This window comes from Mirounga leonina, unplaced genomic scaffold, assembly GCF_011800145.1.
Source record: "Mirounga leonina isolate KUSES-001 unplaced genomic scaffold, KU_Mleo_1.0 Mir_175, whole genome shotgun sequence".
Lineage (NCBI taxonomy): Eukaryota > Metazoa > Chordata > Mammalia > Carnivora > Phocidae > Mirounga > Mirounga leonina.
This window is the reverse complement of record NW_023270453.1, coordinates 24,912,111-25,050,483: the sequence shown is the minus strand read 5'-3', so window position 1 is coordinate 25,050,483 and position 138,373 is coordinate 24,912,111. Positions and strand designations below refer to the sequence as shown.

The 138,373-nt window shown below is 52.8% G+C and overlaps 6 protein-coding genes across 21 annotated transcripts in view; 3 read left to right on the top strand and 3 right to left on the bottom strand.

Annotated features, from left to right (window-relative positions):
• The window catches only part of SEPTIN12 (septin 12), a 9,533-nt gene extending 3,218 nt beyond the window's left edge, over positions 1–6,315 (top strand). Inside the window, exons 3-10 of the mRNA XM_035022478.1 lie at positions 1–6; positions 84–165; positions 1,741–1,878; positions 2,027–2,144; positions 2,233–2,328; positions 4,983–5,079; positions 5,969–6,020; positions 6,108–6,315. The exon at positions 1–6 is cut by the window's left edge and continues 120 nt beyond it. Of these exons, the coding sequence (XP_034878369.1) occupies positions 1–6; positions 84–165; positions 1,741–1,878; positions 2,027–2,144; positions 2,233–2,328; positions 4,983–5,079; positions 5,969–6,020; positions 6,108–6,315 (797 nt within the window). The remainder of the gene's footprint in view (positions 7–83; positions 166–1,740; positions 1,879–2,026; positions 2,145–2,232; positions 2,329–4,982; positions 5,080–5,968; positions 6,021–6,107) is intronic.
• Positions 6,316–22,291: 15,976 nt separating this feature from the next.
• On the top strand, positions 22,292–31,805 carry ZNF500 (zinc finger protein 500). Of its 2 annotated transcripts, none has more exons than XM_035022194.1 (6): positions 22,292–22,460; positions 23,513–24,009; positions 25,871–26,030; positions 26,250–26,317; positions 27,766–27,874; positions 29,687–31,805. In XM_035022194.1, exons 2-6 carry the CDS (start codon positions 23,608–23,610, stop codon positions 30,370–30,372), a joined length of 1,425 nt encoding a protein of 474 aa, XP_034878085.1. In that variant the 5' UTR covers positions 22,292–22,460; positions 23,513–23,607; the 3' UTR covers positions 30,373–31,805. The 2 variants fall into 2 exon arrangements, with proteins under 2 accessions (XP_034878085.1, XP_034878084.1); XM_035022193.1 differs by having other exon boundaries at positions 27,763–27,874; positions 29,687–31,804.
• Positions 31,584–45,571, bottom strand: CUNH16orf71 (chromosome unknown C16orf71 homolog). Its single transcript, XM_035022195.1, has 7 exons — positions 45,374–45,571; positions 43,399–43,571; positions 38,101–38,350; positions 36,760–36,898; positions 34,968–35,099; positions 34,500–34,613; positions 31,584–33,724 (listed from the first exon to the last, which is right to left on the bottom strand). Exons 2-7 carry the CDS (start codon positions 43,519–43,521, stop codon positions 33,442–33,444), a joined length of 1,041 nt encoding a protein of 346 aa, XP_034878086.1. The 5' UTR covers positions 43,522–43,571; positions 45,374–45,571; the 3' UTR covers positions 31,584–33,441.
• A 148-nt stretch (positions 45,572–45,719) lies between these two features.
• On the top strand, positions 45,720–76,162 carry ANKS3 (ankyrin repeat and sterile alpha motif domain containing 3). 7 transcript variants are annotated; one of them, XM_035022179.1, is made up of 17 exons: positions 45,720–45,928; positions 48,661–48,832; positions 50,988–51,186; positions 51,381–51,502; positions 52,695–52,776; positions 62,281–62,416; positions 66,799–66,957; positions 68,922–69,059; positions 69,537–69,646; positions 69,937–70,113; positions 73,157–73,281; positions 73,743–73,884; positions 74,292–74,464; positions 74,820–74,905; positions 75,376–75,459; positions 75,668–75,759; positions 75,853–76,040. In XM_035022179.1, exons 2-16 carry the CDS (start codon positions 48,663–48,665, stop codon positions 75,745–75,747), a joined length of 1,983 nt encoding a protein of 660 aa, XP_034878070.1. In that variant the 5' UTR covers positions 45,720–45,928; positions 48,661–48,662; the 3' UTR covers positions 75,748–75,759; positions 75,853–76,040. The 7 variants fall into 7 exon arrangements, with proteins under 7 accessions (XP_034878070.1, XP_034878072.1, XP_034878069.1 ...); XM_035022178.1 differs by having other exon boundaries at positions 45,721–45,928; positions 75,833–75,924; XM_035022180.1 differs by lacking the exon at positions 75,668–75,759 and having other exon boundaries at positions 45,721–45,928; positions 75,853–76,162.
• Positions 68,350–81,481, bottom strand: NUDT16L1 (nudix hydrolase 16 like 1). 5 transcript variants are annotated; one of them, XR_004682277.1, is made up of 6 exons: positions 78,794–81,481; positions 78,387–78,717; positions 77,508–77,730; positions 76,511–76,672; positions 73,199–73,261; positions 68,350–69,950 (listed from the first exon to the last, which is right to left on the bottom strand). XR_004682277.1 is itself a non-coding variant. In XM_035022191.1 (4 exons), exons 1-3 carry the CDS (start codon positions 78,941–78,943, stop codon positions 77,509–77,511), a joined length of 633 nt encoding a protein of 210 aa, XP_034878082.1. In that variant the 5' UTR covers positions 78,944–81,481; the 3' UTR covers positions 76,337–76,667; position 77,508. The 5 variants fall into 5 exon arrangements, 3 of the variants coding, with proteins under 3 accessions (XP_034878082.1, XP_034878083.1, XP_034878081.1); XR_004682278.1 differs by lacking the exon at positions 68,350–69,950 and adding an exon at positions 70,252–70,342; XM_035022191.1 differs by lacking the exons at positions 68,350–69,950; positions 73,199–73,261 and having other exon boundaries at positions 76,337–76,667; positions 78,457–78,717.
• Positions 81,482–81,579: 98 nt separating this feature from the next.
• Positions 81,580–136,686, bottom strand: MGRN1 (mahogunin ring finger 1). Of its 5 annotated transcripts, XM_035022188.1 has the most exons (18): positions 136,476–136,686; positions 115,021–115,139; positions 113,446–113,534; positions 112,647–112,793; positions 110,100–110,217; positions 102,162–102,228; positions 101,389–101,438; positions 98,995–99,042; positions 98,287–98,355; positions 96,479–96,638; positions 94,813–94,922; positions 92,554–92,619; positions 90,696–90,922; positions 88,909–89,026; positions 88,589–88,634; positions 87,430–87,528; positions 85,132–85,176; positions 81,580–83,401 (listed from the first exon to the last, which is right to left on the bottom strand). In XM_035022188.1, the coding sequence occupies exons 1-17, from the start codon at positions 136,561–136,563 to the stop codon at positions 85,136–85,138; spliced, it is 1,662 nt and encodes a 553-aa protein (XP_034878079.1). In that variant the 5' UTR covers positions 136,564–136,686; the 3' UTR covers positions 81,580–83,401; positions 85,132–85,135. The 5 variants fall into 5 exon arrangements, with proteins under 5 accessions (XP_034878079.1, XP_034878076.1, XP_034878077.1 ...); XM_035022185.1 differs by lacking the exon at positions 85,132–85,176; XM_035022186.1 differs by lacking the exon at positions 85,132–85,176 and having other exon boundaries at positions 112,647–112,733; positions 136,476–136,682.
• Between the last annotated feature and the right edge of the window lie 1,687 nt (positions 136,687–138,373).

Here is a 138,373-nt window from a genome sequence, read left to right as displayed (position 1 = left end):
CACACGGTGAGTGGCCCCCCACCCTCACCCCTACCCCCACCCCACCCAGGCCAATCTCCCCCCACTCTGCTCTTCCCCAACAGTCATCGAGGAGAAGGGCGTGAAGCTCAAGTTGACAGTGACCGATACGCCCGGCTTCGGAGACCAGATCAACAACGACAAGTGGTGGGTCCTCGGGAGTGGGGGCCAAGCCCTGGTGGTCCCTCCCCCTGCCCCTCTGGCCTGGGGGAAACAGCCTAGCCCTGAAGCAACCTAACCCAGCTGTGGCATTGTTGAATCTCAGTTTGTTCGTCTGTATGATGGGTGTGTGCAACCATCCCTCCAAGATTGAAGGGAGTTAAGTATGGAAAGGTCAGAACTTGCTGGCTGGCACACTTACGTAGTTGATCAATAAAGGTTATGGCTTTGCAGGGTTAGAAGCCCATACTCCAGAGTTAGGACCGCTGGGCTAGACCACTCTCCAGCCATGTAACCTGGGAACTGCTCATGGAAGCTCTCTGAGCCTCGGTTTCCTTTTTTGTCACTTGGGAATGATGACACCCACCTTGCAGAGTGATTCTAGGCTCTCGATGAGAGCCCAACCCTGTGACAGTGGTTGGTAACACACACACAAAATCAGGACTGGCTGCATAATTTGTGGGGCCCAATGAGATGAAAATGTGGGTCCCCTTGTTCAAAAAAGTATGAAGAATTGTCAAACCACCCCAGAACATTCAACGAAGTGCAGGCCCTCCAAAGCACGGAGGCTGCAGGACTGCTCCGTCTGCACTCCCGGGGAGCCAGCCCTGCACACGGTGCTTCATAGAGCAAGTCCTGTGTGCAAGGTCTGTTCTAGTCTCAGGGATACGGCAGTGAACAAAACAGATGAACATCCTCTACACGAAATTTACATTGTTGTGGGGCGGAAGGTGGGGGGGGGGCAATGAGCACAATAAATCAGTTATACATAGGGTGAGCCTCAACTCTGTCATCCAAGCCGGACGTTTCTGAGCATGAAAGGGGTAGGGAGCTGTCGGGGGGCTTGCGATTTTAAGCAGAGTGGTCAAGCAAGGCCTCCCAGATAAGGAGAACACTTGGGCAGACTGCCAGGAGATGAGAGAGGGAGCTGTGTGCTCATGCGGGGGAGAGCGTGCAATGCAGAGTGGCTCGGGCACAGGGCCCGAGGTGGGTTTGTTGGTGGAAGGCTGGTGTGGCTGGCGGTGTGTGAAGGGCAGGAAAAGGAGGAGGAGAGGACAGACAGGAAGCAACAATGGGATGATGTAGGGCCTGGTAGTGCAACGTAAGGACTTTGGCTTTCTGTCAGCCACCTCAGGCTGAGGCAAAAAGGGATGTGCTCTGACTCCTGTTTGTAAAAGGATCTTTTGGGGTGCTGTGTTGACAATAGCCCGGCAGGGGCAGAAGGGACGAAGGGAGAGGACTCAGGAGATCCTTGTGGCAATGGGGCGAGCGTCCACGGTGGTTTGAACCAGACTGTGACAATTCATCTCTTTCAATACCACAGCCCTTCTCGTCCCCATTTTAGGAACAGGGAAGCTGAGGCCCCAGCTTGAGAATGGCAGGGGGCCTCTCAGATGATTCAGGGGAGTAGGAGGAGGGTGCTGGGTAACCAAGGGCCTTGGGTTGTGCAGGACTGAAAGTCCTATGTCCTGGGCCAACCAGGGCGATTGGTCTTCTTAGCAGGGGGATGGGGTGGAGCTCCCAGGGGTGGGGCTCTGAGGTCGGGTCCATCTGCTGCCCCAGCTGGGACCCCATCCTAGGCTACATCAATGAACAGTATGAGCGGTACCTGCAGGAGGAGATCCTCATCACCCGCCAGCGCCACATCCCCGACACCCGGGTGCACTGCTGTGTATACTTTGTGCCGCCCACCGGGCACTGGTGAGGTGGCTGGGCCTGCTGGGGGAGGGCCCCCTGCCTGGGGCAGAGAGCAGGAGGAGGAGGAGGAGGAGACCCCTGGCGTGGGCTGTGGGCTGGCACCCCCTCACTCACATACCCACCACTGCCATCACCACCATCATTGCCGCAGCCTGCGGCCCCTGGACATTGAGTTCCTACAGCGGCTATGCCAGACCGTGAATGTGGTGCCTGTGATTGCCCGGGCCGACAGCCTGACCATTGAGGAGCGAGAGACCTTCAGGCGCAGGGTGATCTGGGCGCCCAGGGTGATGGGGTCAGTGGGGGCAAGGAGGAGGCAGAGTGCACAGGATGAGATGTGGCCACCTGTGTCCCCAGATCCAGCACAATCTGAGGACTCACTGCATCGACGTGTACCCACAGAAATGCTTTGATGAGGACATCAACGACAGGATCCTCAATAGCAAGATCCGGGTAGGAGGCCATGACGGGGTGGGCAGGCTGGTGTGACCAAGGCTGGGTGGTTTTCTCTCCACTCATCCTTCCCATCTGAAGATTCATCTCTCTCTACAGCGCGGGGCAGGTGGGAAGTTCACATACTCCTAGCAGGTATGAATCTCCATACATCCACAAACTCAAAAAGTGAGCAAGAAATGGGTCATATCAACAACTCACAGAATGGAGAAAATGCTTGCAAATGATATCTCTGATAGGGACTTGTATCCTAAACATATAAAGAACTCTTACAAATCAACAATAAAAGATAAATAACCGATTTAGAAATGGGCAAAGGTTTTGTTTGTTTGTTTGTTTGTTTATGTTGGCTCCTCACTCAGTGTGGAGCCCAATGCGGGGCTTGAACTCACGACCCTGAGATCAAGACCTGAGCTGAGCTCAAGAGTCGGATGCTCAACTGAATGAGCCACCCAGGCGCCCCCGGGCAAAGGTTTTGAAGGGACATTTCCCCAGAGAATTGGAACAGATGGCCAATACACTCACAAAATGATGTCAGTTCGATATCACCCGTCATAAGGGAAACGCCCATCGAAACCACGGGATGCCACTTCACACCCCCTAGGGTGACTGCAATCAAAGTGACAGGCAATCCCGGGTGCTGGTGAGGATGTGGCAAAGTTGAACTTGCACACACTGCTGGCGGGAAGGTCAAACGGAAAACAATCTGGCAGTCCCTCTGAAGGTTAAACACGAAGTTAGTGGAGTACCCAGCAGCAATTCCACTCCCAAGAGAAAATGAACACCTACGTTCACATAAAAGCGTGTACACGGATGTTCCTGGCAGAAATATTTGCCGTAGTCAAAGAGGGGAAATAATGCACATGTCTTATTAACTTATGAAGGGATAAACACGCATGGTGTGTCCACACAATGGAATATTCTTCAGCCTTAAGAAGGAAAGAAAACCTGCTGCCACACCGATGGGCCTGGAGAACATGACGCTAAGTGAAAGGAGCTAGACGGCAAAAGGTTAAATATTACATGATTCTGTTCTGAAATGTCCCCACCAGGCAAATCCCATGGAGACAGAAAGTAGGTTAGTCGTTATTGCCAGGGGCTTGGGGTCAGGGGGGATGCGGAGTGACTGCTAACAGGAGTGGGGTTTCATTTCGGGCCAGTGAAATGCTCTGGAATTAGATGGTGGGGATGGGGGCACAGTCTTGTGAACTGGACCTTTAAAGCTGCTGAACGGTACTTTTAAGAGGGTGAATTTTATGGCACGTGAATTCTATCTCAGTTAAGCTGTTTCAAAAAAGGAGAGGGGAAAAATAGTGTCGTCTTTTTCCCCAAATCAAGTGAATTCCAACTCCAAGCCCTCACCTTGCTGTCCTCGTGGTGCATCCAATGTCTGTCTGTCTAGATCCTGCGAAGGACCCTGGTGAGGCCTGGGATTCATCATCCACCAACCCCAGGCCTTGACTTCCTCCCCGGGGGACCCGGCTAGCCTGCACGGCGGCAGCCCTACCCAGCCTCAAGGCCAGTTGTCTTTGTGCAGTGAACAAACCGCACAGCTGGACATGGAGGCCCTGCTTCCCAGCTGGTACCCAATGTCTCCACACGTTCCCTCTTTCCTCTCCCCACTGGGGCAACAGACAGGATTTCTTGTGAAACACTCGGAGAGCCTCGACCTCCACTGCCTTCTGCTTTCTGTCCCGAGGCCTGCAAGTAGAACCGGAAGTACAAGGAGAACATCCGACATCTCAGAAATCATCCAGACATGGGACGTTCACTGAGGGCTGGCACGTAACAAGCGTGCAACAGACAACTTGCTATCGTTAGCATCCATGTTGTTTCCTCATCACAAATTAACTCTTGGAAAAATGAAAAACAAACCCCCCAGGACAGCACTTTGCCGTTTGGGGATTTGAGTCTCCACTTCTGGCCACGAGCAAGCGAACAACCAGAATTTTCAACAGGGCTCGGCAAACGTTTTTTTTTTTTGCAAAGGGCCAGAAGATGGTAAAGGTGTTAGACTCTGCGGGCCACGTGGTCTCTGCACGGTCACTGCGGTCTGCTGTTGCAGCACAGAAGCAGCCTCGACCAGAGTCTGAGATGAAGGCACAGGCTGTGTGCCAACAGACGGTCCATGTGGGAAAACGGGTGTGGGCCCGATCCGGTGCACCCACCGTAGGTTGCCAAGCCTTGGGTTACGAAGCTGTGTCTTTTAACCCTCATGATAACCGATGGAGGTGGGCACAGTTCCTGTTTCCCAGGTAAGAGAAGGGCCATCGGCAAGAGTATGTTATTAATGTGACCCTGGGTAACCTTCCTGAACATTCACAAAGCCCTGTGTATGTGCCATTCTGACTCCCACTTTACAGATGAATAAACTGAGCCATTGATGAGATTGTGTATCCTGTGACTTTTTTTTTTTTAAGATTTTATTTTTAAGTAATCTGTACACCCAATGTGGGGCTCAAACTCACAACCCCAAGATAAAGAGTCGCACACTCCACTGAGCCAGCCAGTTGCCCCATGTCTTTAGATCTCTGTGCTCTTTCTACCACTTTCTCTCTCTACAGAGGACAGTGTGCCTCTCCCACCGCACCTCAGCGACTTCTCTCCCCACCTCCCAGGCAGGGCCAACCCTTCTCTCTCGTCTCCTCCTGCAGGACCGGATCCCCTTTGCTGTAGTCGGGGCTGACCGAGAGCACCTGGTGAATGGGAGGTGTGTCCTGGGCCGGAAGACCAAGTGGGGCATCGTTGAAGGTCAGTGCAGGGACTTTGCAGAGGAGCAGGTGAAGCAGGGGTGAAAAGCCAGGCACATCCGACTGCGTTTGGCACCCTCAGCACCCATCATGGGGCCAGGAGTCAGGAAACAGACAGACCTGGGATCAAGTCCCTCTCTGCAGCTGGGAGGCCTCGGGCAAGTTCCCCAACTCTCTGTGCCTCAGTTTCCTCACAGTAAAATGGGCACGAGGACAACATCAACGTCATAGCCAGTTGCTTTTCGTGCAGTAGATGAACTGCACATGGAGGGTGGTTGGATAGGGCAGACCACTGCTTTGCACAATGCCCAGCACCCAGAAGACACCCTGGGCATTCACCAGAATGTACTGTGGGCCTACTGTGTGCCAGGCAGACCATATGTGGTTCCTGAGGGGCTACGATGAAAGCAGGACTGGCAAGGTTCTTGCCCCCATAGAGCTGATGAGACAATGACAGCTGGGAGAAAGTGGGGTGGGAGACAGTGCTACCCAAGGAAGCAGAGGGAGGCCTCCTTGCGGGGGAGACTGGGAAGTGAAGGCGGACCAGCCAGGGCCTGAGCCTCCAATTTATCAATATAATTACTAAAAGAATATAATATACATGGTATATATGGTATATAATGTAATGTAATAATGTAGTCATTATTAAGTGTACAATAATAAATGATTAGTGGATTCATTGATTCAACTATATGTAGGAGCTGCCTGTACCAGATGCCGGAGACAAAGCAATGAATGAATGAGTGAATGAAGGAATGAATGAATGGGAAGTGGGATAAGACAGTGCGAAATGTGGGGAAAAGGTTGTGGTGGATATTGGGGGCATGCAGCTTACAGCGGACACTTACAGCGGGGCAGGGCCAGCACTCCGTGTCCTGTCTTACTTACAGTGGAGAACATGGCGCACTGTGAGTTTCCCCTCCTGAGAGACCTGCTCATCCGGTGAGGATGCAGGGAGCCTGGGGGGCTGTAGGGACCCCAAGGGGATGCTGTGGTGGGGCCCAGGCTGAACCTCTGCCCATCTCCCAGCTCCCACCTCCAAGACCTGAAGGACATCACCCACAACGTCCACTACGAGAACTACCGCGTCTGCAGACTCAATGAGAGCCACCTGCTGCCTCGTGGGCCTGGCTGGGTGAACCTGACCCAGGCCCCCGCAGGCCCCCCAGCCACCCCGCGGCCCTCAAAGGTGCGCCACCAGGTCCAGGACGACTCCAAAGATAATGAGGAGTACTGAGCACCAGGGCACCTGCGGCCTCGGGGCTCCCAGGGTCCTTGGCAGCCCCCAACACACAGCTATGTACTAGAGCATGTATTAAAGGTGGACATTGCTTTTTATGAAAAGCTGTGCTTTGAAAACAAAAGGCATTCTGTAAATGATTTCTTTGAGCTATCCTCAAATAAAAGTATGGTTCTTTTTTTTAAAATAACAGTGTGAGACCCCAGGCCCTCGGGGGTCCTGAAGACCTGGGAGCATGTGCCTTGGACAACCAGCCCCTTCTGCCCCAGAACCAGAGCCAGGTTCCAAATCAGGCTCTGCCACCGCTGCCAACCCTCCTTCCTGGCACAGGGCCTGGCCCTGTGTCATAAACACTTGAAAAGTCCCCATTTTCGGCTATCTTCCCCAAACTCTGTGCCTCCCCTTGCTGTCTTCCTCTTTGCCCTGCCCTGACAGACCAGCATGAAGAGAAGATTGTTGTCTCGGCTCAAGAAGGGAGAGGAAATCCATTCTTCCTCTGCCGTTTTGCTCTTTTAGAGCCCTCAACAGGTTGGGCGATGCCCACCCACAGTGGGGAGGGCGATCCTCTTTACTCAGCCTACCGAATCAAATGCTAATCTCTTCTGGAGACACCCTCACAGATGCACCCAGAAATAATGTCTTGTGAACTGTCTGGCCATCCCTTGGCCCAGGTAAGTTGACCCATAAAACTAACCATCACTCGAGCTACAAGTTGTCTCCTCCATGATGCCCTCCTTGACTTCCCCAGTGTGATTCCTCGCTGCCCTCTCTGTATGTATCACATGGTTTGTTTTCAGGTCAGTCTCCCTATCAGGCTGGGAGGTCTGTAAGGATAGAGATATATCAGCTTCATCCTGGACATAAGAGCTGCTCAAGACCCGGCTGTTAAATGAACGAACCCTAGAGCACCTGCCTGATAGCTGTTGACCCCACCAATCCACAAACCTGCCGACCAGGCTTGAGGAACTCCCAGGGCCCCCACACCATCTGCACCAACATCCCAGAAGCCGCATGTTGCCACATAGGGACTGAGCACATACCTAAGGTCAATAGTAGCTCCAGACAATACGGCAATGTCAACAACACACACCCTCAGTCTCAGCAATTGTATTTAGAGATTGTATTCGAAATTATGTTTCTCAGGGCGACTGGGCGGCTCAGCCCATTAAACATCCGACTCTTGATTTCAGCTCAGGTCATGATCTCAGGGTCCTGGGATTGGGCCCTGCATTGGGCTCCAGGCTCAGTGGGGAGTCTGCTTGAGGATTCTCTCTCTCCCTCTCCTTCTGTCCCTCCCCCACCCCGCAAATAAAAAAGAAAGAGGAAGGAAGGAAGGAAAGAGAAAAGGGAGAGAGGGAGGGAGGGAGGAAGGAAGGAAGGAAGGAAAGAAGGAAGGAAGAGGAAAGTGAAAGAAAGAAAGAAAAAGGGAAGGAAGGAAGGAAGAAAATAAAGAAAATTGCACTTCTAGGAACAGATCTAATGGATAGACCAGAGTTTCTCAACTTCAGCACTGTTGCTATTTGAGGCCAGGTCATTCTGTGTTGTGGGAGCTGTCTACACATTATAGGATGTTCAGCCCTGGGCCTCCCCCACTAGACGCCCTCCAGCTGTAACACACAAAACTGTCCCTAAACATTGCCCAATGTCCCTGGGAGACAATCTCCCCAGTTGAGAGCCACTGCTGGTGGCACCTAGTGTGGTAAAGACAGAAAACAGCGCACCCGCCCACCAGGAACGGGCGGCGAATTAAATCATGGGGCATCCATACCGCAAGAATCCGTTCCCTATGGTGTCTGTAACAAGGAAGCACAAACGGGAGGCTTGAACAACCCACATTTATTCTCTCACGGTTCTGGAAGGCAGAAGTCTGAAATCAGTATCACTGGGTCAAAATTGAGGGGTCCGCAGGGTGGTGGTGCCTCTGGAGGCTCTGGGGGAGAGTCGGCTTCCCTGCCTTTACCAGGTTCTAGAGGCTGCCGGCATGCCTTGGCTCGCGGCCCCCTCCTCCACCTTTCTTCAGTTGTCACACGGCCCACCTCCCTCTGCAGGTGTCTCATGAGGACACATGTTAGTACATTGGGCCTGCTGGCACAATCCAGGATCATCTCCCCTCCTCAAAATTCTTTTTTTTTTTTTTTAAAGATTTTATTCATTTATTTGACAGAGAGAGCGAGAGCAGGAACACAAGCAGGGGGAGTGGGAGAGGGAAAAGCGGGCTTCCTGCCGAGCAGGGAGCCCGATGTGGGACTCGATCCCAGGACCCTGGGATCATGACCTGAGCCAAAGGCAGACGCTCAACGACTGAGCCACTCAGGCGCCCCCTCCTCAAAATTCTTAATCACCTCTGCAAAGTCCCTTTTGTCATAAAAGGTAGCATATATATAAGTTCTGGCACAGGAATTGGATACTTGGTGTGTGGGGGTGTATTCTTCAGCCACCACACCATAGAATATAATGTGGTCCTTGAAAAGAATGAAGTAAAAGGGCATCTGGGTGGCTCAGTCGGTTAAGTGTCAGCCCGTTAAACATCAAACTTGTCTCTCCCTATACCTCTGGCTAGACGCTGGAAATGATGTTTGCAGGGCTCTGTGGAGAGGTGCAGTGTTAGGGCTAGATAAGCATCTACCCATAAGGCCCTGCTCTTGCCCCAGAGCCAACTCAGCCTCATTGGCAAAAGAAAAGGACTGCGGTAAATCAAGGCATTCTTGCTGCTACCCTCATGCTAATTCCCGGGCAAGTTACTCAAACTCTCGAGGCCTTGGTTCCTCATTCAAAAAGTAAAGAGAGGGCACCTGGGTGGCTTAGTTGTTAAGCGTCTGCCTTCGGCTCGGGTCATGATCCCAGGGTCCTGGGATCGAGCCCCGCATTGGGCTCCCTGCACCATGGGAAGCCTGCTTCTCCCTCTCCCACTCCCCCTGCTTGTGTTCCTGCTCTCGCTATCTCCCTCTGTCAAATAAATAAATAAAACCTTTAAAAAAAAAAAAAGAAAAGAACATTAAACTATCAAAAAAAAGATAACTGTGTGAGGTGACAGATGTGCTAACTAATCTTATTGTGGTGATCATTTCACAATATATATGTATATCAAATCATTACGTTGTATACCTTAAATTTATGCAATGTTACTTGTCGATTATATTTCAATGAAGCTGGAAGAAAAAAAATTGAGGCAGCACTATTATCATCCAAGTGTTAATTCTACTCATGGATCTTTAGGGTCCACTATATGCTGCTACAGAGGCTAGGGGTTCAGCCGGGAACAAAACCAAGTCACTGTCCTCGGGAGCTTGCACCTAGGTGGGTGCTCTGGCACCGAGTAAGGCATTTAAGGGGTATAGGACAGTCACTATTGTTATTGAATATTATGACTGTATCATTATGACATGAACCTGCTTAGTGTCCTGCACAATGCAAACCTCCGCCCCCCCCACCCCGCCAACACACACACTTACAGAACAAAACCATTTATCTATACACAACCCTGAAGCAAGGGCTTATTGTTGCTATTCCTGTTTCACACATGAGGACATCATTCCGGAGTGTCAGGTGACTTGCCTAAGGTCCTGCAGTTTAAAAGGGGCAGAACTCTCGCTTGCCGGGCCTGGGAAATCCCAAGATGTGTCAGAGGAGGCCTCAGCCCTCCCCCAGCTGGTGTCGGGCAGGAAATGCACAAGAGAGCTGTGTGAGGCCATTCCTGGGTACATAACGAAGAGTCTGTGCCAAGCGTGGGTTGCAGAGTCACTGTAGGCATGGTGAAATAATTTATAATTTTATAATTGGAGGAAGGGGTCAGGGAGGCCTCACTGAGAAGGGAACATTGAGTAAAGATGTGAAGGAGTAAAGGAATAAGCCACGGAGATAACTAGAGTCCTAGCACTCCACACAGAGAGAAAAGCCACTGCTAGTGCAAAGGCCCTGGGGCAGGAGTATGTTAGATGTGTTCAAGGACTAGCAAGGAGGCCTCTGTGGCTGGAACAACATGAACCAGGAGAAAGGGAGTGAGTGGGGAGAAATGAGGACAGAGAGGTGGCGAAGGGCAGGCCCACAGCCTGTCGAATTTGAGTTCCCCATCATGACTCTGTGCAGATACAGACTGATTGCCTAATGACACTGATGCGAGGAAAACAAGGAGCAATAGAGGGCATAGAGGATGGCAGTACATGGGGCATAAATGTCTCCAGAAAGATACTGAAGACCCTGGAACAAATGGTTGCTTCTGGGCAGGTCAGTTGCTTTGGAGGTCAAGAATGGGAAGGAGGGTGCCTGGGTGGCTCAGTTGGTTAAGTGACTGCCTTTGGCTCAGGTCATGATCCTGGAGTCCTGGGATCAAGTCCCGGATCGGGCTCCCTGCTCAGCAGGCAGTCTGCTTCTCCCTCTGACCCTCCCCCCCGTCATGTGCTCTCTCTCTCTCTCAAATAAATAAATAAAATCTTTAAAAAAAAAAATGGGAAGGAGACTTAATGTTTCCTCTGTCTCCTTTTGTATGGTGTGAACTACTAGCTCTTGTCCCTTCCCTGAAAGTTAGGATCTGCTGCACTCAGGGTTGCCAGCAGGTGCTGGTGGAAGGCCACCAGCCTGCCTTCCTGCTCCCTCTGCTGTAGGCTCCCTCAGCCTCCAACAACCTGCTCTCATGGCATCCTCACCCAGCCTGTCCTCGCTTGTTCACTAGGGCAGTTTTCTTCTCAGGCTGGAGAGGGGCAATCCAGGGAGTGCTGATATTTCAGGGCATGTCGGCCCTGCTCTCCACCCATGACTTTACCCCCAACTCTGGAAGCTTTCACCATGCCTACAGTGACTCTGCAACCCACGCTTGGCACAGACTCTTCGTTATGTACCCAGGAATGGCCTCACACAGCTCTCTTGTGCATTTCCTGCCCGACACCAGCTGGGGGAGGGCTGAGGCCTCCTCTGACACATCTTGGGATTTCCCAGGCCCGGCAAGCGAGAGTTCTGCCCCTTTTAAACTGCAGGACCTTAGGCAAGTCACCTGACACTCCGGAATGATGTCCTCATGTGTGAAACAGGAATAGCAACAATAAGCCCTTGCTTCAGGGTTGTGTATAGATAAATGGTTTTGTTCTGTAAGTGTGTGTGTTGGCGGGGTGGGGGGGGCGGAGGTTTGCATTGTGCAGGACACTAAGCAGGTTCATATCATAATGATACAGTCATAATATTCAATAACAATAGTGAGCATTTTTTTTTTTACAAGGGGAATCACAAAATCAATTTCCATGTACCTGGTACAATAAAACGTCAACCAGATTACATGCAATGTATTCATATTTATTCAAGAATGGTCATAGCAGCCCCAAATTGGAAACTGCGAATGTTCAGTGACAGGACAGTGGATAAACTGTGGTAATAGTCGTACAACAAAACGCTCCTTGGCAATAAAAACGAGCCGACTGCGGATACACACAGCAGCGTGAAGGAATCTCACAGAACTAATGATGAGTGAAAGAAACCAGACAGCAAATAGAAAGCACTATGTGGATGCCCTTTATAAAGTTCAAGAACAGGGGCACCTGGGTGGCTCAGTCGTTAAGTGCCTGACTTCTGCTCGGGTCATGATCCCAGGGTCCTGGGATCAAGCCCTGCATCGGGCTCCATGCTCGGTGGGACCCTGCTTCTCCCTCTCCCACTCCCCCTGCTTGTGTTCCCCTCTCTCGCTGTGTCTCTCCCTGTCGAATAAATAAATAAAATCTTTAAAAATATAAATAAAGTTCAAGAACACAAAAAATCAATCTAAGGTGATAGAAATCAGACTTGTGGTTTCAGGCCAGAGTTGGGAGTATTGACTGGGGAGGGGCATGAGGGAGGTTTCTGAGGCATTGAAAAGGACCTATATCTTGATCTGAGTGGAAGTTACATAAGTATATAGACTTGTAAAATTCTTTGAGGCATGCACTTGAGATTTGTGCACTTCATTGTGAGATATTTGTGCACTTTACTCAATATATGTTAGACCTCAAACAAAAATCTTAGAAGGTAAGGAGAAATTTAAAATAATTGAAATAGAAACACTATACAAGCTAGCACTGCATTTATTAAAAATTATTTATGGAAACATTTGCTAGGTTTCAATATTTCAAGAATGCAAATTCCCAATAACTATTTTGATGTTGGGTTTTTTTTTTTAAGATTTATTTATTTTGGAGAGAGAGAGAAAGAGAGCGTGCACAGGGGAGGGGCAGAGGGAGAGGGAGAGAAAGAATCTTGAGCAAACAACCCGCTGAGCATGGGTGGGGACCCATGTGGGGCCCCGAGCTAGGGGACCTCATGACCCTGAGATCATGGCCTGAGCTGAAATCGGAGTCAGATGCTCAACCACCTGAGCCACCTAGGCGCCCCTTGATGTTGTTTAAAAAGCACAGTAAGAGGCACCCGGGCGGCTCAGTCCGTTAAGCATCTGCCTTCAGCTCAGGTCATGATCCCAGGGTCTTGGAATGGAGCCCAAGTCCCATATCGGGCTCCGTGCTAGGCGGGGAACCTGCTTCTCCCTCTCCCTCTGCCTGTCTCTCTCAAATAAATAAATAAAATCTTTAAAAATAAAATAAAATAAAAAGCACATTAAAACTTGCAGTTTATTGCCCCCTGCATGGCTTACCCATCTCTCTCCAACTCCTGGCCCCAGTGCCATGGGCAATCATCGTCCTGAATTTGGTGTTTATCTGATCCCAAGTATTTCTTCACTTTTTTGCTACATAGGTATATATCCCTGAATCACATACATTATGTTCTGCATGTCTTCATAATTTATGGAAATGGTGTCATATTGTCACTTGTTTTTTTGCTCAACATATTCTCTTGTGAGAGATTTATCATTCTGTTGATTGACATTTATGTTTTGCCATTACAAACAACACTGTTCTTTTAAGATTTTATTTATTTGATAGAGCGTGCACAAGCAGGGGGAAGGACAGGCAGAGGGAGAGGGAGAAGCAGACTCTCCACCGAGCAGGGAGCCAGACATGGGGCTCGATCCCAGGACCCTGGGATCATGACTTGAGCCGAAGGCAGCCGCTTAACCAACTGAGCCACCCAGGTGCCCCTGTATGCCTCTTTTTATTTTTATTTATTTTTTTTAAAGATTTTATTTATTTATTTGAGAGAGAGAATGAGATAGAGAGAGAGCATGAGAGGGGGGAGGGTCAGAGAGAGAAGCAGACTCCCCGCCGAGCAGGGAGCCCGACGCCAGACTCGATCCCGGGACTCCAGGATCATGACCTGAGCCGAAGGCAGTCGCTTAACCAACTGAGCCACCCAGGCACCCTGTATGCCTCTTTTTAACAAATCCAAACTTCAGCTGCATGTCCCTCCAAAGGCCAATACTCAAGAGATGAATATTGATTGGAAAGGAATGTGAGGTTTATTCAGGAGGCCAGCCACCTGGGCAGAAGGTGGACTCTTGTCCAAAAGCCAACTCCCTGGTTTCTGCTTCGCCAGGAGGGTTTTAAAGGGACAGGGGTCCTTAATCAGTGAGAGGGTGCAGCGGCCTGTAACAGGTCCTGATTCCCTGCAGATTTAGTGGTGCCTATTTACAGCTTTCAGTGCTCGGTGTAGCAAGAGGTCTAACTGCTGTTCTGTGACATGCGAGGGCTTTCTATTCTCCTTCTAAAAAGGAATGTAAGATTTACAGACACCCAAGGAAGGTTGGTAAATCAATCATATGCAATTAAGAAGACCTATTAAAGATCATCATGCTAGAGGCACCTGGGTGGCTCGGTCGGTTAAGCCTCTGCCTTCGACTGAGATCAGGATCCCAGAATCCCAGGATCGAGCCCCACCTCGGGCTCTCTGCTGGGAGGGAGCCTGCTTCTTCCTCTGCCTACCGCTCTGCCTGCTTGTATGCGCTCTCTCTTAAATCAATAATATCTTTTTTAAAAATCACCATGCTAGTTAAGGAGATCAAGGCAGCCTCTCCTGAAAACAAGCGCCTGCTAACCACTGCGGTAACGCCTGCGCATAGCAGGACTCATTATGCTTTGGAAAATACATATGAACGGTTTTGAACTTGTTACAACCGTGAACGTCTCACGTCCCCATTCACAGATGTGGAAACTGAGGCTGAGCCCACGAGGGGCTGGCCCGGCCTCAGCGACCTGAACGTGGCCGCCCTAAGGATGAAGCCACCCTCCGAGGCCCTTGCAGGGCCGCCTCCTGTGGAAACCCCCAAGGCAGAGCTGCACCCCACAGCACCCCAGGAGCGCCCAGGTAACAGCTTTCCCAGAGCGGCGCGGGGCGCTCCGGGAAGTGTAGTCCGGCCCGCTCTCCGGCTCCAGCAACTTCCGCTTCCGGCGGGCACGGACTTCGTGCGAGGTTTGGGGAAAGACGCGTGACAACTGCGGCGTTGGTGGTGGATGTGCTTGGCGTCTTCCTGGCGGGACCCTGGTTACCATATTAGCTGTGCTCCTGTGTGCGGAGCGCTGTCGCGGCCACCAGGCAGAGGTGGGACTCGAACCTGGACTGAGGCCCCTTCCTGGCCTGTGTGGGCGCGCCCCAGACGGGGAAATGGGGCAGAGCGTGTTCAGCCAGAGGACAAGGAGAGGGAGTCAAGTGTGGCTACCGAGTCAGACCCTTAGGATGCCTGGGTTATTATTCCGGGCTAGAGTGCTTTAACCTGGTGCTTCGGGGCTGGGGTTCTGGAATCAAATGCGTGGGTGCCAGTCCCGTTTCTGTCGCTTCCCGTCGGTGTGACCCTCCTTGGAGCATCAGGGGTTTTTACTTGTAGAGATCACACTACCCCTGCTATTACCAAATTAAGAACAGACAGCAAATGTGTATTGCCACGTGCTCAGGAATTGGTGGCCAATGTTAGTATTTCAGAAAGAAGCAGGGCGCCTGGGGGGCTCAGTGGGTTAATCGTCTGCCTTCTGCTCAGGTTATGATCCCAGAGTTCCTGGGATGGAGCCCCGCATGGGACTCCCTGCTCAGCAGGGAGTCTGTTTCGCCCTCTGCCCCTCACCCTGCTCATGCTCTCTCTCTCTCAAATAAATAAAATCTTAAAAAAAGAAGAAGAGAGAAGCAGGCAGGACAAGCTTGGGGCTATGCTTTGACCTGGAAGGTCTCTATCTCCTAGGTAAGACGGTGGGCGTAGGGCACTTGGCAACTCTTGCTGTCTTATCTTGAACAACTTCTGCTTTTAGCAATGAGAACCCCAAAGGGCACTTCCTGCTTCTGGAGAGCAGCCTTCCTGTCTATGAAAGAGTCCATTTACCCTGGAGGTGGTAGCAAAGATTCCTTAACCAAACTCTACTTAGGCTCCTCTGAACTCTTCTCAACAAGGTCTTGAGTTTGGGACTTCTGTATTCATTTCTGCATTATCCAGTTGTAGCAAGAATCCAGCTAAGTCAGTTCAGCCGGAACCCCCACCCTCGATATCTGATTGGGTTCCTGACCCTCCAGCATCCCCTAGGTGATGTCTGATCATGCTGGCCTGCCTTCAGCAAGAATCCTACTGGGTTGGTTTAGCCACAGTTTCCCCCTGATGTTTCCTCTTACTAATTTTCCATCCTCCCCCACTTGTGTTTGGAGTTAAGCCCAGTATCTTTCCCTCACTACACACCCCCTTGCATGGCCCCTGCACCCATCTCTGGTCCTGGATAAAGGCTTCCAATACCATTGTTTGACAAGTGGCATGAATAACTTTCCTGAACAGTGGTTGAGAAGGAAGTGTATTTCTCACTCTCTGTGTCTGTCGCCGTCTCTCACACAGGCTGGCTCTCTGCATGGTTGGCTTCAGCCCTCAGTAGGGCTGAATAGATTTTTGAGGGAAGCTGGACATTTTACCTCTCTTTCTCTTCCCTTCGCTTGGGCCTCCTGCCATTTTGGAGAAAACCATTGAAGAGAGTATTGAAGCTAAGGAGATTATGGCTTCTGTTATGAGGGGGATGAAACACCAGGTGAACTAATGGGGGGGTTTTTTTGTGGTTTTTTTTTTAAGATTTATTTATTTTTAGAGAGAGAGTGGTGGGGAGGCGCAGAGGGAAGGAATCTCAAGTGGACTCCCTGCTGAGCATGGAACCTGATGTGGGGCTTGATCCAAAATCAAGAGTCGGATGCTCAACAGCGTGAGCCACTCAGGCGCCCATGAACTAATGGTCTTTTTGTGTAAATATTCTCCACCTAAAAGAACAACTGCATCCCTCTCTTCCCTCCTTCTGCTGCATGTTTCTTCATAACACTGTCACCTCCTGTGTCATTCTATTTGTTAGCGTGTGCCAGACACAGGCCAGAAACGTGTCGATGTGTTTTATCTCACACAGGACTTAAAACCAGTCTGAGTCTACATTCAAAATTAGGAGTTTTCACCTGAACATCTAGATACCAGACTTCTTCAGCCAGACAGGCTGGCAGCACGGGGCCCGCGTCCCGTTACTCCCCACATCCCTGACACTGGCTTCCAGCAGTAGCTGCCATTGTCCCAGCACTGCTGTGTCTCTTGTGGTAGGGAGAGAATCTCCACGCTCATGTCACTTTCCTACGTGGCAGTACAAAAGACCTGAGATGGACACGTGTTTTAAGAAAAGTGGGTGAGAGCAAGTGTCTTTGTGGATAGCACGAATGTTGCAGCATGTTGGATGTGCCAACTGTCTGTGTTGAAAGGCCAGTCTTGCTTCCCTCCCTGGCCCTGGTCTGGAGTGGGTGGTGGTCTGAGGACCATGGAGAATCATGGGTCATTCCAAGGACTGGCAGTGTTTAGGGATCTGGACTGAATTATGTCTCCCCAAAACATATGTTTGAAGCCCTAACCTTCAATGTAACTGTATTTGGAGAGAGGATCTATAGGAGGTAATTAGGTTAAATGAGGTGATAAGGTGGGGCCCTAACCTCGTTGAACTGTGGCCTTTCTAAGAAGAGGAGCCTTATTAAGGGGGATCACTCTGCCATGTGAGGACACAGGGAAATGGTAGCAGTCTGCAAGCTGGAAGAGAGCTCTCATCAGGGACTGAATCCACTGACACCTTGATCTTGGACTTCCAGCCTTCAGAACTGTGAGAAATCAATGTGTGTGGTCTAAGGCTCCCAGTCTCTGTGGTATGCTGTTATGGCAGCCTGAGCAGAATAAGACACGTGTCTTCCTTCCCAAAAGGAGTATGTGAATCTTCACCCCATTCTGAGTGATGCCTGGGCTAACCACAAACAGGAGAGTTTAGCAGATGTCATCCCCATGAGTAAGGATTTCCAAGCATGCCTGGTGGTGCTTGAATCCCCCTTCTTTCTCCACACTCCAGCCTCCTTTATTCTGGAGGCAGCTCTCCCTGGGAGGAGTGGTCATGCTTTGCAAGGCTCTTCTTACCTTCCTGCTTGTCATTTGGCCTGCTGGCTGTAGGGATAAGACAAAGTTTCAAATGCTGGGTGGTTGAGGGTGTAAACAATGGCTATCTCCTGCCTCCCTGTTAACCGACATATCCTCTCATCTGTCTCATTTAATAATGGAACCAAAACACAGGCGGACTCCAAGGAGAGATTTCCCAGCATTCACACCAAGCGCTCTTTTCCCTCATCCTTTGTGTTAATGAAAATAGTAACAATACTAATGTTTACTGACTGCTTCTAGGTTTCACCCTAGAGTGAAGTGTTTTAATGTACTAGATCGTTCAGTCCTCGTAAGTATCCTCTGGGGCACAGGTACTGTCTATCTCCATATACCACTGTCATCATGTTTGTGAATCAAGTTTGTATAAGGCTGGGCAGCAGACGTCAGTGTCTGAAGAACAAATTCTTCTCATTCATTTCTTCAGTCATTCAGCAAATATTTACTGAGCACCTCTATGAACCAAGCAGATCTGCCCAGTGTTTAGAAAATCAGAGGGTATTATGGCCCCAAGTGGCCCCCTCAAAAGATAACCTTGAGGCAGGACTAGAGTCTTCCGAGAAATCATTCAGATATTTATTCCAAGACAGGGCTCTGATTACCTGGCTGGTGTTCAGGAGAACGTTAGGGGAGTGGTTGGGGCAGCAGGCTCTGGAGTAGACCTGCCTGAGTTTGACTTGGCTTTTCCACTTTCCTGGCTGTGTGGCCTTTAGCAGGGCTGTGCCCTCTCTGAGACTCAGTTTACTCAACTAAAACGTGGGTCACAATGATATCTATACAAGAGAGTCATTGTGAAGATTTAAGTAGCACAATAAAAAAAAAAAAATCCTGTGGACTTAGGAAGTGCTTAAAAAACATTAGCTTTGGGACCCCTGGGTGGCTCATTCGGTGAAGCGTCTGCCTTTGGCTCAGGTCATGATCCCAGGGTTCAGGGATTGAGTTCCGCATTGGGCTCCTTGCTCAGTGGGGAGCCGGCTTCTCCCTCTGCTTGCTGCTCCTCCTACTTGTCCTGTCTCTCTCTCTGACAAATAAATAAAATCTTTAAAAAAATTATAGCTTTTATTAGTGGCTCATGGAGGCCTTAGGAAGAGTGTAGGGGCGCCCGGGTGGCTCAGTTGGTTGAGCAGCCAGCTCTTGGTTTCAGCTCAGATCATGATCTCAGGGTCCTGGGATCAAGGCCTGAGTCGGGCTCTGCACTCAGTGAGGAGTCTGCTTCAGGTTTCTCTCTCCCACTGCCCCTCCTCTCTCACGCTCAAATTAAAAAAAAAAAAAAAAACTTTTTAAAAAAGTGTAATAAGGGGCGCCTGGGTGGCTCAGTCGTTAAGTATCTGCCTTCAGCTCAGGTCACCAGCCCAGGGTCCTGGGATCAAGCCCCGCATCGGGCTCCCTGCTCGGCAGGAAGCCTGCTTCTCCCTCTCTCACTCCCCCTGCTTGTGTTCCCTCTCTCTCTGTGTCTATGTCAAATAAATAAAATCTTTTTTTAAAAAAAAATGTAATAAAACACCCATTATATATCAGTTTTGGGGCATGGCAGCTCTCTGATGACTCTTAGATAATTTAGTCAAATTAGCTTAACTATATTGAGTTTTTGTTTCTCAGTCATTTGGACAGGGAGAATTGCTACCAAAGATGACAGCTGTTTGAGGGCTTGATTGTACAGCCTCTTTTCACCATCACATTTATTTATTTATTTATTTTATTTTATTTATTTATTTGACAGAGAGAGACACAGTGAGAGAGGGAACACAAGCAGGCGGAATGGGAGAGGGAGAGGCAGGCTTCCCGCTGAGCAGGGATCCCGATGCGGGGCTCGATCCCAAGACCCTGGGATCATGACCTGAGCCAAAGGCAGACACTTAACGACTGAGCCACCCAGGCACCCCTCCCCATCACATTTAAATAATAAGAGCACATAGCTGAATCGATGCCTCATATGTGATGATGGAACTGTGTCATCAGTCTGAAGAGATCTTCCCTTCTGTCTTCAGAGAGAAGGATATGTGCGTGCTGCAAACTTCTGTGAGTATGAGGCTGCCATTTTAACTCGAACTGTTTTGTAGACTCCATAAACACTATGAAAACGAGCTACCTTATAAGTATAAATATAAATAGTGATATGTGTGTATAACTATAAATACTTTTCATTCAGACTGTGAACAATGCTTGGGGCCTTAGTGGACCCATGGACCTCTTACAGGAACTCCACGGCACCAGGTATCCATGACCCACACACTGAGACCCGGATACTCCCATCTCAGTGTGGCTCAAGGCATGAAGTTAGAGCCAGTGCTTAGGGAGCATTTGTTCTGCACTGGGCATTGTCACTAGCGCTTTACAAACATAATCTCGGGGCGCCTGGGTGGCTCAGTCGGTTAAGCGTCTGCCTTCGGCTCAGGTCATGATCCCGGGGTCCTGGGATCGAGCCCCGCATCGGGCTCCCTGCTCCGCGGGAAGCCTGCTTCTCCCTCTCCCACTCCCCCTGCTTGTGTTCCCTCTCTCGCTGTGTCTCTCTCTTTCAAATAAATAAATAAAATCTTTAAAAAAAAAAACAAAAAAAAAACAAACATAATCTCATCTAATCCTGTCCTTCAGCTCTCTGAAGTTCCAGCTATGGCAGTCCCCATTGCACAGGTGAGGAAGGCAAGGCGTACCTAGTTAATACGTGGTTACAGCCAACAAACCAGGATTTGAAGCACTGGTTTGGGTCTATGTGAAGGCCCAAATTCATCCCGATTTACATTTGTTAAGGACTGCATGTTTGTGTCTCCCCCAAAATAGAATTAAGACCGAAATCCGAGGGGCACGTGGGTGGCTCAGTCGGTTAAGCGTCCGCCTTCAGCTCAGGTCACGATCCCAGGGTCCTGGGATTGAGCCCCGAATTGGGCTCCCTGCTCAGCGGGAACCCTGATTCTTCCTCTGCCCTTCACCCTACCTGTGATCTCTCACTCTCTCTCTCTCTCTCAAATAAATAAATAAAGTCTTAAAAAAAAAAAAAAAGACTGAAATTCTAAACAAACCACAAAATCCTGAGCAAAGCTGAAATTTGTCCTTTAAATCTCTGTTGGTTGTAGTCACTGAAAATTGCCCAGACAGGAGAGGGCCAGGGCTACATCAACCAGGCCTTGGTCACTACATAGACTTGCTAATGAGCAAGTCTCTGAGGAGAAGATGCCCGGTCCCCTCAGCTAACCAGGAGGGAGTTAGAAAGGGAAAGGCATGGCACAGCTTTGAAAATGCTGGTGTCCCCACACCTCTCCACTGCCTTACACACAACCCAGCACGCTCTGCAATCAGATCATGGTCATGCAGTCCTATAGAACCTGCTGATTTTCCCTCAGATTCTCCACCAGGCTCTTCTGTTTTCCTCCTTTTCCTTCTCCCACTTTATTTGTTCTGTCTTCTTCCTCCCCTGCTACATACTTCCTGTGACTTGTTTGAAGTTCCCCCTTGCACACCTGCTCGGTGCTCACAATAAAAACAATATTGGCTGTAGTGGGAAAAATGAAACATGAGAGAGAATGGAGAGTAGGGTGGGAAGAAAAGCTAGTGGGAAGATGGGGTAAGGTGCTAGGTCTGGGGATGCCAGAGTTGAAGGACTCATGAATCGCTGGGTCCTTATGTCAGTGACGATGTTTATGAAGCACTTATGATATGCTAGTCGGGTAACCCTCACCATGACTCTTTACCTGCTTAAAGGCCAGGCTTAGTCTCTCCCAGGCTGGACAGCAACACCAGGAACTGTCTGTCTAGTTCACCTCCTGTTCAGGTGCCCGCTTGGTACAAAGCAGAGCCCAATAAATATTGATTAAATTAACAAATAAAAGAAATAAGCAATTGGTACCCAAGATGCCCAAAGCAAGTAACTTTCTTTTTTTTTTTTTAAAGATTTAATTTATTTATTTGAGAGAGAGAGAATGAGAGAGAGCACATGAGAGGGGGGAGGGTCCGAGGGAGAAGCAGACTCCCCGCCGAGCAGGGAGCCCGATGCGGGACTCGATCCCGGGACTCGATCCCGGGACTCCAGGATCATGACCTGAGCCGAAGGCAGTCGCTTAACCAACTGAGCCACCCAGGCGCCCAAGCAAGTAACTTTCTGTGTCTTCATTAACTAGTCTCTAAAATTAAGGAGGTGGACTAGGACAGATGCCTGGGTTCCAACCTCATCGCACACTTACTGAGTATGTGTGACCTCGGGCAGGTCATTGAACCTCTGTGTGTCTCCTTTCCTCATCTATAAAATATTGCTAAAAGTACCTACCTCCATGGTTGTTTGAAAGATGAATTGTTAATAATTGGAAAGTACTTAGAACAGAGCCTGGTACGTACAAAGTACCATGTAAGTAGAAATGTAAATTCACAAATCCCTTCCCACAGTGTACTTTTCTCAGGCCAGGGGAGGGCGGATGGAAAGGACGCGGGGAGGATGGCCCATAACCTGCGAAGCCGCGAAACCCTCGCCTGCTCACTGAAGCTGCCAAGACTACCTTACCCACAATGCCTCCCGTGGGCCCGCCCACGCGGTCTCGCTCTCATCCCCTTACAGCTGGTCGGCCAGCCGTTCAAGAACTACATTGCCCACAATGCCCCCCGTTGACCGGCATATCCCGGCTCATTCCCACACTCGACAGCCAGCTCGGCCAATGGGACGAGGACTATATTATCCACAGTGCTCCGGTGGGCCCGCCCACAGCGGGCTGAGCCCATGGCTCGCTGGGACCGGTCTGGTGTGTTTGTTCTGAGGGTTTGTCGGTCTCGTCGTGGACAGCTTGCCGGCTGTACCGCCGCGCCTACGGTCCTGCTTCCAGCCCGGCCTGCCGCGCTGCCGGTGAGTGCGGGCTCGGGGTCCCGGCTCGAGCTTCCATCCCGCGGCCCGCGTCAGAGCCCGGGTTCGTGCTCGGTCTGGGCCACCGCTCACCCTCCACCTGAGGACGAGACCGGGGAACGCAGCCCGGCCGGGGACTCCCAACCCTCCCAGCACCCTGGAGTTGGAGAGGCCATGGTGACCATCCAGGCGGGGGTACCCGGCGGGCCTTCGAGGCTTGCCGAACCCAAAATCGGGGGTCAGGTCGTGACAGAATCCGCGTCCTCCTGGGCAGAGGGGGCCCTGGTTCTCACCGTATTTCCAAAGGGACCCCAGCCCAAACGGGCCTACCGTGATAATGAAAACCGCATTTCTCGAACTCTGACCCCGTTCCAGGCAATGCGGAAAACCCTTTCCAAAAATCGGTTTAGGGGCGCCTGGGTGGCTCAGTCGTTAAGCGTCTGCCTTTGGCTCGGGTCATGATCCCAGGGTCCTGGGATCTAGCGCCGCATCGGGCTCCCTGCTCCGCGGGGAGCCTGCTTCTCCCTCTCCCACTCCCCCTGCTTGTGTTTCTGCTCTCTCTGTGTCTCTCTCTGTCAAATAAATAAAATCTTTTTTTAAAAAAAATCGGTTTAGTTCTCTCAGCAGCCTGTGTAGGGATATCATTCTCTCTACTTTTTGTTTTGTTTTGCTTTTTTAAGATTTTATTTCTTTGACAGGGAGAGAGAGAGCAGGAGCAGGAACACAAGCAGGGGGATTGGGAGGGGAAAAGCAGGCTTCCTGCTGAACAGAGAGCCGGATGTGGGGCTCCATCCCAGGACCTTGGGATCATGACCTGAGCAAACACAACAACTGAGCCACCCAGGTGCCCCTCTCTCTACTTTTTGAATGAGGAACCAAGGCCTCGAGATGCCCGGGAATTAGCATGAGGGTAGCAGCAAGAATGCCTTGATTTACCGCAGTCCTTTTCTTTTGCCAATGAGGCTGAGTTGGCTCTGGGGCAAGAGCAGGGCCTTATGGGTAGATGTTTATCTAGCCCTAACACTGCACCCAAATGATTTATTGTTTCTCCACAGAGCCCTGCAAACATCATTTCCAGTGTCTGGCCAGAAGTATAGGGAGAGACAAGTTTGAGCCCTGAGGCACAAGAAAGCAAGACCTGCCCCAGACAATGGCAGCCACACCTGGTCTCCAGCCTCCACCACCCCTGGAGCAAGACGAGATCCTGATCGTGAAGGTGGAGGAGGATTTCTGCTGGGAAGAGGAGCCCTCCCTGGAGTCGGAAGACCCCAGCCCTGAGACGTTTCGCCAGCTCTTCCGGCTCTTTTGTTACCAGGAGGTGGCCGGGCCCCGGGAGGCCCTGAGCCGCCTCTGGGAGCTCTGCTGCCGCTGGCTGCGGCCTGAACTGCGCACCAAGGAGCAGATCCTGGAGCTGCTGGTGCTGGAGCAGTTCCTGATGGTGCTGCCAGGGGAGATCCAGGCCCGGGTGCGGGAGCAGCAGCCGGAGAGTGGTGAGGAGGCCGTGGTCCTCGTGGAAGGGCTGCAGCGGGAGCCCAGGAAACAGAGGCAGCGGGTGAGGTGGGGGGCAATTTGGCCTTGAGGTGAGGAAACGGGGCCCCCAAGACCTCAGGGCCCTGCTCCTGAGGTCTGCATTTGGAAATCCCTTGGGCTCTGGAGCCATGGCCTGCCTTGGTCACTGTGGGTGGGGGGATTGGGGCTGCCTGCTCCTGTGAATTGAAGAAGACACTGCAAAGTATTTCTCAGCCTGGGCCAATGGGTGTAAACCCGTTGACTGAGCACATGTAGCCCCACTAGCCCTCTCTGAGCTGTGTGGGTTGTTTCGTTAACATCATCCCAGTGGAGGCCAGACACAGGTTTTGATGGGAGGGAGGCTGGAGACCTTCCCAGGCAGGGCCCTGGGCATTGACGAGATCCCAAAATGAGGAGCACTAGGAAGAAAAAGCAGGGGCTGGTGGGTGCTCTGCTTAGAGCCCCCACATGTCCCCAGCCTCTCTGGAGCTGTGTCATCCCATGCAGTGGTGACCAGCCACATATGATTTGTTTTTTAAAGATTTTATTTATTTATTTATTTATTTATTTATTTATTTATTTATTTATTTATTTGACAGCGAGAGAGGGAACACAAGCAGGGGGAGAGGGAGAGGGAGAAGCAGGCCTCCCACCAAGCAGGGAGCCCGATGTGGGGCTCGATTCCAGGACCCTGGGATCATGACCTGAGCCGAAGGCAGCCGCTTAACCGACTGAGGCACTCAGGCGCCTCTCACATCTGATTTTTTTAAATTAAAACTAAATAAAACGTCAGATGTAGTTCCTAAGTCACACCGGCCCCATTTCAAGGGCGCAGTCGTCAGATGTCGTCAGGGGTCACTGTACTGGGTACTAGTCAGTGAAGACATAGGACACTTTGTTGTCATGGAAGGTTCTGTGGACAGCACTGCTCTAGGGCACATTCCCAGCTTCTAACAGAATTTGAGGAGTGGGAAGTCTTACAAATTCCTCTTGCTTAGATTAGATTAGTTTTCCAGGTTAAATATTTGGCAGATATGGACAGGTGGCCTTTCTCCCTGTGTTAGTGCCATTGACCACATACTTTTCTTTTTGTCCAGCAGGATAGACACATCCCCCCAAACTTGATCACAGTATGAGTTGATTGCAGTAAGCAAATCCTGCTATCTTGGTGGCCAGTAAGAACTCAGGATCCTTTCCCAGCCCCTCCAGCCTTGGCATTGGGGTTCTTAGCATGGCTTCCCTCTGTCTCTGTGCACCCCATAACCTCTGGGGACTGTCTCCTCTTAGAGGTGTGCAATGTTGAGCCTGACACAGGGGTCCCTGGTGCTGGTTTCACAGTTTCCTGGGGATGTTCCTTGTCCTAAATACTGTTGCAGAGGTCAGTAAACTGAGACCCAAGTTCATCCTATTCACCTTCTCTGGAATTGGGAATTAGATTGTTTCAGAGCACTTGTAGGTGACTTCAAAAAGCATAGCACATGCAATAGTGCGAACTTCTGAAATGAGACCTGATTCAGGGTCCTCCTGGCCCAGGTCTATAGGGAGTACCGAGGAAGGAAGGGTAAGAGTGTGACAATGACACCAGGACAGTGTGATGGGGAGAGACCGGGGAGACTCACTCAGGGACAGAGCAGGTCTCACTTTGTCCCAATTGGGAGCCTGACCTCTTCCCAGCTCACATTCCTTCTCCCAGCGTGTCTGGAGGGAGGATTGTGTGGCATGTGGAGGGCCATGGGGGCAGGCAGGGGGAGGAAGCCCTGGGCGTGGGGGAGGTGAGGCACAGCTGGTCAGAGCCTGGGAACAGGAGGATGGCCAGGGGTGCCTGAGACAGGAGTGGTTGGGAACCTTGTGGGTTTTCTCCCAACCTTCTGGGAGCTGGTGGGCAGATCTCTGTCTGCATTCAGGGCCTGGAGGTGCTCCCTGATGATGCACTGTCCCACGGGACAGGAGAACAGTGCTTGAAACACCAAGTAGAGGCCAGACCAGAGGAGCTGTCTCTGGAGGAAGGGTCTGGATGCTCCAGCCAGCAGGCCCCAGCCCAGCGGAGCCACAGACCAAAGAGGGGTGAGTAGCCATCCCTCTAGATGAAAGAAGCTCTTTAGGGGAAGGAGGCAGAGGGAAAGGGGTGTCACAGGAGGCTGGGCCTCTGTGCACGTGGGAAGGACACGTTCTTACCTGGGAGCTGAGCATAGATGGGGAGTAGTTACACCTGTCTGGGCTTTGCTACCGTGTGCATGGGTGGGCTGTGTGGCCTTCTCCGGCAACTCTGTGCTTTTTCCCCAGGCCCAGCGGCCTCCCAGCCTCAGGAGACGGCGGCATCGGCCACGTCCTTCACTTCATCCTGGTCCCGGGTGAGTGGGTGTTCCTGATCTGCAGCATCCCTGTGTGTCCCCTGCCTCTGTTATGGGAACACTTCTCTCCCGTGCCAGGTCCAGCTCTCAGAGCTGTTCCTTCGTGGAATGACCCCTTTACCCCAACTTTCTCCTCCCGAAAGTCTTCTCTTAGATGCCATCCGGGTATTAGGTGTATCCTAGAGGATTCTGGGGCTTAATGGTGAGTTGGGGCAATTGCTTCAAACCCAGCTGGGCACTAGACTCTGGGTAAAAATATAGATTCCTCCCCCAGCCCAGGCCTGGAATTGGAGTCTCCTTTGCTTGTTTGTTTAAATAACAGCTTTATTGAGGGGCGCCTGGGTGGCTCAGTTGGTTAAGCATCCGACTCTTGATTTCGGCTCAGGTCATGATCTCAGGTTCATGAGATCAAGCCCTATATCAGGCTCTGTGCTCAATGGGGAATCTGCTTGAGATTCTCTCTTTCCCTCCCTCTGCTCCTTCACCTGCTCATGCTCACTCTCACTCTTTCTTTTTTTTTCTTTTAAGATTTTATTTATTTATTTGGCAGAGAGAGAAAGAGAGCGAACACAAGCAGGGGGAGTCGCAGGCAGAGGGAGAGGGAGAAGCAGGCTTCCCGCAGAGCAGGGGGAGCCCGATGTGGGACTCGATCCCAGGACCCCGGGATCATGACCTGAGCTGAAGGCAGTCGCCTAACCCTCCCTCTTTCTAAAATAAATAAATAAATCTTATTTAAAAATAACAGCTTTATTGAGGTATAATTCACATACCACGCAGCTTAGCTATTTAGAGTACATAGCGTTTAGCGTATTTATAGAGTTATGCAACCATCATCACAGTCCTCAAAACACTTTCCTCCCCAGGACACCCCATACCTATTAGTAGCACCCCCCCATTCCCCCTTTCCCAGCCCATGGCAACCTACTTTCTGTCTCTACGGATTTGTCTCTTCTAGACATTGTTTGCTTGGGTTTTAATCTGCTGCTCAGGTCATTCTGGTGCCAGATTTGGAACGACTGGACTACAGGCATCCTGAAGTTCCCAAGACACCCTTCCCCACCCGCCCCGGGTCCCAGGGCTGGTTCAGCTGAGGCAGGGCATGCCTGACTTGTCCCCTGGGAAACGTGGGCCCCGGTGGCTGAGCATGCAGTGGAACCAGCTGTTCCAGACAGTGAATCTGTCCACACTGTCTCTGGCCCAGCAGCAGTGGGACAGGGTGGTGGTGATGGTGTCCTCCCAGGGAGCAGGATTCAGCCGTTCTGTGAGCGGAGCCTGAGGAGGAGGGGTAGACAACAGCATATGGAGAGGGAAAGTGTTGGAGAGAGGAAGTGGGGGGAGGCAAAGCAGGACCCGCCATTGTGATACAGGTGGAGGGGGTGGGCGAGCCCACCAGTCTGGCCCACGTGACGGAGCTGTGGCATAGGACTGAGTGGCTTGCATTCCAGCAGGTGCCAGTGACCTTGGAGGACATGGCGGCGTACCTGTCCCAGGAGGAGTGGGAGTGCATGGACCCGGCTCAGCGGGACTGCAGCTGGGACGTGCTGCCGGAACACGGGGGTAACATGCAGAGAGACCCTGGCCACTGCTCATCAGTGGCATGTCTGAAGTGGGCCGGTCTCAGGGAGGGTGGCTCCTTCCCTTAGGCTGGCTCTGGCCAGCTCGGCATTTCCCAATAGTTGTATGTGAGCCTCAGGCACCCTAGGCCCAGCATATCCCTGCTCTGTATCTCCCATGTCTCCGCACCACTTACAAAAGCCAGTTCAACAGTTCTCAGGCTGCAGTGGCCCGAGGAATCACTGGGGAGCATGTTGAAATAAGAACTCACACCCTGTTGCTTGGTGGGTTCAGTGGGCCAGGGGTGTTCCCTGGAGAGTCCGCTCAGCAACCAGCTGAGTGCAGCCTGCACAGCCAAGGTTGCTGGTGACCCGTCAGGGGCCCAGCTGCAGTGGGGAGAGTATGGCTGCTCACCTTACCCCAGGCAGGTGCCCACAGATGTCCTGGGTTCCTTATTCTTTTGTTCCTTCACGCACATGGTTGGTCCAGTTTGACCTTGGCCTCTGTGCTGCCCACAGCCCCCGTGGGTAGAGCTGCTTCTGGCAAGGCCTTGGCCATCCACAGCCTCTCCTTAACCCACCAGCCCCAGTTCACCACCCAACACTATTCCTTCTGCTCTTCCCGCTCAGCTCATCTTGACACTCCAGATACCCATTCACTCCCTGAAACAGGTTCTGAAGGAATTGAGATGCTTCTTTGTATCAGTTGGGTTTCTTCAGACAGACAAAACCAATAGTGTATATGTGTGTGTGTGTGTGTTTGTGTGTAAGTTAAGACATTTATTTTAAGGAATTGGCTCATAGGATTGTGGATGCTGACAAGCCTAAAATCGTAGGACAGGCCCGCAGGCTAGAAATTCAAATGAGAGTTGATGTTGCAGTCCTGAGTCTGATATCTGCAGGCCACCCAGCTGACTGGAAACCCAGGCAGGATTTGTGTATTACAGTCTCGAGGCAGAATTCCTTCTCTGGGGGAGGCACCTGGGTGGCTCAGTTGGTTAAGTGTCCAACTTGATTTCAGCTCAGGTCATGATCTCAGAGTTGTGAGATCAAGGCCTGCAAGGGGCTCCATGCTGGAAAAGAAGCCTGCTTAGGATTCTGTCTCTCCCTCTGCCCCTCCCTGGGAAACCTCAGGTCCTGCTCTTAAGGCCTTCAACTGACTAGATGAGGCCCACCCACAGTGTGGAGGGTGATCTGCTTTATTTACAGTCAGCTGATTGTAGATGTTAAGCAGATCTACAGATGACATCCTGAGAGGTTATTTAGCCTGGCTGTGGTACCACTGTTTAGTTAAACACCAAAACACTGTTGACATTGGGGCTGTAGAATTCTCTGTTATGATGCCATCTAGTGAGCTATAGGATGTTCACCAGCATCCCTGGCTTCCACCCACTAGATGCCATTTGCAACATTCTTCTCCCCAGTTGTGACAACCAAAAATGTCTTAAGACATTGCCAAGTGCCCTCTGAAGGCCACCATTGCCCCTGGGTAAGAACCCCTGGCCTAGAGGTTATGAGCCCAGACTCCAGAGCCCGTCCTGTAACTTACTAGCCCAGTGACTCTGGGTAAGTTCCTCAACGTCCTCATCTTAACAATGGGACAGTAACGGCACGCACTTCACTGGCGTTGTGAGGGTTTCACGAGCTGCTGGCCGTGGTTCATTATCTCTGTTCAGGGTCTGACACTCCCCTGCTAAGTGCTCTGAGGCTCGCTCTCATGTTCCTCAGATGGGACAGCCGCCCAGCCTCTGCCTTCTTATTGGAAGCCTCCCCTCTCCCTGTGAAGGCCTCACGGACTGTGTTTTCTGTGTCCCAGGGCTTGGGCCGCAACTTGAGGATGGACAGGACACCCTGGAGGACGTGTCAATGGGAAGGGAGCGGGACCGAGAGCTGGTCAGGGGCATGGCCGGGACTGAGCAGCCTCTGGAAAGAGGAGGACCGCGACGAGTCGAAAAGCCGTACACGTGCCCCGAGTGCGGCAAAGGCTTTAGCAAAACGTCCCACTTGACCAAGCACCAGCGCACGCACACCGGGGAGCGGCCCTACAAGTGTCAGGTGTGCGGGAAGGGCTTCAGTGACCGCTCCAACTTCAGCACGCACCAGAGGGTCCACACGGGCGAGAAGCCCTACGCGTGCGCCGAGTGCGGCAAACGCTTCAGCCAGAGCTCCAGCCTGGTCATCCACCGCCGGACGCACACTGGGGAGCGGCCTTACGCCTGTGCTGAGTGTGGGAAGCGCTTCAGCAACAGCTCCCACTTCAGCGCGCACCGGAGGACACATGCGGGCGAGAAGCCCTTCGTGTGCCAGGCCTGTGGCAGGGGCTTCCGCCGGGGCACAGACCTGCACAAACACCAGCGGACCCACAGCGGCGAGCAGCGCCTGCCGGGCCTGCAGAGCCCCACGGCGCGGCTCCAGGAGGCCCCCAGGCTGAAGCCCAGCCGCCACTCGTTGAGCTGCCCACCTCCGGAGTCCCATTCAGAATTTCGAGGTCAGAGTTCATGAAGCTGCTGGTTACTGTCTCGGAACTAGAACCCTAATCTGAAGGCATTTCAGACTGACCCCGTTTGCTCCTGGTGGGGGCCCAGCCGATGGCTGCGGGACATTTCAGGTGCCCAGGCCGAGGGAAGAATCCGGGCACTGAGTTCAGCAGTGGTGGCTGGACATGCAGCAGGTGGACCTGGGTCCTGGGGCCGCCGTCCAGGTGACCACAGCCTGGGTGGCTCACCACCCCCAGGGATGGATTCTCACCGTTTAGGAGGCCAGAAGGCCAAACCCAAGATGTGGGCAGGGCTGCTTCCTTCTGGAGGCCCTGATGGGAGAGACTGTCCCACGCCTCTCTCATGGCTTCTGGTGTTCCTGGCGTCCCTGGTGTTCTTGGCTTGTGGCCACATCGCTCCCGCCTCTGCCTCTGCTCTGGTGTCCTCTTCTAAGGGCACAGTTATTCGATTTAGGGCCCCCGATCCAGAATGACCTCATCTCAATTACATCTGCATAGACCTTGTTTCCAAATAAGGGCACATGCTGAGGTTGTGGGTGGACGTGAAGCCGGGGACGGTTATCAGCCCACTTCAGGGAAGCCTCCAAAGCTCCAGTTCCTTGCAGCGTTAACATACCCCAGCCTTCCCTGGCCTCCCACCTTCCCCTCCAGCCTTGCCACACCCAGTATGTAGCCTGTGGGGGCTTTTTCTGTATCCCTGTGGTGTCAGCGGGGCAGTGGGGTGAGGTGGGGGTCGCCTTCATAGATCCATGGCTGTTCTAAAGGATGAATGCCTGGTGTGGGAACGCTTCCCTGATACCCCATCTTCCAGCCTCCCCGGCCCATGAGGAAGCCTGTGGATTGGACCAGCCTTGCCATCTGTCCCCAGGGCAGGAGTCCAGGGTTGCCTTTGCTCCAGCCCCAAGTGGCCAGGCCAGAGGCAGCCTTGGCTGCCCCACTTGGTCTTTCCGATCTGTTCACATCCACTGTGTCCTGGGCAGCTGAGGGGAGCGGTAGAGAGTCCTGGTTTCGTTTCGTCATCACTGGAGTCTTGGAGCAGCTGCTAAAACCTCTTGGTTCTGGAACATTCCATGCAGGGAGTGTGGCAGTTTCCCATGGTGGGGTTGCCTTGGGCCTCATGCTGTGCTCCATTCTGTTGGTCACCCAATCACTGTAGGTATTTTCCACCTTTCAGCATAACCCATGTTCCAGGGTGCGTGATCTGTTCTCGGTTCCCTTAATAAAGTCGGTTCCTCTGGCCTCGTGTGCTCTGCCTGGTGTGTTCTCCAGAGAAGGGGGCCACTCAGTTGAAGCATGGTTTGACCTTCTAGGCCAGCTTCCAGGGCTCTTGAGCATGCCTGGCTTTGCCGACCACTCTCCTTCCCTATGCGGCCGTGAGTCTGCGGTCTCACTTCTGTCATGTCCAGGCTGGTGCTGGAGGCCACCGGCTGCCCACTTCCTGGCCTGGGACCTGGGCCCATTAGTACCTGTTCCAGACTATTCTCTCACACAGTCCTAGGACATAGGGCTTTTGTGACTCTCCTTTTATAGATGGGAAACTGAGGTCCTGAGTGCTTCCAGCACCTTGTCCAGGTGGCAGAACTACCACATCATCCTCTCGGCTTGCCTTAATGGTCGTTCACCCAGTTGAACTTAGAACAAAGAGTTTATTTTCTCTCACTTTGTAAAACATTCTTAATGAACTTCTGACGTTAAAAGGGGTAGACATGTGGAAAATGGGTTCAAAGGAAGAAAAGCTGGCCATTGCTCCTGACAGGCTGCATGGGTGGAGGTGGTCACGTTTAGTCTGCCTTGCCCAGTGCCTGAGTCCTGACCACACTGCACATGCCCTGGAGCAGAGGGTGAGGGACTTTCACAGATGGGCAAGAACCGGGAGCCCACGTGACACAGTGTGGTTAACTGCCCTGCCGGTAGGCCCACCCAGGGCTTCCTGTGGCCTTGGTGGCAGCTGCCTTGCCCCTGACCCCTCATCATTGTGGGTGGGGGCTGCTGTGGGGGCCCCCATGGCCATATCAAGTGAGGTCTGTGGCCCTGATCATGACTAGCTGAGGCCAGGCAGAGGCTGCCTTGCCTGGTGCAGGGCTTGATGGAAAGAGACCCTTGCCCATCCTCAGCGCATGCTAACAGGTGGTGACCCCAGCTGAATCCTGGGACACGTGCCCAAATGCCAAGGACCCTACCAAGCCACTGAGCCCATGTCACAGGGGGACTCGAGATGACTGCTTTTCCCATGGGGCAGTCAGGGCAGAGCGGGGCAGAGACTCTGAGAAGCAGAATCTCGGAAACAAGTTGATGAGAAAACAGAGGTGCCCACAGATCAGGGCTTCAGCCTGTTGGGGACAGCAGGGCTGAGAACAATATGAAAGGACTCTGAAAATGGGCGGTGGGGGGTGATGTTTGCAAAGTAACGAGAAGGATGTCCTCCACAAGGCCGGGCGCCACTCTGTTCCATGGGGACTGTTTGGGTGTCAGGACACTCAGTACTCTATATCTGTGGAAAGGTCAACTCCACCCATAGTTTGGAAGGACCCTAAAACAGATGTGTGCCTTTGTATCTTGGTTAAAGAAAAAAACCTTCAGTCTTCCCCCATTTATCAGAGTCCATTTGGTGTGTGAGAGAGAGCGGGTGGTGTGTTCATTTAGGCACATAAATAGCAAGCAGCCAGGGACCCAGAAGATCAGGCTCAATTCTCTTCCAAGACCCTTTCTCTAAACCCTGAAATTCTCTAAATATGTTTTACTTGAGTTTTAGTTTTATAAAGAGCTTGCATGATGGCAATAACAGAGAAGAGTGCAGACACGGGAGAGAAAACGCCCGACAGTCCCCCTGTTGGCACGGACGGTGCTCTCGGTGGGGTCTGCTTCCCAGGCGCTGTTGTCCTGCTCTGTGTACAACTGTGTTCTGGCATCTTTGCTCTAAGTGCACAGAATGATCTGCCCCACAGCCTGAGGGTCCCCGTGCTGCAGAAGAAGCACCTTCTCTCGGAAACAAGGGAGAGCCAGGGGCCCAGGCATGTGGATGGAGAGTGGAATCATTCCGCCCAGCTCCTTCTCCCATCTGGTCCAGGACGCAGCTACAGTTGGCCCAGGGGAGGCACCAGGGCCTCCCTGGCTGTCCCTGGCCCAAGAGTGTCCCCTAGCGCCCTGGGACCTCCCCCTGGGCGTCTGGCCTGGGTGCTCTGCTGCTCGGCCCAGGCTGGTATATGTTGCTTCCTTCCAGTTGCAGAGCTGGCTGAATCTTCAGGGACTTGAGACTTCTGGACACTGGGACCCCCAGTGGCAGGTAAATTGGGCTGAGCTGTCCCCTCCCGAAATGCCCTGAGCTGCTGGAGAAGCTGACTCTTCCCGGTGCAGTCCCTGTGACACAAGAGATGATCAATCAACACCAAGTGGAGCCAGACCTCCCCACAGGAAGGGGCCAGAGTGCTTCCAGAAGCGTGTTCCCTGGTTCTCAAGACGGTAAGTGAGAGATTTTAGCCTCTCAGCCCGTGCTGAGTCACAGGGCATGTTAGCATGTTTAAGGCTTCTGGGAGCCCACTCGTGTGATGCTTCTCAACTCAGATTTTTCTTCTTTTTTCCTATATGCCTAATCATGTACTTTAGAGGAAAAGCTGCATTTGACTCTGACCTTCCCAGATAGGATCTTCAGGCTTTGCAATTCCAAAAACAATAGATACAGCATATAAGTCTGAGTGGCCCTAGGACCACCATTGGGGCCTCTGCACGGTGGGGAGCTGGCCTTCTCTGAATGGGACACTGCTTCCTTCACCCAGTCCTTTCATTTCTAGCCAACAAGCATCACTTCATTCCATCCCAACAACTTCATTTCCAGTGCTATCAGGAGTAAGGAGCAAATCAATTTGGGCAGCTACTTTTCAGAAGGAAAGTACCTATCCCTTCTCAGGAGTGAACTAAGGTGTCCTTGGTGATGTCGGGAGGACAGCATTCCAGGCTGGGCCCCAAGTGGGCTCCCGTGGGCCACCTCCTAGACCCCCTACCAGACCCACACGTGCTAGCCTTATGGGTGCAAGACAGAGCTGAAAGCACAAATGTTCAGTGTGCCAGGCTGAGGGCTTGCTGTGGAAAGCAGGGATGGGACATCCCCAGGTGATGGGAGCCCCTTGGTGGTTACCGTAGGCGGCGGGAGGAAGGACTCTCCTGCTTGGCTGGGCCCTGCTGGTCTCTGAGGGCCACTGTAGCCTCTTCCTCCTCCTCGCTGTCAGAGGAGCTGGAGCTGAGGCTGGAGCTGGAGGAGAAGAAAGCTGGCTTCACGGAATGTGCCCCAGGCCACCCAGGCCCCTGGGATTTCCTGCCAAGAGGTGGAGGGACACACCCCAGGGCCATGTACCAAAGCCCAGACTCTGTTTGCTTAGAGCTCCGCCTGGGTTCTTCCCTCCCTGCAGGGAGAGCCTGCTGATGGGACCAAGTGGGATTGTCGGCCAGGCTCAGCTCCTGGCTAACAGCACTTCTCCACTGAGCAGTGCTCTGGGACTAGCCCACACCAGTGCGACTCCCGCCTGTATGAGCACCTGCTCCTCCTGAGGCCAATAGGAGCACTGCAAAGCAAGGCTGTCACCACTCCCAGTACCTTTCCACCGACCTGGGGTCTGATGGCTCCGAGGGCCGCAGATCGATGAAGATAGTGGGAGGCTCTGCGGGGCTCCTTAGCTGCCTGCTCTCGGCCAGTGTCAGGCCCAGCTCGGCCTGGAAGCCTGGCTCCCTCGGAGCAGATCTGAGATGAGAGAGCAGGGTTTCTGAGTCCCTTCTGGGTGATTACAGTGTGACCTGAGCTAGGCCCTGTAAATGCACCTGCTCTTTTGCTCTTCAGAACAACCTTCAAGATTTGGCCAGCACTGTCCAACAGGACTGTCCCTGGTGACTGAAATGTTCTATATTTGTGCTTCCCAGTGTGGTAGCCATTTGCCACAAGTAGCTTTTTAAATTTACTTGTAAGCTAATTAAAATTAAATTTAAAAATAAAATAAATTTGGGGCACCTGGGTGGCTCAGTTGGTTAAGCGGCTGCCTTCAGCTCAGGTCATGATCCCAGGGTCCTGGGATCGAGCCCCTCATCGGGCTCACTGCTCAGCGGGGAGTCTGCTTCTCCCTCTGCCTGCCACTCCCCCTGCTTATGCTCTCTCTCTCTCTCAAATAAATAAAATCTTAAAAAAAAAAAAAAAAATAGGGGCACCTGGGTGGCTCAGTCAGTTGGGCGGCTGCCTTTGGCTCAGGTCATGATCCTAGGGTCCTGGGATCGAGCCCCACGTTGGGCTCCCTGCTCAGTGGAGAGTCTGCTTCTCCCTCTCCCTCTGCCTGCCTCTCTGCCTACTTGTGCACTCTATCTCTCTGTCAAATAAATAAATAAAATCTTTTAAAAATAATAATAATAAATTTTAAAAATTCATTTCCTCATTGCACCAGCCACATTTCAAGGGTTCAGTAGCCAAATGTGGCCAGTGGTTACCAATTGGATAGTACGAGTCTAGATATTGGTTTTTTTCCTTTTTTTTTTTTTTTAAGATTTTATTTATTTGACAGAGAGAGACACAGCAAGAGAGGGAACACAAGCAGGGGGAGTGGGAGAGGGAGAAGCAGGCTTCCCATGGAATAGGGAGCCCGATGCAGGGCTTGATCCCAGGACCCTGGGATCATGACCTGAGCCGAAGGCAGACACTTAATGACTGAGCCACCCAGGCGCCCCTTCTTTAAGATTTATTTATTTATTTGAAAGAGAGAGTGCAAGCAGGGGTGGAGGGAGCAATGGGAGAGGGAGAAGGGAAGCACACTCCCCTCTGAGTGTGGAACCCGAGATCATGACCTGAGTCAAAACCAAGAGTTGGTCACTCAACAGATTGAGCCACCCAGACACCCCTAGATATTTCTGTTGGTCACTGGGTTGCCAGGAACAGAAGCCCACTCCACCTGTGCCCACCTCTGCCCTCCAGCTTCAATGTTTCTCACTACAGCTGGCCTTTCTCTGCCCTCCCGCTCCCACCCAGAGACAGGGAGATTGGAAATTCTCACAGAAAGGCTCTGATTGGCCTGGCTCAGGTCAGACTCCAGGGCTGGCCTAATTAACAGCGGCCAGAGGGGCAGGGTCCTACTCTGGGGAAGCCATGTGGATGGTGAAAGGAGGGTTCCCAGGGGGTGTGCAAGAGCAGGTGCTTTGGGGCTTGAGTCCCAGCTCTGCCATGTATGGCCTGGGTAAGTCAACCTCTGAGCCTCAGTTTCCCCATCTATAAAATGGAGATAATAGCACCTACCTGATCAGATTCTTGAGATGAAATGAGAACTCTACATCAAGTGCCCCACCCAGGATAGATCTGATACTTGCTGCAAGACCATGGCCGGTTCCACAGAGAGGACACAGGCTGTGGCTGGCAGAAGTCTCACCTGCTCCTGGCCTCCTGCTGCATGGTGTCCTGAGGTGTGTCAGCAGGCACCTTCCAGGCAGAAGGGGCTCTGGAATGTGTGGCACACAGAAGGATGAGCTGTTCCATGAGCCTGTCCTGGTTGTTCGGCAGGGTGTGGTCTGATGGGAGAGCGGGGAGGCCGCTGAGTGGGGACACCCATGGTTTGACTTACAGCAGCCTGAGCCTTAGGACCCCTTGGACTCCCTCGTGTGGATCTACCTCGCTCTGTGCACCCCCTCTGCCACTCACAGCCCTTTATGTGGACCTCATCTCCAGCTCCGCAGGACCAGGGGAGTGATATATACGCAGGCCCCGTAAAGGAGGACTGACTTATTAACGGGTTCCCCCACGTCCTCACCCCCAAGTCCCACTCGTCAGAGGGAACCAGAATTAACAGTTCTGGTGTTCACTTTTTTAAAAAATTAGCAACAGGATTATCCTCCATAGATTTTTTTTCACTGAATAGATTATGTAGTTCTGTGTTAATATACATAGATTCTCTTCATTTGAGCTTTAGAGCATTCTGTGGTGTAACTGATTTAGCTTGACTCCTATTGAATATTGAATATGGGTCATTTCCAAATTTTCACAATTATAAACAGCACTGTAACGAACATCCCTGAATACACATCTTTACCCGGTGGGGTGTGTGTTTAGGATAGACTTTAGCAGTGGAGTAAGTGGGTGATGTGGCTTATGTGGCTTTAAACAGAGAATGGATTCTGCCACATTGCCCTCCAAAGAGGGTATATTGGTTACAGCCCCCAGCCCAGTCCCTGCCTGACAGGAGGGAGGGTTTCTCCACATCCTGCTATAAGGCTTTAAGTTACAAACCAACAAAACCATGCTGAAACAGCACCAGGGGCTGTCAGCCACAGAGGAGGTTTGCTCTGGAATTGGAGGCTGGAACCCCCACACCTCCTTGCTCTTTGCCTCAGACCAGCCTCCGCTTACATTTGTGACCCAGGATGGCTGCAGAGGCAGGGAGGAGCTTTCCTTTTATTTACAGAACTGCCCAGAGCAAGGGCACAAATGTGGTGCGGTGATCACGCCCCTGGCTTTGTCAATGGGGAGGTGAGGGGAGGCAGAGTGTGCTCAGCTGCTGGCTGAAGGAGCACAAATTGCGGATTGCTTTGCTCCCAGAAAGAGAGGGAGGAAGCCCTGGAGGTGGGCAGGAGGGAAAGGTGTGAGTCAAGGGTAGGGACCTGTCTGAAGGTCCCCCTCTGGGGCTTGTCCACTCCCGACACCTAGTAGGGGGTCATGTATATAATGAGTGAGTGAGTGAATGAATGGATGGATGGAAGTCTCCACGGACTGGCACCTGTGTGCTTGGGACCGTGAGGGCTGAGCAGCAGAGAGGACATGGTGGGCTTCAGGGCTGACCCTATTTTATTGAGAGGGCCTGGAAGGAGCTGCTTGTGGGGATGCATATGGGCCCTGGCATTCAAGGTCAGACCTCGGCCCAGGCGGTCAGCTGCCCACCACGTGGCTCTAGGTGCGCGATCTCCCCTGCCGCCTTCTTGCCCTGCCAGACTCTGAAGGATGTGATCCAAATCCCACTCTTCAAGTTCCTGAAATAATTAAAGCAGTGATTATGAGGCAGCCGCACGGTCCTGGCGACAGGAATGCCCGATTCCGCAGCTGCTGTGAACCACGGAGGGTTGTTGCAGGTTAGAAATCCCCAGGGTTTAGGTGCCTGCCCACCTAGGCACTCTCTCACCCACACCTCCTGCCATCTCCTTCCTATGCGTTTTTTGAGCAAAATTTTTGTTTTTGGTACAAAGACTGTTTGGCCTGGAAACCCAGTGTCGTCTTAAGCTCCTTAGGTTCATACAGGTTTAGTGTTGGGAGGTTTAAACAGTTTGCTCTTTTAAGGAACAGATTGTTCTGGGCTGGTGCTATCACAGGAGGACTTGGAAGAGAGCGCTGGGGGCGTCTGGGTCTGATGAGAGCAGGGAGGAAGTTAAGTATGAATTGGTGTTTCTTGGGGACCCTCTTGGAGCTCCATGCAGCCCTAGAGGTGAGTGAAAACAAGTGTATCGGGGCAAGCAGAAAGGAAAGACTGGCTTATTTCAACAACAATTGATAAGAATGGAATTGGTAAAAATGACCTTCACGTACAACCTGATGCCAGTTTTCTCTAAGTTGTTAAGAAAATTATCAAAATTTGCAAATAAGGCAAAAAAGAATTGCACAATGTTTAAATGTCACGCTGGAGCTTTTCTGACAAGCCCACCTTTCTGGGGCGCGGTAATTTGGTTTCCACAGGCAACCAGGGCCCACCTGTTACAACTTTGTAAAACTGAGAAACAGGTGCAGGGGTTTTCTCTTCCCGTGGAGATGACCCCAGAGGTAACAAACAGCTTTGCTGCTTGTCGGATGTTGACCAATTTTGTACTTCATGTGCAATTTTTCTCAGTGTCCCTTTCTTTCTCCCCAGTGTTTTACAAAATCCCGGTTTCTCATAATCTCTGTGAACCGGCTTTGTCATCCTCCTGGTTCCCTCGTTAATGAGCTAAATACAACGTTAACAGGTGTTCACACTCTCTGTATGAAAATGAGGGCTTTGCCATTTGGGGAATTATGTTTTAACAAAGTTTGTTCTATATCTTACATGTGGTTGTCTGTCTTTATAAACATGCTTTGGATTAGTCTGTCTTTCCTTCCTCCCTTCCTTCTCTCTCTTTTCTTTTCTTTCTTTCTTTCTTTCTTTCTTTCTTTCTTTCTTCCTTCCTTCCTTCCTTCCTTCCTTCCTTCCTTCCTTCCTTCCTTTTCTTCTTCCTTTCCTTTTTCCTTTTTCCTTTCCTTCTTTCAAGGCTGGAGTCTCCTTGCTCTTCCTTGTTCTTGTTACCGCTGCTGAGGATGGTCTGTCTGCCAGTACCACACACCCACTGAGACAGGCATGACCGCCCGCTGAAGGACCTGGGACCATGGGCCTAGGGGCCTAAGGTCGTTGCTGTGGACTAAATGTCTGCGTCCCTCCAAAATTCACAGGTTGAAATCCTAACCCCCAGTGCGATGGTGTTTTGGAGGTGGGGCTGCTGGGAAGTGATAAATAGGCCATGAAGGTGGAGCTCTTATAAAAGAGGCCCAGAGAGCTTCCTCGCCTCTTCCACCGTACGAGGACCTGGCCAGAAGATGCCATCTTTGAACCTGGAAACAGGCTCTCACCAGACATCAAATGTACTGGCACTGTGGTCTTAGACTTCCCAGTCTCTGGCACTGTGAGAGATGAATTTCTGGGGTTTAAGGCCCCCTAGTCTATGAGAGTTTGTCACAGCAGCCCAGATAGACTAGGACAGGTATAGTGGGCCAGGCCTCAGGTTGGCCACTGTGCAAGGGACCCCCCTGAGGAAGCGCAGGCTAGGGGGCTGACTACCTTGAGGGAGAGCACCGGAGGTCCTTCCCGGGGCCCCTCCGGGGGTGTTTCTGGTCTCAGACCTGCCGCTCCTGCGGCACAGGGTGCCTCCTCCACTGGACTGTGGTCACGGCAGGCTGGGCCCCGGGCATCCCAGGTAACTTTATGGAGTATGTCCTTCTCAATCATCTTCCTTCTCTCCCTTCGGAGGGCTCTGTGGGCTGTGGAGTCTGTGCCCCAATGGGCTCGTGAGGCAGCGCCTGGGGGTTCTGTTTTCAGGTCACATTCCCACGGGGAGAAGGTGGCTTCTCCGTGTGGCCCCCGGGGAGGACCCTGGGTGCTGAAGGACACAGCCCCACGACTGCCTTCCTGCCACATGGGGGTGTCCTCAGGCACCCGAAGAAGGGAACAGGCCTCACCACAGGTCTCTACAGGCCCGTCAGCATCCCTGCCTTGCAGAGAGGCAGGACCCCTTGTCTTTGGGCCCCACTTACTCCAGGGTTCTGCAGTGAATTCCACAGGCACCACACCTGGCTGTGGAGAAAACAGGTGTCCTTAGCATCCTCAAAAACATACTGCAGGGAATTTTTATGTGTGTGGTAAAATATGTATGTAACGTAAAATCTGCTATTTTGATTGTTACAAAATGTATCATTCAGTGACATTAAGTACATTCATAATGTGCAACCGTCACCGCTGTCTATTTCCAAAGCTTGTTTATCACCCCAAAGGGACTGTGCCTCCCCACCCCCTAGTAACCTCTAGTCTACTTTCTCTCTCTATGGATTTGCCTGTTCTAGGTATGGCATATAAGTGGAACCCTACAGTATTTGTCCTTTTGTGTCCTTGCTTAGCTTAGTGTTTCCAAGGTCCACTGAGGTGGTAGCACGTGTTGGTACTTGGTTCCCTTTCATGGACTGCATAATGTTCCATTGTATGGATACACCACGTTTTGTTTGTCCATTTTTTGTGTTGATGGACACTTGGGTTGTTTCTACCTTTTGGCCACACAACTATTAAGGGGTGGACAAGAAGAAATCCAGGCCCTTTGACTCCAGAGCAAGCCCACAGCCTCTGCCCCTGTGAGTTGATGCAGACTTTCCCATCCCAGACTGAAAAAAATTCTCCAGAAGAGTCGCCGAGGTAATTATACAAATGAAGAAAACACAAGATAAGACCATGTGGACATCGCTGCACCTGCACTAACCACAGGGCTTGGCAGCCCTGGGAATTTCTCCTGTTTGGGGTTATACTTCTAGGCATGGCTGGGTGAGTGGGTGATGTCTGTCCTGGTGATGGGTAGGAGACATGCCCTGCCTGGTTCCATAAAATGACCCCGTGTCAGTGCTTGCACTGAGAGGTAGACTGCGGCACATAACCACTCTGCCCAAACCAGCACGGAGAGACTTGACCAGACTCTAGAATGGTTTCCAGCAGTGCATGGATGCATAGGATGACCCCAGCCCTGCCTGAGAAAGCTCAATGCTGCAGGGAGAATTTAGTGTTTGTTCCAGCCAACAGCTGACCTCCCTTAGAGCATTTACTAAAAAGGGTTTATTATTGTGAGTATGTGTCTCTTAAAACCGAGAAGCATCAGTCACGGGAGAGCCATTCCTTTGGAGGGACCTGGCTTCGGTCTCCCTTCTCCGTGGGAGGATAGACTGCTGACTTCCATACCTGCCAGCGACACACCTCCTGGCCTGGTCACACCCCCACTGACCCGCTGTCTGTGATCGTTCACGACCCTGACTCTAGTGGGCCCTGCTCTCCTCCTCCCTCCTCCCTTTAAAACCCCAGTCACCTCTGCACAAACCAGACAGAGCTCAGCTCTTTCCCCTGCTGTCAGCAGTTACTGAATAAAGTCTGCTTTCACTGCCTTGATGGATGTCTGGCTGTGTTGGTCTCTGAGAACATCCCCCATTCCCCTGGTTAATGAGTGACCACTAGTCATAATAGTTACAGCGGAGCTAAGCCAGTCTCCTGGAGCTTTTAACAAGAGTCAGGCAGGCCTGACCGGTTGGGGACCTGCCCAGTGATGAAAGCCTATTGATGGCTTCTATTTATAAAGGCAGCAATTAACTTTAAGCACCAAGCCATTAATTTTAGATAGAGTTTTTTGTCTCTGAGAAATGGGAAGACAAGAAGATAGAAAATTTGCTCTGACGGTTGGAATGACTAACTATGATACTTAGTTATAGAGTGTGCTGTGGTGTTTTCTAATTGTTTCTTGTGTTTGTCTTGCCTCTCCAGCTAGGGGCACCTTCTTATCTCTGAATCCCCACTGTCACCCTTATTAAATCAACAAATGTTTGGGGAGTGCTGGGGTTTTAACCTCTTTGACCCCCACTGCCGTTAGGGTCTGGTGAGAGCATGGCCACCCACACCCATACCCCATTCTGCCCACAGGGGCCCAGCATCGTGGATCCCCGGAGCCTGCCTCCTACAGACCTCAGAAGGCCCAGCGGCCGTAGCAAGCCAGGCCCTGGCAGGCTCTTCAGCCAGCTCCTCTGACAAGTCTGGGATCAGGGCAGTTTGATCTCGCTGGAAGATGAACAGCTCCTCTGGCCCGCAGTCTGACTGTGGACAAATGAGAGGACTTTTGGATTATGGGGCGGCGGGCAGAGCCAAGAGGGCCTCAGGCTCCAGGCGCCCTTGCCCTGCTGCTCAGAGTGATCTGGGGAGATCAGTTTTCTCCCAGAGGCCCTTGCCCTGGCTGCATCCTGCCACTGCTTTAGAAAAGGGCTTGGCCACACAGCCTTGTGAAGGTGAGATCCAGGGCTCCCCATTCTGCACATACCTGCTGCCCCCTAAGACCTTGCACATAACAGTGCCCAGTTAATGGCCGGCATCGAATGAACAGGGCAGCGAGGTGGTAGCTGAAAGAAGAGTCCAGCTCTCCCCCTGCCCCGCAACCTTCAGCCAACACTTAAATGACACAGAGCCTTGGTGCCTCTAAGGGGAGAGGGGACACATAGAGTTCCCAGCTCACCTCACGAGGATATCTGAGGGTGAGAGCAAACAAGGCTGGAGACGTGACAAGGCACTGGGGTCACATTATCTACTCTCCATTAGCCTTGCTGTGCACAATGGCCCATGAGGATGCCAAGAATCAATAAATGTATTCAGAGAACAAAAACTGAGATTATGACAAACACAGAAGCTGATAAGCTCCAAAGCTGTTCATGGGGCAGCATCATGTTTGCCATGGGAAGAAAGGGCAGTCGGGGCCTAGGAAGACATAGGAAGAAGGTGCTTGCTTACCGAGGAGGAATCTGAATCCAGAGATGGGAGCTGCTCCCTGACGGCCTCGAGGATGGCATCCCAGGGCCCTGTCTGGGAGGCCCAGCGAGGTGAGGACTCCTCATCTTTGTCCTGGGATGCCATGCGGGCCCAGGCTCCGGGGTGATTCTCAGCATGCCATCATCCAAGCAGACCTGCAGGGGACGCAGGGTGAAGTGAGAGGGTCCTGGGGCCAAGGGTCAAGAGCTCAGGATGGGGCAGGGGAGAGGGCTGCCTTTTCAAAGCACCTACCACACTGTGGGGGATGAACACAGACTCCCAGACCTCCCACTTGGTTTCCCTTCTGGTTCTGCGGGTTCCTGTTCCTGCCAGTTACTGTGCCCGCGCTGTGTGTTTGGTGCAGGTGGAGCCCAGATATGGCTGACCCCCGAGCAACACGGGTTTGAACTGCGCCAGTCCACTGGTATGCAGATTTTTTTCTATAAATACAGTTCAGTACTGTAAATGTGTTTTCTCATGATTTTCTTAACATTTTCTTTTTTCTAGCTTACTTTATGTGGGAATACAATATATATTTACAGAATATGTGTCAATTGACTATGTTATCGGTTAGGCTTTCAATCAACAGTAGGCTATTAGCTAAGCTTTGGGGGGAGTCAAAAGTTATATGTGGAGGGGTGCCTACCTTGCTCAGTCAGTAGAGCATGTGACGCTTGGTCTTGGGGTTGTCAGTTCGAGCTCCACACTGGGTAGAGATTACTTAAAAATAAAATTTTTGGAGGGGGACACCTAGGTGGCTTAGTTGGTTAAGTGTCTGCCTTCGGCTCAGGTCATGATCCCAGGGTCCCGGGATAGAGTCCCGCATCAGGCTCCCTGCTCAGCGGGAGCCTGCTTCTCCCTCTGCCCAATCCTTTTTTATTTTTTTAAAGATTTTATTTATTTATTTGACAGAGAGAGACACAGCGAGAGAGGGAACACAAGCAGGGGGAGTGGGAGAGGGAGAAGCAGGCTTCCCGCTGAGCGGGGAGCCGGATGTGGGGCTCGATCCCAGGACCCTGGGATCATGACCTGAACCGAAGGCAGACACTTAATGACTGAGCCACCCAGGCGCCCCTGCCCAATTCTTTTTTAAAGATTTTATTTATTTGTCAGAGAGAGAGCAAGAGCAGGGGGAGGAGGCAGAGAGAGAGTGGAATGATGGGACTTCAGAGCCAGTGTCTGGACATCCCTTGCAGCGCCAGAGGCCACTATGCGTAGGTAATGGGAAGAGAGCACCGTCTGGCTAATACCCCATCAGGGTAGCAGCAGGAGATGTGAGTGGTGGGGTACTTGCTTCTGTGCTTGGTGCCCCCTGAACTATGAACAGCAGGGTGCGGATGCAGCTCATACACACATCAGGGGATTTTTTTTTTTTGGAAGCGGGGCTCTGTAGGGCAGAGTGTAGGACACCAGAATCACCGAGGTGAAGGCGGCTACCAGAGACTAGGTTCTTGTAGGCAGGCAAGGCAACAGAGGAGGGAAAGGCACTAAAGGCTGCAGGAAGAGCATGTACGTTGGCTCAGAGGAGCGGAAACTGCCCAATATGTTGTGGGGTAGCAGCTATCAGTTGCTGGAATATGCGGTGAAAACGGACCAGATCGCGCAGGGTCCTGAACGCGCAGGGGAGGATTTCGGACTGGGGTTAATGCCTAAGGCTAAGCCAAAGAGGTGCTCCAGTCTCTTCCGAATCCTGGCGGCACCTCCATGTCCGTTTCTTGGCTGCAGCCCGTTAGCCCCGCCCCCAGCCCAGCCCCTGGCCCCTCCTGCCCGGGGGGCGCCCCGTTGTTATGACAACCAGACGCCAAAGGCTTCCCGGGTCAGGCTTTTAAAATCTAAAGCTAGGAAGCAGGAAAACACATCGCCTACCTTCCCAGCCACCCCCACTCCCTGTTCCCCGCCGTCCTGTCCGAATCCCGGCCTGTACCTTCGCAGCTGCGACAGGCCCGAGGCCACTCACCTCAGGCCTCCGCCTCCCCTCTTTGCGCGGTCCTGACAGGGCTATAAACAGTCCCCAGTGCGTCCCTTCGGTCGCGCTCGCCCCCTCGGGCCGAGGCGCAACTACTGAGGCTCTCACGGCCTTTGGAATTCCCCCTTGGCAGAGTCTTAGATTACTGGACTGCCAACCGCACTTTTCCCCCTGCTCCTCTTTCGGGACTCGGCGCGTCCTGCCTCTCTTGAAACAGGATTGGCTTCCCGGCCAGGGGCGGGGCGGGGCAGGGCGAGCGCCGCCTGTTCATTGGCTGACGTGGGGGTCACACATCGAGCGGGGAGAGCTGACCGGAAGGTTCGGGTGCGGGACGGACGAATTGCCCGGCAGCGCCGGGAGCTGCCCCGCGGCCCGGCGAGCGTCCCGGCGTGCTCCGCGCCTCCCGCAACCACTTCCGGGGCGGGAGCGGGGCCGCGGGGTCCGGGCGCTGCGGCGGCAGCCCGCGCGGAGGGAGTCCGGGCGAGCTTGGCAGCGAACGGACCGGCCTGAGGGAGTGCAGCGGCGGCTGCCCGGGGCCCAGCGCAGGTAGGCTCCGTGGCGGCCGGGCTCCCCCGCCTGGTGCCGGCACCTGCAGCCCGCTTGCGGGGCCCGGCGCCAGGCGGCCCGGCCCTGCCGCTTGCTCGCCGCGTGAGTTTCTGACTGCGCTTCCGCTTCTGCAGCGGTGCGGTGGGGACGACAGCGCCACGTGCCGTGTAGGGTTACCGGGAGGAAGCGTCAAGGGACGTCAGTACAGTCGAGGCTCGGGGTGTTCCTGAAGGACCCCTCCCCAGGGCCTGAGAACCAGGGCGGGTACCCCGGTCCCCGCGAAAGGCATACGCGCCGAGACGAGACTTCCTCCCTGTAGGCATGGCGGTTGACCACCCGCGTCATTATTTTTTAGTTAAGATTTTTGGTTTAGAGGAACGGCCACTGAGCGAGTATACAAATATATGGATGAGCATAAACGTTTTATTCATAACAAATACCCCGTCATTGTAGAGTATGTGGCATGTGGTGGGGTGATAAAAGAGGTAGCGGTAGCTTTGTGGCCCCTTGGCATCCGAGTTCTCCCTCCCTAGGCTCCTTGAGTCGGGTCTGGTTGTGATTGCTACCCCGCAGGGTGTCAGCCGTGTGAGCCTCCCTCCAATAATGGGAGAGACCACTTGGACTCCACCCTGGCATTTGGAGTAGAAGAGACACACCCATTGGAGGCTTGAGGGGTGTATTGAAAGGGGCCTTGAACTGGCACTCGGCTTATTTGGGTTCTTAATCAGTGTCTGTTGGCCAGGACTGTTCAGGTTGGGGTTTCTCACCTGCGAAGTGAGAAAGCTGGTTGATCTCAGGCCTTGCAGGTGTGAGGAGGTGGGGGTACCAGAAAGTAGGGCTTTGCTCTGAACTTGGTTACTTAAAGCCCCCTTCACGTGTACACATACTCTGGCCAAGGGCTTACAAATTCTTTGTCCCCCAGATTGGTGGCTTGTTGCTTGTTTGGCTATCTCAGCTGTTACCTGGAGCTTGGAAGCATTCTTTAGTAGAGACTGAGGTCCTAGTGGCATCTGTGAATTGCTGGGGCACCTTTAGGCCATCTGAATGGACCCGACCTTTGTTTTCTCCTTTTCTGTCTTTTCTATACTTGCTTTCTTGTTCTTTCCCACCCATAGTAGAGAAGGAGACAAATGTTACTCTTGGACCTAAAGGTTCTAATAGGAAGCTAAGGGGTTGGCATTGATTTGGTTAGAATTCCCAGGATAAGGGACTGTCATAATCATAGACTTTTCATCCTGGTGGTGTTGCATCTCTGGGAAAGTTCCATCACCCCACAAATTTACCAGTCTATCACACCACTCCCCCCATCCCTGCCCACCATCTGTCCCACTTTCAAGGAATTCATAGGTGGATTCCTGCTCAGTTAACATTCACTGAATACCAATCACATCCTAGATTCTGTGCTGGGACTTTCAAGATTTATTTGTTTAAAAATTTTTTTTTCTTAAAGATTTTATTTATTTGAGGGCACCTGGGTGGATCAGTCGTTAAGCGTCTGCCTTTGGCTCAGGTCATGATCCCAGGGTCCTGGGATCGAGTCCCACATCGGGCTCCCTGCTCCACGGGAAACCTGCTTCTCCCTTTCCCACCCCCCGCCCCCGCTTGTGTTCCCTCTCTCGCTGTCTCTCTATCAAAATAAATAAATAAAATCTTAAAAAAAAAAAGATTTTATTTGAGAAAGAGAGAGGGATCATGAGCAGGGGAGAGGGGTAGAGGAGAAGCAGACTCCCCACCAAGCAGGGAGCCCAATGTGGGGCTCGATCCCAGGACCCTGGGATCATGACCTGAGCCGAAGGCAGATGCTTACCTGACTGAGCCACCCAGGCGCCCTATTTGTTTAAAATTTTTATACAGTAAAATTCAGTCATTTGGTGTTTGGGTCTATGGGTTTTGATTAATGTATAGAGTCAACATACCCACCAATCAAGATACAGAACAGGTACGTTACCCCCAAGTTCTGTCTCGCTGTCCCTTCGAGGTTTCCCTGTTCCTAATCCCTGGTACCACTGATCTGTCCTCCAGCCCTTCAGGTTTGTTTTTTCTAAAATGTCATATAAATGGAATCATACAGTAGGTAGCCTTTGAGTATGGCTTCTGTTTGCACAACTGTGTTTGAGATTCGTTCATATGTTATGCATATCAACTGTTTATTTCTTCTGTTTATTACTAGCGTTCCATCATATGCTATTCTGCCATTTATTTATCCATTCTTCCATGTGTTTTAACAGCAGCCCTTTGAACTATGTCCCTATTAGACAGCAAGGAACTAGGGACTGGAGATGTTAAATAGCAGAGCTAAATTTTGATATAACTCCCAAGTCCAGGGTTCTTTCCCACCCCACCCAAGAGGTGATTTGGTCCAGTGACTCAATTAGCATTTCTTGACTGCCCATCCAAGAGGTTGTCAGGCTTCCTGAGTTGCTGGAGAATTCCCTTTGCAGAACTGGGGCCTGAGGATTGATGAAGGAAAGTATACACCCCAGTGTGTGACTCACCATATGTGCTCCTCTTTTTCTGTCTGGTGACAAGCTCACCAGTATTGGCAGGATGGAGCTGCCCAAACCCATACAGTATTGAATAAAAATTTTCTAAGCCTGTCCTAGGAGTTGACTGCATTGAATCTGCTAGGATAGTGACATCGAGGCCTCCTGCAGGTAGGAGTGCAACCATCGTGTTTCACTCCCTGGAACAACCAGGAAGGAAAGACCTAACCCCTGGGTCTCCCTCCACAGTGATGTCGGAGCTCAGCGATGAAGCTAGTGAGCCAGAACTCCTGAACCGCAGCTTGTCCATGTGGCATGGGCTGGGTGCTCAGGTCAGCCGGGAAGAGCTGGCCGTCCCCTTGGATCTTCACACAGCTGCTTCCATCGGCCAGGATGAAGTGGTGAAGGAATGTGTGCAGCGGTAAGAGATCTTGGGAAATGTTCCTTCTGCTTAGATTTTGAGTACCGTCTCTGTGGCTTCAGATCCCAGACAGAGCTATCAGTAAGCTCATGGGGCCTCACCCAGTCATAAACATTTCAGGCACACAGATCAATCCCCATGTCTCTTGGACAGTGGTCAGTAATGATTTATGCTGGACACTAATAAGGAAGTCAGTTTGTATTCCTCGGAAGAAAGAGAGGCTTTAAACATTTTTCATAGGCTTATGAAACGTTTCAGGCTTTCTGTAGAGTCACTTAATGGTTTTTATGAATTGCAGAAATGTTCAGACAAAACAAAAATAAAGTTAGAAAGTGATGCCCTGTGGCCTTCTTTCCCCAGAAGGTTCATTTTTATCTCTTTTGCCTTCCTTTCCCTTCTAGCTTTTGCTATAGAGGAGGAAGTGGGGTTTATCTTCCTCTCTGGGGATTGCCACCTGCAGTCTTATACATATGTTAATGTAGTTTTTGGAAAAGGACCCATCTCCTCCTCTCCACCCCCTTACTGACCTACCTCCTTGTTTCAGTTTTTCATTGATAACTTGGAGAAACGACCTGTGTCCGTACCCATATGTGCCTTTTTCAGTTCCTGGGGAGCCAAAGCAAAGCCTCATTTGAGTCCCAGGCTTCTGGTTCCCAAGTCCTAGCCATCACTTATGAATATCTGGCCAGTCGAGTACAAGTACAGGCCTGTGGTAAGGGACAGTCTGTCATACTCCTGTACCAGGTGGCCTTAGGAATGTGCAGCTGGGTACACAGCACATTCTCTCATAGGGTCACTGAGACCCCAGTCACAATTCTGCTCCTTCAGCATTCTTGGGCTTTTAAGCCTTTGGGTGTGCTGTTTAAATGCATGGTCCCAAATGGCTCCACAGGGGAGAGGGGAAGTGTCTGTGCTCTGATTGGGATTGTGGCCCTAGCTGACACTGAAGCTTGCCCACAGTAAGCATAGACTGGGGGCCTGAGGGCAGGGGAGGCCTCCGAAGGGAGGATTGGGCCCAACCAGACATGTGAGAGCCTCAGAGATGCTCTGCCAAGGGCTAGGCTCTTCTCCACGTGGAACTGAGCACTCCCTCGGTGAAGGTCATGTGGCCAGAATGAATTGGTCTCTGTGCGCTCTCCCAGCCAGTGGCCGCCACTGCATTCCTAGGATCAGGACCTTCTGGAATGGCTGCATGGGCATCCCAGAGTTATTAGAAGATGCTAGTGAATGGAAAATAATTGTCTGTGTAGCTTCCTGTGTGCGTACCTCTGAGAGGCACAGACTGGATTGATTGTCAGTTGTTGCCTCTGCTGGAGGCAGGGATTGTGCTAGAGGAAAGGCTGTGGGACATGAACTATTCAGGGTGTCCTGGAAGTGGATGTGATTTCCATGCCCCAATCCCAGACTCTGGGCTTGGAAGCCCATGGTTTTTTTCCTGTGGGAAACGCCTTTCCAGAATTTTGATGGACATGAATGAGAAAGATAGGATTCTCTGGTCAGTGATTTTCCAAGAATGTTTCTGTAGGATGAGGTGACTAGGGAGAAATATTGTCCATTTTCTGAGTCCCTTCCCATTCCCCTTTCCACCCAGCCCCACACTAGCAGATTCTGGTCTGTTGGGAGAAGAAGGCAGTCAGGGCTCCAGGTCACAGTTCCTTGACTCTGGCACTCCGGACAGCCCAAGCCAGATCATTCTCCGCTGGGGACCTGTGCATGTAGGATAACCGGTTAGCCACGTCCCCGGCCTCCACCCCCTAGATGCCAGTAGCTTTTCCTTCTCCAGTTGTGACAACCAGTAATGTTTTCAGACTTTGCCAAATGTCTCCTGGAGCAAAAAATCACCCCTGGTTGAGAACCATCTGTGTAGCTGGGGGTAGGAAAGAAGAGTTGCTGGCCTTGGGTAGGCGGAGGGGCCGATGAGAATGTGCAGTCGGAGGAGGAAGGCGGCTCTGAGGACTTTGCAGAGGCAGCTGTGGGGCAAACCTAGCGGTTTCCCCGCCTGCCTCGCTTCCCCCATGACGTCCAGGGTGGCAGATAACTTCTGCTTCCTGGCTGTATTTCCCGCTCTTTCTCTTGGCCCGGCCTCGCTGCCAGCTTTGGTAAACCTCACATGTGAGATGGCTGGACGTGCCTGGCATATCTTGTGTTTGTTTAGGAGAGAGTTAGATTTGAATAAGAAGAATGGTGGTGGCTGGACCCCGCTGATGTATGCCTCGTACATCGGACACGATACCATCGTGCACCTGCTGCTCGAGGCGGGGGTGAGCGTGAACGTGCCGACCCCGGAAGGGCAGACTCCGCTGATGCTGGCTTCTAGCTGTGGCAACGAGAGCATCGCCTACTTTCTCCTCCAGGTGAGTGACGAGGGGACTCAGGCCCAGAGACGTGAGGGGCTCCTGGCCACTCTGGCGGAGACGGGAGCCACTGCAGACCATGGTGTGTGCTTGCTCGGGTCATCACTTTGATTCTTGCAGCGGGATGGCCTGGAGCGCGCCCGCCCCACACAGAGGAGCTGAGGCGGTAACGAGCATTCTGCGTTCTCTTGAAGCAAGGTGCCGAGCTGGAAATGAAGGACATTCAGGGCTGGACTGCTCTCTTCCACTGCACTAGCGCTGGGCACCAGCAGATGGTCAAGTTCCTCTTGGACAGTGGAGCGAATGCCAACGTGAGGTGATTACCGGGTCGTTAGTGGCCGCTGTAACGGAGGAGGGCAGCTGGGGAGGCAGCCACGGGCCAGAGTGCAGGGTAGCCCCTGCTGTGGGCGGAGGGGACAGGCCTGCCCAGGCGCGGGAAGCTTGGGGCTGGTCCCAGCTTTTTTCTGCATCTGTCAGGGGACACTGGGTGCAGCACTTTTTGAGCCTCATTTTCTTTATCTGAAAACTGGGGCCAGCAATACCTATGTCATGGGGTTGTTGGAGGAATTACATGTTCTGTCACACCAGGGGCCTGGCATAGTGAATGGCACTTGATTGACATGCATTAAATGCTAATTCCTTTTTCCTTCCTGTCCTTTGTCTATATTGGGTGAGGTGATGCTTTGAAAGCAGTCATGAGTTTTATAAGCTGGAAGGGGTGTTGTCTAAAGCATGTCACGACAATAATCCCCTTTCAACACAGCAAGTACCACCCCAGCTTCTGGCTGGCACGGGGCCCGCCCCTGGCTGAAGTCACCCCCTGTAAGGTGCACCATAGTTTCACACGCCACTGAGAAAGAAATGCCACTGATTAAAATGCCACTTGCCTATTGGTTTTAAGATAAATTCTGACTACAGAGATGTGAGGATGTGAAAATGGTGTGTCTTAGAGTGGATGCAACCCAGGATTTAGCTTGCTTCCTGTCTTCTAGACCAGGGTGAGAGACGTGAGGGTCAGGAGGCATCTGGAGACAGTGCTGAGCACAGAAATAAGCATCAGATAGTGGGTGAAGTAAGGACAAGGTAGATGATTAGTCCCGGAGCTCTTGGGAGGGCTCCTGGAAGACGCTGAGCTCAAAGATCGTCTGGATGGGTGGGCGGGAGATGCTGGCTGGCTGTGCGCAGTGAAAGGCAACAGTTGCTATTCGCCTGTAATTAAAACGGAGATTTAAGAGTCAGACGGTGGAAGCAGCTTAGAGGGAGTGAATATGGGGAGACAGATTGTCTTCAGGAAGAGAGACTAGAGCTGGTGGTAGAAGCAGAAGAATTTATGAGGCTCATGTGTCGATAGGAACTTTTTTCATGTCACTCTGTTCGTTCTGGCAAGAGGGAGACCTGGACGCCTCAGGATGGGTGACAAGCTGGCTTGGGTTTGTCTGCAGCAGGAAAGCTTCTGCCTGGCTCAGCTCCTCTCCGCTAATCGTCTGGCCATGGCCTCTATCTTGCAGGGAGCCGGTATATGGATTTACTCCTTTGATGGAAGCAGCTGCTGCTGGCCATGAAATAATTGTGCAGTATTTTCTCAATCATGTAAGTAACCCTGTTTATTTGCTTACAGTTTAGTCACGGCAGGTGAGGACTCCTGTCCCTGAAATATGGGCTGTAACAGAATTTTCTGCTGCACAGAAATAGCTGCTCTTCATTTATTCAGCACATTTTCATTGTATCTACTGATGCCAAGTGTTGAGTGGCGCTCAGGGGTACAGTGGTGAGTAAAAATAGACACCTAGTCCTGTAATAATTTTGAAAATGCTATTATTTGAGAAGTATGGAAAATATATTTTAAAAAGTAGATAACACTTGTCATCCCATCACTTAAAAACAACATATAGAGTAAGAATGCTAAGATCTTCCTTCTGAAGCACCCGCGGTTCCTCCCCAAGATGCCCACTTGGTTTGATAGAGACAGCCCAGGACTTCTCTGCTTGGGAAGGTCTGTCTGTAGACAGGTGCACACAAGTTGCTCTTCATTTTGAACAGAGTGGGATTCTTTTTTTTTTTTTTTTGGTAAAGATTTTATTTATTTGACAGAGAGAGACACAGCGAGAGAGGGAACACAAGCAGGGGGAGTGGGAGAGGGAGAAGCAGGCTCCCTGCTGAGCAGGGAGCCTGATGCGGGGCCCGATCCCAGGACCCTGGGATCACGACCTGAGCCAAAGGCAGACGCTTAACGACTGAGCCACCCAGGCGCCCCTGAACAGAGTGGGATTCTACTGTGTGTTTACAGCTTTTAGAAATTCAGTTAATATGCTATGGACATTTTTTCCTTATGGTATCCCATGTATAATCCGAGCCATAATTAATTTAGTCAGTTCCTTATTTGTTGAAATTTATGTTTCTGACATTTTACAGTTATAAACTGCTCCAGGGACTAGCTCTGTATGGGCAGCTTCAGCCTGCATACAGGTGTATCGTATTTCTGTAGGAGGGATTGCTGGTGTTCACATGGGACACTTAATAGGTCCTAATAAAGACAAAAAATGGGCAAAGGATCTGAAAAGACATTTCTCCAAAGATGATTTATAGATGGCCAATAAGCAATGCTTGACATCATTAGTCATCTGGGAAATGCAAATCAAAACTGCTAGGATGTCTGTAATATAAAAAGACAGTAATAAGAGTCAGTGAAGATGTGGAGAAATTGGAACCTCACACACTGCTGGTGGGAGTGTAAAATGATGCATCCTCTCTGGAAAACAGTCAGGCAGTTCCTCAAACAGTTAACATAAAGCTACTGTATAACCCAGCTATTCTCCTAGGTATATACCCAAGGGAACTGAAAATCGGTCCACACGAAAACTTACACACAAATGTCTGTAGCAGTGTTATTCGCAGTAGCCAAAAGAAAGAAACCCACATGTCCATCAGCTGATAGATGGATAAGTTAAGTGTGGTCTCTCCACACACTGGAATATTTTTCAGCCATAAAAAGAAATGAAGTTCTGACACCTACAATATGGATGAACCTTGAAAATATTATACTCAGTGGTAGAAGCCAGACACAAAGGACCACATATTATAGGATTCTTTTTATACGGAATATCCTGAGTAAGCAAATCTGTAGAGATAGAAAGCAGATTAATGGAGGCGTAGGGCCGGCAGCAGAGGGTGGGTTGGGAGGGTGGGATGGGAAGGGATGATGAGAGATGGAAGTACTGGGGAGAGGGTGGTGGTTAAGGGGTACATGATTTCTTTTTAGGGTGAGGAGAATGTTCTGAAATTGGTTATGGTGATGGTTGCATGCCAGTGAGTTATACACTGTGAGTGGGTGAATTGCACGATAAGTGAATTTGTCTTGTTAAAAAGTGCAGTGGGGTTGAAATAGTAAGTCTTAACAGATTCCCACTGGAAAGGTTGTCTCTTTTGCCTCCCCGCTCCCCCCCCAGTTATATGTGAAGGTGCCCACTTTTTCATGTCCTCACCAAGCCCTGAAAGTTACTTGTCTTACGTTTTTGCCAATGTGGTGGGAGAAAAGTGGCATCTGTTTTGGTTTATACCTCCTAGTGAAGTTGAACATTTAAAAATGCATTTATTGGCCATTTGTATTTATTTTATGATTTTTCTCTTTTTGGGGGGTTCCAATTGGATATTTTAGCATAATAAAATGTTGACATGCTATCTCTTTGAAAAAAGAATTTGGGGGGCACCTGAGTGGCTCAGTCAGTTAGGTGTCTGACTCTTGGTTTGCTCAGGTCATTATCTCAGGGTCGTGAGGTTGAGCTCAGGCTCTGCGCTGAGCGTGGAGCCTGCCTGAGATTCTCTCCCTTTCCCCTCCCCCCCCATCCTGTGCTCATACTCCCAATGAATAAATAAATAAATAAATGCGCCAGCTCATAGACTTAAAAAAAAAAATTGGGGAACAGTACCCCTACGTGGTAAAACTAGACATGAGACTGAGGGGGTACAGGAGCCTGCCTGCCCCCTTTGCCTCTGTCTCCTGGTCTCTCCCCACGGCTGCTCCTCAGCTCTTTCCTCCCCTCCTTCCTTCCTTCCTCCCCTCCTTCCTTCCTTCCTTCCTTCCTTCCTTCCTTCCTCCTTCCCTCCTTCCTCCTCCCTTCCTTCCTCCTTCCTTCCTTCCTTCCTTCCTTCCTTCCTCCTGCCCTCCCTCCCTCCCTCCCTCTTTCTCTCTCTCTCTCGGAGATTGTTCTGTATTAGTGTATGTTAATCTCTTCTCTCTCTTTTCTTCATGGCGGCACAGCATTTCCTTGTAGGGATGAATCAGAGTCGTTGGAAGTGAGTCGTTGCCAGCCTCTGGCTGTCACACAGAGTGCTGTGGAGACTCCGCACATACGTCTCTGCACACGCGTGTGACCACGTCTGTCTGGTTCAGTACCGAAGGTAGAATTTTGCATGGAATGTGAGTACAGTCTTAACATAGGGTTGCCCACTTGCCACCTGAAGAGGAAATTGTACCAACTTACACTCTTTCCACAGCAGCAAGAATTATGAATCTTAAATTTGAAGTACTTTCAACATACAGAAAAGTACGGAGGATGATAGTAATACAACCCACATGACCCCAGAGTGACCCCTAAACAGATGCTGATCTTCAGCTTCCTGCTCCTGGTTTTATGCTTGTGCCATGCACTGTGTGTCCTTAAGGAAGGCACAGGTTGTTTGATATATTTTAAAGATTTATGTAAATACGTGTCAGACTGTATGCGTCATTCAACAGAGTGCTGGTGCATTGGGGCGTAGTTCACTCGTTTTGACAGCTCTCTATGTATTGAATGTATGAGTATTTTACGTTTATCCATTCGTCTTTTAGTGGACATTTCACTTGTGTCTACTTTGCTATTCCTGACAGGGCTGTGGTTCCCATTTTTTACCTGTCTTCTCGAGCATGTGGGAATGGATTTTAAAGAAATCAGGATGTATTCTTCAAAGTAGAATTTTTGGTGTGTAGGGTAGGGTGGATCTTGACTGGAGAGTATTAACTTTCCTCCATAGTCATCCTGATTGACATTCTGATAGTATTTTATAGCTCTCTTCTCCACACCCTCAGTAACACTTGGTACCTGGTATCAGATGAGCTGTCTCCTATTGATTTTTACCTTTTCCTGATTTCTGGTGAGGCTGAGCATCTTTTCATATATTTGTCAGCCATTTGGGCTTCTTTGCTGCAAATAATTATTCTTTGCAGTAATTCCACTTACATGGACTAGGCTGGTCCGAGTGCAGTGGTGTTTACAATTAATTGACCACTTACATGGACTAGGCACCCTTAAGACCTAACATAGGGTCAAGAACAGATGGGTAAGAGCTCAAACCTGTAAAAATCATAACCTCTGCTTCTGAGTTTAGAATTTTATTTTATGTATTTATTTATTTAAAAATTTTTTATTTAAATTCAATTAGCCAACATATAGTACATCATTAGTTTCATATGTAGTGTTCAGTAATTTATCAGTTGTATATAACACCCAGTGCTCATGACATCACGTGCCCTACTATGTATTTTTTTTTTTTAAAGATTTTATTTATTTATTTGAGAGAGAGAATGAGAGAGAGAGCACATGAGAGGGGGAGGGTCAGAGGGAGAAGCAGACTCCTTGCTGAGCAGGGAGCCCGATGCGGGACTCGATCCCTGGACTCCAGGATCATGACCTGAGCTGAAGGCAGTCTACTTAACCAACTGAGCCACCCAGGTGCCCTACTATGTAATTTTTTAAAGATTTGTTTATTTTAAGAGAGAGAGCATGGGTGCGAGGGGCAGAGGGAGAGGGAGAATCTCAAGTAGATTTCGCTGAGGGCAGAGCCTGACTTGGGGCTCAGTCTCATGACCCTGAGATCATGACCTGAGCCGAAATCAAGAGTCATATGCTTAACCGACTGAACCCCGCCAGGCGCCCCTAGAATTTGATTTTATTTATTTATATATTTTTTGAAGTTTTTTTTTTAAGATTTATTTATTTATTTGAGAGAGAGAATGAGCAGGAAAGAGAGGGAGAGGGAGAAGCAGACTCCTGGCTGAGCAGGGAGCCCAATGCGGGACTTGATCCCGGAACACTGGGATCATGACCTGAGCTGAAGGCAGACACTTAACTGACTGAGCCACCCAGGCGCCCTAGAATTTCATTTTAAATTAGGTAGAACTAGAAGTCATGAGAGATATTCACACTGGAAAACATACTGGAAAATCAGAGATTTTATCTACCATGCAGATTATGCCCTCATTTGGTACCTTTACTCCCCAGCTGGGAATGAGATTATGTGTTGTGGGCAACTTGTATTTAGGGGAAACAAATTATATTGGATTTCTTTTGGAAAATTTTTAAAATTTTAAAATTCTGAGGGCGCCTGGGTGGCTCAGTTGGTTAAGCAACTGCCTTCGGCTCAGGTCATGATCCTGGAGTCCCGGGATCGAGTCCCGCATCGGGCTACCTGCTCGGCGGGGAGTCTGCTTCTCCCTCTGATCCTCCCCCTCTCATGCTTTCTGTCTCCCATTCTCTCTCAGATAAATAAATAAAATCTTAAAAAAAAAAAAAAAAGAAAAATTTTAAAATTCTGAAATGATTTCAGACTTAAAGAAATGTCAAAATAATACAAAGAATTTGTGTATCTTCACTAGATTGCCCAGTATTAACATTTATTATTATTAACATTTCATCTCGTTTTCTTTATTAGTCTCTCTTTATATACATACTGTCTTTTTGGGACCACTGGATAGCAAGTTGCTGACATAATGTAATGCCTTTTTCTTCCTAAATACTTTATTTAGTATGTATTTCCTGAAAACAGTTTTGTCTTCATGATCACATACAGTGATCAAATTCAGGAAATCAACTATGAGATCTCCCCATAGTACTAATCAGGAGTAGAAGATGTTGGGCAGTTCGCCATGATTGCTTTGGCGTTGGGGGGCAGGGGTGGGGGGCTGGCGGGCATGGCTGGGAGCATGTGGCTAATGGGCCACGTCCTTTCATTACTGGGGAATCCGTGTGGCTAACCCTGCATGGCTTCTCCTCTGCTCCTCATTTCCTGCAGATTTCCTCCTCTCAGTCAGGGTTAGACCTGAGGGAGCCAGAGGGCTGGGCCCACCGGTCTCCCGAGCTGGCCCTCCAGAGCCAGGCCCCATTTCTGGAGATGGGGGGCTATAGGAGGCTGGGCTCCCTGTGCTCTGCAAGGGCAGGAGAGGGCTGTAGCTGCCTCCCTTGCACCCCATTCCCTTCCTCTTGGTGGGGTAGGATGATCTGGGCGTGATTAGGCCTCTTAGGGGAGAGCTGAGCTGATGGCCTGGCCTCCACGTGACAAGTGTGCTGGCTATCCTCTTGGGCCACAGTCTCCAAAGCTTTGATCATGCTTTCCTGTCAGAATGAGTTTTGATCATGTACATCTCTAGGAATATGTTATGTACATTATAAAATAGGAAGAAAACCCCCCAAAATGTAAAGGATGAATAAACAAAAATTCTAGTATTTTCTTCCCTCACCTCAGGGACCTTGTTCTTGGTTCTATTTTCTTCCTCATTTACTCACTAAGGAATAGTATTACTGCTTTTTCCCCCTTTAACTGTAATCTGAGGTTGAAGACTTCTGGGCTTAAAAACATGATAGTTAGGGGCGCCTGGGTGGCTCAGTTGGTTAAGCGACTGCCTTCGGCTCAGGTCATGATCCTGGAGTCCCTGGATCGAGTCCCGCGTCGGGCTCCCTGCTTGGCAGGGAGCCTGCTTCTCCCTCTGACCCTCCCCCCTCTCATGTGCTCTATGTCTCTCTCATTCTCTCTGTCTCAAATAAATAAATAAAAATCTTTAAAAAAAAAAACATGATAGTTAAAACCATACAGTAAAGATGGTGTTTTTTTCCCCACCCCCGCCCGTTTTTACCGAGCTGTAAATGCAGACCTCCCTGTAGAGGCTGAGGGTAAGCAGCGCACTGCTGTCACTTAGGCGTGTTGTGAAGTGATGACCACACCCCGTCTGGTGAGTGTCCATTGTCTCATGGAGATACAGGCACAGAGAGACATTGTTTCCTTGTGGCTGGAACTCCGGATTTACTCTCCGAACAGCTTCCGTCTTTATCATATGGCCGTGCTTGCTGCGGTCGTCGTGTTGTATCTTATAGCCAGAAGTTTGTGCCTTTTGATTGCCTTCACTTTCCCCTTCCAGACCCCTCTAGAAGGGATCTTTGAAGGCTGAAGGTTTCAGAGCTGATTTCTAACCAGAGCTCTTGGAAGTGGGGGATTATAGAAAGTAAAGCTCAGTTAAGGGCTTGTAAAGATGCAGTTTTTTCCTACCAGAGGACGTGTGATAATCACCTTCTATACTAGGCTCAACCAAGACTGTCACAGGTTTTCTTTCTTTTTAATGATTTTATTTATTTGACAGAGCGAGACAGCAGGAGAGGGAACACAATCAGGGGGAGTGGGAGAGGGAGAAGCAGTCCCTCCACTGAGCAGGGAGCCCGATGCAGGGCTCGATCCTAGGACCCTGGGATCATGACCTGAGCCAAAGGCAGATGCTTAACGACTAAGCCACCCAGGTGCCCCTTTTTAAAGAGCTTCTTAATGATTTAATAACTTGCTTGTGCCTTTCCATGAACTTGTAAAAGTGTATCAAGTAAACTCTGAAAAATATTTTAAAATATAAAACTTCTCTTAAATCCTCAATAGTAGTGATATTATAGGGAAATTATTCCTATAACTTATGAATGTGTACAGGCACACTCATTTTATTGTGCTTCACTTTATTGCATTTCACAGATACTGCGTTTTTTACAGATGGAAGGTTTGTGGAGACCTTGTATCAAGCAAGTCTATGGGTGCCATTTTTCCAACAGCATTCACTCACTTTGTGTCTCTGTGTCACATTCTGGTAATTCTTGCAATAGTTCAAACTTTTTCATTATTGTCTTTTTTTTTTTAAGATTTTATTTATTCATTTGGGAAAGAGGGCAGAGAGAGCACATGAACAGGGGGAAGGGCAGAGGGAAAGGGAGATGCAGAAGCAGACTCCCTGCCTAGCAGAGAGCCCAATGCATCTCGATCCCAGGGGGATCGCGACCTGAGCCAAGGCACGAGCTTAACCCACTGAGCCACCCAGGCGCCTCTATTGTCATATTTGTTATGGTGATCTTGATCAGTGATTATGACTTGCTGAAAAGTCAGATGGTAGCACTTTTTAGCAATAAAGTTTATCTTTTTCAAGTAAGCTCTACTCTGAACATGGGGCTTGAACTCATGACCCTGAGTTCATGCTCTACTGACTGAGCCAGCCAGGTGCCCCCATAAAGTATTTTATTTCTTTAAAGTATATACATTGTTTTCTTAGACATAATGCTGTGGCAGATTAATAGACCATGGTATAGTGTAAATATAACTTTTATATGCACTGGCAAACCACAAAACTTCCTTTGGCCTGTGTTATTGCGATACTTTATTGTGGGGGGTCTGGAGCTGAGCCTGCAGTGTCTGAGGCCTGTACAGTGCATGTTGTTTTCATGATTTAAAAACATGTATGAAAGTAGTATAACCTGCAGGCTTAAACAAAGCCAAACAATAACATTTAGAGGCTAACTAATCAAAAATTTAGAAATAAGCATTAAAAAACCTCTAAGTTTTCGGGCGCCTGGGTGGCTCAGTTGGTTAAGCGACTGCCTTCGGCTCAGGTCATGATCCTGGAGTCCCTGGATCGAGTCCTGCATCGGGCTCCCTGCTCGGCGGGGAGTCTGCTTCTCCCTCTGACCCTCCCCCCTCTCATGCTCTCTGTCTCTCATTCTCTCTGTCTCAAATAAATAAAATCTAAAAAAAAAAAAAAAAAACAAACCTCTAAGTTTTCTTACATCGCCTCCTCCCCCCAGAGTGTTAACAGCTGTGAATAGATTTCTACATGAATGGAATCCTGCTACATAAATGGGATCCATCTACTTCTGCAGTGTTTTTAAATGTTAGCAAAATATCACAAACTTATTTTCACATGAGTACAGAGAAACCTGCCTCATTCTTCCTGACCCAGTACTTGATAGTAGCGATGCGCTTTAATTTGAATAACCATTCACGCAGAAATGGGTGCATTAGTTTCTTGCTTTTAACAATTTACCATAAAGTTGGTGGGCTTAAAACACAGAAATTTATTTTCTCACAGTTCTGGACAACCAGAATTCCAGAACCAAGTCATCAGCGGGGCCACAGTACCTCCAGAGGCTTTGGGAGGAATGCTTGCATTTGGCTTTGAGCTCCCGTTGGCTCCTGGTGTTTCTGGCTTCTAGATGCATCCCTCCAATCTCTGCTTCTGTCTTCTCATGCCATTTCCCCCACGTGTCCGTGTCATCTTCTCTTCCTCATAAGGACACTTTATACCTTGGATATCATAAAGACGTATCATGGTCCTTTCAAAAAGTTGGTTCTACCGATTTCTTGTAAGCACTAGCATTTAAGGTAATAACATGGCTGCCTCCGCCCGCATTCACAAGGTCTCCAGGTTTTCGTTATTGCAGATGCATTCTACTGAACACCTGCGTCACGAAAGCTTTCTCTGTTACTTGGGGTTATTTCCTTAGGAGAGAGTCACAGAAGTGGAGTTAACTGTGCAGAAGACTATAGGTACATTTTAGGGCTTTGGGTAAAAATGACCAGACTCATCTTCAGAAGGATGGTGCTCTGGTGGTGGTTATGATTTTTAAAGGGTGCATCTGTTGTCTCCAGTTTTCTCTGGTGGAGAGAAATGAGGCGGGCCTGCCCAGGTGGGAAGGGTCAAGGTTGGGCTGTGGCCCCAGCGGCCTGCAGTGTGCCCTTCCCCAGCTGGAGCCCATGACTGCCGATCCCAGAAGGACCTGCCTGCGGGGCGTGGGGCCCGAGAGCTGCTGCAGCCACCTGGTGGCTGGGTGGCTGCCACCGAGCCCCTCCCCAGTGCCCCCCTTACAATGAGGGCCCTTACAGGCCCTCCCTCCTTTCTGGCGCAGATGTGGGGTTGCGGAGGGCCCGGGGCGCTGTGAGACGCCCGTGCACGTCTTAGCTGGGGTCTAGAGCCCACGCAAGGGAACAAGAGTGCCTTACAGGGGAAGTGCCCAGCTCCTGAACTTCCATGAACTTCCACAGGGAGTCAGAGTGGACACAAGAGACCACAGTGGAGCCACAGCGCGGATGCTGGCCAAGCAGTATGGACACATGAAGATCGTGGGGTTGATAGACGCTCACTCGCCTTCTCTGCCCAAGAACCTCTACCGGAGCCCAGGTACCTGCTCCTGTGCCGCTGGGGTCCTCTGCTGGGGCCCTGCTGCCAGCTCCCACCGGCCCCGCTGAGGTGTGGCTCCCATTCATCAGTCTTTTATTGCTTTTAGATTTGGGGTCACAGAAGATCTTTCCCTGTTTCCTGGTTGTACAAGAATTCGCCCATTTTCTTCTGGTACTTACATGGTTTCATTTTTTATGTTTACATCTTTGATCCTTTGTACTTTATTGTCATGCGTGGCGTGAGGTGTGGTGTTCTCAGATGGCTTCCCCATTGTCCTGGCTTCATTAAACTATTTAACAGTCCATCTTTGACCTAGTGATCTGAGAGGTTGTCTTTGTCATGTATTCCGAATTTCCATCTGTGCCCAGGTCTGTTTCTGGACTTGCTATTCTGTTCCCCGGGTCTGTCTGTCCACACACCAGACCCACACTGTTGACAGCTTGCAGAGGCTTTTTGTAGTACGTTGGACTGTCTGGTCGGCCAGTCCCCCTGCAGCTTTCCCTGTTCAGTGTTCCCTAGTATTGCTCGTGTATTTTTCTGTGTAAACTTGAACATCAACTTGTCTAGCTGCTTGGAAACCGTGTTATTGAGACTGGCAGATTTGTAAGCCAACTACCCCTTTATGCTTTTGAGTCATCCTCTGTAACAAGGGACGTCTTTTGTTCAGGTGTACTTTTGTGTCTACAGGAGAGTTTAAGATTTTTCCTCCTAGACATTGTGCATATAACTTTTTTTTCTTCCTAAGTGTCTGTCTTTGTTGCATGGAGTTTCACTGCCTTCACGTCCTCTGCCTATTGTCTGAGTGTGAAGGCTGTTGGCGTCTGCTTGCCAGTTTTATTTTATTTTATTTATTTTATTTATTTGACAGAGAGAGAGCGAGAGCAGGAGCACAAGCAGGGGGAGGGGGAGAGGGAGAAGCAGGCTTCCCGCGGAGCAGGGAGCCCGATGCGGGGCTCGATCCCAAGACTCTGGGATCATGACCTGAGCTGAAGGCAGACACTTAACTGACTGAGCCCCCCAGGCGCCTCTGCTTGCCAGTTTTATATTCTGCTGCTCTACTGAATTCTTTCATTGCTTGAATTTATTGATTTTCCAGGGTTTTCCATGTATGCTACCAGACAGGCTGCCCATAGAGATAGATTTACTGCTTCTCTCTGACTTGTGTACCTCTGATTTCTTTCATTTAGTTGCACTGGGTAATACTTCTCGTAAGGGGTTGAATGTGTTGGGGACAGTGGGCATGCACCTCATCCTAACCTTAGTGGAAATGCCACCTTAGGTGAGATGCTGGCTTTAAGGGTAAGGTGTACATGTCTTCTCTCATGTTAAGAAAGTATCTGGCATTTTCTGTATTCCTGACTGTTTTTTACAGGAATAAGTGTAGAATTTTGTCAAAGGCTTTTTCAGCATCTACGAAGAAAACTGTTAATTTTCTCTTTAGATCTACTAATAGAGTATATTAGTGAATTTCCTAATAATGAACCAACTTTATGTTGTTGGTATAAATCCGATGTGGTGTATTTTCTTAATGTGATGTTGGATTGTGTTTGCCAGTTTTTTATTTAGTGTTTCTGTATGGCTATTCATTTATAAATGATACTGGTCTTTGATTCTGTTTTATCGGGTGTAGACATCAGTGTATCTCAGAGAATTTGAGTCTTCCTTCCTTTTTTGTGCTCTGGACCAATTTATACAGCATGGATGCCCTGTGATTTTTGAAGGTTTGGCAGGATTCTGTGAAACCATCTGGACTTGGTCTTTCTTTGTGGTACGTTTTTCTGTTTCTTCCATAGAAACTGGTCTGCTTATGCTTTCTCATGTTTCATGGGGGCCAGGTATGGTAAACTGCATTTTCCTAGGAAATCCTTTCCTGCAGGATTTCAAACTTCAACTCACACAGAGGTCTGCAGAACCGTTTCTCTGTCTCCTTCTAAGAAGTTCCAGTGGTTATTTTCCTGTATCGTTTCAGTCTCGCCTGCCTCCCGACTCAATCCTCTCTCTCTCCCCTTTCTTGTTCAGTCTTTGGTGGTTTTCTCACTTTCCCGCAGTACTGCTTTTCCACTCAAATGTCTTCTGCCTTGAGCACCTCGTGACTGAGTCTTCATTTTAAAAAATTTGACCTTTATTTTGTTTTGTTTTGTTTTAGCGGTTTACAAGCTTCTCAGAGGTCATCACTTGCATTCTTTTTTTTTTTTTTTAAGATTTTATTTATTTATTTGACAGAAAGAGACACAGCGAGAGAGGGAACACAAGCAGGGGGAGTGGGAGAGGGAGAAGCAGGCTCCCGGCCGAGCAGGGAGCCCAACGCGGGGCTCGATCCCAGGACCCCTGAGATCATGACCTGAGCCGAAGGCAGATGCTTAACAACTGAGCCACCCAGGCGTCCCCCCTTCCTTTTTTTTTTTTTTTTTTAAGATTCTGTTTTTAAGTCATCTCTGCGCGCAGCATGGGGCTTGGACTCACAACCCCAAGGTCAAGAGTTGCCTGCTCCACTGACTGAGCCAGCCAGGTGCCCTGTTGACCTTTGTTTTCTACCTCTTTCCTGAGTTCCATTTTCCTTTCTCACCGTTGCAAGTGTGTGCCTGTGTCTTTCTGTTCTCAGTTTTGAATTTCTGAACCAGGATGCTTTCTCCACTCTCCACACTTGTTTAAGGATGTATCCGTGCAGAGTGTCGTGTTAGCTTTCTTCTACCTCTTTGGTGGTGGTGGTTCGGAGGGAGGGGCGTCTTTACTCGCTGCGGTGTTTTGCCCCCGGTTCCTGTGTCCTCCCTGGAGTAGCTGTGTGTGGAGAGGGCTGGAGCTTCTGGGCTCAGAGGCCTGGCTGGTGTGAGCATCCTGCTTCAGGACTCCCTCCCCAATGTCTCCAGGGGAGTCCTTGCTAGATGGTCCTTTTTTGGTTGTTTTTGTTTTTGGAGGGGGGGTGTATGTAGTGAGGCCAGGCCCTGTGTGTCCTTGCTATGTTTTTGTCTTGCCAGATCCTGGAGTTCCCCAACTTGCTTTCCTATTCACTGCTCAGTTTCCACAAGGTGTCTGCCAGGAGTGGGGCTGTTCTGCTCCGTCATGTCCCATGTGCATTTTTAAGTTGCTTCTCTGGGGCTGTGCTTTCCTCCGCCAGGACGATTTTTCTGCCACAGGATGGACTTTTTCTGGGAACACGGCACTTCTGTCCCCTTGTCTCTCTCCGGTGTGGCTTTCTTCTAGACCTGCTCGCTCTCTGTGGAGACTAGGTGTGCATGAGCAAGAAGTCTCTCTGCGAGAAGAGAAATGGACGTGGCTTCTCTCCATAGGAGCGAGGAACAGGGCTGTTGGGGTGCTCTCTGTTGTCCCACTTCTGGGGAAGGGGTGGGATTCATGTGGCTCTGTTGCCTTTGCTGACTTGTCAGGTTTGAGAGGATGTGCGGGGAGGTTCAGATTCACAGAGCTGCCTTTGCCTCGGTTACCCCTCTTCCCTTGTCCTTTTATTCTTTATGACTCCTCCATCTTCTGCCTGGGCGGGACCACAGTCTCCTCCTGGTGGCATAGATCCTGGACCGCATGGGAGCGAGCTGAGTGGGGAAAAGAGAAGGTGACCGGCCCGGGGTCACTGGTTTGGAACCTGCCTCAGTAACGCCCTCATTTGCAGGCAGGCACTGACCTGAGCTCTCCATTCACACCAGTCCACAGCCTGGCTCCCTTCCCGGGCCCGGGATCATTGGTGATGGACACCAGCTCTCAAGGGGGCAGTGGGATGAGGGGCTCCCTCAGCATCTGAGCCCCACTGTATCAGCCCAAGAATGAGGTCTTATCAGATGGGAGCCTTATACAAATATGGTCATGAATGTTGCCTTCTAGGTATGATGAAATAAGGAAAACTGTGAAAAGCTATAGGACGATAAGGGCTGTGATTGCGTCAAGCTCTTAAACTGTGACGGGTGGCATGGGGAGTGTTTCCCCAGACCCGGCACACACCTGGCACGTGCCCCTTGTTTCCCAAGACGTGCAGGTGGAGAATAGACAGTTGATAGAAGCTGTGACTGATACTGTGTATGTCTATGAAGAGACGGATCTTACTTACCATCTCAACTTGGAACAAAATTTATTTCTGGTTTTAAATATATATAATTGCTATAAAAAATTCTGGAACCCAAAGAGCGGAATAAGAATTAAGACCCCCATCATCACGAACTTTTTCAGTTGAGACTCATGCTTAGCAAGCTTGCTTTCTCCCCCAGATCTCCCCGTGGCCCCTCTGAGCAGTGGACTGGCCCATCATTTCTAGTGATGTCCTGGGAAACAGTTTTTTATCTCCTTAATGTGAGAAAACCAATTCCCACGTACTATGAGGGTTACTAAATTAGTCCATCACTGAACAAAATGTCTTAATTCTGGTGTTTGACCCATAGACAAATTTGAAGATCTAAGCTCTTCAGATGAATCCTGCCCTGTTCCCCAGAGACAGAGGCCCTGTCGGAAGAAGGGCCTCAGCATCCATGAGGGGCCTCGAGCCTTGGCCAGGATCACAGCCATCGGACTTGGAGGCAAGATGCAGCGGCCTTGCTGTGGTGAGTGCCCCCAAATCCTGCTGGCTCTTCGGCTGTGCATCCCCAACAGTTCTCGGCCTTCTGAAATGTGGGCCCTGGGGGGAGGCTGCAGCTCACAGACTCAGAATTGATTACAGGGATAGAAAGACATTGATCACTGGCTAGCTTCTGGATTCATCCTTTAATTTTCCTTTCCATGGGTTATGTTACAAATAGAATTTTCTCTCCAGCAGTGGAAATACAGCAAAGCTGGGATTTCATTTATCATGTGGTAGGTCAGCTAGTGCAGAGAAAATGTTGAAGTCTGGTCTCTGCCCACTTCACCAGCTGGAGGTGGATGTGTCTCTGGGCAGGCTGTTGCTCTCTTTTCTCAAAGTGCTAGATTGGAGAATTGTCGGATCATATACTTTGTGGGCTAGAAGTGAGTTTACTCTCCCACTGTCAACGCCTCATGGTGAAAGCAGGGGACGCTGACACTCTCGCTCTGGCCTGACCGAGTGCCCAGTCTTAAGTGTGAGTTACATCTTTGATGTCTGTCACCCATCGGTGGCCAGGCCAGTCCTGCTGGTCTAGCAAGGTGGGTGGATGGGCCCATCTCGGGAGCCAGTACCCCTGGACTTAGAAACCGACTTTCCCAGTCAGCGGAGACCATGCTTCGGTCAAGAATATATAAGTTACTCCATTGCCTCCCATGACCCTTGGAAGGAGTTTTAGTGCTGGATTGGGAGCTCCAGGCCCACCTTCTCCCATCAGCCACAGAGGGGTGGGCTGACTGGGCCAGTGGGGAAGCTGCCCCCAGCCGTGGTCAGGCTGCTGCTGGGTGAGAACAGCATGCTCCGGGGCATTTGGCTGGGTGGTTCTCTTGTGAGGAGTCCATGCTGCCTGTCCCACCTGAGGTATGGTGGGGGCACACACAGGAAGACGGGTCTTACCCAGGGTGGGGGGTGGTTATTAACTTGTGTTGCTGTACAACACATGTTTTTTGTTTTTTTAAAGATTTTATTTATTTGAGAGAGAGAGACTGAGAGAGAGAGAGCATGAGAGGGGGTAGGGTTGGGAGGGTCAGAGGGAGAAGCAGACTCCCCGCTGAGCAGGGAGCCCGATACGGGACTCGATCCAGGGACTCCAGGATCATGACCTGAGCCGAAGGCAGTCGCTTAACCCACTGAGCCACCCAGGCGCCCCCAACACGTTTTTTAAAATGGAATTTGTTCGAGTTCCCAAAGTAATCTGGCCTAAACCCGTTTATACAGAAGTCTTTTTAGGCACCCACATAGGCAGAGAAACATTCACCAAAGAATGATGCCCATTGTCCCTTAGTTGTGCCATTTCATAATTTTGGTTTTCCTCTTACACCTTGTGATATTTAAATTCTCTATATGTGCGTATATTCTGTTTGCCAATGATGAAAAAACATTTTCTTGCAGGCAGATGCATTCAGAGGTTATGTAACTTGGTGTTACTGCTGTTAATCTTTAGCCCGGGGCCTCCCGCCTCCCTGCTCAGCCAGATCTGTTTAGCTGGGGCTGACTGACCCAAGGAGCAGCGCCCCCAGATGTGTGTGTTGAAAAGTCACAGGGAGCACGAAGGCTGGTGTGTGTGAGATTTCGTTCCCAGCTACGAGGACCACTTAGTGGTCTGGTTTTCCTTCGGCTCAGGAACCTGTGAACACAGCTGACCGTTTCCTGCTTTGTCCACTCGGCAAAGCGGCACATGGTGTGATGGAAGGGGCGCCAGTCCCCATCCGCATGCTCTTGCTGTGGGACACAGACTGGTCCCCACACCCCTCGGAGTCTTTCCTCACCTGCACACCGCACAGTTGGAGCCGATGGGGTAACGGCCAGCTAGAGAACAGTTTTCTTTCTGCTTGCCTGAATCCTGGGCCTTCCCTCGTGCCCGGATTCCTCTGGGGTGGTTGAATTTGGAAGGAGGAACTCTGTCCCTTTTGTGCTCACGTGGGTGTATGTCCCCCATTCTGTCCACAGAGCAGGTGCCTCTGCCAGGCTACGTCACCTTCAACAGCAGTGATGAGAACCCGCTGGAAGGGAGGGACCTCTGCTACAGGGACGTCACCTCCCCGATCAATGAGCGGGATGTGGAGAGCAGCAGCGGCAGCAGTCGGGGTGCGTGGGGGGCCCCGTGCGTCACCCCTCTACCCACCCAGCGGGCGCACGGAACTGTGGCGGGTCCAGCCAGTGGAGAACGAGGGGGTGAAGGGTACACAGGGTCTGGCTTTTGTGAGGACTAAGAACGTGGCTCGGAGACGGGGGAGGTGCAGGATCTGCAGGAGTCGTTCCTAACCAGGGAAGCTCCTTGACTGGCAAGGCCTCGGGGAAATGTCTGTTCTGTTACATGTACCATTTGTTCGGGAGCTGTTGACAGAGTGTCTGCGGGGCCAGGCACTGTTCTAGATCGATGCTTGGATTTATCAGTGAACAAAACGGGCAAAGCCCCTGTCCATGTGCTAGGGCAGGAGGGCTTGGGCCGGGCAGCAGAGAACAGTGAGCGGTTTCAGGAGTTGGATGCAGTGGGTGCGGGGCTCTGGGGAGGCCCTGCAAGGGACACCTGTGGTCAGCTGCCCTTGTCTTGACTGTTGTCAGAAGAGCACGCCTTCGGCGCCAACCTGGGGGTCGGGAGGTGCAGCAGCAGCAGCGAGGGCCTGACAAGAGCCCCGGGAGTCAGCAGTGAGGCCTCTCTGGAGAGCAACGAGGTGAAGCTTCTCCTTTCTTGATCTCCCACCTCCCTCCCCTTTCATGGTGCTGTGGGGGCTGCCTCCTCCGAGAGGGCAAGTCTGGTGACAAGGACTTCGTGCGTGTCAGACACACAGTGTCCTTGGCCGCCCTCTGTGAGCAGCGACCACCGTGCAAGTCACCAAGGAAGCCTCTATGTGGCCGGTGGGGCGGTTTCCCAGCTACGGTTTTGGGACAGAGGGTAGAGTGGATGCAGCTCCATTAGCTGTGAGCCCCGTAGTGTTAACTTCAAGCACGCTTCTTGCCACAGGATTCGGATCATGCCTGTAAAAGTTCGGTTCGCAAGCAAACTAAAAGTTATATGAAGACCAAAAATCGTTACAGCAACAGCGAGAGCCAGTGGCCTCCCAGCACCGGGCCTTCGGGGGCAGCCTCTTCCCCGGGATCGATGCCCCAGACCGAGAGGTCCCGCCATTCAGGACCTCAGGTAAGGCCATCTGTGAAGCCGGCAGGTAGACCTCTCGTGCTCCGTGAGGCCAGGCACCGTGGAGAGCAAAGTGTGGTGATGGTTTTCCCCCAAATGATCGGGGAAGCTAGTCAGGCTGAGGAGTCCTAAGGGCTCCAAGTGCCAGTTGTAGGGTTTCTGTTCCATCCCTTTCCATGGGCGGGATCTGTCTCTCCCCTTGGTTTCCATACTTTACTCAGCCTCCCTGAGCCTGGGGCGGAGAAAAACAGGACCAGTCTTAGGGAGCTGCTTTCAGAAGAAGTCCGTGACAAGATGCATATGAAGCAGAGAGAAAGTGGCGCTTAAGGAAATTTGCCATCTCTGCCCTCCTCATTGTGGGTCGCTCTGGCTCACCAGCTTTTTTTTTTTTTTTTTTAAGATTTTATTTATTTGCGAGAGAGAGAATGAGAGACAGAGAGCATGAGAGGGAGGAGGGTCAGAGGGAGAAGCAGACTCCCTGCTGAGCAGGGAACCTGATGTGGGACTTGATCCCGGGACTCCGGGACCATGACCTGAGCCGAAGGCAGTTGCTTAACCAACTGAGCCACCCAGGCGCCCGGCTCACCAGCTTCTTAGGGGTGATGGGTCCGGCACAGCAGATCAACTGTTTATTGACTTCTCCTGCCCTCTGTGGGCATAAGTAGTACAAAGATGAAAGAGAGAAGTACATTTTTGCCATTTATTAAAGTCACAGCTCTGCTATTCACTAAAAGCCTGCAGTTTTGCTGGCTTCTCCTTGTGGCCCCTCCAGAGAGCTCTCTCCAGGGCCTATGTTTCCAGGCTCAGTGAACAGCTACACCTTTCAACTCCTTAAATACATGTTCATGGGAGAGTGGGTGGTGGTGGTGCTGGGATCTTAGGCTGTTTCAGAAAGTAGGTTAAGGCAAATGGCAGAGTAACAACCTTTGAAAATTTGCTCCTCCATTAAAGGCAATAAACTGGCAGAAGTGGTCAGAATAATTTTTTTCAAAACTCTGTGAATCAAGCAAAAGCTTGGAGCAACCTGGAAATGTTCATTCAAGAGAAGTGGCCGAATCCCAAAACTGCAAGCTTTGTAGCACTTTAACTCGCTTTAGTCTCATCTGCACGCTCCAGTGCCAGGGTATCTGTGACAGCCAGTGCAGGGGCTCTTTCCATGCTTCATTCTCAAATAATTGGCATTATTGGATGCATCTGATGACTCCCTAGGAGGCCATGCTTACAAAACTGTATTTGACTTGACTGAGAGCTTGTCTACCCAGTATAACAAAAACCCTCTGCTTGGAGAATGTGTGTTGAAAATAATTAGAGTTATATGTTTTAACTTTGCAGCTGCCTGAGGTATTGGATAATAGTTGGGGCAAATAAGATTAACCACAAAAGCTGAAAAGGAAAAACTGGGGAATGCGATGTCCATAGGAGGTTTGTAAAGCTCTGACATATTCCTGGGAATCTGGGAAGCCACACACTTGCTTAAGGCTGTGTTGTGTGGATGGTCAGGAAAGACGTGAGAATACATCTGATGGCCTTGAGGTTCTAACAAGGAGGAAGTAAAGGCTGAGGTAGGGCTGTCATCTGCCTGGCTGAGTGTCGAAGATGTGCCCGAGCCAAGCCTACAGAGCTGTGCAGCAAAGAGGGGGAGACTGACTGGTCTCTGGTGTTTACGGAAATCTGTCCAGTCCTTAGCTGACCACTAAGCTAGCCGAGGAGAGACTTCTGTGGCCACATGTGAGAAAGAACACAGACTTTATCAAAAAGGCACTAAACGAATAACCTCTACAACAAGCAGCAGCAACAAGCTGTGGAGATGGAGGAGAATTCAATCTCCAGAGCCACCACATTAAGATGTCGAATTTGAGGGGTGCCTGGCTGGCTCATTTGGTGGAACATGTGACTCTTGATCTTGGGGTTGTAAGTTCAAGCCCCCTGTTGGGTGTACAGATTACTTAAAATCTTGGAAATGTCCAAATTTCAACAAAAAGACAAGATGTGCAAAGAAACAAGGAAGTATGGCTCACAGGCCATAAAAAGTCAACAGAAGCAGTGCCTGAGGACGGTCATGTGGGACTTACTGGACGAAGACTCTAGATCAGCTTTTTCAAATATGTCCAGTGAGCTCAAGAAAACCTATCTAGATAGAGAATATCAATAAAGTGATAGAAATAAAAACGAATCAAATAGAGATTCTGTAGGTGAAAAGTACAATGACTGAAATGAATGTTTCACGAGAGGGCTCCACAGCAGACTGGAGCATGCGGAAGGCCCCACAAACTTGATGTTGATCAATTGAGATTATCCCGTCTGAGAAGAGAATGAAGAATGAACTGAAACCCGTGAGACCCCATTAAGCAGCCAGCATACAGATAATTGGTGTTCCAGAAGGAGAGGTGGTAGAGAAGAGCACAAAAAAGTGTTTAAGAAATAGCCAAACCTTCCTACATTTGATCCAAGAAACTGTATGAACCCTAAGTAGGTTAAACTCGGGTCCACAGCTAGGCCTAAAGTAATGAAACTGTCCAAAAACAAAAGGCGAAGCTTGAAGGGAGCAAGAGAGAAGTGAGTCCTTTACACATAAGGAAACCTCCTAAGATTAACTGCCAATTTCCCATCAGAAACCATGGGACCTAGAGGACATTTGATGACCGTGTCAGAGTAATGAGAGGAGGAAAACAAAACTCCACCAAGAATGCTATATCCGAGCAAAAACTGTCCTTCCAAAGTGAAAGAAATTAAGACGGTCACGCGGTCGCAGGTAAACAGACTCCGAGTTTGTTGCTACCGGACCCGCCCTCCAAGAAGCACTAACACCGTCCAGGCTGAAGTGGAGACAGACGGGCTGAGGCCCTCCGGACCGTCTACTCTGCCTGAGGGCACAGAGAGGAGGGGGCTGGAGCCCTTGGCGCCAGCAGCACCGTCCCACTGGGGGGGGTTCGGGGACTGGCGGCACCGAGGAATGCACGCCTGGCAGGAAGGGCCCTGCGTTGCCGCAGTGCCTCTGTAGGTCCCCACCCACCCTCTGACCCACTCTGGCTCGTCTGCCCTCCAGGACCTCGCCACGCTGCTAGAACAGATTGGGTGTCTCAAGTACCTGCAGGTGTTCGAGGAGCAGGACGTGGACCTCCGCATCTTCCTGACCCTCACTGAGAGCGACCTGAAGGAAATTGGCATCACGTGAGTGCAGAGGGGCCCTTGGTTTCCGCCGAGCCTGAAGGGGCCAGCTTAGCTTGCAACGTCCCAAGGCTGCGGTGGAACAAGCCGCCCTGTCCGGAAGTCCGTTCGCTCCCTGCAGCCAGCTGGCCTCTCCAGCCCCCCAAGCTGGCCCGGCTGTCTACTTGAGAGCTTCCCAAGGTGGTGGGAGGCCATTCACAGCCTGGCCCTAGCTGGCCTGGCCTCCCTGTTGAGTGAAAACAGCAGCAACCAGGCAGGGGAGGCAACCAGGCAGGGGAGGCCAGCCCCAACTGGGTCACTGCTTGGAACCCTTTGTTTCTGTCATCTGTCCCAGGATCCTGGGGGCCACTCTCCCCCTTCCAAGCTGGGACCTTGCCTAGGGGACCATCTTGGTGGAAGGACGGTCAGTGGCACCTCTGCACACCCCGCCCATCTGTGTACTTCTCTCAAATTCACCCCTGCAGGCTGTTTGGGCCGAAGAGGAAGATGACCTCGGCCATTGCTCGATGGCACAGTGGCGCCCGTCCCCCCAGCGATGCCCTGGAGCTGGCCTATGCTGACCGGCTCGAAGCCGAGATGCAGGAGCTTGCCATCCAGCTGCACAAAGTAGGTGGGGAGCAGGGGAGGGGCCGTGCGAGAGGGGCGTGGAGACACGGCTGCAGCGAAGGACGCAGAGAGGAGAGCGAGCAGGGGGGACAAGTACCCAGGGTCAGCAGGGGAAGCAGCCGGGACAGGCGATGGGACAGCAAGGGCAGAAAGCGGTACTGTTCCTGTGCCCAAGGGGAGATGCACGGGCAGGAGCGCGGGCGGACCCAGAAGATAAAGGGGGAGGGCGGAGAACCAGCAGCCAGCACGGACACCACCGCGCTTGGGCAGAGGCGGCTCCATCTGGAGATGGGCGTCCCCGTCCTCCAGCCCAGGGGACAACAGAGAGAGAGCCGGGGTCGGGGGCAGCCAGCCTTGCACGCCCCCAGCTCACTTAGGCACGCGGGCTCCTGCGTCTCGCATGGCAGCGCTGTGAGGAGGTGGAGGCCATGCGAGGCCAGGTGTCGCAGGAGCAGGGGCTGCGCGCCGTGCTGGAGAGCTGCCTCCTGGAGCAGGATGGCGCCCAGAAGGACATGCACGCCCAGCTGCAGGAGACCTGGGCCCTCACCCGGGATGCCGCTCTCATCCTGGACCAGCTGCGGTGAGTGGGCATCTGAGCTGCCCCCAGGCCCAGGCCAGACCCTGAATCACCGATGCCTCCAGATTCTTCCACCAAGGGCTTGTTGGTAGGGCCTCTTGGGGTCACTCACTGTCGTCCTCCATTTTGTTCCAGCTCTGTCTGCAGAGCAGACCCAGGCAGCAAACAGGGCCCCGAGAATCTGCACGCTACATGCAGCTCGTCCTCTGCCTGGGTCTCGGGCCTTGAGAGCTTGCCATGAAGGCGGAGCCCCACCTGCCACTCAAGGAGGTGCGGGTGTCTGCCGCCCCCGCGGGGGCCAGGGAAGGCACTCTTGCCAGGCCTCTCCCTCACCAGCACTTGGCCTTGTGTCTGGCAGAGCCTGTCAAGCCGAGCTGTCAGCCAGAGTGAAGCAGGAGGTGTCCATCCGAGGGTCCCCCCTGGGCACAGCCCTCCCCACAGCTGGTAAGAACAGTGTACTGGCTCAGGATTGCATAGACGCTGCCCTGGGCCCCGTGTTAGCACCTGTTCTGGCACTTATCATACTGACACTCCATCCCTCCTCTACACCATCCCAGGCTCCAGAGTGAGGGTGCCCTGTCACCCCCATTTCCTCCCCATGATGGGAGGCAAAAGCCCTTGGGCCCTGGCCAACTGTGCTGTCCAGGATCTGCAGTGACTTCTGCAGCCTACAGCTGGGGCTACCCCAGGGCAAGACCTCCCTGTAAGCCAGGGACCCTCACACTTTCATTCCTGGGGCCGGACCCTGACAGGGCTTTAAAGAAACAGGTGGGAGAACGTATTTTGGTATAACAAGGAGGTCACGCAGGAACCAACAGCTGGGTGGGTCCCCTGGTCGCAGCAGCTCAGGACAAAGCGGGCAGGACCTGTGGTGACCACACAGGCCCCAGGCCCACCTGGTTCTCTGTCCGCAGACTCCATCGGCTGGCCAGCCTCCCTGCAGGCCCTGAGCCTCCCTGAGCTGTCAGGAGTATTGGAGGATCGAGTCCAGGAAATGGGTGAGTCTCCAGGAGGGCAGCCAGTGGCCTCACCCCCAGCAGGGGCCGAAAGTGGGTGAACAGGGAGAGCCCCGCCTGGTCAGCCCTGACCCCTGGGTCAGCCCTGCCCTAGCCTACTATCCCCCATGGCCACGCAGTCCTAGGCACCACCCCCCACCCCCGGCCTTCTCACACTTGCAAAGCAGTAACTAACTGCTCCCGTCCTCAGGGCGAGTGCTATGCTCAGTGACCCAGAGCTTGGAGAAGCTGCAAGTGCTGAACGGGAAGGAGAACTGGCGGGAGCCTTAGCTGGGAGGGACGGTGAGTGTCCGCCAGCCCAGGCCCCGGGCTGGGAGAGCAGGGCACCCTGGGCAGCAGTGAGCTCTCCCTTCAGTCTTCCCTTTCCCTTCTCAGAATCCGACGTTGGGTGACTGATCCACCCTGAAGCTGTGTGCCTGGAAGACAGGAGCGCGGACAGCGAGCGGCTGCAGCGGGCCGGAGGATCAGGCCCCCGAAGCAGCAAGCAGGATAGGGCTGGGGCGAGGAGGGAGGCCCACACCAAGGCAGGACGAGGGCCTCTAGGCCAGAAGCCCGGGGGTGAGGCCCAGAGCGGGCAGGGCCACGGGGAGAGAGCGGGTCCCCGTACACCGCAGGTGCCACACGGGAGAGGACTGGGCACTTGGGCAGCGTATGTCATTGGCTGGAAAATAAAATGTAAGCTCTGCTGGTGAGGGGCTCCATTCTGATCCCGCCACCTGCAGTGCTGGCTGACAAACCAAAGCCGGGCAAGGCAGGCCGAGACCACCGTGTGCAGAGCAGGGCAGACCGCCTGACCCCCTCCTGCTCTGCCATCCCCTGCATCGAGGGCTGCCTTTGCCCCGAGCCCCATCGAGTCTACAGAAGCAATCTGAAGAGTGATGCACACCCCCAAGCCCCAAGGAAGGAAGAGAGGAACAGGTACAGGTATTTTATTTACAGAAAGAAGTGCCTATGCCCCCACGTACTGGCCACTTCATCGAGGCTCTAAGGTGGAAGAGACGCTCAGGCTGGGCCGGAGCACAGCTTTCCTTACCAGGCCAAGCAGGTGCTGTGGAAACTTTGTTAGCTTCACTGAGAAGTCCTTCTGGACATAGGGCCAGTGGTGACCTTCCCGTCTGTGGTGGCTCGGCGGTTGTCATTCTGCACACTTGGCCCGTGCTTCCATACCATGTCCTGGAGCTGCCTGCAGCCTGTGCTGGGAATGCAGAAAGGGAGGCTCGCAAAGCAAAGAGCAGGGAGCTCAGCCCTGGAGCAGGTGTAGGGCCCAGAGAGGCCTGAAGCTGGCAGTCCCACAGCAACCACAGGGAGGCGGACGCCACCTCCCCCTGGGACAGGAGGCCCGTATCAGCTCCACGCTGAATGGACCCCAGCACTCTTGCGCCTGGCTCCCGCCCTTAAGTCCTTGGGTAGTGGGAGAAGCCCCCCCACCCCCCCGGGTGCACTCAGCCCCAGGCCTATGGCTGGGACCAGAGAACACACAGAGCAGCCGAGAATGGACTTTCCTGTCCTTTCTCTTTCAACAACTCCAGCTCGGCCTCATGGCCCCACCTAACCTTAGGGACCAAGCCCCAATGGGGTAAAGGGGCTTCGAAGCCTCACTCCCAGTTCACACACCATAGGAAAAATTAAGACTAACCACCACCAAAAGTAACAGTACAACATTCTAAGCTGAGCCAGCTCTTCTCTCAGCCCTGGGGCTGGCTGGTGACAGGACTCAAGGCATGCTCCACAAGAATAAAGGGACTTCTCGATGGTCTGTGTGTTTACCTACCCACATGGATGACTGGGGGATACCTCCACCAACCTGAGCCTCATGTGGAGTTTGCGCCTTGAGGTAGGAGAAAATGTCCTGAGCCTGGAAAGCCAGGCCATCTACTGACCAGGGTGGGCTCCCAGTAACCTGGCCACCACCCGGTAGCTGCCCAGGGCAGCAGAGAGGAGTTGTGAACACACACAGGAGGAGATACGTCTCCTAGGAGTTCAGGGCACAGAACCAGGGGAGGGCAAGAGACACGCCGCATAGACTCAACCTCAGGAGGAAGACGGGAGGAGCTTCTCCAGCGCTTTCTTCTGCTTCTCAGTGGCAGCGGCCAAAGCCTCAGCCAGTTTCTCCTCGGGCATCATGTTGAGCACCTTGAGAGCGAAGAGCAGCTGGTACTTGGCGGTGCTGGTAAAGGCGTTGCTCAGGAAGTTGGGAAAGCCACCAACTCGGTCCTTTTGGGTATAAAGTGGGACGCGCACAAGCCCCAGCACCTGCACAGAGAGGAGACCGGAGTGGGATCAGGCCCCCACACCAATGGTGCAGCCCTAGCAGGAGGAGCCTGTGAGCTGCTAGGCCAGGGGAAGGGCAGCCAGGTTGCGAAGGCTGTAATGCGAGACCCGGGCTGGGTCTGGTGAGGCGGAAGCCAGCCATACCCTTGGAGCAGTGCAGCCCCTCTACTCCCCAGGCAAGTTTCAAAGCTGACCCCATGCACCCATGACCACCCTTTGCACTCTCAAGTCCCAGCTCCCATCCGCTGGCACGAAGCCCCCAGTTCATACCCCATGCTCCCCCTTCCACGGGTGAATCCCAAATATCCCAAGTATGACTCCCCGCCCCTCCAGACTATAAAACCCACAGACCCTAAGAGCCTTCATCACCCCAACCGTGAGATCCAGCCCATGAACCAGCCCTAGCTTCCCACCTCCCCAGAAGGCACCACCCCATCCCATCCTCCCACCGATCCCACTCCCCGCTCCCAGGATTGGCAATGGCAGGCAGCAAGGCAGATGGAACACAGCCCCGAGGGAACCCCAGCCCCGGGCCCCTCGCTCCCACACCTGCCCCCAGTTCCCTCTCCCCACCCCGATGCTGGAGACAGCGACACCCCACCCAGCCCGGCCAGGGGACCCTCAGGGGAACGTGTTACCCATCGGTGCCTTCCACGGAGCCAGAGCCAAACCCCGGGGCGGGGGGCGGGGCCCGGGCGGCGGCCCCACCTCCAGGCCGTGGTCGCGCGAATGCACCGCGCTGATCTCCACAGCGTGCAGCTGCTCCAGCGTCAGCTGCCGTGCGTACAGGTGCGCCACGACGCGGTGCGGGCCCTCGGTCAGGTGCGAGCTCAGATAGTCGGCCTCCGTGAGGCGCAGGCAGCCTAGGCCCAGGCCCAGCACCCGGTTCAGACCGTCCTCCAGAGACCAAAAGCGCCGGTCCACGAAGCCCCCGGGAAAACCCAGCAGCCCGTCGAAGCGCATCTGCATCTGCAAGGGAGGGCCGGGTCACGGGCGCGGGGTGCGAGCGGCGTCCCGTCCCCCGCCCGCCCACCCGCGTCCTCACCAGCACCGAGAAGCGCATGGGGATGCGGCCGAAAAGCTGCCCGGGGTTGGCGGCGTACAGCATGGCGTGGCACGAATGGCTCCAGCCCGGCCCCAGGCGCATAGCCTCCACCCGGCTGATCTGCTTCAGCTCCGGCACCGCCGCCGACATCTTGACACTGCCCCGCCGCGGCCGGGGCACCGCTGCTTAAGTGCATGCGCGGGCCCGCCCCCGTCGGGCCTGGCCAATCTGAAGGCGGGCCGCCCTTAGGCCCGCCCCTCCACCAATTGCCGACGCCCATCGGGGCCGAGCCCTTCGCGGCGCTCCGTCGCGTCGTTGAGGCGCAGAAGGGGCGTGTGCAAAAGGAGGGGGCTGCGCGCGCCCCCGCCCACGGCCCTCGAGAACCACGACGCCCCGGAGGCACGGCGCCCGCACCGAGCTCTCTCGAGACGAGCGGGGCCTCGGGCGGGCGCTGCTTCCGGGCTGGGGCTCCGACTGCCCACAACGAGTCCTATGCCTTCCCCCAACGCCTCCCTGGGAGCGACGCCCCACAGGCTTCACACTACCAGCCCCGGCCTCGCTCCCCGGCCGGCGCCTCCCAGAGGAGGGCTGCGCGGAGCCCCAAGACCAGAGGTTACGACCCTTCCCTGCACGCGCGCCAGCCAAGCACTCCCATCCAAGGTCACTGCCGGTCAGCGCGACTCCAGAAGAGCAAGGAAAGCAGGGCCCGGCAGAGCTCCGGCTGCCCCCACAGTCCACGCACAGCCCCTGGGGCTCCTAGACCCAGCCTGCTGGGGGAGGAAGTACCTTAAATCCGAGCCCAGCATCCCAAGTGTCCTCCCAGTCAGACACCATATGCCAGGTTCGGGTGGAGGAAATGGGGTCTCCCCCATTTACCAAGGAGAAACTTGGGACACAGAGGAACAGGACTTGCCTTAAGGGCACCCAGCAGTTGGTGCCAGAGCCAGGATCCCACCCTGTCTCCTCCCGTGTCCACAACAGAAAACCTCCTAACTTTCACAGAGAGGGCCTGAAGTACTTACCCCGCGTCTGCTGGAGAAGGAAGTCGCTGGGGCTCGGGAACACGGGAAGCAGTGTCCAAGAAGGAGCACTGAGGCTCCTTGGAATCCTGCAATGGGGCCACTCACTCCACTGGTTGACCCAAACTCCATTCTCCTCCCACAGTGGGCACGGATTTAATGAGCAAAGGAACCGCCACCTGCACTCACAGGATGGGCGCCCCAGCCACAGCCTCGGAGAACCGCGTGCAGTGAACGAGGGCAAGCGCTGTGGCGAAGGCTGCCCTCAGCAGGGCTGAGGAGAGGAGAGCAGGGGCAGAGGGCTGGCAAGGGGTTGGTAGGACCCACTATACACTCGTTCACACAGTGAGTCCGTGCCAGTACTCTCAAATGGGGAATAAGGATCCAAAGAGGCAGGCTCTGTCCCCAGCCATGGCCTCTCCTGGGGGTCAAGACTCAGAAGGGGCAACCACAACTGGCAGGGAGAAGCCAGATTCCAGGGCAAGTAACCGTGTCTGAAGAGAGGTCAGCGAGGGGAAGGGCCCATCCCAAGACAGACGACATCTCCAGGCCACAGGTGGCTACGTCTCCATGACCCAAACCCAGGGCTGGGGGAAGGGGGGAGGAAGGGGGCACAGAGGAAAGGTACCCCATGCCCCCAACCCCTCCCTGACACAAGATGTTAACACAATTCCTGGTCCACTGGCAAAAGTGTGGAGGGAGATCCAGCGCATCCCATGCAAGAACTCGTCTGACACGGGAACACCTTTCTACCCACCCTGGGACCATGCCAGACCCAAACATGACAGCTGCTGCAGGGCTGAGGATGGCAGGCCTGACACGGGGCATGGACTAGCTAGCTGAGAACACTGATCTCACCAGTAAGCACCTGAGTCAGAGGGGACCTGAGGAGGCAGCGTGGGGCCAGTGCTGCCTGGGAGCTCTGGGGCGCTAGAGCCTTTCCCTACTGGGAGGCCACCCGCTGGGCAGGGAAGCCAGCAACCAAACCTGGCCCTCTAATCCATTCCCCACGACAGCTGTGGAGAGTTGCTGCCCTGTGTAAAAACCTCTGTTCTCAGAATAAAACTGTCCCTACAAGGTCCTGAGGCATCTGCACCCCACCAACACCCCTCGATTCTGATGCTCCAGCAACCAGAGCCACGAGGGCTTCTTTCTGCTCAGGGGTCATACCAGACTCACTCTGGCCCCAGGGCCTTTGTCGGCACCGGGAGGGCTCAGCTGAAACTCCCCTCAGAGAGGCCCTCCTCCGCCACAGGTTAAATCAAGTACTCCATGGAGCTCCACCTGGTCACCAGCTGACTCTTCCAACAGTCAACCAACCTGGGAAGATTCGGATTACTTGCACAGTGTCCCAGTGCCTAGAACACAAACTCCCCGGGCCGGGGCCATGCAGGTCTGGACCCCCTCCAGCCCCAGCACGGTAGGTGCTCAGTAAGTATCTGAGGGACGGATCGGCAGTGAAGACGGGGATTGCTCCACCGCTCAGAAGACGAGCCCCGTCCCCAGAGTCCGCTTCACTCCAACCCAGAATCAGCACAATGACGGCCACGGTTGTAATAAACAGCAGCTCGCGCACCTTACGTACCACCTCATGCGCTCTCGCCCTCTTGGAAGTCACGTGCCACTAACAACTCGTGCACACAGACGTGCTCACGCTGCGGTGGCGGCGGCCAGAGCTGCCTGGAGCCACTCCGCCGTCCTGCCTCCAGACCAAGAAGAAGCTGAGGTCCCTCGGTGCAATGCGCAGAGGAAGGAGCGGACAAGATATTGCTGCATGATTTTATTACTATAAATATACAGTAAAAATGAACAGAAACTAGCCAATCAGAGTACATCAAATGATAGCACATGTAAGTCCAAGACAGGCCAGTCTGCATCCCGGCCTTCAAACAGAGCACTGGCACCAATACCAACGGGCGACAGGCCGGGGGTTGGCAGGTCGGGAGCAGGAAGGGGAGGGAGGGAGGGAGGCAGCCAGGCTGTGTGCGCGCGTGCCTGCACTTCTCTGTGTGCGCGCTGGCATTCGCGCGGGCTTGAGCACAGAGTGGGCAGCAGGGGAGGGCCGGGGAGGGCCAGGGAGGGCAGGGAGTCAAGTGGCTGGGAAAAGCTGGCCGAGAGCTGTGTCTAGGGCAGCGCTCTGCTCACAGGCTCAACTGGAAAGAAGACGAGTCCTCTACTGCTGGATTCTCTCCTGAGCACCCTGTGGGGCGAGCCACAGGGAGGGTGCTGGGGCGGGGGCCAGGGCTTTGCACACACAGGCCGGCTGGGCCACAGGGCTCTGTGGACTGCTGCCGGCTGCCCCAGAACCGTCCTTCCCAGGACAGCTCCTCAGGAAGTGGGCCGCGCTGCACCCCCCACCCCAGACCAGGACAGTGTTCCCACCTCAGAGAGCTGCACAGACCCAACCACCCAGCTCAAGGTCCCTGCTGGGCAGCTGTCACCCTGGGCCACCGGGGCTGGATGCCCCCTTTGCCTTGCTGTTGACCAGAAAGTTTTGCTTTAAAAAAAAAAAAAAAAAAAGATGAGGTCACCTTAGACGGGATTTGCCATGTGCGTCCCCCAGGCAGGTCCACTACAGGGACCCCAGACAGGACAAGTCAAAGAGAAACCAAGGGACACTTCAGTGGCCAAGAGGGAGCAGGGAAGCTGCTCAGATCCCTCCCTGGGGCAAGTGGGCAGCAGCTAGCCCAGCGGAAGCCCCTGCTCCTGCAGGGACCTGCCATGTGAGCAAAGCCACTTCAGAGAAGGCGCAGGGTCGAGAGAGGGACCACCGGTCTCTGTCTGCTGCCTCTGCCCCCGGGGGTAGACCCAGCCCCCAGCCCCCAGGGGGAGGGGGGAGCTGTGGGAGGCAGCCCGCCGCCCCCCACCCCCCCAGCCACCGGCCTGGACCAGGAAGGAGAAGCAGCAGCAGAGGGCGTGAGCAGCAAGAGCTGGGCTGCCAAGGACACAGGCGCACGTGGGGCAGGGGACAGGCACTGTTTCCTTCATTGACCATGACTCAGACCCACTTCCTTTCCTCCTCAGCCAACAAGGTCCCTATAATATCTCCTATGAAGATACCACCTCACCCACCAACACACTTTTCTTCGGAGAATTTGTGAGTTCTTGGGATGTCAAGTCCCCAGTAGCTAGGATGCTGCGAGAAGCTGGTCCAGGCTGCACGTGGGTGGTCAGGCCCCAGTCCCAGCCATTTAGCCAATGGGGCGTTTGGGGGAAACCCCAGAGCTCAGAGCCCAGAACAGAAAGCTGCCGTCCTTCATCTTGTACCATTTACAAATACATCGACTGTAGAAAAAGGAATTTGTCAGGGGACACAGTCCACTGTGCTCTTCAATCAAGGGTCGTGTGGCCCCTCAGAACCAGTGGCCACGCAGAGCGTGCAAGACAGGAGAGGCCAGGGGTCACGCTGGAATCCGGTGGCCCCTCGGCAAAGTCTGGGGAGCTAAGGGCTCCATGCTGCCAGCCTGGCCAGGCTCTCAGAGTGGGGTCAGCTCAGTGGCCCCAGGGTCAGGACTGGGGCCACTGAGCACAGGCCGGGGCGGGCCAGTGGTACGGAGGCTGTGGGGCGTCTCCATGGAGGTGGACCATCCTGCAGGCAGGAGCAGAGGGCGAAGCGGTCATGCGTGGCCGAGTCACCCACCTCACCCATCGGGCTCAGTTTCCACCAACCATGAGCCTCCCGCAGAGGGCAGGGCCACCCAGAGACCTGAAACTCCAGCCCCAGGAGAGTAAGCAGGGGCCTGTCTCTCTTAGAGCACATCCCAGGCAACAGCACCAGCTGATGCCCCAGAACAGAATGCAACGGGACGCCGTGGGCTCCCTCCTCCTGGGGTCTCCTCGCTCACCTCCTCCCTCGCCCAGGCCCCGCTTCCTGGGATCTGACCAGCCGCTGCCCTTCGCTACTGAATTACACCAGGACTCAGTCAAGCCCAGGCAGAGGGGGAGTGGACTTGGACCTGGGGGCATCTCTGTGCTCAGAGCAGCCCCTGGAGTCCTGCCCTGCCTTCTTCAGGGGCCTCTTCCGCCGTGATCACACTGTTGCCTCCCGATGCCATGAGGCGCTCTGTCCCTGGACCGAGTGAGCCCCCCAGGGGCCGGTGCTGGAGCTGTGACCCAGGCCTGCAGCAGCCAGTGACCAGCAGGACTGGCAGAGCCGCAGAGGCACTGGACACGGGCTCCACCGGACAGCCTTCAAATCACAAACCAAGGAGTGCGTCTGCCCCGTCACCCATGACACAGTCCCTGAGGTGGAAGAACTGATTTCTTAGGATCTGTGGCTTCGCGCGGGGCATCAGCTCTGCTATGCAGCCCGCAGGCAAAATACAGCTCCCTGGAGCTCAGCCTGACCCCTGTGCATTTTCTACTTCTGGAGGTTTTAGATTACAGCACTCAACATCCACTGACACGGAGACCAGGGCCGACTTTATAAAAGTGTTGGGCCCTACTTCAACAGAGGGAAAGATTCATTAGAAGAAACATTCAAGAAGAACAAGAAAGGTTTGTGCAAGGACATAAAGGCAGCTGTCAAAATGAGCGGACAGACCCGGAAGCTGAGGACAGCTGGCCAGGAGGAAGGCCGCACACCAGCCTGGGGCACATGTCCCCGCGGGGGCTGCCGGGCCCTCGCTGCAGGATGGGCCAGGAGTGCTGCTGGAGTGCTCCACCCCACACGCATCTGCGAAAGGTCGGGCCACCAAAGGCACCGGGTTCTCCCACCACCAGACTTCCCAGAGCTGCTACCGTCATGTGAAGAAGGGGAAGAAGGTCCTAATCGCATTCGCTTGTTTGCATGGTGGCACTCTTGGAACGACCTTCCATAAACAATCGTTTGGCAAGGTCACACAGGTAGAAGGCATCTCCCAATCAGGGTGGAGGTCAACCGCACATGGCCTCCTAATGGACTGATTTCAGCCTGTGCTGGTGTTCCGAAAGTTCCATACATAGCTGGGGGACAGGTTAGTCAGCAGCAACAAGGGGATCTCAGCAAGGGCTAAGTCACCATTCCTGGGGCCCTAAAGGCTAAAAAAGCCTGGCTGGGCCACCTAGTCCACACAGAAAATGCTCTGGCTCCGAAAGTAGGCCAATGTCAGACCCCCTGGGACCACCTCTTAGGGGCAAAGGTGTAGCACGTTTGTAGAGCTCTGGATTCAGAATCCAGGACCCCAGGGAAGACATGGATGTGGAGAAGGCCAGAAAAGGGCAAGGAACCCCCAGGGAAGAAGCAGGAGAGGGAGAGGCAGCTGGGGAGGTCCTCAGTCCGGCACTGTCAAGGATGCCCCTCAGAGCCACCCCACAACACGGATGAAGGCGATCACGTACCAGCTTACTCCTCTATACCAACAGAGCAGGAGTCAGGCCCCAGGGCTGTGCAGAGGAGGAGAGAGATGGAAGCTCAGTTAGCAAAGCACTCAGACAGACCAGCACATTCCGCAGCAAATGCACTGCTTTAGGACAAGATTCCCCGGGGGGGGGGGGGGGGGGGGGAACCGGACGAAACGCCCACACAGACTCGTGCTAAAACAAAGGAGAACAAAGCACTGGGCCACAGTCCAACGCAGAGGCACTCAGCCCAGGGAAGCACGCACAGGGCAGGGGCAGGGGCCAGGCGGGGCTCACCTCGAGGAAGGCGCCCACCTCGAGGAAGGCAGTGCCCTGGGGGCCCCCACCCTACAGGGCTGCCCGCGTCTAGCTTTCCGACATGGATTTGCCCGGCCTCCTTATCATCCCCCTATCAACACTATGCACACGAAGCTTCACTACATTGTGCCGTCCCTCTAGGGGACAGCTGTGCAGCTTCTGTAAAGAACGAAGACACCCGTGGGCACGTCCCCGTTCTTGAATACAGCCCGATGTGAAAGATGTTTAGCATCTCGGCTAAGCGAGAGCCAGCAGCAGGACAGAAGGTGCCGGCTCGGGAATAAAGGAAGACAGGTACATATATGCTTATAAAGGTGTGCACGTCTGTGAGGACCCCTGCCCGGCCCCCACGTGGGGGGCAGCCCCTGGGTACTCACGGCGCTGCTCAGGGCACAGCGTGCAGCGTGCACACCCCGGTGGGGCGCGGGCCCCAGAGCCGCAGCACCGCCCCGCCCCCCCTGCTGGCTCCTCACGCTCCGGGGCTGGATTCGGGCTTCTGATGCCCCAAACACGGATTTCAGCCTCTCCTTTACCACCTCCACAGCCAACTTGCCCCCCGCCCCATCTGTGGAGTTGAAGCAGGCCATGTCACCGGCCTGGGGTTGGGGGGTGAGAGAGCCACAGAGCCTGCTGTCACCTGTCCTGACCTGCAGACATCGCGGGGCAGGTGGCCGGCACTGCTGGGTGGGGTCAAGGTGTCCCTTCACCCACAGGATCACAACTCTCACTCATGCTTCTAGGAAGTCCCTCTCCGGGCTCTCCCCATCCCCCCAAGCTTGTAATTATAAGGAAATCCTTGAAGTTCCCTGAAAGAACTTACTGGAATTCTGTGTTACTCTATGGAACGCTGGTCCTAAACATGGCTTTCACCCATGGTTTCTCTTTGGGTAGGCGCATGAGTGCCGACGGCACTTACTACCCTGCCCTTCCTACCCCTGGTGACCATGCCACTCTCTGGGCTAACTGGACCCTCTGTCTGCACAGGCCACTGCTTGTCCAGATGCTGGTGCGGGCGGGACAAGACACCTCCAAACCAAAGCACATCGCAGCCAGGCCCGATGCACAGGTCGGGTCACCGAGAACTGGGGCAGGCGGGGGGCAAAGGTGCTTCCTAGCCATGTGGCAGGAGCCAGACTTTGAGGGCATCGTGGCTATTTGATTTTGGACCCTCAGATGGTATCTTAGCAGGCAGCAGGCACCAGTCTCTGAGAGCCCCCAACTCCTGTCCCCCATCTTTGGAGCCCGGAACTTAAAGCTGAGGATCTTGACCCAGAGGAGCAGAGAGCAGAGGAGTTGGGGGCAAGGGGCAGAGGCCTTTGGAAAAGGGGGGCAGAGAAGCAAGACCCCTCCCCCACTGCCCTTGGGGCCTGCAGGTGCCCGGCACCCCACCTGTCCACCCAGCCCTGGCCTGTGATGCACCACTTCACCTGGGCCCTGTGAGCGCTTGTCAGCCCCTCAGGCAGGTGGCAGAGGACTGGTGGCCAGCGTCAGGCCTGGGGCACGCAGGTGGCTTTCTGTGTGTCGCTCCCTGGGGCAGAGGCCCTGCTTTTGGGGCACCTGAACAGGGCCTGCTGGGCCCATGGGTGAAGTAGGTGTGGGAGATTCCAGTGGGGCTAGAGCTGCCTATTGGGCTCCGAGCAGAAGATGGATGGAAAGAAGGACCATGTCCTTGAACAAGAAGCCCTTCCTGCCTTCCAGATCCTGAGCTGGCTCCGGGTGTGAAGGGGCCTGACGCACAGGCCCTGCACCAGAGAGCAAGGGGCTGCAAGGGGGTGACTGTGGAGCCAGGGCCAGGCTGTGCTTTGGGGTCAAAAGAAGGAGTGTGAGTAGAGCCAGGGAGAGAGACCTGGGCTCCTGACAGGCCAGCCGCTCCCCGAGGAGTCAGACCAGATCCCCAGCTCCACAGGGACAGTCAGCGCAAGTTCCATGCGGACGGTGACAGTATACCACCCCCCCACACACACTGCCGAATGCTGTTACCTGGCAGGTAGATATCGGCTGGCAGGCGGGGCTGGCCATGGCTGCAGGGCTCAGGGCTGCCATCCTGCAGGACGTTCTCGATGGACGGCACTCGGCTCCCTGCAGAGGAAGGGGCAGGTCAGAGGCCCAGAGGCGGAAGGTGGCCACTGTTCCTCTGGTCAGGACCCCCAGGAGCCTGTCTTTCCTCCCTAAGGGCTCTGCAGCCATTTCTGCGGCCCAGACCCCACCCTGACTCCCTCCTCCGCCCTCTAGGCCTGAAAGGCCGATGTTTGCTTTTCTTTACTACCCTTCTCACCCCACCCCAGCCTGGGGCTTTTGTTTCTCATCAGAGAAACAGTACATACTCCTGTTCACAAAAACAAGAAGGTAACAGATTTGTCTCCTGCTTCTCCTTCCAGCTGGGCCACACAGTGGGGAGCTAGCAAGGCCCGTGTGGACGCCGCCTCTCGCACAGATCCCACTGCTGCCCAGAGTGTCCTCAGGGGGAGGTCCCTCTGGCAGAAGGGAGACCCGGGCCCTGGGACGGGCACAGTGGAGAGCCACCTGGTCTGGGCACACGCTCTGCCCAGGAAGGAAGGGATGTCGGGAGAGGGTCAGGCCCATCCTGAGGTCCAGGCCCATCCAGGCCTAAGAGGCAGGAAGTGAAGACACCCAGACTGGGCACCCTGCCCTGGGCGCCAACACTCACACCCAGACCCAAGGCCCCAGGCCCAGCAACCTGCAGGCGGACCCCACATGCTGAGGGCAGAGAGGCCCACAACCACTGGGAGGTCAATGCCTGTTAGTGGCAGCTGGGACTCAAGCCCCAGCAGGCTGAGCTATGCTAAACTCTCCACTCCAGAGAGCTGCAAGGCTCGCTCCGCGGACACAGGGACACGCAGAGGAGGGCCCTGGCTGAGCTGTGCACCTGCACCCGGTGGTCCAGCCTACGGCCTCAAGAGGGACCCTGGGTCCCTCCAGGCGGTGGCTGGGCAGCCCGTACAGGACACACATGAACAGCTGGCCCCGTGCAGAAAACCGGGAGCGGCCGAGGCTGTGCTCTGGGAGACGGTGCAGTAAGGAGCAGAGCTGGCACTCGCCCTGCCAAACCCCTGCAAGAGCGGCCCGGGAGTCCTCCGACAGCGAGGCCAGGGACACACTCCTCAAGTGGAGGGCTTACCTTGCTTCAGTGCCAACGCCTCGTCCGCCTCCTCCATTACGAAGCTCTAGGAAACAAGGACAAAGTGTGCCCGCAGCTCCGGAGCCGCGAGTGGGGAGCAGGCTGTGCGCGGCCGGGGGAGGGGGCGTGGGGCGAGCTGCGGCCGCCACTCCGGGACTTCCCGCACAGCCCCCGTCCCGGAAACAGGACACACCCCACAGATGAGGGAACCAGCTGAGGGTGCCATGTGAGCAAGTGCTGCAGGGGGGCCCGGGCACACCTCGCCCCCGGTCTGGAGGCCGCCCACAGGCAGTGGGGACAGGGTGACAGAAGGGCCTCACCTCGGGGGAGCTGCTGAGCGCCAGCCCCGCCCCACTCAGCGGGGGAGGGGCGTCCGAGGCCTGGGACAGCTTCTCCTCATCCTCTTCATGGATGGGGGACGACGGAGACCGCAGGGTGCTGGGGACAGAGAAGATGGGAGTGGAGGACGTGTCGATGATAAACACCAACCCACCAAAGCCAACGCCACCCGTGGGTGAGACGGCACAGCCGGCAGAGCGCCCGGGGGAGGCGTGTGCGCCCACAGAGCGCCCACCAGCAGGCCCGGCGGCCGGACGGACTCGGAGGCATGGGCCTGACCCTAGCTCTGTGTTTCCAGGAGGAGGAGAGCATCACAACAGTAAACCACTGGAGTGGGGGGCGGGGGCAGCAGGGGAGACCCCCATGCTGCTTCTTTTTTTTTTTTTTAATTTTTTTTTTTAAAGATTTTGTTTATTTATTTTGAGAGAGAGAATGAGATAGAGCATGAGAGGGGGGAGGGTCAGAGGGCGAAGCAGGCTCCCTGCTGAGCAGGGAGCCCGATGCGGGACTCCATCCCGGGACTCCAGGATCATGACCTGAGCCGAAGGCAGTGGCCCAACCAACTGAGCCACCCAGGCGCCCCGACCCCCATGCTTCTTTCTGGATCTGGAGTGACCCGGCCACGTGTGCAAGTCCCCGGGGCCGTGGCTGGTTTTACACAGCTTCCAACTTTACTTAAGAAAATAGCACAGGTGATGGAACCAGAGGGTATTATGCTGAGCGAAATAAGTCAGCCAGAGAAAGACAATTATCGTCTGATCTCACTTCCGTGTGGAATTTAAAAAACAAAACAGAGGATCACAGGGGAAGGGAGGGAAAAATAAGATAAAATCAGAGAGGGAGACAAACCGTAAGAGACTCTTAATCACAGGGAACAAACCGAGGGCTGTTGGGGGGGAGGGGGTGGGGGTGGAGTAACTGGGTGACGGGCATGAAGGAGGGCCCGTGATGCAACGAGCGCATCACGTGTTGTATGCAACTGATGAATCACTGAGCTCTACCTCTGAAACTGATAATACACTCCACATTAACTTGAATTTTAATTAAAAAATAAAATTAAAAAAAAAAACAGCATGTGTGAGAAGAGACTGTGTCTCGCATGTGTCCAGGGGAAGCATGACTGGACTCTCGGCTTGTTGGGCATAACAAGGGTGACGACATGCGCCTGGTTTCGTGGCGGCCCGGGTTTGGTGCCACGGCTGCTCACCCAGGATGTGCCCATGTGACAGCCCCCAGAAAGTCCTGGGACCCTGAGACTCAAGGGGCTCCCACTGTGTCCTGTGTGGCCTGGGACAGGGAGGGACGCTGGGCACCTGTGGCCTCCACCAGTGCATCTTTCCGGCTGCTTTGCTCTCTCTCCTTTGCTGTAACCAACCTTAGCCCTAACCTAACCTGCTACTGGTTTTGTGAGTCACTCTGGTGGATCACCCAACAAAACGTTCTAACCTAAAGCCTCAAATACACCTGCTTTGCACTTTTTAAAAAATATTTATTTATTTAGAGTGAGAGCGTGCATTCAAGCAGGGGGATGGGCAGAGGGAGAGCGAGAATCTCAAAGCAGACTCCTCGATGAGCATGGAGCCCAATCCCAGGATCCCGAGATCGCGACCTGAGCCGAAGTCAGACGATGAACTAATTGAGCTACCCAGGCGGCCCCCTGCTTTGCACCTCTTTCATGATACCGCATGCTTCCCTGACCCCCGCCACAGAACAGGCGGCTGGGTTCCCACATACCATCCCCCAAAGGGAATCCTGGCACCAGCCTCACCTGTCAGGGGATTTGCTCCTCGGCTTGCCCTTCTGGTGGCTGCTTTCCAGGATTCGATCGATCCCAGAGAGTGGACAGCTGGCCTGGGACAGGCCATCCGAGACTCCTGAGTAGGTGATCTCTTCATAAAGGGGGGCTGAAGGGATGGCCGGGGAGATGGCCCGAAGGCCGTTGAGCGCCTCAAGCAGGGAGATGGGCTCATAGCCAGGTGGGATGCTGTCAGAGCTCTGTGGGGACAAGAGCAGGTAAGGGACGGGCTGGCCACACTCCCTGCCCACTACCCTGGGCCACAAAGCCCGAGACGCTGGCCTTGTGCCCCAGGGATGTTCTACTCCCCAGAACCTGCCTTCTGGCCATCTCTTGTCCACTCCACCTTCCAGGGACCTAAACCCCCCTCCCTCAGAGGGGCGCCAAGAACGCCACAGCAGCACCAGGCACCCCCCAGGGCTCCCTCGGCCATCAGCTGCAGCACGCAGCCTGGGATGCCCGAGTGGCCCGCTCTGTGCCCAGATGAAGGAAGACAGGGCAGCTAGAAAAGCCTCCCCACCCCTGGTCTCGGCCAGCCCCTACCTGGCTTTCTGTTCCTGCCTGGCAAGGGTGGAGAGTGAGGGATCAGAGAGAGCAAGGAGGCTCAGGAGCAGGTGGAGAGCAAAGCCATGCCAAAGGCGGGAGAGGCCAGTGGAGCTGCGTATGTTCTAGACCAGGGAGGGCCTGGCCCCTCAGGGAACTTTGCCCCACAAAGGCATCTGGCCCAACTCGAGATCCTCTGTGTGCCTGGAACAAGCGTCCACTGGAGGCGACGCGTGTTCCAGGTGGTTCTAACGGGCACCCCTGGTTCAGAACCAGTCTTTCCCCTTGCTGGGAGTGGAGCAAATCAACAGACTGAGTCTTGCTTTAGGGTTAGGGTGGGGAGATGCCCAGGTGCCGGGAGATGTTAGGCCCCCAGGCCGCTGTGCAGGTGGGACAGCCACCTGCCTCACTCTCACTATACAAGGCCAAGGGCAAATGCCCAGCGGTGTTCCCAGTGTGAAGCCCCCGCCCGCCTGACTGCTCTGCCGGGAGGAAGGGAGAGCTGCCTTTCTGGGCGACGATGGGACAGCCCTGGGGACCAGGGGAAGGCAGAAGGGCCAGGGTAGGGGTTCCCTGCCCTCAGCGAGCACCTCCTGAGTCCCCTGGGCCCCTGGACCCGTGACGCCCTGCATTTGCTCCCAACCTGCCTTCCACTTAAAGGCCAGTAATTACTGTGAACCTCCTTGCCCTCCAAAAGGAAAAACCTCCATCTCCGGGTTGGGCCTCCAGGGACTTCCACCTAAGTTCTGCCAAAGGGCCACGGGGGTCAGGAGAGGCTCCAGGCAGAGGTCCCCACCTGCTCCCCAAGATGCAGGGAAAATGCCAGAAAACCAAGTTCTTGGCCCAAAGAGCTACCATCCAAGGGGAAGAGAGCAGGGGATGCGGGACAAGCAGCAAGCGCGAGGAAGACGGTTTTTGCAAAAACTAGCAGCAAGGGAGCTCCACCTCCAACGTCATTCCACTGCCAGCAAGAAAAAAAAGGGAAACGAGGCCACTGGGGACCACGGGCAGAAGCAGAGCTGGCAAGAAGGGGCGGCCCGAGGCCGGTGCTGCTGCCGCTTGGCAGCGAGGAGCCGAGACACTGGCTTTTTGCCGACAGACCTTGAGCTTTGCTTGTTCCACAAAACTCCCTTCCTGGGCAGGGACGCCGGGACTGGGGAGAGTGGATTGGACAGATTAAATTAGCCAAACACGTTAGCCTGGGGTGAAAATGACTTCCCATACTTGTCATTGGTTGAATCATTAGGGTGCGGGGCAAAGATGTGGCCATAGGGCCAAACACACTTACTGTTTCCCTTTTAGGTTTCTTGCTGGCCAGTGAGGCGGGGTGCGCCTTTGATTTTTTAAAGGGACACTGTCAAGATAAAAATCATACGTTTTACAACTGCCACCCCCCAAACGGAACTGGAGCTGGCGGGCTGGGGGGGGGGTCTTTCAGGTTTGCTGGTCTCTAGGTGTGCTGTGAGCCTGTGCTTGGCAAACGTAACCTGCACGTGAAGTCGGGGGACCCGGCCAAGTACAGATTCTGCAGGGACCTAGGCCTGGACATCTACACCAGGAGTTCTGCCGCTGGGAGAGCCCATCCCTGTCCCACTGCCCACCCACGGTCTGGGTCACCCCGAGAAGCAGGTCCTGGTCAGCACAAGTATGAGGTTGGCCAGGCGCTCCCCACAAGTGGGCTCAGCTGGGCACAGGAAGGGGACACTCCACCCCGTACCTCTGTGAGGCTCAGCACTGCCTCATAAACTTATCACCAATGTCCAACTCCTAGAGGAAAGCTGGGGAGAAAAATCAACCGCAGATCACCCCCACTCCTCAATGACTGTAACGGTCTCATGGAAGAAAATTTGGGTTCTCTGTGGCACTATGTGGAAATTGCTCATACAGGGAACGTGGCAGAGAACAAGAGCCCATTTATTTGGCTCTCTTTACCCTCCGGAGGGGAAGTCACAGGAGCATATAAAGCTTACAACCCAAACCCCAGTGTGCCCAGTAGTGTGAGCGGCATCTTGGCTCTCTCAGGGTAAGAGTGAAAGTCAGCCGGACGCTCAGACTCCAGGGCAGGGCCTGGGAGGGGCACAGACAAGCAACAGGAAAATCCACCATCCATCCCCGAGCCCCCATCCCTCGGAACAGTGACTTCTCTCCCAGGAACAAATCACATCTCAGGGCTACTCCAATCTCTACTAAAACTGCACTGCTGGGGAAAATATTCAGTGTTCCTAAGTCAAGCCCAACATTAAAGTCGCCGGAGGGCTGTTTCGGAAATAGTAAACCCTGATGCCGACAGGGGTCCAGCAGGCAAACACCCGGTCTGGCCGGCCCAGGAAGAGTGGGGGTGATGGAGGCCCCACCTCCAAGCAGCCTTGTGTCTGCTCCAGCTGCAAGACCACAGCTTCAAGTTTTGAAAGAGAAGCCAGAAATCGGAGTCTTAAGGAAAATGTCCAGACTTTTAAACACTGGCCCAATATTCAGATCACAGTAGAGGCCAAACACATGACACCCACTGGCCCAGCGCAGAAGCCCATCTTGTGGGTGCACAAGCCACAGGGTCTGGGTCCTTTTCCTCTAAGAATCACTGAGTCCCAGCAACGGATCCCCTGGCTGACAACTGCTGCGGCCGGCTGGGGCCTGGGAGCTCCAGACCTGGGCCTACCCCCCTGCCCGTCCCGCCCGCCCACGCCAGCCTCCCCTTCCTGCCCCATCCCTGTCTCGTCCTATCTCTCTGCCAATGTCTCAGTACCTGCGTTTCTACTCTCATCCCCGTCTGTGTCTCTCTCCATGTCTCTGTGACTTTGTGTCTCTGCCCATCTCTCTCCATGTCTTTCTCTGTCTCTGCCTATCTTTCTGGGTCTCATCGTCTCTCTCCGTCTATCTCTTCAGCCAGAGAGCCATCTCTCTCCCCGAAGCCTGAGCCCATCTTCCCTCATCTGCCTGCAAGCTCTACCTCCCGGTTTCCCAGGAAGCTAGCGAGGTGGATGGCTGCCAAGGTGCCCTCCTATGTCCAGGCTGGGCACCACCTCCAGGTGAGCAGAGAACGTGGGGGGTGGGGGACCATGTGGCAGCTGCCCACTGGGCGAGACCTCACCTCCTAGGACCCATGCAGTGGCCCTGGCTGTCAGGCTGGTAGAATGACGGTGACGGTGACGGACACTCACACTCAAGGCAGGGTTGCGAGCCGTCAGATGGCCCTTGCTCTTGGCGGAAACAACAACACTCTCGGGACCCGGGGCTCACTGGGCCCAGCCTGGGTCACCCCTTCCACTTCACCACGACCTGTGGGGACCAGCGCTGGCCCACCAGGCAGAGGAGGCCCAGGGAGCCGGCAGGCAGAGACAGGGAGACAGTCTGGCCCTGCCCTTCCTTCTGGCCACCGACCAGGGCCTCACGACACGGCCCCACTGGGAACCTGAAGCCAACCTACCATGAAGGTAAGCCCTGAGGGCATGTGGACACCTGATAGGCTCTGCAAGTGGGCAGGGGCTTCCTCCAGACCCCCTCCTCTCTCTGCCCCACACCCCCCAACACAGAAGAAAAAGGCACTTACTGAATGCTCGTCGTGGTCCATGTTCTGGGCCAGAACAGGGCTGAAGGAAACAGGGGACAGGGCTCCCGGCTTCTTCCTCACCGCCCGGATCTGCAGAAGGGCCCGGAAGGCTGTGGCAGAGGGAAGGGCTCACATCAGGCAAGGAGCAGCCAGTTCCAGCACCACTGAGGCCCTCCGGGCTCCAGGGACACCAGCTACCCACCCACCCAACCAAGGTCCTAGAACAAGCCATGTTTCCAAATCAGAGGCAAAACAGAAGTCACAACAGAGCAGCCCGGAAGAGAGACAGATGAGCCAGCAGTGCACGACCCTGGTTCAGGCGGAGCTTCTGGGGCAACAAGCAGGGCGCCACCAGCCTCCCACAGGCTGAACCCTGAACTATACACGCAACAGTGCGTCTGTGTCACACCTGGCGACCAGCTAAAAGCTCAAGGTGTGCCCTGGACACTGGCCAGTCTCCTCCTGAAGTCATACCCAGGGTAGGCAGACATACGTATGTGAACGCCCGACAGCACAATCTCTACACTGGAAAACCAGCAGCAGCAAGAACTGGGAAAATCAATCAGGACGCAGGCTACTGGTCGTCCCAGACTGTCAGTTCCCCTAACAGGAGTGTAACGTTGATGAGAAGTGCAGCTTGCACCCACGGTACACAGCTGCACGCCGTACCAGCACCTGCCAGGGGCACCCATGTCCCCAGTGCTGACGGCAGCTGCTCCAGGCTGCAGGCCTCAGAGACAAGGGCCCCGGGGCCTCCACGCCAGGCCGCGGCCGAGAATGCCCAGGAGACAGGGCCCGTGGGGGAGGCAGGCCTTCGGCCCCCGCTCCCCTGCTCCTAGCCTGTTCCTCCCACGGGAGAGGCTACTGGCCCTGCTGCCTGACCCTCCAGGGCCAGCACGCCGGCCCCCTGCAGCCTCCCCCACCAACCCCTGAGGTCTCATCAGGGCTGGACTCTGGACCCCCAGACCCCACAGCCTCATCCTCTACTTCCACACGCTCGGCCTGCACTGTGGCCTCTGCACACACCCGCCTATCCCAGGGGGACAACAGGTGTAGACCCACCCCTGTGCCTTACTAGGCTGTGAGCCCCAAGACAGTGAGAAGACAGGCATGGCAGCTGGGGCCGCAGGGCTGCGTGGTGACGCACGAATACCCCCAGGAGGCCCCAAGGAGGCCGACCGGCACACTGAGGTGTGAAAGGGCAGGACGGCTTTCTCCAAAAAACCGCCCTCGCTCCTCACCCACACCCTGGGCTCCCTTGCTGCCGGGACCCACCCACCAGCTTGACGCTCATCTTGATCCAGTGGGATTTTCTGCCCTGAGAATGTTTAGATTCCTCCACTAGAGGACAAACACTTGGTTCAGAATTAGCTTTGAGAAAACGTCTGCAGCGCTCCAGGAAGCCCGTCCCTCCTCAGTCAGCTTTCCACCTCACCAGGTCTGGTCTTTAAATCCAAACGTTTTCCACTTAACGGCCGGAGTCACTGGCCAACGTCTATCTGTCCGGGTCCAACGTCACCGCAGGCACCCGCCCTGGCACAGCCTCCCAAGTCTATTTTCGGAGGATGAGAGCCACGCCATGTGCCAGCGCGGTCGCGTGGGTCCCAAGCACCTGTGCCCAAGGTGGGCGGCCTCCAGCCCCCGGCCCCCCGGGCCCCCCACTCACGCAGCCGGCAGATGGGGCAGTTGCTGGCCTGGTAGCGCAACGTGTCCGCGCACGAGTTACACAAGCACAGGTGCCTGCAGGGCAGGATCAGCGTGTCCCGCGGGTCCGACAGGCACACCACACACTCGCTGCTGTTGTCGCTGTTCTCCTCGTCCGACGGCTGTGGGGACACCGAGGGACAAGCGTCAGCGGGCTCCCCAGGGCCGCAGGCAGGGGCCAGGACGGGGGGCGGAGCAGGGAGCTGTTCCTGTCCCCAGCCGGCCAACCGGCGGCCCCCCACTTCCCCAGGGGGAAGCCCAGAGGGCGGAAGAAGGTCACCGTGGAGCAGGACTCCTCGGGAGATGCGGCCCAGAGCCGGCCCAGCCCGCGCCAGCCCCAAGGCAGAGAAGAGAATCAATGCCCCACCCCCAACACACTCTCCAAACCAAGAAACTTGGGTCTCGTTTTACACCTCAGAACCACAGAGAAAACGTGGAAACGACCCAGCAGCACAGAGCGTATCTCGCAGAGGACGCCCACTTACGGGGCTGAAACTGAAAAAAATCAGACAAGTCTAACTCGTCTAATCAAAACTAGTGTCTGGATCAAGAGTCAGTGAACGATGGCCCCACCATGTTTCTGTAAATCAGGCCTGACGGGAGCCCAGCCTTGCCCCCTCGTTTCGGAACAGCTATGCTGCTTGTGCGTTATCTGTGAAATCAGGGCACGGAACAGATCGGACAGACGGCCAGTCAAGGCGAAGACACGCACTCCCAGGCCATTTAGGGGTGGCCAGCCCACCTGTGGTGTTAACGCGGGAAGCACGCTGGGGCGCTCCTTCGAGAATAAGGGCCTGACCAAACTGCCCTCACTTCGGCTTTCAGCCGATCTCAGCTGTCACAGAAGCTCGCATGTAGGACTTCCAGAAACTTCCAGAAACGTTTAAAAAGAGATGGCAGTTTCCCTCGTGCCTTTCACAAACGATGACAAAGGTCCAGGCTGATTCTCTGGCACCCTTCCCTGGCCGGGCCAGACCACAGCTCCATCAACCACGCGCTCTGGCTACAGGCGCACAGGGGCTCACGACTGGGGGGCGGGCCGGCTGGCGAGGGCAGCGCGGGCTCCCCCTGAGGGGGTGCGAAGGGGCCCCACACACCAGGCTGTCCCTGCCCACCTGATGGCTGGCAACCCAATGACATTAACAAGTCAGGGAATTTGCTGGAAAAAGAACAAAATGCCCACAAATTCTGTTAACTCTTCTATTTATTCATTCATTACTGTTACTATTTTTAAGTCATCCCTACACCCAACGTGGGGCTCGAACCTACAACCCCAATATCAAGAGCCGCACGCTCACCGACCCAGCTAGCCAGGCGCCCCTCCCTATTAACTCCTTTAAAAAATTAAGGAAAAATGGGCACCCGGGTGACTCAGTCAGTTGGGCATCTGCCTTCAGCTCAGGTGATGATCCCAGGATCCTGGGATCGAGTCCCACCTCAGGCTACCTGCTTATTGGGGAGCCTGCTTCTCCCTCTGCCCTTCCCCCCTGCTCGTGATTATGCTCGCTCTCTCTCAAATAAATAAAATCTTTAAAAAAATAAATAAAAATAAAATAAAATAAAAAATTAAGGGAAAATGGAGTCTGGTGTCGCAGGGCCTCCCAAGGAAGGCACACACAGGGACTAACTCATCTACCACCAGCCCACGGGGCCCTGGCCAGGGCTGGGGGACCCAGGCAAGCCCGTCCAGGAGCCTGTTTTCATGTAGGTGGAAGGGAAGCTGGGGAGCGAGCTCCTCCTGCCGTCCCAGCAGATACCACAAGCACATACCTTTGTCTCCTGGTTGTTCTTGTTCTCGATGCCGTAGATCTCCTGCAGCAGGTAGCTGACCCGGTCCACCTGGAGAAGAGAGAGGAATCTGGGCACTTGCTAGCCCCCACTTAAGGGCTCCGCTGCACCCACATGGCCCAACGCCACTTTCCAGGGGCCAGGCTCAGGTCCCAGAGCAGGTGTGGTTTGAAATTCTGTCCACCTGCCCCTCAGGGAGTGGGCCCAGTGCCAGGAGAAGGGCGGAGAACCTGCTACTTGCCCAGCCCACCCAGGAGCACGGGCAGTGGGGGGTGGGGGGGGGAGTCCGGTGGTTCTGCCCACCAGGGGGCATGGAGCCAACCTCTATATGGGCCAGGCAACCATACCCCATGCCCACCTTGCCATCCCCCTCACCAGAGAAAAACCACTTTGGACCCACCCTTCACTAGCCGCACAAGAGTGACCAGAGTCAGACCTCACGCTGACCATGTTCAGAAGTGGTCTGAGTCGCTGCATTTCCCACACAGCCCTACAGACGCAAACACTCCGTATCAAGCCAGACAAGACTTGGGGCTACGAGTCAATACTGGGACACGGTGGGCACACGCATGCACCCGAGGAGGCAGAGCCGGATTTCCCAGAGCCCAGACGATGACTCTGCAGAGTGAGACGGTGTGTGTGTGTCTTTTAAATCAAAAGGGGCCACAATATTTCTTCTACCAGACTTACAATTTGCTTCTGCTTTAAAGGTTTCACAGAGAAGCTGCCGTCAACATGCTACAGGGAAGAAAGACAAAGGTGAACTCAGTCAAGCTGGTATCACTTAGCACTCCCACCGGCAAGCTGAAGGCCCTTCCTCGGCTGTTCCACATCCATGGCTGAAGGACGGAGCCCAGCCAGGTCTCTCCAAATGTGGCCCTCTGACTGGGCCTCGAAACTACCTGGAGGTCTGCCTCCTGGGTCCACCCAACTCTCTGGGTAGTGCCCAAGCACACTCAGGCTTACAACCATCGGGCAAGTTCTGACAACAGAGCAGAGCCCCCAACAGCAAGCAGCAGCACCTGGATGGCAAGAACTCACACAGCCCACTTCTGACCCCAAAAGGGCTTGGTTTTGTTGAGAAGACAAACGTACACACGCATATGTATACGGGAAAGCCCAAAATCCTAAAAACTCTAACAACTAAAGAGGGTAAATGTGTCTGGTGGCATCTGGGGAGACACACCGCCCAGAGTTCGAGGTTAATGAAGGTATGAGATCTGAGGGGCGCCTGGGTGGCTCAGCCGTTAAGCGTCTGCCTTTGGCTCAGTTCATGGTCCCAGGGTCCTGGGATTGAGCCCCGCGTCGGGCTCCCTGCTCAGCAGGAAGCCTGCTTCTCCCTCTCCCACTCCCCCTGCTTGTGTTCCCTCTCTCGCTGTGTCTCGCTCTGTCAAGTAAATAAAATCTTAAAAAAAATAATAATAATAATAACATGAAGGTATGAGATCTGAGATCTCGTGACAACGCCAGTTACCCCTCGGAATCAACCTGGGCTCTAAACCGGAAGCGCAGGTGGAGTTTGCCGTCGACGGCCCACCCACCTCACCAGAGAAGCACACAGCAGTTATCATCTCTTCCGACAAGGCCGGGCATGGGGAGTGCAGCCGGTGAGAGAGAAGCCCGCCTTCTGCCCTGGGCGCTCCGTGCCACCACAGCCCCAGGGGCCAGGGGGAGCACAGGACAAATGGGCCACAGGGTCCTTGGGCCCAGCTGTCCTAACTCCCCGGGCAGTCTGGAAAGACCCAGATCACAGGGAGGAGCTGGACGCTGCCCTCAACGCTCTCAAGGCTGCAGACACACACCGGGCTGAGGAAGCATTAGCAGGTTGCCCATGTGTGGTGCAAAGCCCAGAAAAGCAGCCCGAGCCTGGTTTCCTCATGGGGGGCGTCCCTGAACCTTGTCCACCCAGGCCACAGGCTGATGCCGGAAACACTTTACAACTGCAGAGTGCAGGCCAGTGTCAAAGAGCCCCGGGGGGAAGGGGCTGTCAGACATGACATTCTCCAACAGGGGACACACCCCATTACCTCCAGCAAGGGTCTCTGTGAGTAGGGATTTCTTCCCTGCTGCATTAACACACACACACACAACTGCCTGGCCCCCATGAACAGCAGTGATTGGTAACTGGGACAGTCCCTAGGCCCCATGACATCCTAACGCAGAGACAATGGTGAGGCTGACCATTCTCTCCCCACTGCACCCTACATAACGTGGCCACAAAACATGAACAGCTGGGGAGACTGGGGACTGGGGTCTGCATGGAAGAAACGGGAAAACATCTAAGCTCAAATACGCATCAGGCCAAAGGTAATATTAAGTGAATCCTTGCACGTAAATGGCCTCTGTATGAGAGGCACCCACAACTCAGGGACTCCAGGAGGGCCTGGATGTTTTCTTTTTGTACCACAGAGGGTCTGGGGCCATGCTAGACAGGTGGCAGACCCTCAGCAACCCCACCAGCATTCACTGAGCATCTACTACATACCAAGGACACAAATAACAAGGGGCCCAGTTCTGTCCTCAAGGACATCAGAGGGTAAGTACCACAAATGTCTGTCCCGGAAGTCTGAAAGGGCCCAGTGGGGAGTGAGGTCAATGTAGGCCTGCGGGACCGGGTGACACAGCCACCTGGAGGCAGGGCAGAGCATGCATGTGAGGACCAGGCCAGGCTGAGAGGCTCCAATGGGCCTGGTGGGAAAGGCAGGGGTCCTGAGAGGTGACAACCTGGATGATCCGTCCACATCCCACAGAAAAGCTGGTCTGTGATGAGAGCCCTCCACGTGGGTGTCTGGGCCCCTGTGCTGGTAGGTTATAGGGAGTTCCAAATGGCTGGCCTCCCTAGAACACGGCCCCTCGCCACACACTAGATGCCCTTTGAAAACCCTTCCAAAGGTGGTGCTGTCTTGAGGCCTGGCCTCCTGGAGCCCAGAGTAATTGGAGTGCCTCCCACCTGCCCCGACCCTCTGGCACTAGGCCCATCTGGCCAAGCCCTGACCCCAAGTTCAGACTTCTAGTCTCAAAACACCCGCGCTCCCTGGTCACAGGCAGAGGCAGGGTTCCCTGGTCAAGGGCAAAGGCACTTACCTTTTCAAAGGCGGCTAAGAGCACGTGGGCGTGGCCGGTCACTTCCACAACTGCCCGGGAGAGAGAGGAGGGAGCGGTCAGAGCTGGCCTCAACCCCTCCTCTGCCCCTACCCTGAACTTCTCCTTCTGAGCTGGAGCTTCCCTATGCTCTCAGCTGGAGAGCCCAAGCCCACAGGAGGAGCGTCCTCATCTTGCCTTCCTCTGCCTGCGGGGCCCGCTGCTCCCACTAGCCATACCTCCCCCAAAGCGCCTCCACGTGCCGCCTCCTGGCTCTGCACAGAGGAACATTCCGACAGGGCTGAGAAGCCAGGACTCAGCCGGGGGCGGGGGGAGGGGGGGGGCCCATGCTCTAGGCTGAGGGACCGCAGCCCACAGTAGTGGCACGGGAGAGACCCAGCAAGACCGGCAGAGGGAGAAAGGGCCGGTCAGCCAATCAGCGTGGCCTGATGCGCTGACAGCCCCCAGCACGGGGCCCACCCTGCTCTGCGCCTTCTCTGCTGTCTCCCGGCATCCCGCTGAGCGTGGACCACCACAAGCCGAGGCCTGGCTAGCTGCTGTCACCGCGGTGGTGAGTCGCTGGGAAGGAGCTGAGTCGGGAGAAGGAGCTCAAGAGGGGGCCCCGTAGCCCAGCTTGGGGCTTGAACCCCCTGGCCCTAAATGTGCTGAGTGGGCTGAGCTGTCTTTCACCACTTCTGGAATAAACTCCTCCCTGCTGACTGAGGTGAGAAGGGCCCACAGCCCGAAAGGGAGACAGACGAGGAAAGGCCGCTCACCGTCTCCTTCATCCACCACGGCCTGGATGACCACTGGAAACATGCCCCGGTCCAGGTCAAAGTTCAACTGAGGAGAAAAGGAAGCGAGAACAGTCAGACTGAGCTGGAGGGAGGAGGTGCGGTGAGCAGGATGGTGCCGCGGTGGAGCTCACAAAGTCAGACAAAATGGCGAGGGAAGACAAGACAGCTGGCTGTACCTCTTTTTCCCTTTTGGCAAAATCGATAAAAATGATTAAAATGGCAAATCTGTGTAACTTAGTAGCACTAAGTGCATCTGTAAGGCCACGTTAACCACCACCACCATCCATTTCCAGAGCACGCTCATCATCCCAACGGGAACCCTGTCCCCATGACCACACACACACCCTCCCCACCAGGTAAGCCCCACGCCACTTGACGTCCACGGATTTGCCTGGTCTGCACATTTCACGGAAGTCGGACCTCACAGCACGTATCTTTCCCGTCTGGCTTGTTCACTGAGCACGTCTTCGAGGTTCACCGCACACATCAGTGCTTCCTCCCTGGGCTGAGTACTCCTCTGCTGCACAGCCAGACCCTGCTCACCCATTCGCCTGCTAAGGGACACCGGGGCTGTCCCCCTTCAGGCTGCTACGCACACCAAGGGAGCAGACAGCACCAATGGCATCGGTCTGAGCCCCAGGGGACCCGGTGTTCAGCTTCGTAAAGAAAGTGCCTGGCCTGCCCCCCCCCCAAGGGCAGAAGGAAAGTGGCCACAATGTGGCCACACAGCTGGCTGCGTGGCTCCCGGCTGCTCCCTGGCCAAAGGCCACTCTCCTCCCCACACACATCTACCTGGGCATGGTCTCCACATCTGCTCAGCAGCAGGGGCCACAGGCCAGGATCCACAGCACAGACGCGACCAGCTGAGGACACCCCAGGCAGGGCTGCAAAGGGAGGCCCAGAAGGTGCCTGTGGGTCCCAGACTGCCAGTGGGAGGTGGGACTGGGAGGGACCAGGTACTGGGATCAAGACTGGCTCCACCACCTGAGCCTCAGTTTCCCCGTCTGTAAAACAGGGATAAAAGCTGTGCCTGGTGCGCGTGGTGGCTGAGAAAACACGCAGTGAGCACCAGCCATGCAGAGCTTGGCATGTTCAGGCAGCAGGAGCTAAGGGGGACAGTGGCCCAGAAGGGCCTCACGGAGAGACACAGGGCATGGACTCCCAGGCATGCAGGACTCTAGGAACCCATGTGCACACTAGCTCCGTGTGGGGAGGTGGAGGGCGTGTTCAGGCCCCCCAGGACCCAGCCAGGCCTCATACTCGCTGTAGCCTCAGGGTAGAGGGCTGTACCACAGAAATCCAGACTTTGAAGAGGGAAGGGCCCCTCTCTGCAACGCCTGCCTTGCTCTGGGGTGACTCATGGGGGGTGGCAGAGGTCATCACCTGAGACAGGAGATACAAGTCATCCACAGCTATGCAGGGGACAGGGGCCCCTCTGCAAGCCTGTTTCTGTCCTCCCCACCCTGAGTCAGGGCACAGGGGGCCATCCTGCCGTGACCATCCTGCAGTTACCCTGGTGACGTGGACACTGGGTGACGTGCAGGCATTGCCCTTCCAAGGGCTGTAATCAAGCCCAGGAAGGGGAGGGTTCAAGTAAGAGCCCGATGGGGAGCAGAGCTTTGTGCACACAGCCTACTTGCCCCTGCACGTCCGGTCAGTTTCTGGAATAGAATCCCTGGTGCTGCTGGGGGGCAGGGGGCGGTTAACAACAAACTCAGGGCTCTGAGAAGCCACGAGTGACTGGCATTTTCTTTCTCCCTTGCACACTGAGTGCAGCCTCAGCACCAGTCGTGTTTTGCTGGTCCTGGTCTGCGCGGTGGCTCCACCAGCAGTCAGTGACCCGAGCCCTGCTCTCCAGTCTCGCGGGCACACGGGGTGCACAACGGACAGACCTTGGTCTTCCTGTCTTAAGTCATACTGAGACGTGTTTCGGCCGCTCAACCAAAACTGTCCTGACACAGACAATGTCCGAAGGCTCTGTGGCGGCAGGCCTGCTGGCACCTCCTGCTAACATTCACCCGGCGACCACAGCCACGGAGCCCAGGGCAGCGGCCGACGCTCGGTATTCCTTAAACAGACTCGGCAAGGCCTGAGAGAAGACCCGCCCTGGCCAGCCCAGGCTGAGGCTAGGGGAGCGCGATGGAAATGAAGGGACACGGGACCCCAGCTCTCCCTGGCACCAGGGCCCGGCACCGCGCCGCCCTCGAACGCCCAGCCACGACAAGCCTCCACATAGGGAGCTGACACCCCCCACCTGCCAGCCAGTTACGTGACCTGTGCCTCCGAAGATGGCGCCACAGCCACATCACACCGGGGCACCAGGGGCTACAGGGCTCAGGGGGTGAGGATCATCTCCCCTAAAACGCCCCGCACCCGACTCACTCCCTGGAGCTAAGTACGCTGGGGGAGGACAGTGACTTGCGCCCACCCCACAGTCTGAGGGGAACATTTATTTTTAATGCAGAAAGAGAGGCTTTTCTTCGGGGAGAGCAGCTGCCCAGGTCGGGAGGAAGAGCTGGTACTGGCCAGAGCCACACTGGGCTATCCAGCCCAGGCCCCACTCTTCCCCAACGCAAGCACGGGTGGGAGCCTCGCCCATGGCACCTCGGGCTCTCCTGCCCCAGAGGGGCATCCAGAGAAGGGTCTCTGCAAGCCCTAGTCCAGACGGACACCAAGAAATAGAGAAAAGGCAAAGGACAGAAGAGGAGGGGGACATGGCTCTCAGGAAAATAAATGGAAGCCATGAGGAGTTTGGTAGGGAAACCCAGTAAAGAAGCCACTCCAGCCACCAGGCCATCTCCAAGATGTCCACAATATGATTCAAGTTATGCATGTGTGGGAACGGGGAGATACGGGAGATCTCCATGCCTTCCTCTTAATTGTGCTGCGCACTTGAAGCTACTATAAAAAAGTCTTGGGACCCCTGGGTGGCTCAGTCGGTTAAATGTCTGCCTTCAGCTCAGGTCATGAGCCCAGGGTCCTAGGATCGAGCTCGGCAGGGAGTCTGCTTCTCCCTCTCTCTGCCGCTCCCTCTGCTTGTGCATGCGCTCTCGCTCGCTCTCTGACAAATAAATAAACAAAATCTTTAAAAAAAAAAGTCTAGAAAAAATAAAATTAAAGGGGGACTGGGTGGCTTAGTCGGTTGAGCAGCTAACTCATGATTTCGGTTCAGGTCGTTATCTCAGGGTCCTGAGGTCCGGTCCTAAGGTCTAGCCCTGTGCTGGGCCCTGCACTCAGCAGGGAGTCTGCTTCTCTCCCTCTCCCCCTCCCTCTGCTCCTCCCCCTGCCCCCTTTCGCTAAAATAAATTGTTTTAGGGGTGCCTGGGTGGCTCAGTTGTTAAGCATCTGCCTTCGGCTCAGGTCATGATCCCGGGGTCCTGGGATCGAGCCCCGCATAGGGCTCCTTGCTCCGTGGGGAAGTCTGCTTCTCCCTCTGCTACTCCCCCTGCTTGTGTTCCCTCTCTCACCGTGTCTCTCTCTGTCAAATAAATAAAATCTTTAAAAAGGTAAAATAGATAAATTGTTTTAAAAAATAAATTTTTTTTTAAAAGATTTTATTTATTTGAGAGCGAGCGGGCATGAACAGTGGGTAGGGACAGAGGCCAGAGGGAGAAGCAGACTTCCCGAGGAGCAGAGAGCCCGACGATCCTGGGATCATGACCTGAGCTGAAGGCAGACGCTTAACTGACTGAGCCACCTAGGTGCCCCCAAAATAAATTAAATTAAAAAGCAAATCATAGCCAAGAGAAATGAATACATCCACACAAAAATTTGTACAGCATTGTCCATTAATAACCCAAAGCTGGAGACAACCTGAATGCCCACCCACTGATGGACAGATGAACAAAACGTGATCCAACCACACAGGGGAGTGTTATGAACCACAGGAAGGAACAAGGTACTGACACCTGCTACGACATGGACAAAGACACAGTGTTCAGTGACAGAAACCAGTCACAAAAAAAGGTCACATACTCTATGATTCTGTTTATGTGAAACGTCCACAACAGGCAAATCCAAAATGACAGAAAGTAGACGAGTGGCTGCCCGGGGCTGAGGGACTGGTGGCGAGCACAGCGTTTCCTCTGGGGCTGATAAAATCGGATGGCGGTGATGGCTGCACAACTCTGAATACAGACCTTCTGCAACTTACGACAGGGTTACGGCTTGAGAAGCCCCTCATAAGTTGAAATTATCAGAAGTCGAAAATGCACTATCGCACCCTGCAGAACTTAAACGTGCTCGGAACACTGACATCAGCCTACAGTTGGGCAAAATCGCCTCCCATAGAGCCCATTTCATAATGAAGTGCTGAGCAGTATCTCATGTAATATAGTGAATACTGTACTGAAAGAGAAAAACGGGATGGCGGTCAGTTTGTCGGTCGTTTACCCTCGTGAGCGCGTGGCTGACGGGAGCTTCGGCTCCTGCCCCCACATCCCCAGGGAGGACCGTGCTACAGATCACTAGCCCAGGAGAAGATGCAAATTCAAAATTCGAAGTAGTTTCTACTGAATGTGTTATTACTTGAGTGCCATCGTAAAGTCGAAAAAGCAAAGTCAAACCATCTTAAGTCAAAGGACCATCATCTATCTGGTAAATCTTACTGACTGCACACTTTAAAAGGGCAAATTATACGGTATGTGAATTAGATCTCAATAAAATGTTTTTATTTTTATTTTATTTATTTTTTTAAATATTTTATTTATTTGACAGAGACAGACACAGCGAGAGAGGGAACACAAGCAGGGAGAGTGGGAGAAGGAGAAGCAGGCTTCCCACTGAGCAAGGAGTGTGATGCTGGGCTCGATCCCAGGACCCTGGGATCATGACCTGAGCCGAAGGCAGACGCCTAACGACTGAGCCACCCAGGCGCCCCAATAAAATGCTTTTAAAAACAAACTACAGAGGGCGCCTGGGTGGCTCAGTTGGTTAAGCGACTGCCTTCGGCTCAGGTCATGATCCTGGAGTCCCTGGATCGAGTCCCGCATCGGGCTCCCTGCTCGGCGGGGAGCCTGCTTCTCCCTCTGCCCCTCCCCCCTCTCATGTGCTCTCTCTCATTCTCTCTCTGAAATAAATAAATAAAATCTTTAAAAAAAAAAAAAAAACTACAGAATAATATGTATATGGCATGACCGCATCTTTACAACAAACAAATGCACATGGGAAAAAAATCTGGAATATACACACTGAATGGTCAGAAGCGGTTGCCTCTGGAGAAGGAGCTTCAACTGGGGAGCATTTTGTCTTATAAATTCTGTATAACTTGCACATTTTACAACAAGCATACATTACCGTTGTAATCTTTAAATAGGCAAGTCCGGGGAATATGGCTAAAGAAGGGAGGCTGGCATGATGCTGGCGGCCAAGGGGACACCTGCCTGTGTCACAAGACATCCCTGGTTGTCACAGCTGCAGTGGGGGTGCTCCTGACTGACACCTGGCGGCCAGAGGCCAGGGATGCTGCTTGAAATCCCACAGTGCACAGGATGGCCCTCACTTCAGAGAATGACCCGGGTCCCAAGGGTCAACAGCACTGAGGCTGAGAAGCCCTGATTGAGGACAAGTCTGGGTTTGGGGCCTGAGTATCTGTCAGGCCTCGAACACCTGCCAACATCTGCTTCAGCACCTCCGGCAGGCAGCAACACAGGGAGAGGACGTAATAACTTCCAGGACCTTCTATCTATGGCAAGGCTTAGTTTCCCAACCACGGTAATAACTGATAAAGTTTCCACTTAAAAATACATCTAACAGGGGATGCCTGGGTGGCTCAGTCAGTTAAGCATCTGCCTTCGGCTCAGGTCATGATCCCAGGGTCCTGGGATCAAGTCCCACATTGGGCCCCCTGCTCAGCAGGGAGTCTGCTTCTCCCTCTGCCTGGTCTGCCTGCCACTCCCCCTGCTTGTGCTTGCTCTCCTTCTGTCAAATCAATCAATCAATCAATCAATCAATCTTTTAAAAAAATACATAAAAGAAGTGAGCTGATTTTGAGAACACATTAGCTGAGGAGATAATCAGAGAAGGCAAAGACGAGGAAGGGATCCTGGGATAAGTACACCTGAGACAGGCCCATGTGGCTGCCCACCACACCCACTGCGCCTGCCACCACCCCCGCCATGTCCACCATGCCACACACTGACAAGTTGGAATGTGGGCCCCTCATGCTCTAATGGATGAAAGGGGGTGCCCCTATGTGGCGCTTCAGACCGGTTTATGAGCCAAGTGTGCCCCCAGGACAACTGACCTCACTAGGAGTCTGGAACCCAAACTGTCGGCCTGACTCAGCACATCTGCAAATGCGCAAGGATCTGTTCTGTGGCCAAAACGCCAGCCAAGGGACTGCTCTATGAACAGAGGTCACCAAAGTGAGATGCAGCCTCAGCCAAACCCTCCCCACAAGCAACCACAGGGTGGGGGCACCCACTTGTCTGCCCAACCCCCTTTTGCCCACCCAGCCCCCTCCTTTCTTTGGGGAGCAGCTTCCCCCATTCACAGGAGGGTGAGCAGGACCACATGCACCTGCTGGGTATCCCAACCAGGACTGTTGACATGCAGGGATGGAACCATCTGACAGAATGGGACTGGGGGCAGGGCTCCAGTGGCCCCATTCTTCTTTCAGAGGACTTTCTCACCCAAGTGACACAATGGCAGCTTCTGTTGCCTGTCATCAAAGCACCCTGACAAGCAAGCACACACACAGCCAAGAGCAAACACCGTGGCATGCCTTCACCTTCTGACATAGTCCACAAGCCAGAACCTTCCTGCCCAATTCTTATACCACCCATACCCCATTGTCTCCGTTCCTTCCCCCTAAATTTATTTTAGTAATATACGAATGTCTTCTTCAAGAAACCACAGAATTCAGCTAAATGAGAGCAGCCTGATACAAAAGGCCACATACCATATGACTCCATTTATATAAAACATCCAGAAAAGCCAAATCCGTCCAGAAAGTAGATTAATGTAGGGGCTGCAGCTAGGAACAGGGATTAACTATAAGTGGACATTGAGGGACCCTAGTGGAGGATGGAAATGCTCGAGAACTGGATTGTGGTGATCATCACATAATTCATAAATTTACTAAAAAGCACTGAATTATATACGTAAGAGGGTAAGTTTTATGGTACGTAAATTATACCTTAACAGCCCCGTTGTAATAATTCAGACACGTTTACAGTATTGGCACGCACACCGTTCACGTACAGTGTGTACGTGTGTGCGCGTGTGTGTTCTAGAATTCTTTGTCTTCTCCCAAGACCCTGTGCAGCTTCACGGGCATCTTCCCTAGTTTCTCCTCAAGATTTATATACACGTACATGTACCTGCAGAAATGGTTTTGTGCATTTTTCCTGTTGTCGTATATATGAAATTATACTGTATCTGTCAGCAATGGCCCTCCAAGCCCGTAAGGGGATATCAGTCCGTATGGTACACATAGATCCCTTTCCCCTGCACTAAGGCTGCATCCGTTATAGAAGTGAACCACGGTGCCTGTATTATGCAGATGGTTCCCATAACCTCAGTGAACAAGCAATCAGACATACAGGTTGTTTGCATTTTTTGCTATTACAGACAAACCTTCCATCACCATCCTTTACATAACGTAAATTACCATCCCCAGCTATGGAACCACACGGTGGAAGGGGTCCTGCCATGCTGCAGTCCCGTGGCCCCAACAAGGCACCAAAGCTGGGTACCGGAGCCTGTAACTGCCGCCAACACTCGAATCAAACCCCGCTCTCTGGTCCAGCACACGCCCGACTGAGCACACAGACCTGAGTCAGCAGCCACTCCTGATGCTTATCAACCACGCAAGGAATCTGAACAGACAGGCCCCGAGGTGCTCGTCCCCCACCACAAGGGGAAGGGAATTCGGGAAAGGGGCCCCGGGAAAGGGGGGCCTGGCCAGAAGGTTACCTCATCATCCTTCCACTCGGAGAAGTCGATCTTGAAGGAGGGCAGGGAGAACTGCTGGCTCACCCCTCTCTTGTAGTGGACGGTCTCAGACTGCAGGGCGGGGCTCTTGGGGCTGTACCTGAAGGGGCAGCCAAGAGAAAGGCCGCTGAGACTCTGCCGAGAGCAAACGGTCTGCTGCGCCTGGTCGTCAGGGCGAGCCCCCGAGCACAGGGGCCTGTGACACAGGGGCTGGCAGCCACTGGGCTTTTGGGACCGAGCGGTAATTGGACATGCAAGACCCACACTTCCTTTCTCTTCCTGCAAATGCAAGCCCTCCTGTGGCGGGGCAGGGCGCTCAGCCTGCCACCAACTTCGGCGGCCTCATTCTGCTCACCACCAGCTCTGCCTGGGGCCTGCCTGGTCACAAGTCCTCCAGAGCCCACACCTGCCCAGTAACTGCCTTTCCAGATCTAGCTACACCTTTCCATTTGGCTTTTATGGTATGTTTACTGTGCTGAACAAACATGTACTCAGCGGGCAGCGTCCCCCACAACCCCCACGCCCAAATGCACGGGCGTCTGCTCTTCCATATTCCAGCGGCAGTCCACCCACACCTGCTCTCGCTACTGCCAGGCCCCGAAGCTGTCCCCTAGCCGACACACAGAGCTGAGTGCTCTGCAAACACCGCACGGCCTTCACTGCGGGGTGAACACCAGACGGTCTCCAACATCTTGCTACTGCACACAACGCTTCCAGGACCTGCTTCTACATCCATCTGAGCCACATACACAAGCACATTCCCAAAAAAGGAACAGCTGGGTCAAAGGGGACTCACATTTTCAATTCTGATCAACTCTGGCTTCTCCCTATTCAGGAATCCAACATACCACCCTGAAAAAGCTTCCTCCACCCACCCCACACCTGCCATTCCTGGGGCCTCTCTCAGTCTCTTAGACAAAAGACACTCTGGAGAGCCTGAGAGACTGGGCGGGGGGGGGGGGGTTGTTCTTGTACGCACAAAGAGAGAGGGCCCCTCCGCCAACCAGAGGCCAGAGGCCCTTCCTTCCCTGTGAGAACCCAGGCCTCGGCCCGTGGTAAAGACACAGGTTAGGACTCTGCTGCCATGCAAACCTGAGATTTTCTCTGGGACCTCAGATCTGCCCCCTTTCTCTCCTGTCAGGAAGTAGGGAGGGAATCAGGGAATGCAAACAGAATTTCCAGGCTAAGGTAAAGGTGCCTGGGCACAGGCTTCCGGAGCCTTCCTGCTTCTCTTTGTTCCGGTGACTTCTGTGCTCACACCACTCAACTCCAGCAAACTCGGAAGAGAAGCAGGGCTCCCAGCCACTCCGGCCAGGTCTCAGGAAGGGGACAGAGCAGCGTTTTTCTCCCCCCAGAGGAGTCTCCCAGGGGTCCAAGACAAAGGCTCCAGGGGCTATGCCCTTGGCTCATGCGTCCACTGTCCTTCTGGGGGCAGCAGACTCTTTTCTCAAGCATATGGAACCTCTTACCAGCCCAAGTGTGACACAGACAAAAGCTGGGGGAGTGTGGGGTGGGTGGGCCGCTCACCCACACCTGCCGGCCTACCCCTGTCCCTTGCCCCTCTCTGTGGCAGCCCTCAGACCCCTCCCCACTAGCCAGGACCCCTCCACTGTGGCAGCCAAACTAGCAGAAAACAGAGAACACAGAAGCTTCACCCCAACCGATGTGGCACTGTGGCCCTCCCACACGTGTCCTCCCACCTCCTGGTCAGGAGCCAGAGCAAGTGAACATGGCCAAGGACAAAGGCCAGGCAGGCGGGGTCACAAGGAAAGAGCCAACAGGGCACCGGGAGGGCCCGGGAGGGACCTGAATGGCCACATCAGTGCCTCAGGGCACTGTGCTTACCTCTGGGGGGCAGGCCCCCAGATACTCCTGGATCTTCTCATTCTTGGTTTACGGTAAGAACACATTTGTAAACGGCTGTGTCATTGAAAAAACAAAAGTAATCCAATGTTTGGGTCAGCGTGAAGCCTCAAAGAAGAAAGTACAGGAAAAGGAACCTTGTCCTCTTGTTGCTGCCAGGGTGGGTGCGAGTGGGGGGGGTGGGAACATGGGGGGATGGTAAGGGCAGCCCCTCAGGGGCCCAGGCCCCCAGCCCACTGAGCCCCACAGAGGACAAAGCGTTCACTCCCTGAAGGGGGTGCTCCCCACAAAGCCCCACCTCTGAGTTTTCTCCAATAGCAGCGGCAAGATCCTTATAGCAAACACGAGGGGGCCACTCCAGCCACCCCCACCCCCAGCTCAGGAAACTGAGGCACAAGCCGGTCCTAGGCCAGGAGCTGTTTGGCAGGTACAGGGCAGGGCCAGCACCTGAAGCCTGAGCTCCAATCCCAGATCCAATCGGGCCCTCAGATGGCTTTCCCCAACAGGACACAAGCAGGTGCATTTTCCCTGGTCTGTCCGAATCTGCTGCTGAAGTTGCAGATTTCAAACTTTTGGGGCCAGCAGGACCCTTACTGCAAATAAAACCTCTAGAAGCTCAAACACACAACATGGACCACAGAGGCCCCCCCAGGCCCAGAGACTCACACCGCAGTCCCGTTCAGGAACTCCTCCACCGCCTGGCAGTAGATGGTGATGGCCACCCGGGCGTCGGCATCAAAGGTGAACTCCAGGCTGTAGAGGACACGGGGCTTCTCACTGTCCTCGGAGGGGCTGTCTGTACCATCTTTGTACCTGCCCGGGAGGCAGAGGAACAGGCAGCAGGTCAAGGGTCCTGCCTGTAAGCGCCCCCACCCTGCACAGCACGCGCATCCCACCCCACCCCCCGGCTGGGGTCCTCTGAGGTGGTTGCCTAGAAATGTGGAGGCCCACTCCCTGGTGGATAATAAGGCCCAACACTGCAGAGCTGTCCTTTCCTCGCCTCCTGCCCACAGAAAGGGAGGAGTCCTCCTGGTTTAGAGACAGCCCCAGACGCCTCAGGCCATCCAGGTTTAAAGCAGCTTCTCGGCCTGCTCATGCTGGACACTGGATCATTCCTGGCTGGGGGCTGTCCTGTACACTGCAGGGTGTTGAGCAGCATCCCTGGTCTCTGCCCACTGTGGGCCCGCAACACCCAATCCCCCAGCTGTGACAACAGACACAGGCCAGGGTCCCTGGGGGCACAGCTGCCGGTTGAGAAGCCCTGGTTTAAAGACTAGAGTTTCATAAGCAGAGCCCTGCTGGCCTCCTCTCCCTCTGCACCCACACCCCAGGAGCAACTCGGGGGCTCGAGACCTGCCCACGGCCTTCTGGCTCCACGCCTGAGGTTAGCAGAGCCCGGGGTCGCTCGCCACTGCCCCTCTGCCAGGTATCAGGGGCCAGAGAGCAGGGCGGGGCGGAGCCTTACCTCACAAGCCGCAGGGAGTCTTTTCGGATGTTCACCAGGCTCCTCAGCGTCTTCACCGGCTCATGGGGGGCGGGGGTGACGTAAGGAAACTAGAGGGAAAAACCCAAAGCAGTGCCCGGTGACTCCCTAAGGTGCGGCCGGGGCAGAACACAGGGATGATCAAAGCAACAGTCACAAGTCTGTACTCCCTGGCCCTTGTGCAGGCAGCGCAGCCAGTGAGCGGAGGAGCAGGGCCCAGGCCACCCTGGAGGATTCTGGCCACACGGATCTCACCACGGTCCTCCAATTCCACGAGGACCCTCAGCAAGCATAACCTGGCCCGAGGGACCCTGGGGGCGGTGAAGGCTGGGGCTCTCAGGCCATGTGCCCACAGGTGGGACCTGATGCCCACTGCTGCCCCGAATAAAATGGGATTTCCACAAAAGGACGATGCTCAGTAAACATTTTGGAGGAGACTAGCACACAGACACACACAGATGCATGCTGGACACTGGAGTCATCTGGAGAGTTCTGGCCTGTGATAGCACACCGGAGCTTTATTAGATGATGTCACTGGGGAAACAGAGGAGAGGGCACACAGGATCTCTCTGCATCACTTCTCACCACTGCAGGTGAGTCTACGATGCTTTCAAAGTTTAAAAAATAACAGACTTATGGAGGTCTGTAAGAGCCAGGCCCTGCATGTGAGCTGAGGCTTCAAAGATGGAAGTGAGGTTGCTTTCTTGTTCTCATGGACTCAGGAGGCTGGGGGAGATTCAGCACCACCCGAAAGTCCCAGCGGTCCCATGGGTGGTGGAGAATGGCCCACCAGGCCCTAGCTCCTTGCCTCCCATCCACTAAAGGATCAAGATTTCATATCAACCAGCTGCTCTGTTGTAAAACAGCCTAAAGATTCCTGGTCCAGAGGACACCCCACCTCCTGTCAGGCCCAGGAACACCCCAGGGACTCAGCAGCCTTAGGAAACAGAATTCAATGTCTCCTGAAAGAGAGGGCCTCCTGCCTGGCCCCTCACCCACACTGGGGACCATCATTTCAAAGTACAAAACCCAATCCCCTGCTCAGCATCCCCCTCCCCACTGGTCCTCACTCATCCTTCTCCCTCTCTCTTTAGTTTCCATTCGTGAAATGTTCTCTTCTTCATTGTCAGCACCCCCTGCAGTGAATGGGGTGGGATCTGTCCTCCACCCCCAACCCGTGGAAAAGTCCTAGGCACAGAGCAGGTGCCAAATGAGTGTTGAATAAATGGACAACAGTGTATAAGCATGTACTTCTCTGGTGACTAGTGAAAGCGAACTTGTGGTAGTCCCACAGCCTGGATGCACTGATGCACTGGGCTCAGCAACAGTCATCCTGTCTCCAGTGACCAACCTGCAGCCATCCAGGCTCTCAGGGGGCAGCACCAGGACATGCCCCCGCACACACACACACACACACACACGTCCCGCCAGCAGCTCTGTCCGTCTGGGGGGACTCAGTGCCCGCTTGTCCTCGAAACTGGTTGTGGACAGCGGAGGGGAGGCACCTCACCACTGCCACCCACATGCCTAGCCTGGGCGAGACCCACCTGGACCCACCTGGACTGGGCGATTGCCCAGGAAATTCAGATCCATGTTTTCTCCAAAGAGGTAACCTTCAGGGTGGGGGGTGTCAAATTTCTCACCTCCCATGAAAAAGTGCGAGGCAAAGTAGTTTCCTGGTTAAAAAAGAAACACAGTTGTGGATAAGGAGGCTTGACACAGCCCAGGGTAAGCGTGGGATGGCCAAGAGGCTCAGCCCTGAGAGCAGCTCCATTTGGAAAGAAGCCTCACAGGCGGTCCCTCCCATTCAAGGCTGTAGCCTGGGCCTCAGCCCTTCAACCATGTCAACCCCTGCACCCCGACACCCTTCCTGCTCCCAGACCTCCCTTCCCTGCTCAGGGGCGCGTCCTGTCCTCTGCTCCACTATCCTTTCCCTCTGTGGCAGCCCGAGTTGTGTCCTCCTTAAGGATACGTCTCAGTTCCTGCCCTACACCCGTGTGTGTGACCTTAGTTGGAAACAGGGTCTTTACAGATGAAATCAAGAGGAAGTCAGACTGAAGTAACAAAACTGGTAAAAATACATATATTGGTAAAACTCAATAAACTGACTCACAAAATAAAAGGATGTAAAGTACAACACCATACACCTAAAATGTGGGGACGAAAGGAATAGAAGAATGGGTTCAAACTTAAGTGACCATCAACTTAATACAAACTGCTATATGCAGAGGATGTTACATAAAAACCTAGTGGTAAAAAAAAAAAAAAAAAAAAAAAAAACAAAACCTAGTGGTAACCACAAATCACACACCAGTAATAGATAAGCAAAAAATAAAGAGAGGAAGCCAAGTTCATCATTAAAGAAAGCCAACTAGGGGCTCCTGGGTGGCTCAGTCGTTAAGCGTCTGCCTTCGGCTCAGGTCATGATCCCAGGGTCCTGGGATCGAGCCCCCAATCGGGCTCCCTGCTCCACGGGAAGCCTGCTTCTCCCTCTCCCACTCTCCCTGCTTGTGTTCCTGCTCTCACTATCTCTCTGTCAAATAAATAAATAAAATCTTAAAAAAAAAAAAGAGAAGCGCCTGGGTGGCTCAGTCGTTAAGTGACTGCCTTCAGCTTAAGTCATGATCCTGGGCTCCTGGGATCGAGCCCTCCATCGGGCTCCCTGCTCCGCAGGAAGCCTTCCCCCTGCTTGTGTTCCCTCTCTCGCTGTGTCTCTCTCTGTCAAATAAATAAATAAAATCTTTAAAAAAAAAAAAAAAGAAAACCAACTAATCATGAGAGAAGAGAGCGGGAAAAGAGAGGAATGGAGAAAAACCACAAAAACAACCATAAAACAAGTAACAAAATGGCAATACATACATACCCACCAATAATTACTTTGAACGTAAATGTACTAAACACTCCAATCAAAAGACAAAGGGTGATGGCATGGATAAGAAAACAAGACCAATCTATAGGCTGCCTGCAAGAGACTCATTTGAGACATAAAGACATGCAGACTGAAAGTGAAGGGGTAGAGAAGCATTCATCATGCAAATAGTGTGAAAAGAAAGCTGGGGTAGCAATACTTACATGGGACAAAATAGACTTTCAAACAAAGACTGTAGAAAGAGATAAAGGACACTACATCACCCAACATGGGCGCACCCAAAGACACAAGTTAAGAGCAACTATAAAGGAAGTAATTGATAGTAATTAACCCACTTACATCAATGGACAGATCGTCCAAACAGAAAATCAACAAGGAAACAGCGGCTTTGAATGACACACTGGACCAGATGGCTCTGACAGATATATTCAGAACATTCCATCCTAAAACAGTAGAATACACATTCTTTTCAAGTGCACATGGAACATTCTCTAGAATAGAGCACATGTTGGGCCACAAAACAAGTCTCGACAAAGTCAAAAAGATCAAAGTCATTCCATGCAGCTTTTCTGATGACAACACTATGAAACTAGACATCAACAAGAAAAAAATCTGGGGATAGCACAAATACATGCTACTCAACAATGAATGAGTCAACCAAGATATCAAAGAGGAAATAAAAAAATATACGGAAACAAATGAAAATGAAAACACAGTGGTCCAAAATCTCTGAGATGCACCAAAAGCGGTCCTAAAGAGGTTAGTTTACAGCAATATAGGCCTACCTCAAGAAGCAAGAAAAATCTCAAATAAGTAACCTAACCTCCCACCTAAGGGAGCAAGAAAAAGAACAAATAAAACCCCAAACCAACAGAACAAAGGAAGTAATAAAGATTAGAGCAGAAACAAACGTAATAGAAACTAAACAAATAATAGAACAGATCAATGAGACCAGGAGCTTGTTCTCTGAAATGGACAAAATCGACAAACCTTTAGCCAGACTCATAAAAAATAAAGAGAAGAACTCAAACAAAATCATAAATGAAAGAAGAGAAATAACAACCCATACCAAAAAATACGAAGGTTCACAAGAGAATTTTTTTTTTTTAAGATTTTATTTATTTATTTGACAGAGAGAAAGACACAGCGAGAAAGGGAACACAAGCAGGAGGAGTGGGAGAGAGAGAAGCAGGCTTCCCGCTGAGCAGGGAGCCCAATGTGGGGCTCGATCCCAGCACCCTGGGATCATGACCTGAGCCGAAGGCAGGCGCTCAACGACTGAGCCACCCAGGTGCCCCGACAAGAGAATATTTTTAAAAATTATATGCCAACAAATTGGACAACCTGGAAGAAATGGATAAATTCCTAGAAACATACAATGTCCCAAAACTGAATCAGGAAGAAACAAAATTTGAACAGACCAATTACCAGCAATGAAATGAATCAGTCATCAAAAAACTCCCAATAAACAAAAGTCCAGGACCAGACGGTTTCACAGGTAAATTCTACTAAACATTTAAAAAGGGTTAATGCCTATTCTTCTCAAACTATTAAAAAAAAAAAAATAGAAGAGGGGCACCTGGGTGGCTCAGTCAGTTAAATGTCTGTCTTTGGCCCAGGGTCCTGGAATCGAATCCCTACATTAGGCTCCTTGCTCAGCAGGGGTCTGCTTCTCCCTCTCCCTCTGCCTCCTCCCCACCGCTTGTGTTCTCTCTCTCTCAAATAAACAAAATCTTTAAAAAAATAAAAATACATAAATAGAAGAGGAAGGAAAGCTTCCAAATTCATTCAATGAAGCCAGCATTGCCCTGATACCAAAATTAGATAAAGACGGCACAAAAAAAAAGAGAACTACAGGTCAATATCTCTGATGAACACAGATGCAAAAATCCTCAGCAAACCAAATCCAACAACAAAAAAAAGTCATTCACCATGATCAAGTGGAATTTATCCCTGGGATGCAAAGGTGGTTCAATATTTGCAAATTAATCAATGGGATATATCACATCAAAAAAAAGAAAGGATAAAAACCATATGATCACCTTAGTAAGAAGCAGAAAAAGCATTTGACAAAGTACAACATACATTCATGATAAAAACCCTCAACAAAGTGAGTTTATTAAGAGGGAACATACCTCAACATAATAAAGGCCATATATGAAAAACCAAGGCTAACATCATCCTCAATGGGGAAAAACTGAGAGTTTTCACCTAAGAAGAGGATCAGACAAAGACGTCCACTTCCACCACTGTTATTCAACAGAGTACTGAAGTCCTAGCCACAGCAATCAGACAAGAGAAAGGAATAAAAGGCAGCCAAATCAGTAAGGAAGTAAAATTTCCACTATTTGCAGATGACATGACACTATATATAAAAACCCTAAAAACTCCACCAAAAAGCTACTAGAACTGATAAATGAATCCAGTAAGGCTGCAGGATACAAAAATCAATGTACAGAAATCCACTGCATTTCTATACACTAAGAATGAAGCAACAGAAAGAGAAATTAAAAAAAAAAAAATCCCATTTACAATTGCACCAAAAATAATAAAATACCTAGGAATAAACTTAACCAAGGAGGTGAAAGGCCTGCACTCTGCAAACTGTAAAACACTGATGAAAAAAACTGAAGATGTCACAAATGGAAAAATATTCCATGCTCATGGATTGGGAGAACAAATATTGTTAAAATGTCCATACTACACAAAGCAATCTGCAGATTTAATGCAATTCCCATCAAAATACCAACAGCATTTTTCACAGGACTAGAACAAAGAAGCCTAAAATTGGTACGGAACCATAGAGACCCCAAACAGCCAGAACAATCTTTAAAAAAAAAAAAAGAAAGAAAGAAAGAAAAAGAAAAACAAAGCAGAAAGTATCACACTTCCAGATTTGAAGATATACTACAAAACTGTAGCAATCAAAGTGGTCTGGTACTGGCATAAAAATAGACGCGAAGATCAATGGAAGAGAACAGAAAGCCCAGAAACAAATCCACAATTATATGGTCAACTAATCTTTGGCAAAAGAGGCAAGAATATGCCATGGAAAAGGCACGGTCTCTTCAACAAATGGTACTGGGAAAACTGGACAACTAGATGCAAAAGAATGAAGCTGGATCACTTTCTTACACCATACACAAAAATAAACTCAAAATGGATTAAGGCCTAAATGTGAGAGCCAAAACCATAAAAATCCTAGAAGAGAACACAGGCAGTAATTTCTCTGACATCGGCGGTAGCAACATTTTTCTAGATATGTCTCCTGAGGCAAGAGAACAAAAGCAAAAATAAACTGTTGGGACTACACCAAAATAAAAAGCTTCTGCACAGCAAAGGAAATAATCAACAAAACTCAATGACAAACTAACGAATGGGAAAAGACATTTGTAAATGACATATCTGATAAAGGGCTAATAATATCCAGAACATATAAAGAACTTATACAACTCCACACCAAACAAAACCAAATAATCCAATTTTAAAATAGGCAGAAAACATGAGATATTTCTCCAAAGAAGACATTCAGATGGCCAACAGACACAAGAAAAATGCTCAACATCACTCATCATCAAGGAAATGTAAATCAAAACTACAATGAGCTCTCACCTCACACCTATCAGAATGGCTAAAATCAACAGCACAAGAAACAACAGGTGTTGGGGTGCCTGGGTGGCTCAGTTGGTTAAGCATCTGCCTTCGGCTCAGGTCATGATCCCAGGGTCCTGGGATTGAGCCCCACATCAGGCTCCCCACTCAGCGGGAAGCCTGCTTCTCCCTCTCCCACTCCCCCTGCTTATGTTCCCTCTCTCGCTGTGTCTCTGTCAAATATATAAATAAAATCTTAAAAAAAAAACAACAGGTGTTGACGAGGATGTGGAGAAAAAGGAACCCTCGTGCACTGTTGACGGGAATGCAAACTGGTGCAGCCACCGTGGAAAACAGTATGGAACGTTCCTCAAAAAGTTAAAAATTGAACTACCCTACGATTCAGTAATTGCAGTACTGGGTCTTTACCCAAAGAATACAAGAACACTCATTCAAAGGGATACACGCACCCCAGTGTTTACAGCAGCATTATCTACAAGAGCCAAATTATGGAAGCAGCCCAAGTGTCCATCGACTGATGAACGGACAAAGATGTGGTATATATATGTATGTGTGTACATAAATGTACATGCACGCACACACACACTACGGAATATTACTCAGCCATAAAAAATGAGATCTTGCATTTTCAACGACACGGATGGACCTAGAACATTATGCTAAGCAAAATAAGTCAGTCAGAGAGAGACAAATACCGTATGAGTGCATTCATGTGTGGATTTAAGAAACAAAATAAATGAACAAAGGAAAAAAAAGAGAGACAAATCAAGAAACAGAGTCTCTAACTACAGAGAATAAGCTGATGTTTACCAGAGGGGCGGGGGTGGTGGGATGGGTTAAACAGGTGATGGGGACTAAGAAGCGCACTTGTCACAAAGAGCACGGGGTCATGTATGGAAGTGCTGAATCACTATATTGTACACCTGAAACTAATATAATACTGCATGTTAACTAACTGTAACTAAAATTAAAAAAAAAGAAGAAGAAAAGGCGGTCAGCCTAGACTGGGGGACACTAAATCCAGTGACCGATGTCTTCATATGAGAAAGAGGGAGATCTGGACACAGAGGCCCACACACAGGGAAGAAGGCAGGGTGACTTGGCTACAAGGGAAGGAGCACGTGGAGCCACCAGCAGCTGGGAGGCAGGAAGGACATCCCCCTAGAGCCCTTGGAGGGAACCAACCTTTGTTGACACCTTGCCTTGGGACTCCCAGCCTCCAGAACTGTGAGAATAAACTCTGTTGTCTGAAGGCACTCACCCTGTGGTGCTTTGTTACAGAGGCCATGGGACACTAACACGGTTTCCCACGGCCCTAGACTAAGTCAGTCCCCCCATCCCACACCTCAGCTCTGAGTACATTTTCACCTCAGCACTGACCACAGTTGAAAACTGTGTGGAGGGGCACCTGGGTGGCTCAGTCGTTAAGCGTCTGCCTTCGGCTCAGGTCATGATCTCAGGGTCCTGGGATCGAGCCCCGCATTGGGCTCCCTGCTCGGCGGGAAGCCCGCTTCTCCCTCTCCCACTCCCCCTGCTTGTATTCCCTCTCTCGCTGTCTTTCTCTCTTTCAAATAAATAAAATAAAATCTTAAAAAAAAAATTAAAAAAAAAAAAAAAACTGTGTGGACCTGAGTATCTGACACCCCCCGCCATGAGAAATGAGGGAAGCTCTAAGCAGTTCCCCATTATGTCCCTGGCACACTTAGGCACTAAATTCACATTTTTCGTAAAAATCAGTGGATAAAAGGGTCAGCTTCAAAGAAGAGAGCTCACAGCTTTGCTGGGGAAACATGAGAGTATCTATCGCCTCTCCCAAGATTCCTGATCTGATGCTCACCCTCTGTCCCCCATTTCTCTCTGGCACAGAGAACCCAGAGAAAAGCCCAGGCGGCCACAGGGCCCTGTGAATTTTGTGGACACCCAGGCCATGAATCCCGCAGGCACAGCAGGCACATCTGAGCACCTGAGCCCATGTGGGTCCTTCCTGGAGCCCCTGGAGGGAATCCTGAGCCCTTCAAACTCCAGGGCATGCCCGGCCTGGAGGTGTGTGTCCTTCCTGAGAACCGCAGCCCTGGTTACGCGCACACAGCCCTGGCTGCCCAGGCAAACAGGCCGGGAACCAGGGGTCCAGCCTGGGGGCTCTCGCCTGCAGGGAACATAACCAGGGAACACTGGGCAAGGGCATAACCCCACCCAGCACACATGTGGCCAGGACCCAGACAGAGCCAACTGCAGTGAGAGAAAAAGAGTCAAGTGGTGACTAAATAAACATAACACTCCTGATTTTATGCAACACCAAGTAGCGGCTAAAGAGAGTCAAACACTTGGGATACGCACATGGGAAGACGATCACGGAGTATTTGTTATTAAAAAAACAAGCTGAGGGTGTTCCCGGATCCCGTTTGAGAGGTAACTGCACACAGATGCACATAACACAAAGTTGTAAGTTCACACAGAATGGTCAGGAAGGATGCAAGCAAAAAGCTGCTGAGAAGTCAGTCGGGACTGGAGGCAGCAGAGACAAGAGTGCAGACATTCTCACACCTCCCGTCTCGCCAGGTAACGACATGCACAAGCAGACAGGGGCAGTCACTAGATGGGACCGCACGTCAGTTAAAAGGAATGAGCCAGGTCTCCACGTATGAGCATGGAGCAGATGCACAACAAACACGACTCAAACACAAAGCAGTGGGAGACCGCATCATGCTGAAAGCAGCCCTGTGGCCGACGTGAAGAGGCAACACAGGACAGCAGCACGGGGGCCACGACGGGGCTGCTCAAGAGAGAGATGCAACATGAAAGTGGGAAGCATGGATTCTGAAAGGAGGGTGTTCGCTTTCAATTTCTTTGCTTTCCCAGGTTTCTCAAATGCTCATTTTTTTTTTTAAAGATTTTATTTATTTGACGGAGAGACACAGCAAGAGAGGGAACACAAGCAAGGGGAGTGGGAGAAGCAGGCCTCCCGCCGAGCAGGGAGCCCGATGTGGGGCCCGATCCCAGGACCCTGGGATCATGACCCGAGCAGAAGTCAGGCACTTAACGACTGAGCCACCCAGGCGCCCCTCAAATGCTCACGTTAAAGGAAGAACATGTGCAACAGAGGACCAGGGAGGGGTGTGTGCTCATGCGTGTATGCGTGCAGCGTGTGATGTACGCAGCTGCAGGTATGCACGGTGCACATGTGTCTGGGTGTGTGCTCGTGTGTACACGTGGCCGTCTGTATGCGTACACTTAGTTTAGGACCAAGAGGACCAGGCGGAACTCTGAAGAGGAGGGAGGGAAAAGGGCAAGGAAACACCATGAAAGGGCAGGAACAAAAGGCAGACAGACCGGAAGATGGAAGGAGAGAAACCACCATCACCACTGGACTCTTCCTCCATGCCCCCCAGATAACAGAACCCATCGAGGGGGCAGAGATGCCACCGCTATTCTCCACGTGGGGTGACGAGCTCAGAGGTGGCTCCCAGCCCCGCGTCTCAACCCCCTGCTGGGCCTCCCCTCCCACCACGGGGACAGCAGCCAGGGGTGCTGTGGTGTCATGGTGTCATCTCGGGGCAGACTACAAAGGGCTGCTGTTCGCACACAATGAATGAGCCACATGGGAAGGCCTTCCCGATCAGATCGGCTGGAAACCCCTCTAAGGCCACACTCAGAAGCCTGCCAGAGGCCACGATTTTGGCCACGATTTGGCCCTGGCTACGCGGCACCGACATGCTTGAGGGCCGCACGACCTCCAAGGAACTCAGCCAGTTCACCTCCTCTGTAGCGGGGGGTATTCAGACTCCGTCCTCCTTACAGGCATCCCAGTGACCTGGAGAACCCACAAGTGGCCAGCCACCAAAATAAAGACCAAGGGAGGGGACCTCCCCTGGAGGCCTCCCCGCGCTCCCACACATGGCTCGGTTTTCCAATGTGGATGGACATGCGTGATCATCATCTTTTACAGACAAGGAAAATCAGAACCATGGGCTCCAGTCAGAGGCTGCTTCAGTGACGGCCGGGCTTCTGGGGTTCTTCTGTCTGTTCTGCTTTCAAATGTCTGGCAATATACATAGTGGACCACGATCATCACTTCCAACCCCCAAACAGAAACACTCTCAATCATGTAAGTGAACTAACCCTGCTAAGGGGCCAGGCACCAGGACAAGCTCTCCAAAGCCCAGAATGATCCACACCCAAATCCCCAGAATCCCCCAGGAGGCAGGGCGAGGAATGGGGAGAGTATAAGCGGGAGCTCAAAGCTCTCCCAGAAGACACCTGCTCTCCCCTTAGCTACATACTCACAAATCCCAAGTTTCATCGAGACCAAAGTCTGGGACCCTACCACAGATCGAATGTTCATGTTTCCTCCAAATTCACACGTTGAACCTCACCCCCAATGTGGCGGTACTGGAAGCTGGGGCCTTCCGGCAGCGACCAGGTCATGAAGAGGTGCTCTGAGGGCTGGAATCAGCGCCCTCTCAGGAGCTCCCTCCTTGCACTGCAGATGCTCCCGACCAGCGATATGATGCCATCCCCAGCAACACACATCCCCACGCCTCGACCGCAGGGACAGCCACCACCCACCGCCCTGCAACTAGTGACTGCCCTGTGCTCCCACCTCACCCCGCACCACCTTCCTGGCCTGTCTCCCAGGATTCCGGAGCTTCCTCCATTCCCTGTGACCCAGGGGATGCTCCCACCCTGCCACTCAGTAGCAAGGCCTCCTACGGCCTCCCAGCAAGCCATCTGCCCACTCGATAGCACACCCTCCGCCCCCCACTGTCTTCCAGGTTTTTCTTCCTGTGCTGGTTGGTTCACACTCCAGGCAGGGGTCACAAGTTTGTCCACCATCCTGTACCCCAGCAACCACCACCCTGGCCTGCACACAGGAGCCTGATAAAAACCGGCTGAATGAACAGAGGTGAAACATGGATGACAGCTTACTACTATTTGACAGTCGAGGAAATGGGAGGCACAGAGAGGTCACATGACCTGCTCAAGCCCCAGCACCAGCCAGAGGTGGCATCCTCACTGACCCCAGAGCTGCACACTCAACTACACCAACCCCCTGTATGTTCTACCCACACCCCCCAGCAATTCTCCAATTCCCAGTGCACACTGACTGGGTGGCCTACAAATTCAGCTCAATCCTGACACTACCCACCCAGAGACAGCATCAGATCCCACAGATTAAGGGCTCAGCCCCATACCACTGCCATCTCCCTTCAGATGCCAATCCCCAATCCAGCTGGTCACCTGTCAACTGGCTATAAACTGGACATTCCCATGATCCCCAATTAATTTGCTAGAGCAGCTCACAAAACTCAGGGTAACAGTTCACTTACTAGATCTCCAGTTTATTATAAAAGGATAGGACTCGGGCGCCTGGGTGGCTCAGTTGTTAAGCGTCTGCCTTCAGCTTAGGTCATGATCCCAGGGTCCTGGGATCGAGTCCCACATTGGGCTCCCTGCTCGGCAGGAAGCCTGCTTCTCCCTCTCCCACTCCCCCTGCTTGTGTTTCTGTTCTCGCTGTCTCTCTCTCTGTCAAATAAGTAAAATCTTTAAAAAAAAAAAAAAGGATAGGACTCAGGAAGAGCCAGACAGAGAGGCCCAGGACAAGACATGTGGGAAGGGTGCAGATGCTTCCAAACTCTCTCTGAGTGCTATACCCTCCTGGCCTCTCGCTGTGTTCACTAACCCAGAAGCAGTTTGAACCCAGGCCTTTTGGGTTTGCATGGAGGTATTGTTACATAGGCACGGTTGATTAAATCGCTGTCTGCTGGTGACCCTTTCAATCTCCAGCCTCTGATCACAAGGTTGGGTCCAAAGGCAGCCAGGACCCACCCTTAGGTGCTTTCCAAAATCTCCTCATTAACATAAATTCAGGTGTGGTGGAAAGGGGCCCGGTTACGAGTATCAAGACTCTGATCTCACTTCTATCACTCATTGCTTAGGAAATTCCAAGGGTTTTAGGAACTCTGTGACAGGAACAGGTGAAAACCGAAGATTTATTTATTTATTTGCATTTTTTTAAAAGATTTTATTTATTTATTTATTTGGCAGAGACAGCGAGAGAGGGAACACAAGCCGGGGGAGTGGGAGAGGGAGAAGCAGGCTTCCCGCGGAGCAGGGAGCCTGATGCGGGGCTCGATGCCAGGACCCTGGGATCATGACCTGAGCCAAAGGCAGACGCTTAATGAATGAGCCACCCAGGCGCCCCCAAGATATTTATTTCTTAGTATAAATCACAATGTCCCTGCCAACTAAGCCATGATGTGACTAAAGGCTCTGCCCCCAATCCCCCCACCCCGGCCCACTAAGACACACAAGACCCGCTCAGCAGCCCCAGTAGGAGGTAGGGGAAGAGCTGAGCAGGCCTGTGCAATGGCTGGGGACAGTTCATGAACTCCGCAGGCCAAAAATTCTTCTCATTCTGTACCAGGACAGCTGTTCCCAGTTACCAGTTTCCCGAATCTGCTGCCACTAAGCTCTGGCTGGGCCGGACCAATGGGATGAGAACACCACAGTCCCCAAAGAGTGATCTCAGGAAAGGAAAGCATCTTCAGGCTTGTGAAACTCCTGGCTAGGTGGGAGGCCCCACAGGCTGGAAGCAGGTTCCCAGAGAGAGAAAAGACTGACCCTAAGGGGGTCACCCACCTCTAATCACCCTGCTCCCTGATTCCCCCTGGGCCAAGGTCCTGCGTGTACAAAGAACAGTGCTTCTCCATGCAGCCTAGGTGACCTAGGGCAGCCTAACCTCTGTGGGCCTCAGTGTCCCCATCTGCAACATGGAGGCCTCAGTGAATAACACTGACAAGGACCTCTCAGGCTGCCCTACGATGCGTGGACATGGTAACGCAAAGGAGCCTTGCACAGGTGAAAAGATTCTGGTTCACTGAGTTCCAGAGTAAGTGGCTGCAGCCACCTTTTTTTGGGAGGAGGGGTCCTTCCCTTTTCTGGAAACAGCCTCCACCACCCAGTTTGGTGGTAGGCCCCAGCTGCCAGCAGACCATGCAGCTCCCACCCCCTAGACACTGCTGGCTGGCCAAGGTGGACACCTGACCGTGCTGGACCAACACGTGGATTCTCTCTCCTGCGGAACTGGACCAGAGACCAAAGGACTTGGTCCTTGAGGGCCCCAGATGGGTGGCAGTCAGCTTTGGGCAAATCGCAGCAGAAGGATGCTGAGACCAGAGGGGACGAGAGGCTTTTGTGTTCAGTTGGCTTCCACTTATTGGCTTCCCACCCTTGGGTTCCAGAGACCCACCCCCCACCAGCTTTCTGGTACATTCTACCTCCTGCCCAAGCTAGTCTGCATAAATGCCATAGCGGCAGCCAATTTCCAAAGAATTAAAAATGTAATAAAAAGCACTTAGGAAAGAACTCCTGCAAATCAGTGAGAAAGGAGACAATCCAGTATGAAAAACATGCAAATGATTTCAACAGACACCTCACAAAAAGAGGAAGAGAAATGAATGGTAATTTCCATATGAAAAGGTGCCCAACCTCACCAGCCATCAGGGAAAAAAATTAAAACTCCAAGAGCTTTCCTTGGCTAAAGTTAGACCACAACAAACCACACACAGCTGACACTCCCCAGTGTGGGTGAGAATGCACAGCAGTCAGCACCCTGCTCCGCCCATGGGAGTGTGAATGGGCTCAACAGTTCCAAAAACCTGTCTGCAAAACCTGCTGGAGCCAAACCCGCGCCTGTGGGCCCCAGCACCCACTGCCAGGTGCGACCGTGACCCAGAGAGGGTACTGGGGGTGGGAGAGGTCAAAAGTCGCTAACACCAAGAGTGCTGGCTGCCCGGGGCTGGGAGCGGGGAGCGGGGAGCCAGGGTGTAAAGGGCACACAGGGGAAAGAGTCGTAGAGAAATGACAGTGGATCGGTGCACGGCTGCACAACAAGGTGAAGGTACTTAATGTCACTGAACTGCACACTTGAAATGGTTAGAATGGTCATAATTACGTGTATTTTACCACAATTAGGAAAAACACGGACCGCAGGAAACCTGACTCCTGGGCACCAGAGCAGGCACGGGAGGCTCCATGGCAGCATTTTCCGTAGGGGCCCAAACTGGAAATGCGCCCAACGCCCCTGCACATGAACGGATGAAGACACAGAGGCCTCAACAGACACGGGGATGTAACACAGCAGAGACCAAATCGCCCCCACGAACAGCGTTAGGGCCTATCATCACTGAGTGTGGAGCAGAGAGCAGCCAGTTATTTATATCAAATTCAGAAACAGGCAAAATCACCTCTAGTGGAGTCGGAAGGGGTTTCCCAGGGAGGAAGGAGGCAGAGATTGGGAAGGGGCACCAAGGGGCTTGGGGGGCTGCTACTGTTCTATTCCTTCAATACGTTCACTGTGTGATCATTCATCAAGCTTATGCTTTGCACATTCTCTAAACACCTGCTACGCTTTCATGTTAAACATATATACAGTCCCTGACTTACAACGGTTCAACATACAAGTTTTAGACTTTACAATGGTGCAAAAGCGACAGGCATTCATTCAAACCCATACTTCAAATTGTGAATGTGGATCTTTTCCCGGGCTAATGATCTGTGGTGGGATCGGTGGGATCTTCTCTTGGGTTGCTGGGCAGTAGCAGGAGCCCCAGCTCCCAGTCAGCAATGCAGCCACAGGGTCTACAACTCATACTCACCGCCCTTCCGCACCCAACCATTCTGTGTTTCACTTTCAGTACAGTATTCAACAAATTACATGGGTATCGAACACTATTATAAAATAGGCTTTGTGTTAGACGATTTTGCCTACCTGTAGGCTAACGTAGGTGTTCTGAGCACATTTAAGGTAGGCAAAGCTAAGTTACAATGTGCAGTAGGGGGGCACCTGGGTGGCTCAGTCAGTTAAGTGGCTGCTTTCCGCTCAGGCCATGATCCCAGGGTCCTGGGATCAAGCCCCTCACCGGGCTCCCTGCTTGGCGGGGAGCCTGCTTCTCCCTCTCCCTCTGCTGCTCCCCCTGCTTGTGCTCTCTCACTCTGTCAAATAAATAAAATCTTAAAAAAAAATGTTCATTAAGTTAGGTGTATTCAATGTATTTTCGACTTCCAGTCTTTTCAGCTTACGATGGGTTTATGGGCACACAGTCCCATCAAGATCTGAGGAAGATCTGTGTATGTGTGTATACACACACACATTTCTTAAGCCATGAACCAAACACAATTCCTTCTTTTGATTCCCCCTAGAGGAACCCAGGGAGTCTGGTCACTCGGGGATATCATCTGGGGCAGGAGGTGTGGACGACAGAAAGCTGCAGTTATCAGAACGGTGGACGCCAGGACCACCTGGAGGGGGCCAGTACGGCAGTCTGCCCGCCCTGCGGGTGCTGAGCACCCAGGACCAAGTGGGAGGGCCTGAATCAGTATCAGGCAGGAGGAAAAGACAGAGGAAATCCTTCAGACACAGAGGTGGAGAGATGTTCCATCAGTCACTCCTCAAGCCTTGTGCCTCCTCACCTGGCTCTATCACTAAGCAAGCCGAGGAGGGATTTCGGGTTAGACAGCACAGGACCCTCTCCCACAAGGTTCCAGACCATGTGCTTTTCTGCACATGGCAGAGGGCGTAGGCCTCACTCCTCCTCCCTCTCACTCCCACCCTGGTGGGATGGCCACCCCCTGTGGCACAGGCCGGGGCTAAGCCCAGATCCCCCATCTCTGAGGAGCTGGGCAGACGCAGGGGCAGCTGGTGGAAGCAAACAACTGTACGGTTATTGACGGAGGCCGCATCAGGCGCTGCATAGGGCACGGAGTGCCTGTGACACCATCTGCCCTTTTATGGGACACCATTTGATGGAATAACACAGAATAGTGAGGCTGCGTGACAACATAACCACACAGGAAATGGAACATGGCCCCATGCAAATGTCTGGTCTGGGCCGCACTGGGTTTGGGAGGAGAAGTAGACGGCAGTGGTCACTGCCTGCCGGGATCATCCAGGAAGTACAGGACATCCTCCAGGAAACTTCTGGGCCTGCTGAAAAACAAAGGTTGGGCAGAGCAGGGCGTGGTCTCACCCTGCCAGCTCCCGTGGACTCTCAGAGTCAGATCTGGAAAGAGGCCTGGGGCACCAGAGATTCACCCCAGTGAGTCAGGGAAATGGGGCCAGAGAGCAAGCTCCTGGCTCAAGGCCATAGACCAGGGCCAGACTCGGGCCTCAGGACTCGGAATCTAGTGCTCCTCCCACTGCACCTCTACTGGCTGGGGGTGGGGGGCAGAGGACTGCTCCTGGGTTCAATCTCCTGTGCTAAACTAATCCTCAACTTTCCATGTCTGTGGATGGGTGTGTTGTAAACACAATAAAGGTCACCCCAACTGTGAGGAAGAAGACACACACATGCGCACACAGACCCATAAGCACCCACACCCTCTTTACCCCAGGTGGCTGGGCCCTGGGAGCCATGGAGGGCTGTGGAATGGCAGCAGCCACCTCCCCGGGCAGGGGTAAAAGGCCCACTGGCTCTGCGACCAGACCAGCACAAGCTCGGGCTTTCCTCACCGGGAGCGCCAGGCCCTATGGGCCTGTGGAGTCGGCCCATGCACGGTAAAGTCCAACAAAGCCCAGGGCAGGAAGGCTGGCAGGAGCTGGCTGACAGCCAGGTTATTTTCAAGTCAACAAAAGGTGACAGTTTCTCAACGATCCCCAGAGAAACTATGAAAGGTCCCCAGAGTCGCTGTGCCCCAGCACACGCCCGGAACTGAGTAAACGATACAAGACCTCAGAAACAAGCACACCGAGCTCCCGGCCCCACGGGCAAACAACACTCCAACGGGGAGACCCACCAAACCTCAGCTCCCCACGGCCCCAGGGCCCGGGCACCGATGGCAGGCTTCTAAACCCCAGCGACCCCGGGCTGCTTCTTCCCGGAAGCAGGGACTCAGATGCCCACCCACCATGGCCCATTTAACAGGCTTCTTGCTGCTTTTGTTTTTACCCGAAGTATTAACAACTGAAGCTCAGAAAATACAGTTTATTTATGCAGCTATTCCAATGATAAAACCCAAACCCAGTTAACAAGAGCGGAAGCACAGAACTAGTTCTCATCTGTGAACGGCACAGGGGACATGGGGAAGCTGAACGGGAATCCAGTGGAGCCGCACCACGCTGGTGATGATGGTGCGGGTCTCTGAGCAGGAAGGTGAACCTCCCGGGTGCAGGAGCCCCCTTCTCCCCACCCTCCATCCTACTGCCACGGGGCTCAGCACAAGCTCACTCCCTTGGACAGGGATGGCCCAGAGACCCAGAACGCCCCCGGTGATAGAGAATGTCCTCTCTCATCTGCAACACCAGCCTCGGCTCTCTCCTTCAGAAGCCAAAGAAATCAGTCAGCAAGGCCCTACTCTGCAAAGGGTAAACCCCAACACAAGTGCTCACGAGATGTTCCTAGACTGCCGGCAACACCAAAGTACACACCAAAAGTCTTGCACGCACCTTGGGCGGCTCCATCACATGGCAGGAGACCCAGGAGTCATCAGACCCTGCCCGACACACCGAGGGATAAGATGCAGCCCAGTCTGAGCAGCCCATACACTAGGGAGATGGGGTTGGTTTCCTTCGGGGCCTGTTGCACAAGCATTTGTTAAGCGCCTACTGCACACCAGGCTCAGATACTGAGTGACAAAAGGCTCAGTCTGATTTCTAGTTCCTCCACCAGAGGACAAAAGTTTGGTGTCACAAGGATAAGGCAAGGCTCAATAAGATAAAGGAGGTGAAAACATTCAGAAAGCGCACATACATACACAAGGTTTAGGTCTGGGGCGTATCTCCCCTCCACTCCGTCCCCTGCCTGGGTTGGTAGGTCACATGTCTGATTGCCTCCCCTTCTGACACTTCTCCTGGGTCATGACCTGGTCCCAGCACGACCTCCCTCAAACACCAGCACAGGGCAGACAGCATCACTCTGAGACACACAATTAACAGTAATAATGTCAGTAGGAGGTCTGACTGTGGCAGCAGCTGCCCACAGCCAGGTACTCTGCGTGAGCACCTGTTACGCTCCGGGCCCTCTCCTGCATGTCTGCACCTTCTCTGTACGGGCTCAGCCATGGTGTCCTCGCTCCTGCTCTGACCCTCTGCTGAAAACAGGCCAGCTGTGTGATCAGGGCAACGGAGTACAGAAATAAACCCTCACCGTTTATGGTGAACTGATTTTTTACAAAGGTGCAGAGGCAGCTGGATGGGACAAGAATAGTCTTCTCAACAAATGATAATGAAATAATTAAATATCCATATGCAAAAAAAGACCTCATAGTTTTACCTGGAACTACACATGAAAACATTACCTCAATATGGATCACAGTGCTTGCTTCGGCAGCACATATGAAAATTGGAACTAAATGGACCACAGACCCAAATGCATGAACTGAAACTGTAAAACTTCTGAGGAAAAAACATAGAAAATCTTTGTTACCTTGGCCTAGGCAAAGATCTCCTAGATATAACTCCAAAAACATTAACCACTAAAAAAAACTGATAAATTGAACTTAACCAAAATTTAAAAACCTTTGATCCTCAAAAGACACCATTAAGAAAAATGAAGACAGGGCGCCTGGGTGGCTCAGTTGGTTGGGCGACTGCCTTCGGCTCAGGTCATGATCCTGGAGTCCCGGGATCAAGTCCCGCATCGGGCTCCCTGCTCGGCGGGGGGTCTGCTTCTCCCTCTGACCCTCCTCCCTCTCATGCTCTCTGTCTCTCCTTCTTTCTCTTGCAAATAAATAAAATCTTTAAAAAAAAAAAAAGAAAAGAAAAATGAAGACAAGTCACAGACTAGGAAAAAATATTACCAAATCACAGAGCTGATAAAGGAATTGTATCATTGTACCCAGAATAAGGAACTGTTACAACTCAGTAAGAAGACAAACAATCCAATCTTTAAAAAATGCACAAAAGAGAAAAACAGATGTCTGGCACATGTGCTCATGCTGCAGGCTCTCTCCTCTCTCCCTCTCTCTCTCTCTCTCTCTGTCTCTCTCACACACACACACACAGTATACAAATGGCTAATAAGCACGTGAAAAGGTGTTCCACATCAATCAGGGAAATGCAAATCAAAACCACAATGAGATACCACCTCACACCCACAAGGATAGTTATAATGAAAAAGGCAGGGCGCCTGGGCGGCTCAGTTGGTTAAGCAACTGCCTTCTGCTCAGGTCATGATCCTGGAGTCCTGGGATCGAGTCCCGCACCGGGCTCCCTGCTCAGCAGGGAGTCTGCTTCTCCCTCTCCTGCTCCCCCCTCTTGTGCTCTTTCTCTCTCTCACTCTCTCTCTCAAATAAATAAATAAATAAAATCTTTAAAAAAAAAAAAAAGAAAAAGGCAGACAAAGGAGCACCTGGCTGACTCAGTAAGTACAGCACACGGCTCTTGATCTCAGGGTTGTGAGTTCAAGCCCCATATTGGGCGTAGAGCCTATTAAAAAAAAAAAGGTAGACAATAATAAGTGTTGGCAAGGATGTGGAGCACTGGAACCCTCACACACTGCTGATGGGAATGTAAAATGAAACAGACACTATGCAAACAGTCTGGCAGTTCATCAAAAGGTCAAGCATAGAGTCACCATCTGACCCAGCAATTCCTCTCCTAGGTGTATACTAAAGAGAATTGAAAAGAGCCACACAAACGTGCAGTGTTCGTAGCAACATTATTCATTATAGCCAAAAAGTGGAAACAACCCAAATGTTAACTGGTAAATAAATAAAATGTATGGTATCTGTTACAACATGGATGAATTTGAAAGAAATTGTTCCAAGTACAAGAAGCCAGACACAAGAGAGACTACATGTTGAATGATTCCTTTTATATGAAGTGTCCAGAGAGGGCACATTTTTAAAGACAGAAAGCAGGTCAGAGTAATGGGGTGGGGGTCAGGTGGAGGCACAGACTGACTGCAAATAGGCACAAGGAAACTTTGGAGGGTGCTGGAAATGTCTAAAACCTGACTGTGGTGATGGCTGCACAGTTCTATACATTTACTGAAAGTCAACAAATCATATGTTTACAATGGATGCGTTGTATGGCACACAATTTATATCTCAATAAAGCCACTTAAAATGTAAAATGAATAAGTAAATACAATGAAAACAAAGCAAATGTTATTAAATTTGAACTAGGAACCTTTGCAGTACATGCTGAAAGTTCCACAAGCAAAAGAAAGAGATCTTAGAAGTTCCCAACATCAAAAAAAAGGTGTAGAGAGGAGGGTGTTAACTCACCCTATATTATGGTGATCATCTTTCCAAGTGTACACATATCAAATCATTAGGGTATACACATTAAACTTGCACAACATTATATGTCAATTACGTCTCAATAAAACTGAAAGGGATTTGACAGTATTATGTATGTGTTAAAAAATATTAACATCCAATCATTTTTCTCTCCTTGATATTATCAATAAAATTAACAGAGACCTGAAAAGATAACTTTCTCATCAAGTGTTTGAAGGTCCATGGGGCCATCCCTTAAAAATCATCTGGAACTCCCCTGGGGTCCCCAGTCCACCCCTGAGGAAACATAGGAAAGTACTACTAAGGTCATTTCTCAGACTGACCCTCCTCCCTGAGCAAGGTGGCCCGAGAGACAAGGAAGCTGAGGGGACAGCTTTCAGACCGGACAGGTCCAGGAGAGCACTGCTGTGGTGCTCTAAGGTAGCCTATGACATTCATCTTGGGTGACAGACCCAATCGATTAGTTGTGGCTGACCAGGGTGTTTATTAATGGATTCTGAAACCAAGTCCAGGCTTGGTGACAAAGAGTGTCCTGAATGATTAGCAAGGTCTACCACACAGAATCTGGTGAAAGTGGTGTTATAAAGGCCTTGTATTTGTGGTTTTGTCCAAACACCCATGTGAAGGGACATCAAGTGTGTCCTAGTCCCAGGTTATACAGGAAATGCCACATAAAACTTTGATATCTCTGCCATGCCACTGCTAGCAGCTATCAGGGTCTGAATTGGCCACCTAATTTCCTTTTTAAGCCATTACAGCAATTAATATTTTATGAAGACTTTCGGTGCCAGCCACTATTCTGAGCACTGTTCAAGGATCAACGCATTGTACAGATGAGGAAACTGTGACCCAGGGGGCAGAGCAACTTGCCTAGAGTCACTCAGCCAAAGACAGGCTGGAAGAACATCAGAGATGGAAGAGAATGAATTCAAACAACTGCTTCAATCAGATCTGGGGATGTCAGCCCACTGGCCTCCAAGTGTCCCCACACCAGGCTGGGCTGCCCTGCACTTGTGCCTGGGATACAAGCAGGCAACAGTGCCTTCTGCCCACTCTGACTGTTCCAAAAACTGTGCTCGTCTCCACCCCTCTATTTTCCCAGACACTCTCCCTCTTGGGCTTCCAAAATCAGGGCAAAGCAGTTCTCAAATTTGAGTGGACATGAGACTCACTTGAGAAATGGGTTTAAATGCAGCTTCCTAGGCCCCAGCAGGTCTGAGGCAGGGCCTGGAAAATACATGTTTAACAAGCTTCCCACTAGTGGCAGTGGGTGGTCCTGGACTACACTGGAAGGAAACCTGGCCTGGTGGGTGTCCCAGGGCCAATTGTGAGGTCTAGGAGACCACCATATCAGATCAGATTCTTCAGAAGCCAGGATCAGGAGACCCAACCTCAAAGTCCCCCTCATGTCCAAATTCTCTGTCCTTTTTCTTCTTTTCTTTCCATGGCAAATGACCCCCCATGAGGAGATGGAGAGAGAGGAACCCAAGCTAAAGTTCTGGATCAGGCCACACTCTTTAGGGCCAGCAAAACAGTGGGAACAAGTCGACTGGGAGTCAGATTTGTGGTCCTGCTCCCAGAGGCACTTCCATCCAGTTCTGAGACCTTGGAAAAGTCACTTTCTCGCTGGTGTCTCAGGTCTCCCTGCCACAAAAAAAGAGACCAGAGAACCAGGTAGGTCCCCTCCAACCAGTCTCCTGTTCTCCAGCAAGGACCCCATTGATCATAATCTCCTTGGGCCCAACGTCACTGCCCCTACCCACCCACCATTCACAGGCACCAGGAGGTCACCAGAGAGCTCAGCTTCTGTCCAGATGGCGTGGCGAGTGTTCAGTACCATTGGCCGGGTCGTCACACTAAGCCACCAAAGAAAACCAAAACTGGCGATGGTGTGAAGTCAATCCCTTTGACAATGACCACTTTGTAAGCACAAGCGAAGCGCCGGGCACCGTGCTGACCCCTCGCCAGCGTCGGGCCACGAACCTCACCCCCGCCCTGCGGTTTCCTACTCAGTCTCCCCTGTGTGCGGACGAGGGAGCTGAGGCGTGCGCGGGCGAAATGACTGACCCAAGGTCACCCCGCCGGGACGGGGCAGGCAGCCCGGGGCCCCACCCACGGTCTGAGTGGAGGTCGCGCGGAGCCCCAGGCCGGGAGACGCAGGGAGGGCCAGGGGCCTAGCAGAGCCCACCGCACCCTCTGCGGGGCGCACCGCGCGGGCGCGCCCTGCCCACCCCGCGTTCCGCCCCAGGCCTCGCCCTGCTGCGCGCCCGGGGCCGCGCCTGCCGCTCACCGGACTTCGGCGGGTAGCGATAGGCCGAGTTCGCCTGGATGTCGATGTCCTCCACGCCCGCGATGCGGCGGCTCAGGATGGAGCCCATGGTGCGCGGCAAGCCGAGCCGGGCCGGGGCCGGGACGCGGGCGGCGGCGGCGTCCTCACGCGGACATGGCCCGAACCAGGCCACACGGACACTCGCCCACAGCCGCGGGCTCCTCGGCCTCCAAGGCCCAACCCCCAGCTCGGCCGGGGTCCCGACGCCACGGCGGCCCTCCGCCCCCCGGGCCCGAGGCACCTCGGGAAATGCAGTCCCCTCGCCGCCGACGGCGACGGGCTGCGACGCAGGAAGCCCACCAAAGAACTACATGTCCCAGGATGCCCTTCGCCGCGGCCCAGTGAAGACGCTGACCAGGACTCCGGGACAAACCAAATGGACCTGAATCCAGAGGGGAGGAACCATCACCCACACCACAAACTGACTTTTCCTCTGCATTGCAAACACGTCACTAACATCCTAACTCTTTAGTCTCCTGATAATCTGTCCATATATAGATTCTTATAGGAACCCAGCCCCTTCCATTTACCCCCTCTCTAAAATATCTCCCTGAGCCACAATGGTTCTCCCCACTTCCCAGGGTCGATCTCCTGCCCCGTCCAGAAGAGGGCACACCTTTACCTGCCACCCGGCAATAGCTGCGATGGAACCCAAGCCGAGTAGGAGTTGGGGTTCACAGGAGAAGCTAAGCGCTTCTTTTAGCCTTTTCCAGGACTCAAGGCTTCTCTTTGGCTCCACGTCCAGAACAATTACTTTGAAGACATAATTTTACAGCCCCACAGACCTCTCCCCATTTTACACATAGAGAAACTGAGGCACAAGGGACGGCTGCATATGAGGTGCTGAAGGCACGTTTAAAAAATTGGTCAGGATTAAAGGCTTGCAGGTTGCAATGTACTTTCCTGGCTTTTGATTCACATAAAATTCTGTAAGTAGGCCAAGTGGAGATTGTTTTCACCTACTCTTCAGTTGAGAAACTGGGGTTCCAAGAAGAAAGTGGCTTCCCAAGGCAAGCCTGCTCTACCAGGAAAGCAGCTGGGGAGGGCGCAGCTGGCGAAGGGTCTCAAATGGTAAATGCACCACATTCCACATTAAAACGAGTCCTGCCCCTCAGGAGGCCAGAGTCCAGAACACAACCTTCTATTGTCAGGGAACCTGGGAAGCCAAAATTAATAAGAGGTGAAAGATTTATGTGCTTATGAGTAGAGTCTAGGTCTTGGAGGGGTCTGATTAAATCTCAGCTTTACAATCAAGATCCCCATTTACTGAGCACCTACTATGTGCCAGACATCGTGTTAAGACATAGTCTCTTTTGGGCGCCTGGGTCGCTCAGTTGGTTAAGCGACTGCCTTCGGCTCAGGTCATGATCCTGGAGTCCCAGGATCGAGTCCCGCGTCGGGCTCTCTGCTTGGCAGGGAGTCTGCTTCTCCCTCTGACCCTCCCCCTCTCATGCTCTCTCTCTCTCTCTCTCATTCTCTCTCAAATAAATAAATAAAATCTTTAAAAAAAAAAAAAAGAGACTATGTCTTTTTTTTTTTTTTTTAAAGATTTTATTTATTTGACAGAGAGAGACACAGCGAGAGAGGGAACACAAGCAGGGGGAGTGGGAGAGGGAGAAGCAGGCTTCCCACGGAGCAGGGAGCCCGATGTGGGGCTCGATCCCTGGACCCTGGGACCATGACCTGAGCCGAAGGCAGACGCTTAAGGACTGAGCCACCCAGGCGCCCCCTCTCATTTAATTTTCTGATGTAGCTTTTATTTTCATCCCCAATTCATGAAAAAAGGAAAGTGAAGCTAGAAGAAGTGAAGTACCCCACTTAGGCTGCAGTAGATAAACAGTAATGAAGTTACTGCCATA

Coding starts and splice junctions, on each gene's coding strand:
- ZNF500 (XM_035022193.1), top strand. CDS start 23,608: ATGGCAGCCACACCTGGTCTCCAGCCTCCACCACCCCTGGAGCAAGAC. Junction 24,010..25,870: donor CCAGGAAACAGAGGCAGCGG/GTGAGGTGGGGG, acceptor GTCTGCATTCAG/GGCCTGGAGGTGCTCCCTGA. Junction 27,875..29,686: donor CGTGCTGCCGGAACACGGGG/GTAACATGCAGA, acceptor TCTGTGTCCCAG/GGCTTGGGCCGCAACTTGAG.
- CUNH16orf71 (XM_035022195.1), bottom strand. CDS start 43,521: ATGGCATCCCAGGACAAAGATGAGGAGTCCTCACCTCGCTGGGCCTCC. Junction 38,351..43,398: donor TGGATTCAGATTCCTCCTCG/GTAAGCAAGCAC, acceptor TAATTATTTCAG/GAACTTGAAGAGTGGGATTT. Junction 34,614..34,967: donor TCGGAGCCATCAGACCCCAG/GTCGGTGGAAAG, acceptor CTTCTCCTCCAG/CTCCAGCCTCAGCTCCAGCT.
- ANKS3 (XM_035022179.1), top strand. CDS start 48,663: ATGTCGGAGCTCAGCGATGAAGCTAGTGAGCCAGAACTCCTGAACCGC. Junction 74,906..75,375: donor CACAGCCCTCCCCACAGCTG/GTAAGAACAGTG, acceptor CTCTGTCCGCAG/ACTCCATCGGCTGGCCAGCC. Junction 75,460..75,667: donor GGATCGAGTCCAGGAAATGG/GTGAGTCTCCAG, acceptor TCCCGTCCTCAG/GGCGAGTGCTATGCTCAGTG.
- NUDT16L1 (XM_035022191.1), bottom strand. CDS start 78,943: ATGTCGGCGGCGGTGCCGGAGCTGAAGCAGATCAGCCGGGTGGAGGCT. Junction 78,718..78,793: donor CCATGCGCTTCTCGGTGCTG/GTGAGGACGCGG, acceptor CCTCCCTTGCAG/ATGCAGATGCGCTTCGACGG. Junction 77,731..78,456: donor CGCGCGACCACGGCCTGGAG/GTGGGGCCGCCG, acceptor CTCTCTGTGCAG/GTGCTGGGGCTTGTGCGCGT.
- MGRN1 (XM_035022185.1), bottom strand. CDS start 136,563: ATGGGCTCCATCCTGAGCCGCCGCATCGCGGGCGTGGAGGACATCGAC. Junction 113,535..115,020: donor TGGGCAATCGCCCAGTCCAG/GTGGGTCCAGGT, acceptor TTTTCCCTCTAG/TTTCCTTACGTCACCCCCGC. Junction 96,639..98,286: donor AGAACAACCAGGAGACAAAG/GTATGTGCTTGT, acceptor GTGTCCCCACAG/CCGTCGGACGAGGAGAACAG.